The 111,965-nt window shown below is 37.3% G+C and overlaps 2 protein-coding genes and 1 pseudogene across 6 annotated transcripts; all 3 read right to left on the bottom strand.

Moving 5' to 3' along the window:
• Window positions 1-425: 425 nt before the first annotated feature.
• On the bottom strand, window positions 426-72,216 carry LOC127438441 (slit homolog 1 protein-like). 4 transcript variants are annotated; one of them, XM_051694034.1, is made up of 37 exons: window positions 71,794-72,216; window positions 62,360-62,431; window positions 61,348-61,419; window positions 59,505-59,576; window positions 44,235-44,306; window positions 44,079-44,150; window positions 43,850-43,921; window positions 43,359-43,522; window positions 41,394-41,538; window positions 39,266-39,337; window positions 38,956-39,027; window positions 32,641-32,712; window positions 32,280-32,423; window positions 28,044-28,207; window positions 27,674-27,700; window positions 27,360-27,504; window positions 24,598-24,672; window positions 24,337-24,480; window positions 23,093-23,236; window positions 19,733-19,899; window positions 18,787-18,925; window positions 18,604-18,672; window positions 16,773-16,844; window positions 16,592-16,663; window positions 16,298-16,369; window positions 15,963-16,126; window positions 15,742-15,866; window positions 10,287-10,381; window positions 10,051-10,190; window positions 9,856-9,952; window positions 7,020-7,157; window positions 6,710-6,935; window positions 5,715-5,845; window positions 5,467-5,621; window positions 3,303-3,603; window positions 1,910-2,121; window positions 426-1,779 (listed from the first exon to the last, which is right to left on the bottom strand). In XM_051694034.1, the coding sequence occupies exons 1-37, from the start codon at window positions 71,961-71,963 to the stop codon at window positions 1,538-1,540; spliced, it is 4,587 nt and encodes a 1,528-aa protein (XP_051549994.1). In that variant the 5' UTR covers window positions 71,964-72,216; the 3' UTR covers window positions 426-1,537. The 4 variants fall into 4 exon arrangements, with proteins under 4 accessions (XP_051549994.1, XP_051549993.1, XP_051549992.1 ...); XM_051694033.1 differs by having other exon boundaries at window positions 426-1,782; window positions 27,674-27,697; window positions 71,794-72,215; XM_051694032.1 differs by having other exon boundaries at window positions 426-1,782; window positions 71,794-72,215.
• An 8,436-nt stretch (window positions 72,217-80,652) lies between these two features.
• Window positions 80,653-100,335, bottom strand: LOC127438454 (rho GTPase-activating protein 19-like). 2 transcript variants are annotated; one of them, XM_051694062.1, is made up of 11 exons: window positions 100,280-100,335; window positions 97,895-98,145; window positions 93,990-94,070; window positions 91,791-92,000; window positions 91,249-91,475; window positions 89,189-89,275; window positions 88,535-88,600; window positions 88,258-88,434; window positions 88,040-88,138; window positions 82,758-82,910; window positions 80,653-82,349 (listed from the first exon to the last, which is right to left on the bottom strand). In XM_051694062.1, the coding sequence occupies exons 1-10, from the start codon at window positions 100,321-100,323 to the stop codon at window positions 82,797-82,799; spliced, it is 1,356 nt and encodes a 451-aa protein (XP_051550022.1). In that variant the 5' UTR covers window positions 100,324-100,335; the 3' UTR covers window positions 80,653-82,349; window positions 82,758-82,796. The 2 variants fall into 2 exon arrangements, with proteins under 2 accessions (XP_051550022.1, XP_051550021.1); XM_051694061.1 differs by having other exon boundaries at window positions 97,895-98,172; window positions 100,280-100,332.
• A 2,087-nt stretch (window positions 100,336-102,422) lies between these two features.
• On the bottom strand, window positions 102,423-106,925 carry LOC127438097 (Kv channel-interacting protein 2-like; annotated as a pseudogene).
• Window positions 106,926-111,965: the final 5,040 nt, after the last annotated feature.

Raw genomic sequence — 111,965 nt, forward strand, 5'->3', positions numbered from 1 at the left:
AGCAGCAAGTGGGTTTGGCGAAATTGCACGCACAAGGCGCTAATAGGCTGGGTCAAGTGCAATTTAATTCTCTGATACTGCACATTTTTGTGTCCTATATATTCTATTTCCTGTCAAGCACCAGTTCTTTTGTGTATTAACTGTTCAATGTTTTATATGAATGGAAAATGTGGTTCTCGTCAAGATTTGGATTTACACTCCAATTATAGATAATGTAAGTATTATTAATCATTTTCATCTTCTAACACACATCATAGTTAGTATTAATAGTAATTGTATCGACCTGCAATTCACTTCTATGGGGCGATTTTGATTTTGAAAAATGTAATTAATTTATTGAAACATGAAAAAAATAAACCAAAACATTTCTACATTGAAATTACACTTCAAACAAAATGAAAATATAATCAAAATGATGAAGTGCTCAAAAAATCATAACAAATCCAAACATTTTACTCTCTGCAACCTCTTCCACTGGCCCCTTTTGCAGTGACTTAAAAATCACTCTACGACAACAGGTGGAAAAATACCAATATAAATTTGATTATAAGCACAACTGTATATATAAACATTAAAAATTATAATTAAAATAAACCATGATCTAAAGATAGTTCAACAGAAATCTCATAAATATGTGTTTCATTAAATAGCTACAACAGTGATCGGCATGGACATCGTTTGATGTTCCACTATATTCTAAGAGCTTGGACATGAACTATATTACTACCTGCTGGTGGAATCTCCAAACTGCTAATGCAGGAACTGAATTTAGATGTTGCACTGCAAACAGGCGTGCTTTTGAAAGGTCTTGGCACAGTGACCTATTTCTCAGAAAAATAGCAAATTGCGCTTTGCACCATTTCATTAACAAACAATACACCCACAGTTTTCGCACATACACCCACAGATAGCGCAAACGGTCCCGTTCACGCCCACTTGCGCTGTAAAAATCACACACTAGATAAAATAAAATAACTTTTTTAGGAGACAAAAGAAATCTTTAATGAAATAAATAGAAACAAAATCACTTGCAAACACAAGAACGCTTGTATGAGACTGCATTAAATAAAATAAAAAAATTGTGGATAGAAAACAGACTAAAAGGTAAAAAACTGTACCAATGTCACCAGTGTCGGTGTTTAACATACAAAAATACTATATTTTAAAATGGATGACAGTATATATTACAATCAAACTTAAAAATGTTAATTATTTTACAATATTACAAATTATATTACTAATACTATAAATCCTGTATAGCATGCTGTCTGTTAAACTGTATAATTAAAATTAAGAAACTTATTACTATATTTAATAATTTGTTTGACTGACAGCACAACTCTGTAGCTCACAATATTTAGACGTCAACCATTTAGACCATTCTCATGCAGGAGTTATCATTTCTTAAATAGTTCAAACCTCTCTACATCACAGATGTTATCGTTCATGATACATAGATACAATAACACACTATTTCTAAATCATTGACACAATTTTTAACATGTCCTCCGCAGCTTGTTATCTTCCATCTGTGTGATTAGACGCACTTTTCACAGCCACATTCTACCGTCTTTTCTACGACCTGTGTGAATGAAGTGCCATCGTCGCACTCAAAACTGTATCGTCTGCGCCGTATCCTGATGCTGGTACAGCAGAAGCCCGTGTCCACCCTGCAGCCGCCGCGACACTCCACCCAGGACAGGGGCTGCGTGCTCTGACACTGGACTTCACCACGGCGCATGCGATGGAAATCCCTCACGGATTCGCCCTGACAAGGAGCTACTGAAATCAAAAGGGCGTAGACACATATTTAGTGACTATTACTGTAATGCAAGTCTAAAAACTGAATTCAACTTAAAGGAATAGTCCAAACAAGAATGAAAAAACAAAAATGTGACTTTGTAGTTACCTAAGTCACATAACTGGCCGCTGTAGCCACTGTCACAGATGCACTGTGCCTGCCCCGTCTGTGAGATCTCACAGTAGCCGTGTTGGCATGAAAGCGCTGTGCAAGGGCTGGGCGTTGCATACTGTTGACTGCATAGGGGGCCTTGGAAACCCTCTGTACACTTGCAGTGATAGGATTGTATGTCTACTGGAATACAGGTGCCATGGACACACCTTACAGGAAGTGAAGGAATAAGGAAAAAACGGAGAGAGAGAGAGATGTAGGGGTGGGCAGTATATGAAATTGTAGTACAGTAATATTATAAATATTTTATATTTTTATATAAAAATATAAATTGATGTTATTTTATTCGAAATATTTTTAGATTTTATTAGGATTTTATATTTAATACCCATGTGATAATTTTTTGATTAACCAGTGAATTAAATACTTGAAAGTTACTTCTTATCTCATTTGATTATTTACTACTTTTAATTGGAATTTGATGGACGCACACCAAGATTATTCAAAACAACTGATGACATCAGTGCAAAAACAGCTTCAAATTATGTAATGCTTTAGTTAAACAAGACTCAAAACTATATTGGATAGTTTCAGTTTTTTATTCTGATTGGATGAGCCACATTTAAAGCTACTGAAAAATAGCAAATATACACATACTTGTGGTAAATTTGGTAACTTCCATATTTTTTGTTTTAAGCATAAATCTAATAACATTCAGTGGGGTTTATGCTTAAAACAAGAAAAATTAATTGTCAGATAAACTTAATTCTAGATATATTCCTTTATATTTATTTCCTCAAATTTGTTTAACTGATTTTTTAAAATACATTCTTAAGGATTTTAAGACATTTTTACTGGAAAACAAGATAAAAAATATTTTGAAATTTTTTACTTTAAAACACTGTAAAAAAAATAAATATATATATATATATATATATATATATATATTTTTTTTTTTTTTTTTTAAGTAGAAAGTATTAATCACCATATAGTTTTGGGTGAAAATATATAAGAAAATAAATGTACTTTCACAGTTTATTATTAGTATTAGTATTTAAAAAATGAAAAATACAAGTCACCTTATAATTTATGGTGAAAACAGTGAGAGGATGTTTCTAGAAGTTACAACATGATATCACATTAGATTATATTTTATTGAAATTGTCATGTTCCTTAGTAACTATTTATGAAACTTTATGGTTTATTCTTCAAATAAGAAGAAAAAAACTTATTTCAAAATAAATTTTCTGAAAAAGGCTTAATAATATTTGCTATTTTGTTTTAAGAATTTAAAGATATTTATCCTGGAAAACAAGATTTAATAATAATAATTATTATTATTATGATTTTCTTTTTTCTTCTTCTGCTTCTTTTTGTGCAGTGTACTCACTTGTTTTTTTGGCAAGGGTTGGTAGCAGCTTCAAGTAGGACCTGATCACAGTGTTGCCCACCCCAGCCTGGCTGACAGTGGCACACAGGCCCGACCGCAGTGTTTGGCTGGCACAGTCCATGCACACAGCGTAGTTCTTGACAGGGCAGGCACCCAGGCACCACTCCAGGTTTCATCTGTGTACGAGTAAAGTCCTGCAGCTCGTTATTAATGTAGAGATTCCGTATGCAGCCTTGAAAACTGGAGCCATTGAGAGTAGGCCACTGGTTGAAAGAGAGCGACTGGGCATTTTCAGGCATACCTGATGGGAAAACAGTTATTTTACTGTATTTGTTGTTGTTGTTGTTTAGTTTTTTGTCAAATAATATGTAAATATGTCAAGTAAAATAAAAAAAATAATTGGAAGTAAAGGTTACATATAATTTATGGTGAAATACATATTATATTCAGCAAGTCAATACATATAATTTTACTGTAAAATACTGTAAACATTATGCACTCGCAAGTAGAATGTATGAATTATCCATATAATTTGTTTAAATATACATTATATTTTAGAAAGGCAACACATCTGATTTAAAAACACTGCAATATATATATACACTGGCGGCCAAAAGTTTGGAATAATGTACAGATTTTGCTGTTTTGGAAGGAAATTGGTACTTTACTTCACCAAAGTGCCTTTTACTGATCACAAAGTAGAGTCAGGACATTACTTAAATAGTGATGGTGCTGTTTTTTACATCAGTAATGTCCTGACTCTACTTGTGATCAGTTGAATGCCACTTTGGTGAATTAAAGTACCAGTTTCCTTTCCGAAACAGCAAAATCTGTACATTATTCCAAACTTTTGGCCGCCAGTGTGTGTATACACACACATATATATATATATATATATATATATATATATATATATATATATATATATATATATATAGGAATATCAAACTAGATTTTAAGACAAAATTGTACATAAATGCAGGTAATTCTGAAAAAGTATGTGAACCCTTTGGAGTTACCTGCATTTATGGATAATTTTGTCTTAAAATCTAGTTTGATCTTCATCTAAGTTACAATAATGAACAAAACTAATCTGTTTTAACTAATGACACACAAATTATTGTATTGTTCTTGCACATGTTGAATACATCATTCAAAAGATAGGTTGGAAAAAGTATGTGAACCCCTAGGCTTATGACATCAACAAAAGCTAATTAGAGTCAGGAATTGCCAAAACTGGCATCCAATTAATGAAATGAGATTGGAGGTGTGGGTTAGAGCTACTTTGACCTAAAAAAGCACTCAGACATTTTGAGTTTGTTATTCACAAGAAGCACCTGCTGATGTGGACCATGCCTTGCAAAAAAGAAATCTCAGAAGACCATCAAGAATTGTAGCTTTGCATAAAGCTGGAAAGGGTTACAAAGTTATCTCAAAGAGCTTTAATATTCATCTGTCCACAGTTAGACAAATTTTCTATAAATGGAGATGATTTAGTACTGTAGCTACTCTCCCTAGAAGTGGCTATCCAGCCAAGATGACTCAACGGGCACACTACAGAATTCTATTATGTAAAAAAGAACCCTAGAGTGACAGCTAAAGAATTGAAGGAATTATTGAAACTGGTTAAAACCTCTGTTCATGAGTCTACTATACGGAAAACAAACAGGCATGCTGTCCATAGCAGAACATCATGAAGGAAGCTGCTGCTTTCCACCTTGAAACTCCACTGTGTGTGTGTGTGTGTTTTAGAAGAAAATGTATTAATTACCATATAATTTATGCTAAGACGATACACTTTTACAGTAAATATTGTTAAAATTATGTATTTTATTACGTATTTTAAAATATTGTTTTATTATGTATTTTTAAATATGGTTAAAATTAAGTTTAAAAAATACGTCATAATTAGTCACCTTTTAATTTACGGTGAAAAACAGTAAAAGTACTTTCCTAAAAGTCCCTGCATGATATCAAATTCAAATATACTTTAAGTAGTTATGTTTCCTATTTTTGTTGTCAGTTATGTACATTATGGTGCTAATTAGTTTCTGTCAACCACAAATGCCAGTTTTTTGTTTGTTTTTAACCGTAATTTCAACAGATTTTTTTTTTTTTTTTACAGTCTATGTGACAAGAGGACAAAATATAATGCACATCTTACCCCCTACATATAGTGGGGCATCTTTTGTGAGGGGTTGGACGTGTCCCAGGCTGTCCAGTGTCGTGGGAAGACCTCCATCAATGGAGAGGTTGACCATCCGGTCATAAGTAACCAACTCAACTGTATGAAACTGTCCATCATTCACTATTTCAGAGCTGCGGGAACAGGTAAATGAGCCAGTGAATTATAGAATATATAGATGTTTACATGATAAACAATGAGTCAAGCTTGATTTTTATTGTAAGCACCTGAAAATGGCACTGCCCGGCTGGTTTCCTGAATCATAGGTCACTTTGATGTGTCCTTCATGCAGCTCTACAGCGATGTGGTCATTGACTCCATTGTACAGAAGAATCCCTTTGTCCTCAGCTGTGGAGACCTGCAGTAACATATTATGGGTCAGCACAGTAAAGGATTTTTTTTCATCAAAACTATTCACACTGAGTCCAACACTAGGTTCACATACACCAATCAGCCACAACATAAAAACCACCTGCCTAATATTGTGTAGGTTCCACTCGTGCCACCAAAACAGCGCCAACCCGCATCTCAGAATAGCATTCTGAGATGCTACTCTTCTCACCACAATTGTACAGAGTGGTTATCTGAGTTACCATAGACTCTGTCAGTTTAAACCAGTCTGGCCATTCTCTGTTGTCCTCGCTCATCAACAAGGCATTTCCATCCACAGAACTGCCGCTCACTGAATGTTTTTTGTTTTTGGCACCATTCAGAGTAAATTCTAGAGACTGTTGTGTGTGAAAATCCCAGGAGATCAGCAGTTGCAGAAATACTCAAACCAGCCCAGATGCGGCAGGTGGTTTTTATGTTGTGGCTGATTGGTGTAGATACATTGTTTAGTTTTAAAAACGAATAGGCCAAAAGTGCATGTGCAAGATGAGCGCCCATATGTGGATCTTAATGAGTATAACTGGCTGTACTTCATAATGAGAGTAGTCTAAACTTTCTTTTTGTATTGCATCTTTAAGTGTGCAAGTGTGTTCAAAGAGCAAAGGCACATGAAAGGCCTAACAATAGTGGAAACAAAAATGGCTACAATTACATTGACATATGTTTTTTTAAATTACATTTACAGTTACTCGTTTGGCAGATGTTTTATAGACAAAAGGTCAATGCGCAAACAAACATGAGTCAAAATGTTTCCAGTTTTAGTGGTTTGTAATTCTAGGTCTGATTATGAAGGATTCTATGAATGTGAATTTATGTGTGGTTTCAAAAGTACCTGTAGAGTAATGTTGGTCTGGGGCCAGTGTTTTACTTCACTTAGCAGCAGGTATGAATCTCTGTCAATGAAGTTGACACTGAGGAGCTTTTCACAGCGTGGCCCTCCATACCCAGGGAGACACTGACAAAATGCACCACCTTCACTCTCCGCACAGGGGGCGCCATTGTCACAGTACACCAACTCACAGCCAGATAGAGAAAGAGCCACCTCACATAATCGACCACTACAACACAACAGGATGAAATTAAATGTAAAAAGCATTTTATAATAAAGATTCAGATTTGTTTACTGGCGTGTGTTGACTTACCTGTAACCTTGTGGGCAAATGCAGGAATATCCAGCCACATGATCCACACACTGCGCTCCATTCTGACAATAATGTCCCTCGCATTCATTATAATCAACACTGCAATCATCGCCCACAAAACCAGGTGGACAGATGCATCTAAAAAGAAATACACAATATTATTCCATTCTATAGTCTTATATGCTATCCCCCCCACCCTTCTTTATTGATATATTTATTTTACTTCTTTGTTTCTCATACGAACAGCACTGTTGTGGTATCCAAAACAGCTTTAAACTGAGAGTAGCCTGTATTTTCTTTGTGTGTATTTTTGTATTGCACCATTAAAAACCTAACAATAGCTGAAAAATGGCTACAATTAACTTGATATATGTTTTTTTTTTTTTTTTTTAATTACATTTACTTTTTATGATTTTTACATGGTACTCCAAGGTATTTCAAATGGTGCAACCATGGTATGTCCAAAAACAAACATGGCATTACTATGGTACCATGTCCAAAAAAGAATGGAAAAACCATTGTTTGTTTTTGTTACTGTTGAATGACCTAAAAGCCATTTTTCAACCCATTTCAACTTCCATAATGTGGCATTTTTACAGATGAGTCAGAATATTCAATAAGAATAAAACTGTAGAGTGGGACTTGGATTAATAGCCGCGTTTCCACTATCGGGCCAAATAAGGGCGTGCTAGTGCATGCCAGGGCCAGTTGTGTTCCCACTGTCATTTCCAGGGCTTCATCGTGCCTCCTCGAGGCTTCCTCCGCCGATTACCCTTGGGCCAAACAAGGCCAACTGAGGATTGAGGCGGGGTCACTGTCAAAGGCGGAGTTTTGCTGAGTCAGGTCAGAGGGTCAGCATCAAGATCGCCGAACTTGCCAGGTTGTGTATCCAGCGCACAACGGTACAGGTTCAGGAAAAATTTGAAAATTGCAGGCACAGTACAAATCCGTTAAAATGCACAATGGACAAAGTGGTGCCCAAAAGAAGAACTTTCCATGGTTCGAGGTCACTGTTAGTGGAGAGACCACTCGGGACACCATGGCAGTTACAGTCGGTGAGTTGTCAACACTAACTTATCTTGCTAGCTAATGGTTACACACGATATTCTAGGTAACTAGATAACATGATACCTCAGCTTGAGCTTCCCTCTTGCTTGTGAAATGGGCGGGGTGTGTGACGTTGGCAACAGGGCGGCGTATTAAGAGCAGGTTTTAGGGCAACGCTGCAGGGCTATTGGCCTGATGGTGGGAACGCAGATCGATTTTGGTCTCGAGGCTATTGGCCCCGGATGGCTTGTTGATAGCCCTAGCTCGCACTGGCTCGATAGTGAAAAAATCAATAATCAGTAATTGATTGGATTAATTGTATTGATTGGTGTTTATGACAGGTGGCTGGAAGGGAGGGGTTGGGCTTGTTGGCGTCAACCAAAAGAAAAGTGGTTTCAGAGGTTAAGTTCAAGAATTTATCTCAAAATTTGACATTGCAAATTACTTTTCAATTGTAATAAGATTACTATATTGATTACTTCCTGGAAAGTAATCACATTACTTCTAAGTTACATTCTAAAAAAATTTTCACAAAGTTTTTGTTTCTACACTCAAAAGAAAAATCTACATTTCCTCCTTGTTAAGTCTCGTTGTCCCTTTAGCTGTCACATACAAATAAACAGATGTACACATGAAAATAATACATGTTTTAAATGTATTCTACATAAATAAAATTATTTTTGAAATATGTTTAACTCAAGTAATGCACTTTAAAGTAGTTTACTTATTTGAAAGTCAGTAACTATAATCTGATTACAAGAATTAAAATTGTAATGCATTACATAACTGTTTTTTATTTTAAAACTAATTCAGTATCTAATTACTTTGTAATCAGATTACTCCCCAGACTGTCCAAAGGTACGTTCCTATCAACCGATACTTTACACATTATTCACCCTTACAAAAATCAAGAGTTCATAGCAAATTTGCCAATGATTATTTTCACATGCAAATGAGCTTTACTGCAAATTTGCAGCAAATTGTCCATTGTTACCAAAGGTTTGCTGCAGGTTCAGCACTACAGATGAAGAGCTGCAAATTTCTGGCAAACATTTGCATGTGAAAATAATGAGTGGGAATTTGTGGCAAATTTGCGACTAGTTTGCCAGAACTCAAAATGTTTTGTAAGGGGCGCCATTTTAAATGAGATACCAATCCGAAGGGAGCATTTATGTACAGTTGGAAGGGGAACTCCCAACGGCATAGAGACTAAGTGTATATCGTCATTGCGAACCATCAGAGGACTGATGTACTGTGGATAAAATAAACGCTAAAATAAAATAAACAAAAGGGGTTTGCGACACTGGCATTTTAATTAAGCCTAAGTCACCTCAGCAGTGTATTTATGGGTTGTGCGCGATGCAAAGCGCACAAAATGTGACCATTACATCCATTTTCATAACAATGCAGTAGGTCATATAACAGTTAACAGCAACAGTCACTTACAAGTCTGGAGAAATATATTGATTTTAATATGTATATTAGCACATCTTTTATAAGAATATACGTGAATGTATTATAAAAATGTATATATATGAATGTACGGTTATTTATATTATATTTATATGTATTAACGTATATTATGTCATCTTACTTGAACCCAAAATCTGTGCGACTCAAACATTGTCTGTGTTTGATAACGTTACAGGGTATTCCAAAAGAAATACTTTTTTCAAATTAAGTGAACTTCAACAGATATCCCGTGCTCAGTGAGTATGGAACAGTGAACACTGCGTTGGGACCCTGCGAATTGGAATGCAGCTCAAGAGTATTGCAGCGCTACACTTACTTAGGTCCTGTGACGGTTGGTATACACGTGGAGCCGCGATGACATGGATTTTGACCAGGATAACACAGATCTTCCTCATATTCTTCACACCTTTGGCCTGTAACATACATTTACACTTATTTATCAATCATATCACCAGCACTATTGCACTCTTTAGTAATTAGTGTACCCTTAGTAATTAACTGTAATATTTACCTGAAAAGGGGTGAGGACAGACGCAGGTGTAGTTTCCCACTCTATCCACACAGATGGTGCCATTTTCACACTTGCTATCCACACAATCATCAACATCCACCTCACAGAACTGACCATCATATCCCAGTGGACACATACAGCTGTGCATGGACATGCAAAGTTAAGTTCTTCATATATGCCTCTTCTCTGTTTTTTTCTGTATCTTATTAGTGGAATAACAATGTGTGTGTTCTCACCTGAAGCCTTTTCTAGCCTCTTCACTGTGACAGGTTCCTCCATTTACACATGGATTTCCCTCACAAGCATTAACAAGGACCTCACAGCTTTTCCCCTAAGAAATCCCAAGGTACAGTGGAAAGATTTGAGACAATCAACTATTTAAGTAAAACTATAGAGTAAAACTACAAAATTGGACAGTTCATTAATTTACTTTAACTTTTACTTGTTTTAAAATAACTTTACAGGTTTAAGACAAGTCAAAGTTTACCAACAGTATCTGTGGCCTGATTACCATAGACAATCATTTTGACTAGTCCTAGGTTTGTAAAAACAAAACCAAAAAAAAGAAAATCATGTTTGCAGTAATGCATTTACAATGGTCAATCGGACAAGACATTCTGGATGGTTTAAAGCCAAAATATTTCACCGGCTGATCGCCACCCTCCTCTAGCATTTTGCCGCTTAGATACTCATGTCACGTATTCCCTGTTTGTGCCTAGACTTTTATGTTGAAATTCTTGTTGCTTAGTTCCCCGTTCCTGTTTCCTGTGTTAGTTTTGTTGTCCTTTGTAGTTTCATTTTATGATTGGTTTACCAAGATTTTTCCCAGGCATTCCTCGTTCCCTTGTTTTCCCTTGTGTATTTAAGCCCTTGTTTCCCCTGGTTTCTTTGTCAGTCTTTGCATGTGTTCCATTATGTTCTGTGCCTTGTTCCCAGTGTTTGTTTCTTTATATTCTGAGTTACTTTGTTTACCTTATTGTTTGATTAAAAGCTGCATTTACATCTTTAATCCTCGCCTGCCTCATTACAGAAAGACTGACCCAGAATTTTCTGAACTGTCTTTGGCCGACCTTCCTCTTGTGGATTACTGTGCTCGTTTTTTGGGGTATTGCGAGCCGATCAAACTATGGTGATTCACACTTAAAATCTATTTTTTGGATCGGTTTGAATTACCACCACAATGTAGACTTACCAGAGATGGAAGAACTCAGATGGAGGGAATATATCAACATCACTCTGGAGAGTTCTTTCCCTTCATGTAAGGATGAACCCAGTGCTCCTACCCTGCCAAATCTCTCAGCCATGACAGCCGTTTCTCCGCCACCACCTGCTCCGATGGCCACGGAACTTACCTTGCTGTTTTTAGCACTGTCTTCCAAGGTGGATGATTCCCCCACTGATGTCGGTGCATTCGGCCACGAAGGCCATTCCTCACGGGTTATCAATGCCCACGCCTGCCACAGCCAACGGAGGTCATTCCCCTATCATTGCCAATGCCCATGACCATGGAGGCCGTTTCCCAGTCGCTGCCAGCGCTCCTGACTGTGGTGACTCCACCCTCAGCATCTTCCATGACTCCGTCCGCTCTCCCAGAGACTCCTCCTCCCGCGGTTCCATCTGCTCTCCCAGAGACTCCACCTACAGTGGTTCTCTCCATTCTCCCAGAGACTCCTCCTCCAGCAATTCCGTCCGCTCTCCCAGAGACTCCTCTTATAGCAGCTCTGCCCACTCCTCCTCCAGCAGCTCCGCTGCCTGACCCAGTCCTGGCCCTGTGTTTTCCTCCCAGGCCTCCTGACCCAGTCCCTGCCTCCTGACCCAGTCCTGGCCCTGTGTCTGCCTCCCAGGCCTCCTGACCCAGTCCCTGCTCTGAGACTGCCTCCCAGGCCTCCTGACTCAGTCCTGAACCTGTGTCCACCTCCCAGGCCTCCTGAACCTGTGTCTGCCTCCCAGGACTCCTGACCCAGTCCTGGCCCTGTGTCCATCTCCCAGGCCTCCAGACCCAGTCCTGGCCCTGTGTCCGCCTCCCAGGCCTCCTGACCCAGTCCTGGCCCTGTGTCCATCTCCCAGGCCTCCTGACCCAGTCCTGACCCTGTGTCCACCTCTAAGGCCTCCTGACTCAGTCCTGGCCCTGTGTCTGCCTCCCAGGCCTCCTGACCCAGTCCCTGCCCTGCAGCCGGCTCTCCTCAGCCCTCGGGCTCTACCGGCACAACCACGGTCTCCTCTCCAACCAGATCCACTGTGGTCTTCAGAATTGTTGTTTCAGCACAAGGGTTCTGACCCTCCGTCTCCACCTCGGCCCTCTGAGCTCATGACTCCGCCTAGACCCGTCGACCCATCAGCTCCACCGTGGCTCCTCAGCCCCTCGGCTCCACCATGGCCCGTCATCCCTTCGCCTTCACGGGGTCTGACTCCGCCTTGGTCTGTCGACCCCCTGGTTCCACCACAGACTTCCGGGCCCTTGGCTGCACCTGGGCCCTCCACCCCTTCGGTTCTACCGGGGTCCTCCATCCATCTGGCTCCACCTTGGTCCTCACTCCCACCGGCTCTGCCTCAGTCTTCCGAGCCCCCAGCTCCACCTCAACCCTCTGAGTCTCCAGCTCCGCCTGCTCTGCCTTGGTATCCAGCTCTGCCGGCAACGCTCAAGTCTCCTGCTCTGCAAGCTCCACCCTGGTCTATTCCTTCAGCACCAACCTGGTCTTCTGTTTTGCCTTGTTCCTCTGCTCCCCTTGCCCCTTGAGCCCCCTTTAACTGCCTGTTTCCCCCTCCCTCCCACACCCCATGGACATTTTCTTTTTGTGCAGCGTCTGGAATCCGCTCCTTAAAGGGGGGGCTCTGTCACATATTCCCTGTTTGTGCCTAGACTTTTATGTTGAAATTCTTGTTGCTTAGTCCCCCGTTCCTGTTTCCTGTGTAGTCCTTTGTAGTTTCATTTTATGATTGGTTTACCCTGATTGTTTCCCTAGGTGTTCCTCGTCCTCTTGTTTTCCCTTGTGTATTTAAGCCCTTGTTTCCCCTGGTTTCGTTGTCAGTCTTTGCATGTGTTCCATTATGTTCTGTGCCTTGTTCCCAGTGTTTGTTTCTTTAAAGCTGCATTTAGACCTTTAATCCTCGCCTGCCTCATTACAACTAAACTGTAGGTGTCTTCATTTCGGCAAAAATATTGCATGCAAATACAGGATGCTTGTGCAATTTGCTGTTTCAGTACAGGATGATACGGGGGTGGGGGGGTGGTATTTCCCCACAAACAACAGACCACCTTACCCCTTGAGTGTCTCGTTACTTAAATATACAACAATATGCATTTTATTTGGGCCAGAATATGGGAAGCTTGAGCATTTTGCTGCTTCAGTATGGGACTGTGTGAGGGGGAGGGACCCTTGAGTGTTTTGCCATTTGACCACTTTCCTCCTTGAGCGTTTTGACATCTGACCACCATACCCCTCTAGCATTTCGGTGCTTAACTATGTTACAACAGGCATCTTCATTTTGACCGAAATACGGGACACATATGAAACGGCACACTTGAGCATTTTGCCGCTTCAATATGGGGCGATAAATGGCGGGCGGTTTGACCCCTCAAGCATCCATCCGCGATCCTTGAGCATCTTAAGCATTTCACCATTTAAATACACAAATATAAGCATCATCATTGCAGCCAGAATACGAGATGTGAATATGGGACTCTTTTTTTATATTTATATCCCCTTTACTCCCCAATTTTGGAATGCCCAATTCCCACTACTTACTAGGTTCTCGTGGTGGCGCGGTTACTCACCTTAATCCGGGTGGCGGAGGACAAGTCTCAGTTGCCTCTGCTTCTGAGACCGTCAATCCGCGCATCTTATCATGTGGCTTGCTGTGCATGACACTGCAGAGAATCACAGCATGTGGAGGCTCATGTTACTCTCCACAATCCACGCACAACTTACCACGCGCCCCATTGAGAACGAGAACCACTTTAATCGTGACCATGAGGAGGTTACCCCATGTGACTCTACCCTACCTAGCAACCGGGCCAATTAGGTTGCTTAGGAGGCCTGGCTGGAGTCACTCAGCACACCCTGGATTCAAACTCGCAACTCCAGGGGTGGTAGTCAGTGTCAATAAATGCTGAGCTACCCAGGCCCCCGAATACGGGACTGTTAAGCATTTTGCCATTCAATTGCTGTCCCCCTTGAGCATTTTGCCACTTAAATATTAGGCACCTTCATTGCAGCCAAATTTAGAACGCGAATATGGGATGCTTGAGCATTTTGCTGCTTCAAAATGGGATGATATGTTTATCCTCAAGCGTTCCACCATCCAACTGCTTTCCCCCTTCAGCGTTTCACCATTTAAATACACACCAATAGGTGTGTTTATTCCAGCCAAAATAGGGAATGCGAATACAGGACATTTGAGCATTTTTCTGCTTCAATACATGACAAAATGGGGGTAGGGGTACCCCTCGAGCATTCCACCATACGACCAAGGTGGAGGGGGTGGCTATATCTCCCCTGAGTGTTTCGCCATTTAAATAGGAGTCTTCAGTTCGGCCAAAACAAGAAACTTCCCGGCTATTACAGGGGTGCTTTTCCCAAAAGCATAGTTTGCCAACATATGTTCGCAAGTTCCATCATTATCAACATAGTTCAATGATTTGGTGTTTCCTGAAACCATAGTTCCAACGAACATTCGCAAACAGCATTGTAAAGCATCGTAAAGTTGTAACTACAGGTCTTACCTGTGGTTAGAAGAATAGTTACTTGTTAGTTTGCTGTGTGGACATTATTTGACTTTGCTGAGGCTTCTATATCTTTATTCTATATATAGCTTTCATTTTGTCAAGACTTTGACCATGTTTTCGAGCATTTAAGAAAACAAATATTTCTGGGTTTTGCAGAAAGTGGCATTCAAACATTTGCTGCTGTTAAGAGAAAGCACTTGAACACATGGTTTTTGTTGGAGAATACAGTTTATGTGTCCATGTTAACACATAAGTGGCATTCTTATATGTGCTCAAGTGCACTGGGGAATCCCAATATTGCAGTGCAATGTATCTGTCACATTTACATAGTGCACGCAGCTTTCGTGTCTTCAGCAGCTTTCGTGCATTAAACATCTTTCTGGAGTAAGTGCAAATGAACTATTATAATTTGATATCCACAGAAGTTATTACTCCACCCCCTGTGTTACGCCATTAATGACAGCTCTTTATTGTTGAACCAACATAGTTTGAATAAAAGATTTGCGACATAGTTACTATAGTTTCAGGAAACAGTCATGTCTTGCTAGTTAATTTCTCCAATGGTGTATCATACTATGGTGGGAATAAGCAGTGAGTTACGTAGTTGTAAAGGAAACGCACCCCAGAATTGTTGGCAACCATATGTGTAAATAAAATGTTGCAACAGAGCAAGCTTAAACGTAGTCGTTGTCAATCTTGTTCTCTTTTGCTGTTCACAAGAATTATCAACTTTCAAGCATATGACATGTTGTATGACATGTGACATAACTATCCATTATGTTGATCCATAAACTATCCCTAAAGCTGTAAAACAATATTTTTTCACTGAGCAAACTCCACCCACAGGAATTATGTCAGTAACACATTTTTTCATTATTTTAACATTTTCTTCTGTGGTTAACAACAAACAACTTAGACCCAGAACATTCCTATAATATAAAGCATTGTCAGTGTATAATTAGGACCTTGTAACCCTGTGGACAGGTGCACTTGTACAGATGTACGGGGTCATTGTGGCATCTGCCCTCATTCTGACAGGGGTTTGAAGAACATGGGCTGCATTTCCCAGATACAGATGGATCCACAGGACCTGAGGGAGATCACACTTTGAAAAGTAAATAATCGTCAAACAGTTTGCACACAGGAGATGGCCATTCTTTATACTATCATCTGCTTTTTCACCCACCTGTGCATTGAAAGTTATTGCCAGGTGTTGTAAGCAGTAGTTTGCCCTCCATGCCCTGTGGCCCTGCACAACGGGCGATACCAGGTTCCTTGTATCCACTTTTCACCCAGTCGGAGAGCCAGTGCAGGCGACAGTCACAGTACAGTGGGTTTGCACCAATGGCCCTTGGTATAAAAATATAGTAAATGTATAAATGTATAAGCCACGCTACCTCAGCTATCTCATACGTATTCATACATGTAAGAGTAAGAGTTCAGTGACCAGTGTAAGCATGCGTTTCAATACACATGTGTGAATGTATCTGTGTGTACAGAGAGAAAACAGATTTGACTCACAGGTGCGATAAAGATGTAGCATCTCTGAAGATTTCTTGGTGTAGTTCAGAAATATTGTTGCCATGGAGAGATCTGCGGTAAATGGACAACAGCGAGGAGGAAAGATGTGGGTTGAGGTCAAAAGATTAACTCATAAATACAGCACACAAATGTTTTAATCATAAAAATACGAATTTGTGTAATAAATGATAAGGTAAAGCTGATTTAAGAAATCTAAGGCGAACAATTTTTAATAATGTTGTAATTATAGTTTGGAGATATGGTTTAGAAAGAAATGGAGTATGATTAACTTACAGCAGTCGAAGAGAGGACAGTCCTCCAAACGCAAGAGGAGGGATACAGCGCAGGGCATTGTAACTTAAGATGCTATAACAAAACAGGCAGACATCTCAAAAACTGACATCATCAATAGTCAACAGTAGTTAATGACATGTTTATGTGTGCATGTGTGTGTGTGTGTTTGTGTGATACTTACAGTGTTGTGAGCTGACTCATGTTGGCAAAAGATGAGTTGGACAAGGAGCTGATTTTGTTGTTGCTCAAGTCCCTGAAATGTTTAAAGTGCATCAAAACATTTTAACTTATGCATGGTTGAGCAAAATTCTGAATTTCATAATTGGTTCTCTTTCTTTAAATTGGCCATACCCCACAGGAAGTTGTAATGGAATTTGGACTTGAATGATAGGAAGTGACATTTCCAGACTGGCAATAGAGATAAATTTAACAGTCATTTATTTATATAGATGATTTATTCCTTGATTTGTTTTTTGTTTTTGTTTTTTGAGGGTGGGGGGTTACGTTTTAGACATAATTACTCTACATTTCTGTAACATAAATATTATAATATCTAATATTTCTCTGATATCTAACCAATTAAAATTAACACAGACATCAAACAATTATTTTCCTATACAGTACCAAAAATGGTCAACCACATTGTTTTCAGATAACTTAATAAATAGCTAAATAAATATACAAATAAAACTTGAATCTATTGATTGTGTAATATATTAGTAAATTATAGCTTTTCAGAAGATTAGGTGTTTTCCCCATGTTCCATGAAACAAACATGTATTAATTGTAGTGAAATAAGTGTAATACAAATTTCTATAGGTGGAATAAAAAAATCTATAATAATAAAAAAAGTATTATGTTTATTAAATTATTAAATATAAGTAAATAAACTGAACTTAAAATATAAAGGTGCCATGACTTAAAATCTGGCATTGTAACAATGGTCTATTTAGATTAGGTAACTTATTTTTATTATGTTTATTCAATTATTAATTATAAGTAAATAAACTGAATTTAAAATGTAAAGGTGCCGTGACTTAAAATCTGCCATTGTAACAATTGTTTATTTAGATTAGGGAACTTTAAGAAGATTTCTTAAATTCTGTCAACTTAAAAGAGTATTTCTTTGAATTTAATTCCAGTTTAATTCTAAATCCTTTACATTTCTTAAATTCGAAGTGCAATTCTACATCCTGTTTGCTACCTCAGTTCAAATTCAAATAAAATTCAGGAATTTAATTAGTTTTCTTAATTCAATTCAGAATGGTTCACAACCCTGGCATGTACTCTCATTACATTTAATGTGAAACATTCTACAGTATTGGCCAAAAATATTGGCACCCATGGTAAATATGAGCAAATAAGGCTGTGACAAAAAATCTGCATTGTTTATCCTTTATCTTTCATTCAAAAAATTCACAAAAATCTAACATTTAATTGAAGTAAAACAATTGAAATGAGGGAAATAACTCATTATTAAATAATCATTTTTCTCCAAAACGCATTGGCCATAATTATTGGCACCCTTTTATTCAATACTTTTTGCAGCCTCCCTTTGCCAAGATAACAGCTCTGAGTCTTCTCTTATAATGCCTAATGAGGTTGGAGAACACATGGCAAGGGATCTGAGACCATTCCTCCATACAGAATATCTACAGATCCTTCCAATTCAGAGGTCCATGTTGGTGGACTCTCCACTTCAGTTCACCCCACAAATTTTAAATGGGGTTCAGGTCAGGGGGCTGGGATGGCCATGGAAGAACTTTGATTTTGTGGTTAGTGAACCATTTTTGTGTTGATTTTCATGTTTGTTTTGGATCATTGTCCTGCTGGAAGATCCAACCAGGGTCCAATGTGGGCCACTATATGAAGTAGGACGTTACGCGTAAAGTTCAGTATAGAGGCCCTTGAATGTGAATATTTAAGACAGGTTGCCCTGGTGGCTGAATATGAAACTGCAGGAGGACGGCTGGAGTGATTCAAGGTCACGATTTTAATCATAATACACTCACACGAGCTGCAGGTATTTAAAAGTAGAGAGCTCTGTGGGCACGGCAACAAACTGATTCCCATCCAGGTATCTATGGAGACAGAAAGAGCGTTGAGTTCATTAGACACTGAAATACTGCCAGACGGGAATCCCGAAGCATTTGCATAAACTCCAGCCTGCTGCCCACCCTCTGAATATGACTCACAGTTCAGTGACATTGTGTGGGATGCCTTGTGGTAAGCTGAACAAGTGTTTGTTGCTGCAACGCACCACGGTATCCAGACAAGTGCACTCCTCTGGACACTCTGGCTTCGGCACACAGATTTTGTCCTCTTCCAAGATAACTAAAAGTACAGAGAAACAAAAAGAGAAAGACAGTCTCAATATAAAGTCAACGCTCTGCCGCTTCTGAATCTATAGTGCCACAACAAAAGGATAACGAAAGACTTTGTTGGGGCCTGGGTAGCTCAGCAAGTATCGATGCTGACTACCACCCCTGGAGTCACGAGTTCGAATCTAGGGTGTGCTGAGTGACTCCAGCCAGATCTCCTAAGCAACAAAATTGGCCCAGTTGCAAGGGAGGGTAGAGTCACGTGGGGTAACCTCCTCGTGGCCGCGATTAGTGGTTCTCGCTCTCAGTGGGGTGCATGGTAAGTTGTGCGTGGATCACGGAGAGTAGCATGAGACTCCACATGCGGAGTCTCTGCGGTGTCATGCACAACAAGCCACGTGATAAGATATGCGGATTGGCGGTCTCAGAGGTGGAGGCAACTGAGACTTGTCCTCCACCACCCAGATTGAGGTGAGTAACCGCGCCACCACGAGGACCTTCTAAGTAGTGGGAATTGGGCATTCCAAATTGGGAGAAAAGGGGATAAAAAAAAGAAAAGAAAAAAGAATGACTTCATACCACAAAATAATGCAGAGAAAACCTTATTTCGCTGCTACACTAAAAAAAAAAAAAAAAAAACATTAAGTGCGACCATTTGTGAATGAATGACTGTAATCTGATTCACTTATTAACTGCAAGTTATTCCCATCATGCCTGACTCAAAAAAACATTTTAACTATGAATTAAATCTCCAAAACATTAATATATGTTTCCAAAAATTCAAAAAGCATGCAGCTTCCAGTAATGGCTCATTCTTTACCCTTGTCACAGAGGAAGTCTGGCTTTGCCACGTCCTGCAGTGGGATCTCTCTGAGGAAGGTGGGATTCTGACAGCGAGGATTGCCTGTCACAATCTGCCGAGAACGAAACCACTCTCCCAACCAAGACAGACGACAATCACAGTTAAAAGGATTCGCCAGCAGGTTTCTGAAAAAGATTACAATGGTAAAAAGTGGGACCACAAAGAGAAGAAACTAACAGCTCAAATAAGTCTTCCTTTCTTTAATGAAAATGAAAACAAAAACTAAATGAAAGCATTTAAGTTAACTGAAATGAAAATAAAAACCAACAAAATTTAAAAAACTGAAACAAAACTGAAATACATTGTCATTACTCCAAAACTAGCGAAAATGAAATAAACATGACTACAAATGAACTTTAGGGCCCCACTCTACAGTACATTATGTGTTTACTACTATTAAAAAAATTAAGCATACTTTTTGTGTGTGAGATTCGCATTTGCTGGTTAGGTTAGGCTTGGAGTTAGAGTGAAGGGTTAGGGAAAGGGAAAGGGTCAGGTAAAAACAATGTAACAACTAGAGACAATTGTTGTGTCCATTTACATGCTATGCGACATTAGTGTTGATGTTACTTGCTTTACTTTTAAGTTACTTTCTAAAACACTTTTCAGAGCAAATCCAAAATAATGTCTGTAATGTCTGTTTTCCATGTTCAGTGTTGCACATGCTTCGGCTGTCAAAGAAACAAAAACAGACGTACGTATGAACATAAAAATTCACATTTTAAACGTATTATACATAAATAATATTACTTTAGAATAGAGCTGTCAGAATTAACGCGTTAATGCATGTGATTAATTAAAAAAGTTTAACGCGTTAATTGTTCTTAATCGCGATTAACAAATTTACCTTTCATTAAGCATAAACCAGCATAAACACTTGTCGGGAGGGCAGAACCTTTGTAATGTGTCCACCCAGTGTCATTACACTGACGGACACACCACAAACACACGCACACAACAGTGCTTCAGTGTCAGTGATAAAAATTATGGAGAAAGGAGCTCTTAGTGCTACTTGATGTGCAAAACAAGCCCAGGTCGTACTTGTGATAGAAATTAAGTATTAACAGCCTAAGTAAGGAGCATTTTAATTATCACAGAAGCACGTCAAGTCTTAACTATCACCAAAACGCAGAATGAGACGTTTTTGTCTTCAAGTGTGTTCAAAGCGACGTTTGACACCGGCATTGACGCTGACGCGAATCAGGAATGCAGCTTCACGATTGCTGACAAAGTGGATAGCCACAGTCTACCGGCAGATTAAAATTGTGGAGGATGAGTGTTTAATGTGCATTGCAATGAATATGCAACCTATGTAGGGACTTGTTCTTTCAATTAGTCAAACTCCCACTTAGACTTTGGGAAATGTTTAATGTTACTTGAATAGGTGATATTTTACTGCATTTCTGTCTTTATACTGTGGAAGGCTTTGTTTGGAAAATGTTAATAAAGCCTTATATTATTACATATTGTTTTGTTTTCTTTCATAAGATTGAAATAAATGCATTTTGACAGGAAAAGAAGTATATATGGTGTCAAATTTCAGCATTTTCAAAATCTGCGATTAACCGCAATTAAAAAATTTAATCTACTTTAGAAATTTACTTAATGTACTTAAAATTAGCTTAATTGAAAGTCAGATTACAGTCATTAAAAATGTATTGTTACACTACATTTTGACATTAAAAGTAATTAGATGACTAATTACTTTGTAATCAGATTACACCCAACACTGGTTGTGACTGACAGTGTTCGATGTAAACTGAAAATGAAAACTCATTTGCTAGGTTTAAATGGTTTAAACACCTAAATTTCTGACATTTTTACAAACTGGTTTTAGAAGCGCCATGCACAGCAAGTTCAACCATGTCATTATGTCAATGATCTTGTATTCAGATACATTTAATGATGACATTGATACCAAGAATTACTATTTACCTCCCAGTAACGGCCCAATACAAGTATTACTGAGTAATATCTCTAGAAACAACACAAAAGTACACAATAAGTACATTGTATGCTTAATTTGTATGTAATGTAAGTAAATAGTTGTTAAAGATACATAATATAAGGTGGGTCAAGTTTTTGTTTTTTATATAGTATATTATAAAATGCGAAACCTTTAAAACCTGGTTTCATTCAATATGAAAATGCCACTAGATAGTGTTACGTCCCAGGACATATTTGTTGGTTATTTCTTTGTAAACTTATTTGTTCAGTTACATCTATAGATGTATGGCATTGGCCTTATTGCAATTGGAGGTTTTGGCCACTTTGTGCTGTGGTTTTCCTGTTTTGTTTCTCTCTCTCTCTCTCTTCCTCCATCCTCCTTGCAGGGTGATTAACATCAGGTGTCTGCAATGATGATTACCAATCACTCCCCTGTCTGGATTGGTTGGTGAGGAGGATAAATCCCAAGTAGATCTTCACTGCAATGGAATTTCCCCATCCCAGACAGTTGTGGTCATCATCATCATCATCATTATCCTCATCTATTGTTGTAAATAGGTAGTTTTGTCTCCCCAACAGATATTTAAGTTTTGTTTGTTATTTTGGCCTTTGCCTCCTCCTGAAGCATTTTTGACATCCTTTTCCTGTTTTGATTAAATAAATACTTTGCTTTGGATTTTAAACTCAACTGACCATTGAGTGCTTAGACGGGAGAAGTGGAACCCCAAATCTTTTTGTTACTCCTCCCCAACCCTAGACCGTGGTGCGTTGCAGCAACAAACACTTGTTCAGCTTACCACAAGGCATCCCACACAACAACCCTATTGTTACTGGGACGTAACAATATCTATAAAACTAAATAGCTCTGAAAAATGTAATAGTGTTGAACATATTTAAATGATACCAGTTAATGCATTAAAATTGGCAGCCCTAAAATACTACAAATAAAATCTAAATATATTTAAGAATTAAAACTAAACCGAATGTAGAAAACCATGCAAAAAATAAATAAATAAAACGAAAATAGTCAAGGGAAGACTAATAAAAAAGAAACTAAATTAAAAGGACAATTAAAAAAAGTAATACAAATAATAACAAAATTAAAAACTATATTAACCATGTCTCAGATACATTCACAAAAACACCTAATATAATGATATCAGGTAACACGTTAAATTTGGAAGCCCTAAAATACTAAAATAAAAACTTCATATACTGAACAATTAAAACTAAACCGAAACTAGAAAACACAGGGAAAAAAAATCTTATAAAATAGTCAAGTGAAGACTAATGAAAACTTAATTTGAAAGGGCAGACCATGTCTTAAATGCATTCACAAATATCTAGTAGTATAAAAATCAAAATGCTCACAGTGTGGAGAGGTTTGGCAGCGTGTTAAAAGCGCCAGGCATGATTGTGGTGAGCTGGTTGTCGTAGAGCGAGAGCAGACGCACGTTCTGAAGGCCAGAAAAGCTGCTGTTATGGATGCAGCGGATGCGATTATTCCTGAGCATCCTAACAAAGACACAAATAAAGGGTTTCTGAGTACAGCCTCAGGGTGGTTATATGACAAAATGAAAATACATCCAAAACGGCTAAGCTAAAGTGATTGCTGTCATTGTTCCTTGTCATTGAGTAATGGCAAGATTATTATTTTATTAATATTTTATTTTTATAAATTCTAAACAATAATAAATCAATTATTTAATAATAATAATAATAATATAATAACAATACTAATACTAATAATAAAAATATACAATAATAAATTCTTTATTATACATTATTATCTAATTAAATAATAAATAACTATAACTAAAAAGGTTTTATTTATTATTTAATAATAGTTTTATTATAAATAAATAATTTCTTTTATAATTTAATAAAATAAATAATTTATTTAATTAAAAATTATAAATAATAATAATAGTAATATAAAAATAATTAACAATTAATTTTTTATATTTTATTAAATGTCCATTCTTGCTACTGGTGAGCGACTAGAAACAACAATCTTGAAAGAACAATGAAAACATTAGTTAAGTTTCACCTTTAGTTATGTAAAAGAAATATTTCACTCAAAAATGAAAATTCGGTCATAATTTACCCTCATGCCTTTTCAAACCTGTATGAATTTCTTTCTTATGCAGAACACAAGCAGAAGTTTTAATGAATATTGTGGTCCTTCTATTCCATACATTGGTAGCTGATAGCGAATCACTTTAAAGCTTAAAAAGTGAGTAGTCAACGCGACTCATGCGTCATCTTTCCAAGTATACAATCTGGATATACGATAGATTTTGGTAAGAAACAATCCGAAAGTCCTTTTTTAGTAAAAATGTTGACGTCCATTGTGAATTCATGAGCACTATAAAATAAATTTGTTCACAGTGGCTCGCACATTCACGTGTAAACTTGTGTTGTTTACCACTAAAAACAACTCAAGTATTCATTGTACACGTGAAAGCCTGAAGAAAGAAAGTCATAAAGGTTTGGAACTCATAAGGATGAGTAAACTTTGACAGAATTTTCATTTTTGGTTGAACTACTGTAGTACCACAACTAGTTAGCTATGCTTCTGCAGTTGTGATAATGATCATGAAAATGGCACTTGCAGCATGCGTAATCCGTCCATTCCCTGAAACATTCCTCCACGCACGGACACCAGGTGGTTGACAGTTAGGTGAAGTTCAACCACAGATGACGCCCCATCAAAAGCTCCATCCTCAATCTCAGAGATTTTATTGTTGCTAAGGTTTCTGAGGCAGACACATCAAGAAATCTAGCTTATTATGCAGTATTTTTCAATACTAAGCAATATGGTGTATTTTAATGTGGTTTCATCGTATTGTGCAATACATATATGTAAATCTCACATCTTCTTGAGATGAGTGAGGGACCTAAAGAGTCCTGTTGCTTCCAGGATGGACAGATCGTTGTTATTGAGACGTCTAAAAGAAAATCATTGTAAAAAGACTGATCACAAACATAGGCTCTGTTCCAAAATCAAGTGAGCTGCCTTGTTGCCAATAGAGTGCAACAGTGTCTGCCCACTTTTTTTCTTTCTTTTTTTTCTCCCCTTTTCTCCCCAATTTGAAATGCCCAATTCCCAATGCGCTCAAAGTCCCCAAAGTCCTCATGGTGGCGTAGTGACTCGCACCAATCTGGGTGGTGGAGGACAAATCTCAGTTGCCTTCGCGTCTGAGACCGTCAATCCACGTATCTTATCATGTGGCTTGTTGAGCGTGATACCGCGGAGACGTAGCGCATGTGGAGGCCCACGCTATTCTCTGCGGCATCCACGCACAACTCACCACACGCCCCACCGAGTGTGAGAACCACATATTATAGCGACCACGAAGAGGTTACCCCATGTGACTCTAATCTCCCTAGCAACCGGGCCAATTTGGTTGCTTAGGAGACCTGGCTGCAGTGACTCAGCATGCCCTAAATTTAAACTCGCAACTCCAGGGGTGGTAGTCAGCGTCAATACACGCTAAGCTACCCAGGCCCCTGTCTGCCCACTTTTTAATAAAATCTCAGCCATGAACTGAACCAACCAGCTCTGAGGTGAATCGCAACATTAAAAATTTTGATTTAAATCAAAAAAGTATTTGAAAATCAGATAAAAAGACAAATGTACAAGACTGTGTACTTAATATCTTTGACGAGGGAATGAACTACAATGCCATGAAGCATTGCGAATGACAATCAAATTGAAAATGATGGAAATATATAAAACAATTGATTTAAAGTTGATTATAAGAATACAGTATAAGCGATATATTTTATATTTTAAATTTATTGCAAAATATGCAGATATTTACAAATATACACTAATTAGCCAAAACATTATGACCTCCTGCCTAATATGCTGTCGGTCCTCTGTTTGCCGTCAAAACAGGGCCTACCCACTGAGGTATGGACTCTACAAGACCCCTGAAGGTGTCTTGTGGTATCTGGCACCAAGCCATTAGCAGCAGATCCTTCAATTCCTGTAAGTTGCGAGGTGGAGCCGCCATGGATCGGACTTGTTGGTACAGCACATCCCACAGATGCTCAATCGGATTGAGATCTGGGGAATTTGGAGGCCAGGGCAACACCTTGAACTCTTCATCATGTTCCTCAAACCATTCCCGAACAATGTGTGTAGTGTGGCAGGGTGCATTATCCTGCTGAAAGAGGCCACTGCCATTAGGGAATACCAATGCCATGAAGGGGAGTACCTGGTCTGCAACGATGTTTAGGTAGGTGGCACATATCAAACTGACATCCACATGAATGGCCTGACACAGTGTTTCCCACCAGAACATTGCCCAGAGCATCACACTCACTCCACCAGCTTGTCGTCTTCCCACATTGCATCCTGGTGCAATCACTTCCCCAGGTAAATGGCGCACACTTAAAAGAAAACTGGATTCATTGGTCCAGGCGACCTTCTTCCACTGCTCCAAGGTCCAGTTCCGATGCTCGCGTGCCCATTGTAGGTGCTTTCAATGGTGGACAGGGGTCATCTTGGGCACATACACTGCAGGGTGTGATGCACTGTGTGATGTGACACATTCCTTCCATTACCATCATTACAATTTGCTGTGACTTGAGCCATAGTAGCTCTTCTGTGGGATCGGACCAGATGGGATAGCCTTCGTTGCCCTCACGCATCGATGAGCCTTGGGTGCCCAGCACCCTGTCGCCAGTTTGTGGTTTGTCCCTCCTCGGACCATTGTTGGTAGGTACTAACTACTGCTAACCGGTAGCACCCCAAAAGTCTTGCTGTTTCAGAGATGCTCTGACCCAGTCATCTGGCCATATCAATTTGGCCCTTGTCTAAGTCGCTCAGGTCTTTACTCCTGCACATTTCTCCTACATGCAATACGTTGACTCTGAGAACTTATTGTCGCTTACCATCTAATCTACCCAGACCTTGACATGTGGCTTTGTTAGGAGATGATCAACGTTATTCGCTTCACCTGTGAGTGGTCATAATGTTTTGGCTCATCAGTTTTTAAGTAGTTTGACAGCGTAGGGAGACCAACTGGAGTACGTCATTCACAATGCAATTGCCACAGAGCTCTTTTGGCGCACTTTGATTGATGCGACTCTCTGACTGGTGGATGTTTCCTCTCAAAAGAAATAATGTGGACTGATGGCTTCAACAGAAGCATATACCATCAATTAACAACCTCAGAGCTCATGGTAGGTCTGTCTTTAAAGGTTTATAAGTTATCATTAAAAAAATTTACTTCCAGAACTAGACTGTTGCGCTCTATTGTTTACATAGCATTTTACAAACCTTTTAAGGCAGCATGTTAACTAAAATGTAAAATCATAAGTGACCAATTTGCAAAGTTCTACATAGGCAGCTCCTCGTGTGAAGCACACTGGATAATCACCTCTTTTTGATTCAATTTCGATAGTCTAGTGTTAGCATGTTGCTAAACTATGCTAACTAACTCACTAACAATGCTAACCTTTTCAAACCTTTTTGTATTGAATGAAGTATATTTGAAATAGACATTTTTCTCGCTCTGTCCACCATAATGGATGGATGTTTTCCACTGAGCTCCCTAGGTTTTGAAACCAAGCTAAAGTGTTTGTTGTGTGTGTTCTTGCTCATTGTGAATGTTAGTTCTCTTACAGTTCAGTTGTTGAAAGTGGAAGGTGCTCTGGGAACTTGGTAAGGCGTAAATTTGAGCAGTCCACCACAGTAGCTTCACAGCGACATTTCGGTGGACAAACGGGCTTGCTGTTACAGTCCTTATTCAAACGCGTGTCTTCTGCGCCTGAGACAAAAATACAGAGGATTTCAGAGCACAACACAGAATCACAGGAAAGTTAAAATGGGCCATTATTTGGTTTGGCTTTACCCATACATCTTCCAGTCACATACAAATGAAGGAATATAGAGAGAGGGATATACTTAAAGCATGACACTTGACAGAAACAACTTACCTGGGATGTGGTACTGTTCCTTGGCTGCTATGGCAACAGATGCAAAAAAAGAAACAAGAAAATACATCTGTTATGAAAGCCTGTATGTAGGTGTGAGCAAAGATCATGATTTAAGACCTCAGACAAGCCAAATAGAGTTTGAAAAAAAAGGTCTTTAATATATAAAAATAAATCTATAACATAGTCACAAAAGTAGTGTAGCTCATAATTTACCAGGGAATTGTGCACAGACAACAGCTGAAAGACAGCATATTAGCAATATTATAACAGAAATCTAATCTCTAAGCACTTCCTCTTGAGATCATTTGTATCTGTTAGTTAATCTGAATGATTAATGTGTTTTATATACTTGGTTTTTTATATACTGTACCTGAACAGCGGAACTTCTTGCTCTTAATTTGACTGATACGTTTGTTGGCAAGTCGTCGTGGACTGGAGCAGCGAGTGCCGCTGGTCTCAATCGGGTTAGAACGCAAAAAGTCCGCCAGCCACTTTAGACCGCAGTCACAAACGAACGGGTTCTGAGCCAAATGTCTGGGGAAAAAACAATGATATTACATCTTGATTAGTAATTGGGTATTTTCCTAACTATTGCCACTTTTATTTTCCAGGGGTTGTTTTTTATTAAAACTAACACATTTTAATTCTTGGAAACTTTTTACCATTTCTTAATTCTTAATCTTTTTACCATGCTATTTTTAAATGCCTTTAATGTGTATATTTTTTTGTTTTACCTTTTTCCAGACACAGGCTTTCCATCATAACATATAAAATCCATCATTAAATATGAATTTTAAAGGTAAATATTTACAATATTGTTGCCTTTGTTAAGGGATTATAAAGGGATTCATTAATGACTAATAAATAATTAACAAATTAATTATAAATCATTAATATGCATTTATAATAACATACATAAAAATGGTGACTTGCATGCAATACCTGCCAATTAGTGAGCCATTTTACCTCTGTTATAAATGCTTAATAACACTTATTCAACATTAGTAACCTATGAAAATGTATCAATGTTCTGTGGACTCATACAAAGCATGTATTAATTAACATAAAGTTCAGTATGGTTTAATGGTCATCAGGCTTTGTATGCTGTGAATGAGCATGAAGAGCTAAAAAGTGTATTTGCAGAGGACTTTAGATATCTAGGACTAGGTAAGTTGGGATAGCACTCGGAGTACCAACATTCTTTTTACATCAAAATAAAAGTGACAACACAAGTGAGTCAAGACATTACAGTAATGAATAGCATAAGATTTATAGACAATTGGAAGAGTTTTTGGGGTAGACCTGACCTGCTAAAGAGAGACGGACTCCATCCCTCCAGGGAAGGTGTCACTCTCCTCTCTAGTAATTTGGCTTATAGTCTTAATAGTGATAGTATTTTACTAACTGGAGCCCAGGTCAGGAAGCAGACATCTGGTTAATCCGAACGTCTACTAGCTAACCTGAGACGTCACACAGGTCACATAAACTACAACACATAGAGACTGTATCACCTAGATATCATATAGAGACTGTGTCTGTTCCCCGAACTACCAAACACAAATCTCTCACTAAATCCTTTAGAAAAAATCTGATTAACGTCAAACTTGGAAAAAAAAAAAAAAAACATTAAGATAAACATCATATAAAGGTAAGGCTACTAAACATCAGTTCTCTTTCAACCAAAGCAATAATTGTAAATGAAATGATTAGAGATCATAGATTGGATGTGCTCTGCTTGACTGAAACCTGGCTTAAACCAGATGAATATATTAGTTTAAATGAATCTACTCCCCCAGGTTAGTGTTATAAACATAAGCCTCATCTGAAGGACAGAGGAGGAGGTGTTGCTACAATTTACAGTGAAGTTTTTGGTGTTACTCAGAGGACAGGATATAAGCTTAATATGACATCGTTATATGTAAATAAAAAATCTCTGTCTTCTTTTGCCCTTGCTACAGTATATAGACCACCCAGGCCGTACTCAAATTTCCTTGGTGGATTTGCAAATTTTCTATCAGATCTTGTAGTTACTGTAGATAGAGCTTTAATTGTTGGTGACTTCAACATTCACATAGATAATGAAAATGACACATTGGGATTAGAATGTATTGATATTCTCAACTCTCTTGGAGGCAGACAAAATGTGACAGGATCAACTCTTTGCCATAATCATACGCTAAATTTAATTCTGTCATATGGAGTTGATGTTGATACTATAGAAATTCTACCATCGAGCGATGACATCTCAGATTATTACCTCATCTCTTGTTTGCTGCGATCAGCTAATGTCACTCAATCTACACCACGCTATCGTTCAGGTAGAACTATTCTTTCGACTACTAAAAATAGCTTCGCTAATAATATTCCAGAATTGTCTCACATTCTCAGTAAGCCAAAAAGTCAAAAACAGCATTCTTCCACCTCAGAAATATTGCTAAGTTAAGACACATGCTCTCTATTGCTGATGCCGAAAAATTAATGCGTTCATGACCTCAAGACTAGATTATTGTAATGCATTACTGGGAGGATGTACAGCGAGTTCAATAAATAAACTTCAATTGGTTCAAAATGAAGCTGCCAGAGTGCTGACTAGGTATATGATCATATTAGCCCCATTCTATCATCGTTACATTGGCTAATTGTTAAATTTCGTATTAATTAAAAAATTCTGTTAACTACATACAAAGCTTTGAATGGTCAAGCTCCACAGTACTTAACTGACCTTCTGTCACGCTATATTCCATCACGTTCATTACGATCACAAAATTCTGGTCTGTTAATAGTTCCTAGAATATCAAAATCCACAAAAGGAGGTAGATCCTTTTCCTATTTGGCTCCTAAACTATGGAATAGTCTCCCTAACACTGTTCGGGATGCAGACATACTCACTCAGTTTAAGTCTAGACTAAAGACTCATCTATTCAGCCTGGCATACACCTAATTTATCTTTCAACTCACATTTAGGCTGCTTTAGTTAGGTCTGCCGGAACCAGAAACATTTCTCATAACCTATAACTCTGCAATAAATTAAATGGCATCTACGCTAATATTATTCTATTTGTTTCCCTGTCTCAACCCCAGGATTCATACCCCGAGGTTACCAGAGCCGGCCAGATGCAGCTCTCTTCTTGCTTGGTGTCGGACTCCACTGCTACATGTCGCTGAGTGATGATGACAAACTACAGCTGGTGCTAGCCAGACATCACCTCAGTCTTTTACGATGGACTTCAGGGGATGAACTGATGCCAGTTCCAACTGTAAGACATCAGATATTTCATATGCCACTGCCTAAAACTTGGAATTAGGATGGACCCCACCAAACCTCACCGAAATGACCTGCCGGTTGAACTGCGATGCGCCTCATTGATCTCTGCCTGCATCACCTTTGTCTATTGATGGACTACACTCTTGAAACGGAATACATAGACTATCATTTAATTGCCAACAAAAGCCTTCATCAGCCAACTAACAAAGGACAATGCATCTATGTGAACTTCTGCAGTTAATCCAGTATGGACTTCACAGACATTAATCATCAGTCTTACAGTTCATACAAAATCTTAACACTTACTTAGTTTACGCATTTTAAACCATGGCTTGCACTGCACACTAATAACTCAATATTGTCATTATATTCATGCTGTTTATCCAGAGGGGAACTGGCCCCCACAGTGAGCCTGGTTTCTCCCAAGGTTATTTTTCTCCATTAACCAACATCTTATGGAGTCTTGTGTTCCTTGCCACAGTCCCCTTCAGCTTGTTCACTGGGTTTCTAAATACAATTATTATTTAATTATTTATTTTTATACACAATTTACAATCATGTTTAATCAAACTACACAATGATCATTCTAAGACTTTATCGATATTACAGTCTCATTGTCTGTAAAAGCATGATTTTCTGTAAAGCTGCTTTGAAATGATGTGTGTTGTGAAAAGTGCTTTACAAATAAAAATGAATTGACTTGAATATAAATACAAAATGACATAATCCCTCGTTGTAATCTCACTGTAATAGTCTTGGCTGTATTGTGACATAAATCATGAATTAGGCAATTTTATGTTGATTAGTGGAAGTATGGATAAGTATTTTTATGAAGCATTTATAACATTTTATTCATGTTGTTATAACTGCATATCAATGATTTATAATGCATTCGTAAATGACTTTATATTATATACTTATAAATGTAATTAATAAACACCTTTATAATAATCTTAAACACCTATATAAGATGTATGAAGAAAACAAAGAAAAATCAAGGTTAATATTACTTGCAAACAAAATATTTTCCTGGTCATCTTATTCAATAAATCTGTAATTTTGTCAAACTATGCAGTGTGAAAATATTATTTGTATGTATTTAGGATACCTAAAATGCTAGCTGTGAAATTAGCATTAGCAATACACAGAAGTAGGCCATTTTACATTTTATAAAATGTCAGTTTGAAATGTAATCTCCATCCCGAATGAATCATGACTTGAGATATAGTGAAAATGATTTGTTAATAATAGTTCAGGGGGGAAAGTTGACAAATTAAATAAACTAGTGTGAAAAGTATGTTTTAATGGAGTCAATTTTATGTCAATATAAAAGTCTCTTACAGAGTCTGGATGGATTTCAGTGGTGTAAAGGTGCCTTTGGCTAGAGTCTGGATCTTATTGTCATAGAGAGACAATAAAGACAAGTTCTCAAGGTCCTGGAAGACGTTAACACGAACACAGTGGATTTTATTGGCATTTAATAATCTGAAAGAAAGAGAGAGAGAGAGAGAGAGGGGGGGGGTCAATAAAAAACAGAGTAGACAACCCAAACATTACAGTGACTGTCTGGATGATGATTTTTAAATGTGCTGTCTTATTCACACACCATTAAGCCCACATTTCTCATTTAGTATGTGGGCTGTAAATGTGCAACTGACATGATGTCACCACAGGGATCTACATCAACCATTGCAGTACTTACAGTAACTCTAATGTGCTCAATCCGTCAAAAACACCTCTAGGCAAATCTGTGATCTTATTTCCATAAAGAACCCTGTGAAAAAACACACTAACATGAGATATCATAGTCTGATAAATTGTTTCATTTTGTCAAGTCTGCAGGGCTTGATATACATGAGGTTTTAATAAAATTATGACCATATACCGACATGAGGTTGATACAGAAATTTACATAGAAATGCCACAAACATAGAGCGCACAAAGCCCTAATAAGTATAAATTATTCTAAGTTCAGTCATGAAACTCTACATGGCGCACGCTGATAGGTCCTTTGACATATATTCTGCTAGCCAATCAACTTGCGTACTCTCTCTTTGTCTAACATTTAAAAATGCTCAGTTTGCAAGTAAGCCGGTTTCAATGCAGTACCCAACAAGAGTTTTCGCTCTGAAAACCCTCCTCCACCCCAGCACCAAATGTCTAGATATGCTACAAATGGATTGTATGTGTGTATAATTGTGCAGCAGCAGCATGCATGTGTATGATCAAGCTTTAGCAAGTCACCGTACTGTCTCTATAGGAGCAGCGTAAGCAAGACCAACACTACCAACTTGCTATATCCATTATAACACCTTACATTTAGGTGAGAGTTTTCATGACCAAACTACATTTTTACATTTTCTGAAGAAAATTTTTTGCTTGTCTGTGCAAACTCGCTGCCACATTGCCAGGGTGTTGCTATGCAGTTGCTAAGGTGTACTGAGTGTTTTTTGGTGTGTTGCTATGTGCTTTGCTAGGGCGTCGCTAGGTGGTTGCAAGGGTGTTCTGGGAAGTTGCTAGGTGGTTGCTTACTGGCAAAAGTTAAATTAATTTTCTTAATCATTATTTTTGTATTGTTTCCAAGTAAAAATATCTAAACTTACTTAAAGAAGATATATTTAGGCTACTTAAGAAGTAAAATTGCTTTTGAAGATAATAATACTGGTTTTCTGAGAGTATTTTAAACCACACTTATTTATATTAATCCACTGCCTAATAATTTCTTGTTTCACGCATAAACAAAATTTAACAAGGTTTATGTCTACAAAAAGAAAGCAACATTTTGCTAATGAGGTAAGACAAATAAACACAATTTAAGGTATATTATCTCAAACAAGTCTTACCAAAGTTTTGATATTTTTACAGAAAGAAAAAAATATATAGACTGTACAGTTGTGCTCAAAAGTTTGCATACCCTTGGAGAATTGGTAATATATGTACCATTTTTAAAGAAAACATGAGTGAGCAGGTAAAACACATTTCTTTTATTTCTTATGGGATTCATATTCAACTGTAGGTTATAACAGAATGGCACAATCATAAAACAAAACATGGCAACAAAGAAAAAAATGAAATGACACCTGTTCAAAAGTCTGCATACCCTTAGTTCTTAATACAGTGTATTGCCCCCTTTAGCATCAATGACAGGTGGTATAGCTGCCCATTCGTCTTGGCAAAATACCTCCAGGTCATGCAAAGTCTCTGGTCGTCTTGCATGAACCGCACGTTTGAGATCTCCCCAGAGTGGCTCGATGATATTAAGGGCAGGAGATTGTGATGGCCACTCCAGAACCTTCACCTTTTTCTGCTGTAACCACTGGAGGGTCAACTTGACCTTGTGCTTAGGGTCATTGTCGTGCTGGAAAGTCCAAGAGCATCCAATGCACAGCTATCATGCAGAAGAATGCAAATTGTCTGCCAGTATTTTCTGATAACATGCTGCATTCATCTTGCCATCAATTTTCACAAGATTCCCCGTGCCTTTAGAGCTCACACACCCCCAAAACATCAGTGAGCCACCACCATGCTTCACATTGGGGATGGTATTCTTTTCACTATAGGCCTTGTTGACCCCTCTCCAAACATAGCGCTTATGGTTGTGACCATAAAGCTCTATTTTGGTCTCGTCACTCCAGTGTGCCAGAAGCTGTGAGGCGTGTCAAGGTGTTGTCGGGCATATTGTAACTGGGATTTTTTGTGGCATTGGTGCAGTAAAGGCTTCTTTCTGGCAACTGGACCATGCAGCTCATTTTTGTTCAAGTATCGTTGTATTGTGCTCCTTGAAACAACCACACCGTCTTTTTCCAGAGCAGCCTGTATTTCTCCTGAGGTTACCTGTGGGTTTTTCTTTGTATCCCGAACAATTCTTCTGGCAGTTGTGGCTGAAATCTTTCTTGGTCTATATCCTTTTCCATCTTTATAAAGTTCCATTACCTTGTTACGCAGGTCTTTTGACAGTTCTTTTCTGCTCCCCATGGCTCAGCATCTAGCCTGCTCAGTGCATCCACGTGAGAGCTAACAAACTCATTGACTATTTATACACAGACACTAATTGCAATTTAAAAACCACAGGTGTGGGAAATTAACCTTTAATTGCCTTTTAAAAGTGTGTCACCTTGTGTGTCTGTAACAAGGCCAAACATTCAAGGGTATGTAAACTTTCGATCAGGACCATTTGGGTGATTTCTGTTATCATTATGATATAAAAAGGAGCCAAACAACTATGTGATAATAAATGGCTTCCTATGATCACTCTCCTTAAATAAAAGACAGTTTTTTTGCATGATCAGTCATATTTTCAAAATCAATGCCAAAATTTCACAATTTCTGCCAGGGTATGCAAACTTTTGAGCACAAAAGTGCTCAAAAATAAATAAATAAATTATATATATATATATATATATATATATATATTATTTATTTTTTTTTTTTTTTTTTTTTTGCAGTACATTCCCAAGTCTTATTATATATTTTGGTCTCTAGATATGGTTTGGGTCCCCCCTTAAATGCAAGTATATGGGATTTTTATATACAGTACTTGCATTTTCCCATTTTACCATCCACAAGACAAAAACTGTCTGGTCGCTTAGAAAATAACAAACATTCGTAAAATTGCTTGTAGAAAACACTCTTAACTGCTAAGATCGACCGTTATTGGGAAACGCAGCCCTGATCTGTTCCAGCTGAGCTTCAGTAAATCAAATGAATCTTTGCCCAGTCAAATCATAAAAGACATACATTATATGCTAGAGATGACTTCCCCTGGAGGCAAGACATACATTCATGTATTTACACATATCACGCACTTTCTACATCAGACCCCTGGTGAGATGTTCCCATAAGAGATGTTTGCAAAGAGCTTATCTTGCGCTGCTGGAGTGCATGATGCATAATTCAAAAGAACTAATAACAAGCTCACACTTATGAATATGTTTGATATATATACGGCAATCACATGGAGATAATCTGATTACTCATATAAAGTGCTGTAAAACGAATAAGTACTCCCTATGAAGGTGTGTGTTTTGTACATATTTACAAAAATGCATATTTAACCCTTAAACCAATGATGCTGTAACAAGCTTGATCCAAGCAATTTCATTTAACAAATTATTCTTTTGAGATCCATTGTGATTATTCTTCACCAACATGAAAATGCGATTTTCAGCCACATTCAAAGCCATTTTAAGCACATCTTTGACATCATTTGGTGATTTTATCACACTAAAATCATGTCAAACAGCAACTTTATCACACTAAAATCACATTAACATGTATAATGTTTACATCTTCTGGCTATATTGTGTATATTAACTGTGTACGACCCCATGTCCACATGTGTGGACGTTATATTTTGGCTTTGCTATATGCAATGCATAATTTCATTTCATTTAAACCTACTCTTAAGACTTTGTGCTGTCATTAAAGGGTTAAACTTTTGCTGCACTGAGTCATGTAACAAAACAACATCGGTGATCACAGAGGAGTCTGTGTTTGGTTGAAACGGCAATAAAACTAAATCTGGTAAGAAACTTTATTACATTTTTACATTGAAACCTGTTTGAGTCAAAAGATTAGAGTCTCTAGCTTCATTCGATATGCCATTTTTAAAATGTTATGCGAAATGGCACGCTGTTAAACACAATGACCACATACATGGACTATAGGCTCAGTTTCAGTTAAAATATCCTCTATCATCCAAAAACTGGAAAATGTTGCTTTCAGAGGCTTTATATGGAGTTAGGATGAAAATGAGGTGCATGTCAAACTGTTCTGAGACCAGTGTAGACAGACAGCATACTGGAGGTTAAGTCATTCACTAAATAGGGAGCGAGGGAGCATCCTCTATGCAGCTAAGTGCATTCATTCCAAACTTCCTATTTAAAGTTCACTTTCAGGCTGCAGATGATGTTTTGATCACTCAACATGTTTGGCAGACATGGGACGATGGTAATCAGTTCATATATTCAGAATGTTATAATGTATAATTTTATTTTAACATGGTTGGCAGTGACTGGATGATGCTGGCCATTACTTTGAATCAGAATTTCTGATGTAATGTCTGTAACGTCTCAAAAACATGAATAACCAACACTCAAAAGGGGAATGGAGTCATGCAGGGGTCTCAGGAGGTTAATGTTTATGGTCTGGCCCCATTCACTTCCATTGTAAATGCCTCAATGTAACCACATTTTTTGCCTCTTTTTTTTTTTTTTTTTATTTATTTATTTTTTTTTTATAAACAAGGGACGAGTCAAAATTAGTTTTTGATTGAGCTTAAGTCCTTTTTTTTTACTATAAATCTCCACTTTCACTTTCACATTCTTCTTCTTTTGTTTCTGGCGATTCACATTATTTGTGCATATCGCCACCTACTGGGCAAGGAGGAGAATTTATAGTAAAAAAGACTGATTGACATTGATCTGTTTCTCACCCACATCTATCATATTGCTTCTGAAGATATAGAATTAACCACTGGAGTCGTTTGGATTACTTTTATGCTGCCTTTATATGCTTTTTGGACTTTCAAAGTTCTGGCCATCATTCACTTGCATTGTATTGACCTACAGAGCCAATTGTTTTTTTTAAAACCTTTGTTGGTGTTCAGCAGAAGAAAGAAAGTCATACACATCTGGGATGGCATGAGGGTAAGTGAATGATGAGAGAATTTCATTTTTAGGTGAACTATCCCTTTAAATTTCATTGAAGCCAGAATATTCCTTTAAGCAGCCTCTCATGACTTATTTCTCAGCCCCTACCACCAAAATTTGTTGAAATTTATATTTCCTGCTGTGGAGAAATAAATACACCTACTTTCTTGTAAAGTCGTTGCTCCTGTTGTGGAAACCACTTCCTGAAGACTTTACTTGCAATGTTCCTTGATACAATATTGACCTACATCAAAATTTTTGTGCCCGATTGCTGAACTCATTTTACAGTGTTATGTTTTCTTGCTCATTTCAAGAGCGTCTCTTCAAAACCCTTTGACTTGCTAAGTCCCTCTGCAACATTTTCATGGGCTCTAGGCTTTGACTTGGCCGTTCCATAATAACCCTCTGCTTTCAAGCTTTTCAACTGAAGATTGGTGCACAGATTGGCTTGAGTGTTTTGGGCCATTATCTTGTTGTAAGGTCCAATTACAGTTCAGCTTCAGCTTTCTGACATCCAGCCTCACATCCTTAAGTACTCACTGGTACAGTGTAACTCATGGTTTATTCTATAATGAAAGGCGTTGTCAGGCACCATTCAGTTCATCTACTATTCTTTCAAGAAAGCAAAGACTTCTGCCTTCTTGGCCTTTAGTCAATGTTCATACATTGAAATAAATTTGTCTTCTAAGTCCCTTGATGTTGTCCTGGGGATACTGGTTACATGCTGCATCATCTTTGGGCATTTCTTTTATAATTTGGTGGAAGAACCAGACCTGGATTGATTGCCAGTGGTTTGACATGTTCTACATTTTGGACGATCACCCAGACAGCAGTGTGATTGATAGCAAATTGCTTGAAAATGCCTTTGAAACATTTCAGAGTCACAGGCAATAACAATCTTTTTAAGGCTTAATAGAGCTCTTTTGATCTCAGAATGCAATCATTTCTGACTTTTATATAAGGCAATGCACTGTATGTTACTAACATTGTAAACATTTAGACCTGATTTAAATTATAGGCATTTAGCCACATATGAAAATATATTTTTTGTATTTATTGTAATTCATTTAATGTGCAAAAGAGTGCAAAATATAATTTTATAATATAAAATGTTGTAATTATAATATTACAAATAATTTATATTATATATATATATACATGTATATGATTTTGATATCAACAATGAATATTATTTTATACTATAACAATATAAGTTATTTTATAAATCTATAAATTTATATAAAAATATATAATATAATATAATATAATATAATATATAAAAATATACAACACACACACACACACACACACACACGCACAGAGACACACCAAAAGCAAAAATACAGTGGAGTAAAATAAATACTTACAGTGAGTTGAGTGAGCGCAGTCCTTGAAATGCATCAGTAGCAATTTCAGATATTTGGTTATTACTCATATCTCTATTGAGTAGAAGACAGAATTATGAAATGTATTATTTTCAGTTTTATAGCCATTAATAAACCATAATAGATATGAAATCTATGGCATCCTGAGGTTCCCTAATTGGCAAAAAAAAAACTAAAAAAAAACACTGCTGTCACCATTGCCATATCAAAAAAATGGTACATGTTGTAAGGAAATGCTGCATGATAAATGTTCATAGTTGGTTAAGATCACTGATATCTTTATATCACTCACATTCTCCGCAGTCTCTTATAAGAGGCGAATGCTCCAGGAGGGACAGACTTTATACCGTTCTGCTCTAATCGTCTAAAAGAGAGAAGAAAAAGACATGGTTGTCAGGATATAATCTTTGGCTAAGGAAAAAAACAAGTTTTACTTTAACATACGTACTTAATAATGTTACTGAACATTGGTAACGTGCTCTTATATATGTATCACTCTGAAAAACCATAACACATTTGTATTTGTACTTTCTCAATATTGCTGTTTACGGAAGCCCTGAACTGTCCTGTGAAAAAAAAATTCACTTAGTGAAATTTTTTTTTTTTTTTTTTTTTTTTTTTTGTAGGTGTCTTAGTGCTTTCCTGAGCCATAAGTCCTACAAATACTTTTTTTTTTTTTTCAATCTAAAAATATTTTCTAAAATTTGTTCTAAATTTGTTCTAAAAAAAAGTTGCTTTCTCTCTCATTTTTTTCCTCTCTAAAATTTCAGTAAGCATGAAATCTAAGGTGACAGAGCTGTGGTACTTGATCTGTTGATTTGTAGTTGTATAACACTCTAACAAGAATGTTTTGCAAATCTTAATCAAGGAAAGAAACATATATAATGTTAGAGAGTCTAATAATACATGAAATCCCACAATTAAATGAATATGCCTCAGGTTACTTTCTGTATGTTTCATACGGCATTCTGGAGTTATTTCTGTTTGCTTGATGGCATTCACCACCGGGAATATCAATGCTGGCTGCTATTGATATTTTAATTTGGCCTATGTAAACATGCGCTAGATAGACGTCTTTGACCGTTGCGATGCCTCTCGCTGTGTTTTCAGTGCTGTGTTTAAAAGGATGACTCGTGTTAGCGTTGCCCAAATCAATGAACTCTATGGAGTGACACGTCAGCTTCAGCGGTACCACGGCACCGTGTCGAGTTAAAGGAAGATGCAGAGCAGCTTGAGGAAACAGTATAAGCTTCATATTCCAAAAAATAAAAAAATAAAAAAATTCATCAAACAACTATAAATAACACTTGAATGCCATTTTAAACATATGTAACCTGAGGAGTATCCATTTAATTGTGGGATTTCATGTATTAGTAGACTCTCTAACATTATATGTAAAAAACATTCTTGTTAGAGTGTTATACAACTACAAATTAACAGATCAAGTACCACAGCTGTCATCTGTCTCCTTGTAAGCATTAAATTTCATGCTTACTGATAGTGGCACCTGGTGGCCGAAGTTGGTAATGCATGCTAATTGTTAGCTAGCAAGCAAAAAAAAACAAAAAAACAATTATCATCTGTTGCCTCTTGAGAGATTTTTTTTTTTAGAGAGAATAAAAAAATTAAGAGAAAAGAAAAACATTTTTCAGATACATTTTTCTTACAGAGAAAAAAAATGTAGAACAGAAATTTTTTTCTTGTTTGTTTGGTTTTTTTTAGAAAAAAAAATTAGAGAGAGAAAAAAGCTTTTTAGATAGAAACAAATAATATTTGTAGGACATAGGCTCAGGAAGGCACTAAGACACCTAAAAAAATTTTTTTAAATTATTTATTTTTTTCACAGTACTTTCATGGCTTCCGTACTGTTTAATGCTGCAGGATTGCTGAAGAATTTTTGTTATGGGATTTCATGTGACTCCTCAGAAAGAGGTTCCCATTCTTTAATTCCACAAATTTTCTTGGTTTAAATTCAGCATTCATTCAAGAGGAATTCTTTGAATTAATTGCATGCTACCCCCATCTGACACATATCCAGCTAAATGTAGTTCATGATCTTTTGTACTAGTCAATATCACAGATATGTAGCAAATGGACAGACACACACCATTCAGGTGAAAAGTTAAAACACCAGATATCAAGGTGAAGAGTCAAGAGCAAAAATAAAAGATGCACAGTGGACTGCACAGTGAAAATCTATGCTATACATGTCTAGATGAGTTTGTGTTGTGGTCAGAGTGAATACCCAGTAATAAAAAATCCCATTTTATAAAACAAAAAATCTCTAAACTCTGATTGCATGAGACACATTCGAGGTAGTGTGTAAAGTAGTGATCTGTAGTGTAGCCAATATTTACACTAATGAACAATATTACTTGTATAGAAACATATTAAATATTCTTAGTTACCAAAACACTCACATCTCAGTCATACTCTCAGGCATGTTTGCTGGTATGGCTGTAAGACCTTTTCCTCTACAGTCCACGATATTGTTACTGCAGGTGCACATCGGCGGGCAGGAGCCAGATGCCAGACCACACGGTTGAGGACTTGAATCGAAAATGCCTCAGGAAAGAAGAAAATGTTACATAGATTAGTTTTGAACATTTAAATTGGTTTATTGTTTGCTTGATATGAGTTTATTATTCATTGTATTTCTACAGTGCTGACAGTGAAGGCTAATTCACCATGAGTTTTTACAATAGAAGTTTTCCATTTGAGTTAAAGTTGCACTAGCTAGATGCTAAACTTTTAAAAAGAAAGAAATGAATAGTATTTTTGAAAAGTATAGTTAAAATGATACACACATGAGATAAAGAGGGGTTTATTAATGACCAATAACTCATTTACAAATGCATTATAAATCATTGTTATGCAGGTATAACTACATGAATAAATAGGGAAACTCTCAATACCAGTCCAATTGTAAGCCATTTTACCTCACATGTTATAAATGCTTAATAACAGTTATTCAACATTAGAAACCTATGAAAATGTCCCTTAATGTAAATTGGAAACATATGAAGAATTTATTAAGGAGTTGCCAACATTGGAAACCTATGTACGAAAAGGGTACCAGTACATTATTGTTCCCTTTGTTAAGGGTTTATAAAGGGGTTTATTAATGACCAATAACTAATTTACAACTGCATTATAAATCATTGATATGCAGGTATAACAACATGAATAAATAGGGCAACTTTCATGCAATACCAACCCAATTAAAAGACATTTTACATCACATGTTATAAATGCTTATTAACTGTTATTCAACATTAGAAACATATGAAAATGTACCTTAATGTAAAGTGGACACATATGTATTAAGGAGTTGCCAACATTAGAAACCTATGTACATAAAGGATAACAATAAGTTATTGTTTCCTTTGTTAAGCGTTTATTAATTATTAATAATTCATTTAAAAATGCATTCTAAGTCATTGATATTTGGTAATGACAACAGGCATGAAAAGACTTTCATGCAATACCTGCCAAAATGTTATAAAGGCTTAATAGGACTTATTCAACATTAGTAACCTATGAAAATGTATCTTAATGTACTGTGGACTCATACAAAGCATTTATTAATGTACATTAATGTCATCAGGCTGTGAATGAGAATGAAGACCTCAAAAATGTATTTGCAGAGGACTTTAGATAATTAGGACTAGGTAAGTTGGGACAGCACTCGGAGAAACACCATACTTTTGAAATCAATGTGACAAGGAAAGTATCAATACAAGTGAGTCAAGACCTTACAGTAATGAATATACTGTAAACACAAAGCGGACTGTAGCAAAATGACACAATCCCTCCTATTAATCATATTATATCAGTCTGTTTTTGTTGCATTGTGACATAAATCATGAATTGGGGCATTTTGTTTTTGATTAATAGAAAGTATGAGTAATTATGCATTTATAATTTGTAAGTTAAAATGCTTAATATTATGCATTATTTATTAATGTTTTAAGTGCATATCAACAATTTATAATACATTTGTAAATGACTTATTAGTCATTAATAAACACCTTTATAAACCCTTAGCAAAGGGAACATTCATATAAAGTGTAACTGAACTATAGTATGTTCTACTATATTATTTACATTGTAAGTACTTTTTGATTCTGACTGTGTTTATGTGATCAGCTACAATTGGAAGACAGACACAGCTACCCCTGGTAGCTGCTTTCGGATGGTCACAAAGCCTGGCAAAGCTGGTGTTTAGCTAGTTTAGCTTTTCGGCCAGCTGGTCTCCCAGCCTGGCCAACTGACAAGTGCCTAAAACCCCTCTAAAACCAGCAAACAAGACCAGCCTGACCATCCTAGAGAACCATTTTAGTCTAGTTTAAGATTAGCCCCATGCCCCAAGAGCCCAGATTTACCAGTGCATGCGAACTCTTTCTTCTGCAGTTCAGCCAGGTTGAGGCCATGTAGGTTAGGAGGAGAACTGCACTGTGTGTACAGACCCAAAGCTGGCCTCTGCCTGAGCCATTGAGACAGCCATGACAGGTGACAGTCACATCGCAGACTATTAGAATGCAGCCGACTAGAAGAAAGAAAAGAGGAACATTTTTATATATTGATTATTGTAACTGTTTACAGAAATTGTTTTTTTATATTAGTAAGACTTACTATTAGTGGTGTTTACTAATGCAAGCATCACTACTACTATTGCACATACTTAGCTGGATAGAAACAGATTACATGTAATATGGATTATGTAATCAGATTACAAAAATCTAATTCTTGAAATCAGATGACATTACATTTTAAAATGTACATAATCAGATTAAAGTTACTTTTATGGGTTACATGATTACATTTTTGATTATATCCACCAACAACAATAATTAGTGAATCATTTTGGACTCACAATGTACGTAACTTGGGCATGTGGTTGAAACTGGAAATAGGGATGGTGCTGATATTGTTGTTGTTCAGTGTTCTGTGGACGAGAATAAGAGATAAAGTAGAAGTTACAGAAAATATACAATCCATATATAGTCTTTGCAGCTGTGAAATACAAGCAGAACAGCATCAGTATTTATAAAAGCACTTATGTAGTTTCTACTCTGTAACACTAATAAAGTGCGAGTACATACAGGACCTCCAAAACTCTCAATGCACGAAATGCTCCATCCTCAATGCATGTAATATGGTTCCTGTCCAGCTGTCTGAGATCAAAGACAAACACACATATAAAAATATACACACATTTGATACCACACAAAACATGGTGTGCGTTTTGCATAACTCACAAGTTCTTGATGTCTGTGGCACCTCGAAACGCTCTCCTTGGTATGACCTGGATGACATTTTCACTTAAGTCCCTATCAAAAGAGTTTACAAAAAATCTAATTAATATAAAGGAACATACAGTGTCAAGAAAAAGTATGTGATCCCTTTGGAATTAGCTGGTTTTCTGCATTAATTGGTCGTAGAATGTGATCTCATCTTCATCAAAGTCACAAGTATAGACAAACACAATGTGCTTAAACTAATAACACACAAACAATTATAATCTTTCATGTCTTTATTGAACACATCCCCTTAAACATTCACAGTGCTGTGGAAAAAGTAAGTGAACCCTTGGATTTAATAACTGGTCAATCCTGTAGCAGCAAGAACCTCAAGCAAGTGTTTCTGGTAGCTGCAGATTAGACCTGCACAACGTTCAGAAGGAATTTCAGACCATTCTTCCTTACAGAACTGCTTCAGCTCAGCCATATTCTTAGGATGTCTGGTGTGAACAGCTCTCTTGAGGTCATTCCACAGCATCTCTATTGGGTTAAGGTCTGAACTCTGACTGGGCCACTCCAAAAGGTGGATTTTCTTTTTTTTTTTTTTTAAGCCATTCTGTAGTGGATTTACTTCGATGTTTAGGGTTCATTGTCCTGCTGCATCAACCGAACTTCTACTGAGCTTCAGCTGGCACACAGCCACCCTGACATTATCCTGTAGGATATCTTGATAAACTTGAGAATTCATTTTTCCCTCGATGATGACAAGTGTTCCAGGCCACGATGCAGCAAATCATGATGCTCCCTCCACTGTACTTCACCATTGGGATGATGTTTTCATGTTGGTATGCGGTGCCCTTTTTACACTATATGTAGTGCTGCATGTTCTTCCCAAACAATTTAACCTTAGTTTCATCAGTCCATAAAACATTTTCCCTGTAGCATTGTGGAGTGTCGAGGTAATCTTTGGCAAACCTCAGGTGCGCAGCAAAGTTTTTGTTGGAAAGCAGCGACTTCTTCCGTGGTGCCCTGCCATGGACGCCATAGCTGTTTAATGCTTTCCGTATAGTAGACTCATGAACAGAGATGTTAACCAGTTCCAATTAATTGTTCAAGTCTTTAGCTGTCACTCTAGGCTGTTTTTTTCCTCATTGAGCATTCTGCAGTGTGCCCGTTGAGTCATCTTGGCTGGACGGCCACTTTAAGGAAGAGTAGCCACAGTACTAAATCATCTTCCATTTATAGACAGTTTGTCTAACTGTGGACAGATGCATATCTAAGCTCTTCAAGATAACTTTGTAACCCTTTACAGCTTTATGCAAATAAAAAATTCTGTAGGTCGTAGGTCTTCTGAAATCTCTCTTTTGCGAGGCATGGTCCACGTCAGCAGATGCTTCTTGTGAATAGCAAACTCAAAATGTATGAGTGCTTTCTATAAGTCAAAGTAGCTCTAACACACACGTCCAATCCATTAATTGGATGTCAGGTTTGCCAACTCCTGACTCTAATTAGCTGTTGTTGACGTCTTTAGTCTAGGGGTTCACTTACTTTTTCCACAGCTCTGTGAATGTTTACTGGGATGTGTTCAATAAAGACATGAAAGATTATAATTGTTTTTGTGTTTTAACTTAAGCACATTGTGTTTGTCTATACTTGTGATTTTAATGAAGATGAGATCACATTTTATTACAAATTAATGCAGAAAACCAGCTAATTCTAAAGGTTTCACATACTTTTTCTTGCCACTGTCAAACTATTAGTCAAACTATTCAAATTGAACAAGAATGCAAGTGTATTTCATCTGCAACCAAAAAAAAAAAAAAAGTACAAATAAGTACAAAATTGATATGTGATTTTTCTTTCCACTATGTAAAAGCTAATCATTTAGAGTGACAAATAAAGCGTCTGCATTGATAATGTTGTGAAAAATATCTATATAGCATATCTAGCCACGCTCAGTGCTGTTCTGTAGCAGAGTAAATAAATTTACATTCAATGAAAGAGCATCTGGATTCCTAAATGTCATTACATCTGTTTTATCTCCATCTGAAAACCATTGGTGACCTTTTCCTAATGCATGTGCCTTTTGCTGAAATTGCAAACTGCTGTTAAGTTCCCCTACAATTGGTTCATGTTATAGTTCCTGTTTGATGAAAGTCTTTCATGGTCGTTTATGAAGAACAGAGAGCTCAGCTAATTAGAGCTATTTTTCTTTGTTTAAAGCAGGGGTCGGCAACCTATGGCTGGGAGGTAGTTACTGGAACGTCTTGGCTAGAGAGAAGTAGACTATTTTATTTATATAAATTCCGCACCTGCATTCCAATATACATCTTGATGTAATCCTTCCTCTTGATCACGCAGCGTTTTTTTATGAGCTGAATGGGAGGCTAAACAAAAAGATAAAATGTGATGAGACTGCAGTATACCCAACAGACTCGTGCAGCGCATGCAAGCCATTTGCGCCCATTTTGTTTCGATCAGGCTGCGCGTATGACAGCCTACATTCCGTGTTTCATTTGCTTCTTTTTGCTTTCAGAACAACACGTAATGCAATAAGAAAAACACCACTATTAATCCTTGCGATTTCCAAGCCAGCATACAGGTACACCCTCCTTAAACCATGGTCACATTCAAAATTACATTAAAAGATTAAAAGAGAAAACATAAACCCACATTGTGTGGTTCAAACATCTATACAAAATATAAATGAAACCTGGAAATAAAGTTTTAGGATTTTACATGTGCGATTCACCAAAAAGGGCTAAAAAGTTGATCGGCTTATGATGTGTAGCCATTGACCAGGAAAATAAAAAATGGCACTCCCTGTCAAAAAGGTTGCCGACCCTGGTTTAAAGAGTAAACGGCAGAAAGCAGACACTACATATTGGTTGTAATATTAGTAGTGTTTTCTAAGGCAAGCATCACTATTGCTTTTTGTCATATTTAAAGGTGATGTGTGTATTTTTTAATGTTAAAATACTTTCCACATCCTAGCTTAATATGCAGAGTTTCAGAATTCTGACAAGCCCGAAACAGCAACATTGAGCACTGATAAACCAGCAGCATGTGTGGTCATGTAAACACATTAAACGGTTTTACTTTATCAGAGTCATAAACGGTTTTAAGGTCATAAACGGTTTAAGCATTAAACTATCAGCACACATAGATTTGTGACCATTATCCATTTTGCGTTGCATGTAAACACCTTCACCGCTGTTCTTATCAACTTAAGTGTTTACTGTTTACGTTTTGATGTCAAAATCAAAGAATAATCAGGTGATTTTAAATCTCAAAATTCAAAGGGTTAGGCCAGGTCACGTTAGGTCAGGTTAGGTTAGGTTAGGTTAGGGTTAGGGTTATTATAGTTTCAGCGTATTGGAGTGCATGTTGTATACTCACTCAATGACACAATCGATACTGAGAATTTGGGGTATTTTTGCGAATCAGTCTGGTGATGCTAGTGGCCCAGAAATTATTCGCTTCACCTTTAAAATGAGCGATTTGAACAAAACCATAACCCTAACAATTTAAGGGCAACATCCTGACCTTTTTTTTCAGTCAGGAAAAATCATTGATCTGCGTATCATCGCGGCTGGCACTGTGGGAGAGGTATTAAGCGTAGAGCCGGGAGGCTAAAGACCTCACGATTATTTTTAAACATGACAAAAAAATGTGTGACCCGTCGGCTTGAATGTGTTCAGCGACAAAAAAAGTATACAGATTTACATTAAAAGAAGGACCCGAGCCACATCTAGGGACCAGAATAAATTACAGACCAATCTCGTGAAAATTACGTGACTGTGGCGACATTTTTGCAAATGAAATTATTTGCATGGTTCATTAAACGTATCGAAATCTCCACTGCGTGGTGCTAAAAGTGAGTTAAATGTTCTCCCAAACAGATGAGGTTTTTAAGGTTAATGATCTAATCAACAAAACCTACCTCCCTACCCTTAACCTAAAACCTAAACCGAACTGATAGTGTCATAAAAAGCAAATGTTAGAAGAAAAACACAACTGCTGAAGCAACCACGTCATTTTGTAGTGACTCTATAGACACTTTCGACTCACATGTCGACTCGCATCCCGGTTCTTTGCGTCACAAGTGAAACGCTCTATTAGTTGAGTGCAATTTGAATTCACTTGAACAAGCTAGTAAATGTAGTTGATAATGTAGTTGTAATGCAAATGTTAAAATGTATCACCGTACAAGTCATGTGCTACAGCTCAAGTGTTTCAATGACATAAGATTGCATTGTGTGAAGAACAGGGCAAAAAGTAAATGTCTTTAAGAACTGATAATCTGCCTTTCACTCATGATTTGTGTGAAAGTCGTTGTTGTAGCGCCTCTAGTGTTCATTTTTCCAGGAAACTGCCATGATACGTACAACAAACCACGCAAAAATGTCGCTATAGTAACGTGATTCTATGAGACCAGACTGATATATTAGGAGGTATTTACAATTGGTCACTTCATATGTTTTTACTGATCAGATTGCTATCCGATTAAGTATTAGATTAAGTCTGGTTCTTATTTTGTTATTATTTAATGTTTACGCAAGCCCTGTACAGACTTATATAGTATGCGTCTCAAACCACCTCCTCAAACCGTTTTTTTTTTTTTTAAATGCAGTGTGGTCACCTAGAATGTGCTGCATGTGTATTTTTTAAATGTATGTTGTCCTTTCACGGTTACTGTGACAGCAACACTCAAACACAAGACACGTAATTTCTATATTTTCTGCTCTATTTCACATAGAGGTCAGGTCACTGAACCGATGCAATGAACCACAAGAAGAAATCTGTCATCAAGTGTGAAAAAAGAAATGTAAAAAAAAAGGAGAGAGATTGCAGATAGAATGTCTATATTACATTCATCTGGGATTTGAAACAATATCACAGAATATTTTGAAGACTTCATGAAATCAGGATTTGAGTTTTGTGGGGTTTTATCCACATCTGTTAGCTTTGAGGTCATCTATATGCTAGTGTATTCCTTAAAGCCTATGGATGTTTTAAAACTGTCATAATTTTAAAACATCCATAGAACCACTGCAAATGTGATGAGCAGATTTTTTTTGCAGAACCACTAAAAAAGAAGCACTATTCTGTATATAGCTCGGTAGATGACAAATAACGTGTTCCAATAGCTTTTTTCCCAACATGAAGATGTTAGGTTAAAATGTACCTGCATGCATGAAAGGAATATGTGTATTTTAGGTGCTTTGACAAGTCACCATTTTATTGCCTTATTTTGATCACCTTTTTTTCTAGAAGTACAAATAAACTAGTTTCTCAGTTAAAATGAGTTCATGGAAACTGCAAGTATGATAATTACTGGGTAACATTTTACAATAAGGTTTGCATTAGGTATCATTAACAATGTATAATGGGCAATTCCAGTGTTATGGAAGTGACATTTGCACTGAAAATATTAAATTTAACTTAAGATATAAAGTTCTCATTACCAGTATATCAAACAATTTATATGTATTATCAGACCCTTGCAGCTAGAGTTCAGACATCAGAAAAGTTTTTGTCTTCGGGAAATATGCTTGCGTTACGGATGTGACAAAAATGGACACAAGTTTTTGGGAGACCACACACTTTGAAAAACTTCTGTGAATTGAAATGCACAGTCCAGAAATAATAGTAGCAACAGAATTTTGAAAGGTTGGCATTCCTAAGAACATGTAATATTTATTTTTTATTCATTGCCATTTTCACATAAATGGGGAAAAACCGGCGTTACAGACGTGACATCTCTTCGTTGCGGATGTGACAGTTGTGAAAGCAACACACACATCATGAGGGAAAACCATCCAAAACGCTTTGAAATCTGCAGATTCTGACCTCTGAGACACATTATATTATGTTTTAATACCCATCAAGGCTGCATGATGAATTGATATAAGATAGAAATTGCCATTTTTCCATGGTATGGTTGACATTTTCGTGGAATTGCCCTAATACAATTTTACAGCATTTATTAATCTTGGCTAATGTCAATTTATAAAAATACAATTGTTTATTGTTTGACCATGTTAGTTCATATTGTATTAACTACTGTTAAAAATGGACTAGTATTTGTAGAAATTAACATTAAATAAGATAAAGTATTGTTCATCGTTAGTTCATGTTAACTAGTTAAGTAATGTTAACAAATACAACCATAAGTGTTACCCATTAAAATTATACTAAACAAGAAAATGCTGTTTAAAATAGTTTTAGATTGTTTTAATTGTATAGGACACTGCTGACAATGCTTGAAATTCCATTTCAGCTACCCACATAACTATGTGTAAATGTTTATTTAGAGCAACAAAATCAATTGAAAACAAAAAGTTGCCCAGAATGTGTGCAGAAGTTAATAAAGTTAAAACATCAGGGAAAATAAGGTAACTACAGCAATGTATAATGTATAATTATTTACAAATAAAATTAAATATTTTAAATAGGGCCTATTAACACAACACCTCGAAATATATATTTGTAAACAAATGTAAAGAAAAAGCACATACCTCTTAGAGAGCTGTCATCTTTGCAGATATGATGGTTATTTTCCAGATTAATTGCTTATATTTTCACTCTGTGTGAGTTTTTTTTTTTTTTTTTTTTTTTTTTGCGTCTTTATATCGGCAGTGTCTGAATTCCTTCCTGTCTAATAATACTGTGAAAAGAAGTCGCACTCTAGTTCCCAGTAATGATTTGCATTATTGCAGATTAGTGTGTAGTACTTAGCTTTACTTCTTGCTGATTTTAGATGCACTGCTGTTATTTTATTTGTTGTCACTTTCAGTTATTTGTCTTTTTGTGATTATTCAGAGCTCATTTTATAGGTAATATGATGTTTTTAGTTTTCACAGTCATTGTGATTTGTATGTTAAATGATAAGGTCCATACACATTGCACATTATCCAGCGTATAAGCGCTTTGAAAACCACTGGACTGCGGAGAGTTTCAAATTAAAAGTCAATAATGTTTTAAATTCTATGACTTGTTCATATGCTTTGCACGTGTTCGAGGGGCCCCGTCAGACATGCCTGTATTGCCTGTAGGACGGCCCGGCCCTGCTTAAAGTCGACAAAATCCATTGCACTCGTCAAACCATTGCATGGTGTTTTTAACAACATGAAATAGTGGATTAGTTAAGGCTGAATTCACTAAACAGTTGCACCAGTTTGGCACATTGCATTTCAGTGTAAAAACCTGTGTCTTATTAACGAACCCGCAATCCAATCCAAGTGCTAAATGTACTTCAAAAGCGCTGTGACGTGAATATTTCAATGACGTCGTTGTCATTTAAATGGAATTTGATTAGTGCAATTATGTCTCTTTTCTATGTAAACTAGACATATTTTAGGATGTGTTTTATTCACAAATGTGTTATTTGCCTGCCGCAATTAACGTTGCGCTATTGTAAGGATGAGGTAGGCTGAGAGGATTCCATTTGCGGGTCTTTATTCAAATACTCCAAGTCATAAATATCAATCGTAGTTGGGTCACAGGCTTTAGTCAAAACACATATACATTGGTCCATGGGCAAACAAATCCAAAACAGTAATCCAAAAATATAAATCCAGAAAACATAAGTAAAGATCATAACAGGAGGTCTACACATAGGCATGGAGAAAAACGCTTTGTAAGGCAGTGGAACTGGCAATACTTCGCAACGTGATATTGTGAGCACATGGCTTATATACATGGTAAATGACCAAACAGGAACTGATGTCGCAGGACAGGAAGTGACAGAAATCAATATTCAGGGGAGGGCTCCCTCTGGTGGACGGGCCGGACGATTCGGGTGGGCTTGGTGAAAGTCTCTGGTGAGTGGTGGATCCAATATGTCCCTAGCTACCCAGGATCTCTCCTCCGGGCCATATCCCTCCCAGTCCACGATGTAGTGTAGCTGACCACCCCTCCTGCGAGTATCCAGAATCTCCCGAACCAGGTAGGCAGGAGCTCCATCGATCTCGAGTGGAGGAGGAGGTCCTTTGTCAGTTACTTCGGGATTCAATGCCTCTGTCCATGCCAACTTCTTGGGTTTTCCTTTAAGAAGGGAGGTGATGGGTGCAGCAATGGTACTGTAGTTATGGATGAATCTGCGGTAGAAATTAGCAAAGCCTAGAAATCGTTGTAATTCCTTTACTGTGGTGGGTGTGGGCCAGTCAATGATGGCTTTTACTTTGGTGAGATCCATCTCCACTCCGGAGTGGCTAATGTTACATCCCAAGAACGTGGTGGAAAGGACATGAAATTCACACTTCTTGGATTTGACGAAAAGATTATTCTGGAGTAGACGTGACAAGACATTTCTTACATGGTAGATATGTTCCTCCATCGACCATGAATAGATAAAGATGTCATCTATGTAGACTATCACATATTGAGTCAGGAGATCTTTGAAGACTTCATTAATGAAAGATTGGAAAATGGAAGGTGAGTTGGAGAGCCCGTACGGCATTACCAAGTATTCATAGTGTCCCCTGGTGGTGAGAAAAGCTGTTTTCTATTCATCACCTTCTCGTATTCTGATGAGGTTGTAAGCAGATCTGGGGTCCAGTTTAGTGAAGTATCTGGCCTCTCGTAATTGTTCCAGGGAAGAAGGAATAAGTGGTAGTGGATGGCGGTTCTTGACAGTAATTGCGTTGAGTGCTCGATAGTCAATACAAGGTCTTAAGCCGCCATCTTTCTTGTCAACAAAGAAGAATCCAGATGCAGCTGGAGAAGTAGAGGGTCTAATAAATCCATAAGATATGGCCTCCTCAATGTACTCTTCCATGGCCTCTGGGATAGACAGTTGGTAAACACGGCTCTTGGGTGGAGAAGTGTTAGGAAGAAGTTGTGCAGACTGTAAATTTGGGTGGCAGTTCTAGACAGTGAAGATGACAGTGGGGAGACCAATGGATTAAGTCCTTGTTCTACCATGAAATATAGGGTTCGTGAGCAGATAACCAAGGATATCCGAGAATTACTGGGTTTCGTGGTGATTAAATGACGTACAGAGTGATTTCTTCAATGTGAAGCAGACCGACTTGGAGTTTTATAGGAAGAGTTTGATGAGTGGTATGACCTTTACTGATGGGACCATCATCAACAGCAGTTACAGCAATGGATGGTTCACACTTGGTCGTGGGGATGTTCAATTGCTTCACTAAGTCCTGATGTATCACATTAGCAGCAGCTCCTGAGTCAATTAACGCTGAGAAATTATATTCTTGGTTAGCGATGGACAAAATAATAGGTAGTGACAAGCCTTGACTGATTGTTATAGTATTAAAGATTTGACTCACTCGATAACGTTGTGAAGAGGTGGTAGCAGGTTTGACGGGGCAGTTGGAACAGCGATGACCTGGTTCACCACAGTAGAAGCAGAGGTTATGGAGTAATCGTCTTCTACATTCATCTTGAGACACACAAGTTTGTCCTATTTGCATTGCCTCCGCAGGTTGCTGCTGACTTGGTACTTGAACAGAGGTTGTAGGTACATGACGTGGTAGGGAGATATTGAAACATGATTGTGATCGTAAGAGATTGTCTAGTCTGATAGCAAGGGTAATGTACTGAGAGAAGTCGAGGGAGTCATCTCTGCATACTAATTCAGCTTGAAGTTTAGCTGACAGACTAGAATGAAAAATGTGTTTCAAAGCGATGTCATTAAACCCGCTCTGCGCTGCAAGAGTATGAAACTGTATGGCATGATCAGAAGCAGACTTGTTGCCTTGACGTAGTTGAGTGAGCTGAGTTGCTGCGTCCATGCCTCCCGCAGGATTTTGAAAAACATCATGAATCAACGTAGTAAAATTACTGTAAGATTGTTGAATACGTGCATCATGATCCCAAACAGCCGTAGCCCACTCTAATGCCTTCCCAGTTAGCAAAGTCATTGGGATGCTTGTTTACATTTTCAATTGATCATGGTAGCAGTAATTCATCAAATGATTATCAAATAATGGAGAAAAGTGTTATAACCAGGCATGTATCCAGATGCACAGTAAAATGAAGTGCACTTTTGGCATTTTAAAGAGACAATTTGGGTGCGTGGATCACAGTGGTGAAGTGATGCAGTACAGTCTCCAGATTGCAGAAGTCTGCAGCATCTTCCACAACTAAGTTCTCAGAACCAGCCTAGAACCTTTAGAATTTCTGCTCTAGACAGCAAACCAAACCAAACACATTTTATTGACTGTCATTACCACATGCTATTGTCAGCATTACTACTGGGCCTGTGGGATCTGGGGTAAGGCGTCCCCTGGTTCCACTTCCACTCAGAGAACTATTATTGAATTCTGTTGTTATATGCTTAGGAAGGCACATTACTTGCATAAGATGCTTTTGTCTGTGCTCAGTTTAACGCAAAGGCATGCAACAGTAATCCTTCCCATAAGAAAGAAAAATTCTAAATGAGACCTCTTTAATATCTCAGTTGTTTCTCCAAAACAACGAGATGAAATGGAGAGCAAATTGAGAAATCTCAATGTGAACTCCAATATTTCTCATCAAATTCTACTAAAACCAAATTATCTATCTATGCTATCCACGTTAATTTTATAGTTCTATAATTTTACCATCTGTCAACAATTGACACATCTGAGCCGATTTTTATTTCTCATAAGACATCCCCTCCCCCCCCCCCCTCAAGTGTTTCACCACTTAAAAAACATCTTCATTTCGGCTAAAATACTGCAAGTTTGGAAAATATCCATCCTTAGAAAAACTCAAAGAAAGGCAGCTCAACCTCCTCCTAAACCCTAGGAGGAAAATTCCTCCAACACCCTGAGTGTGGGATCAATGTTCCCCAGGAAACCCCTTTAATCAAAGCTGTTTGCTGAGGAAGTTCAGCTTGCATTCGCTGCGGTCCCAACCTGGCTAACATCCAGGGGTGACGGCAAACAGTACTGAGAGTAAGACTGCTCAAACTCAGCAAATATTACACTCCACATCTTTTATTTGAAAGGAGACAAGTAGAAGAGCACAAAAGAAGCATGAGAGGAAAAGTTCGAGCAACACATTGTAGGATCTGAGAGACTGTCTAGTCACACTAGCTTTCTTTTGTTAGTCGTCTTCTTTCTAACATTTGTCTTTTTGTGCTTGAGGAGCTGTTGGCAGAGGGATATTAAATGTTAGCAAAGGGGAAACTCGTTCATCAGAGCTTAAAGACAGTTCTGAAATGATGCTAAATAGATCGAACCACAAGATTTACCATGAAAATTAAATAAAAAATGTCTAAAAAAATCGAAATTCATCAAATTATTTTTATTTTCCTATGAAAATAACAGACAACCTAACAATATATTAATATCAATGTCTGAATAAAAGTAGGGTCACAGTGGGGTCACCCTTTGCAACAGCATAAATCCGCCTTAAAAGAGTCAATCAAATCACAGTAGCAAACAAGGCAGTTTACAACAATTCGACAGTGCCCACTTTCTTAAACTGTAAACATGCAAAAATGTCAATTTGTCGGAAATGTATAAGGGCCGAAATCTGGCTCACAAAACATGCCGACAAACTCAAGGTTCATCATTAGGGATCCAATTGCTTTGCCTATTTATTCCAAATGTTACTCAGCTGCTTACGCAAATATTTAGTTTTGTCTTCAATGTGCTAATATTTATTAACCCCTTAAACTCTAGTGCATTTTTGGGCTGCCACCCACAATTTTTCACACTCAAATTTAAAAGCTCACCATTTACACATACTGTGGACTAATTGCAAAAAATTGGTCACATTTTTCAGAGAAATGCCTAAATAAAAACAAATAAAAGAATCCAATTATTCATAAATAATATTGTATGTTTATAGTCTTATGATAACAGATATTTATTTATTTATTTATTTATTTTTTGTCCTAACTTTGTAAGCATGTAATTCTGGTTCTGTTTACTCTACCACACTTTGAAAAGTCTATTTTTTTTATTTATTTTTTTATCCCCTTTTCTCCCAATTTGGAATGCCCAATTCCCACTTCTTAGTAGATCTTCGTGGTGGTGCGGTTACTCACCTCAATCCGGGTGGCGGAGGACAAGTCTCAGTTGCCTCCACTTCTGAGACCGCCAATCTGCGCATCTTATCACGTGGCTCGTTGTGCATGACACTGCGGAAACCCACAGCACTGGAGGCTAATGCTACTCTCCGCAATCCACGCACAACTTACCAGATGCCCTATTGAGAGCGAGAACCCTAATCGCGACCACGACAAAGTTACCCCATGTGACTCTACCCTCCCTAGCAACCGGGCCAATTCGGTTGCTTAGGAGACCTGGCTGGAGTCACTCAGCACGACCTGGATTCTAACTCGCGACTCCAGGGGTGGTAGTCAGCGTCAATACTCGCTGAGATACCCAGCTATGAATGTTTCTAGGCCTTATTTTGTTATTTTAAGTAACACAAATGCAGAAGTGATGGTTATTGAAAATTTGCCTGACTTATGTATACGGAGACCTTAACATTTTAAGAGTAAACTTTTTCCGTAATATAGCGTTCTCATAGAGTTTAAGGGGTAAATGCATTCATTTTAACTTTGTAACAGTTTACGGTACAACTAAGAACGGCTGGTTCAACCAACATATGGCAACTTCATGACAACTTGTAATAATTTGTACTAGATGGCGAAAGCTATCGTACGTCTTGACTCGTATGAAAATGTACAGCTTTTATTCCCATAAAAAACCAACAAACAGAATTTCAAATCAACATCATACAGGCTTCAAAATTTAGCTAGCCTCCTATCCAACACTTTATTTAAAAAAAGAAACATCAGTGAACAAATTTGGTTACTCCTTCCATATTTATTTATGCAATACAAATGACTGATGTATATCAATGACCTGTAATACGCTTCCCTCGTCTCGTCCCAAACCCCAATGTTTCCTTTCTTTTGTGGTACACAACAGTGTTTTTCCTATTCAAATCATGGTTTAAGTTTATGGTTTGGGTAAGAGTTTAGACTTTATGTTTGGGTTTGGATTAGGTGTTAAGCTTGTGTTAAACCAACTTGTACAATTTCACCATCCCATTCTATTATTACGTCGTGTCATGAGACCATAAGTAGCAGTTTCTTGCAACAATTTTGAACTTTTCTTCAAGAAAAAAAATTGTCAAGTTCTTTCAATCCTTACAAAAATGTACCATGGTGACCATAGTTTCCGCCAAAATGCAATTACGGGGTGTATTACATGTTTGGCTGCAGTTTGCCAGAGAGGGGTCTGTCTGCATCTTGCAAGAACACTACAAGACACACCCACTACACGTTACGCCTCACCACATCCTTTCTTTGTATCCTTGCACAGACGTGCTCAGAATCAACAAGATAACGGTACACGTCTTGAAAAGTTACTTCAAGTAAACGTTTGATGTTCTTTGAGAAAATGTTTTTGTCTTATTTAAAGGATCCGGTAATGGCACCTCATTGTTTATTTTCAGAGTTTGCATATATCATATTTGTTCTGTTTTAGCTAGACTCTAAAAGTACATGCTAGTCATTAGCTTTGATCGTTCTGGATTATAAAGATGACGCTTCTGGAAATGCTTCGGGACCAGACTTGCACAGTCGCATTCGAATTCCTTTGTTGTCATTTATGTCCTTGCAATAATGGGCTATAAAATTCTGTTCTATTTTAAGTGAACACTCTGAAGAGTAATTAGCATTTACTATTTAATTGTATTGTTTTCTTAGAAACATACACTAATTCATAGCCAGTTCACGATTGGTTAGCACAGGTGACAGGGTTGAGGTAAAATCTACATACTAATAAAAAACTATCACAATTAGCAAGCACCACTGGTTTTTTCACTCCTAATTAAGTCTGTTAATTAATTGGGCATGGAGAATGACACCTTTGTGCCAATTAGCTCTTTAAAGCTAGTCTAATGAATGTTTGCATAATAAGAGACTATTACTGTTCTCATGAACTAGATCTTTGCTTTATTTAAAGGAATAGTTCACACAAAATGAAAACACTTTTGACCGAATTCATGACAGAATTTTCATTTTTGGGTAAACCATACCTTTTAATGGGTACCTACAAAATTTCCAAAGATGGAACTAGAAAATAAAAAACTGGGATTAGGTTTGTTACAATCATCCATCGTGACCTATATTATCATAAACCAATAATTCCTGAGTTTTACCAAAGACAAATCAGTTCCAGTCTGTCTCCAAAGGGGAAAGACATTATTAATTTCATTTATAATAGTAGACATCTTTCCCTAAAGGCATGTGTGGGTGGGTGGGTGGATGTGTTCGTAGACAGATTGGCTACACACGCCATGTCTATATGGCAACTCGCTAATTAGGTAACGTGTGAAATGGCAATAACAAACACAACCAAATAACAAGCAAACACAGCTGTCCTGAACTATTTGTTCACACCCCTGTCTTTCTTTCAGTACTCCTACACATTCCACCATTCTGACCCACTGCCCTTACAATAAAAACAGACAGATAATCAACTACAGTATCTGTATTCATCTACATCCTGCCCAACTTAGCTTTGCCTAACTACAGCTGTTATTGAGATTTGATGTCCAGGAAGCCACAATAAATGCTTCCCTGTTCATTAACTACAGTGATTCTTTAAGACTTCGTTTTGACCAAGCTACAGCAGTCTAGAACAGTGTGTTTTGAACTGTAGATTCAAAAGAACTGACTCATAAGAGCAATTCATTTGGAAATCAAACTATGTTGGTTGTGCTATGTGTTTCGAGCTATAGATTCAAAAGAACTCTTAAGAGTCATTTGTTCGACAATTGGACAACACTGGTCACGCCATATGTTTGCGCTGTAGATTTAAATGAACTGGCTCATAAGAGTTGTTCATGTGGGAAACAAACTACACAGGTCGCGCTGTGTGTTTGTGCTGTAGAGTCAAAAGAATTGGCTCATAAGAGTTTTTCATTCTTGAATCAGTATTTTATTTTACCTTGCATAGTCTTGTTCATGGTTTTCAGAGATGAAAGCAAATCACACAACCTGTTCATGTTGAAATCTGCTTAATTGGTTAGCTTCTCCCAAGTGAAAGTACGAAATACTGTAGCTACTGTAAATTGGACACATGACCTTTGCCATCAACGACAAAAGATACAGGAGGGGTTTTCTCCTCCCTTTTTGCATGTTCTGCATGTAAACACCTTTACCGGTATTCTGGTGGTTTATCCACACTCAGAGCTAAGCAAAGCTCAGTGCATGCTAACATTTTATTTTCTTCAACAACTTGTGTCTGAGAATGGGTGGTCCCATCTAAAGACATTTCCTGATGAGTTCTTGATAAGGAAATGAGCACTCACAATCTGGAGAGAGCAGGATTTTTTAGAAACAGCAGCTCAGGGAGTTGCTGAAGACGATTTCTGTTGAGACGCCTAAAGGGGAACACACATAAAAAATATAATTAGTGATTGAAGTGAGTGGACTCAATGAAACCGGTTAGCTAGTCAAAGGCTTTCAAGATATTGGTGTTCCAGTTTTAAACCTTTATGTTCTGTCTGGAGTCTGGAAAGTGCCTCAGGCATTTTAATAGTTCAAAAAATATACGTAATATTTAAGTACCAGGTTGATGGGTCATGATTTTTCCTAACCATATGAGAACTGATTTTAAACAAAATTTTAAATTGATAATTTGTTTCAAATGTCCATTGTTAGTTCATGTTAGTTCATATTGCATTAACTTATGTTAACAAATAGAACTTTGATTTAAAAATGTATTAACATATGTTGAAATTAACATTAACTAGGATTAATAAATGCTTAATAAATTGTGTTCATTGTTAGTTTATGTCAACTGATGTTAACAAATGAAACCTTATTGTAAATAGTTACCACAATGGGTAACACTATACATTATTGTTCCATTTACTAAGGGTTTATAAATGTGTTTATTAATGACATAACTAATTAACAAACTCATTATAAATCATTAATATGCTGCTATATCCATGGATAAAAAGGGTGGTGTTCATGCAATAACTGCCAAATAGTGAGCTATTTTTTCCTCACATGTTATAAATGCTTAATAACACTTATTCAACATATGAAACTGTACCTTTATGTAAAGTGGACAGATGTGAAGCATTTATTAAAGAGTTGCCAATATTAGAAACCTATGTACATAAAGTTCAGTATGGTTTAATGGCATCAGGCTTTCTATGCTGTGAATAAGCATGAAGATAAGCATGTTTTTGCAGATGACTGGGGGACAGCACTCAGCAAAGCACCATTCTTTTGAAATCAACATGAACGTGACAACACAAGTGAGTCAAGACATTACAGCAATGAATATAAACACAAAGCAGACTGTAGCGAAATGACATAATGTATCCTTTTAATCTCACTATTATAGTCTATTTTTTCGGCAATATGACATAAATCAAGAATCATGGCATTTTATGTTTTTGATTATTAATTTTTTTTAATAATGCATTATAAAGTGTATTTTTTAAGCATTTATAACATGCACAGTATTTTAAAATGCTCACTATTTGGCAAGTATTAGAAGAAAGTTGTCCTTTACTGCATATTACTTTAACTGCATATAAAGCATTTATAATGCATTTGTAAATGACTTATAAGTCATTAATAAACCCCTTTATAAACCCTTAATAAAGGGAACATTCATGTAAAGTGTTACCATGCAATTCAATACATTTTTTCATAAGTTTCTCATTTATGGCACAGAATATACACCATAAGAGTACACTTCTGTCTGTTGCTTATTTGGATTTGTTTTATTGTAGTTTCTACAATGTTTTTACCTGGGTCAAACTGATGCCAAACATACAATGTAAACATTATAATGTTAATATATTAGATCCAGTCAACTTTGTGATACAGCTGGGGGTTAATGCTTCAGTTGTACTCTATCTGCCTACTGGGTTTTGATGAAGTCATATTCAATCTTTTAATATGAGGAAAATATTAAAAGAACCTGAAAATGAAAGCAAAAAAATAAATACAAAAAAATACAGCCTTGGTATGGCTGGCACCAAAAAAAATCTTAAAATACAAATGCAGTCAATCTCAACACGAGGGTTAAAAGCTAAAAAGACTATAATAGATTTGTGCAAAGAAGCACAGTATGAGCAGCTGAAATCTGTATGGCAGAGAAAGTGCATTTGTGTGTGTGTTTAAACTCACAGTCTGTCCAACTCCTTCAGATCATTGAAGGCTCCTCTATCAAAAGAAACAATCTGATTATCCATGAGGTGCCTGCATAAAACAGAAGAGTAAAAGTTAATGAGTGGAAAAAGTTATAAAGAGAAAGAAAACAATATTCAATACTAAATGGCTGAAACTAATTTCTAGAGAGCATGGTGGCCCTTGAGCAATATAATTTAAGTATATATACAAAATTCAATTTAGTCACAGCTAATGAAATGTACACAAATGAAATTAACACTTATTTTGCTAAATATATTCTCAATTTTAAAAACAGAAATGGTTTATTATCCATCGACAAGGATATTTTATAAGGGTTAAATCTAGTTATGCATTTTTAATACATATGTTTTTTAAATTATTTATATCATATTATTATGTTTTTATGTTTGAATCAATAATAAAAGATATTAATGATGAAACCCAAGACAATTTTCCACATTGTGGACAATAAAGTTTCTAATGTTATCTAATAAGAATAACATGTAGTAAAATACAATTAAATTAAATTAGTTTGATTGATTGATTGATTGATTGTTGTTTATGTTCAAATGTGCTCTCTATTGCTGCATTGCTGTGGTGTAGCTCCTTCATCTGGATTTTCTTTGTCTTACTTTCAAACAAACACTCACTGTTTATTAATCTACAACTTCTATATCTTTCTCAATCAGATGTTCATTTCTTTCCAGTTCTCTCTCTCTCTCTCTCTCTCTCTCTCTCTCCTCTTTTCCTTCTCTCTCTGTCTTCTATTTAGGGGACTTTTGACAGCTCGTTATTGTGAATGCGACTGAAACACTTGTGTGCATGCAGTATGTTGCATTAAAGAACTCAGAGCTGTTGAAATCAATCAACCCGATGTGACCGCAATCATCAATATGAATAAAATCCTTATTTGTCAGCTTATTAAAGTCTGAACCTTTATTAAACCACTGCTTGCACATACACAAGATCTAACTTCTCTGAACAGAAACAAGAATGGCTATTAACTCACAAAATTCTGAGGTGCCTCAGGCCAGCGAATTCGTCCTTGCCAATATGTGTGAGGTTGTTTGCGTTCAGGTCCCTGTAAAAGAAAAAAAAGAAAAAACAAAACAAGGGAATGTTAATCGCAAATATAATACTAATTGTACCTTACTGGATTAATTCATAATCAAAGATATTTTTTGGTGTAAATGAGTATGGCTGACCCCCATCCCACCTGAATTTAGATTAGAAGTCACTTTCTGAGTTAACATGTTTATAGGTCTTAGATCTTTTTGTTTGTACAGTTTAGAAAACATCCATTCATGTTCCGCAGAGACCTAATGTATACTTTGTCGAATTTGACACCCAGATTTTTAATGGTTTAAGAGGGTTTGAAAAGAATAATATTAATATCAATGCACATATTATAGAAGGTCATAAACATAGCCATGGTAGCTGAGCCCATGACAGCAGATAATGTGACCAAAAGGGAGCATGTAAATATTAAAAAGAAGAGGGCCAAGTACAGAGCCCTGTGGGACTCCCTGAGAAAGAGGGGCTATGGGAGGATGGAACTTATGAATAAAGTATTATCTGTCATGGAGAAAGGAATAAAATAAAGGTAAATTGAGGCACGGTGGGATTTGCATTTTTGGAGAGTATCAGATATATTTTCATCACTAATCAGTGGGACCTTAGACAGAGGGTTTGGACGACAGGGACCATGACATAGACGTCTTTTGGTTTTTCACCTACACTGACCTAAAATACTTTTACTCATGAAACAGTTTACTGAAAGTATTAAAACACAGCTTACAGACACAAGCACAAGCATTCACCTATGCTTCATGCAGAATGGGAAATAGTCAATGCAGGTTGGACAGAGATGAAATACTATACGTTAAGAGGAAAAAATATAAAATGGGAGTAAAATTAGAGGGATGGCTGGATTAGACTTAAAAATGTGTAAACGTATGATCATTCGGAGTAGGTATTGCAAAGCACCATGCAACAGCACTATTAGAGGACCCCATAGAAGAGAAAAATCACAAATCACATTGTTAATGTCTCAATTGTGTCTCCCTGACAATATTAAATGCACAGAAAAATGGATACTTTTAAAGTACAGTATCTAAGTCTCCTGCGCTATGAAAGAGCAATCTGAGAAATTAAGCTATGTGATTTTTACCTATATAACCTCTAGACAAAGAAAGTCAATTAGCACATGCTTTGTTGTATTGCATCATGTACATGTTAAATTTGGGAGGACGTGTGCCAGATATACTGTAGCCTATTGCTATAAACTGGTATATACACTTTTTGAACACCGAATCAATAGAGGCTATTGAAATTATAAAACAAAATCCTGATAACACAAAGATTATGATATGTTCGTGTAAATGAGGGTTGCATTCATTGTTTAAAGGTTGAACACTTAAGAACTGCCCCTTTTGTACTGGAAATATGAATTTGCACACACATGTACTCTGTTGTCACCTGGGATGCTGGCCATAATGGTACTATTGTGGAAAGGAGTCCAGGTGTGACAAATCAGGGCAGTGAATAAGGTGACTCCTTTAATCCTTTAATTAGTCCAGCATCTGCGGCCAACACTGGGACCATTAATGTGGAAAATTGGACACAAAAGCAGCTTGAACTCTTCATCTGCTGTAGATCCCTACAGCTTCCCTACAGCTAATATGTGTCCACAAACAAATATATGGCGCATAACCAAAATAGATAAATAATTAATGCATCAACAGTGGTGCGATATGAAGCCCTCCATTCAGATTAAATGAAGAGTGATTTTGAGAAAATACATTTGGAAAATAATCACTAATTTGCCGTTGTCTATACTGTGACTATGTGACAGCTGTTACTTAAAAGTCCCTAATGACAGTTTTCAAAAAGGTTTCCCAAACTCTCCCCTTATCTTCCACTGAACGGACAAAAAAAAACAGTCCCTTCCCAAACTCACACCATTGACTAAGCTAATATTACTATGTCGGGGTGGTCGGAATTCTCAAAAAACATAAGAATGTATTGATAGAGCCTTAGAGTTTACAGTTTTTGGAGGTAATTAACCTACAAATGGCTTACTTATAGTTGTCTCTGCAAATTGAGATGGGATAGGAGCAAGACTTTTAACATTTAAAAATTACACAACCATTGTTTAGAATTGACCACCAGTGCTAACAAACACTATGGCATCTTCACCATCAAATTCATTGGTGCGTTACTGAAAAACAGTTTGGGATATGAAAAACTCATTAATAACTCTACACAAGTATGGACTCAAGATTATCTGATCAAAATTTGGGGAAGCTGAAGGAGGAGTTTGAAAAAGTATATTTTCGAAAATCTAGTTGTGCAGAAACCGAAACTGATTGATTGAAAATAATTGACCATTAAGTTGAAAAGTGTAATAAAGTGGAAAAACTGGAGAAAGAGAACCCAAGTTTGGAATGATAGATGTTGAGACTCTTTTATATAGGTGTGCCAAATTTCACACCTTTTAACCATACAGTTTTAGGGGCTTGCATAGACTCCCAGCCAAAGGAATAGGATAAGACATGCAATAGGTTCCTATGTGCACTTTGAGTGCTTGGCCCCTAACAACCAGTCATCCCATATTTGAGGGTCTGAGTTGATCTGAACTGCGAGAACAGCGAGGCTTAAACTGGATACCGAACCTGGAGATAAGTTCATTTTGCCGTTATATAAAACACATGAGCAGTTTAAACACAAATGTTGGGAAGTGATATCATGTTGAGTGGTTTGAGCACTGTAACCCGCAGCAGCTTTTTGCCCTCCACCATGACCCCCCACCTTCCCCCAGCCAACTCAAATAACGGCGCATCTGCAGCTCCATTCTTTACCACTGCAGGGGCAAAGCTCAAGGGACGAGGGGGGATATTATTTGGCCAGTGCAGTCTCCTTGATAAATGACTCTCTTTGCTACACATTGCCAAGGGAATGTCCTCTTCACTACAGAACTGCCAGCCATTATCAATATTACTTTCAATTCTAATTGTTCAACAAAGGGTTCAACACATTGAACCTCATCTAAATGCTCCTTTAAATTGTCCACTGAAGCATGAGTGTTAAGGGATCAGCATCTTTTCCTCAAAGAACATTCTTATTGATGAACAGCTCTAGTTCAAATAATTGGTTCAAAGGTTATGAGCAGATTTAACCATTATTTAAAAATTTTGACCACCAGGAAACAACATAATCACACCGGAAATTGTTGTGCTAGTTTCGAATTTTTTTTCACCCATATTCTGCTCTAGCAATCGGTGAATTTTCATGCCCTGAAAATCGATTGCACTGTGCTTTTGACATCACATCCCAGATACTACATTTGCAAATAAGTAGGTAAAAGAAAGCTGTTTTGGTCTAAGTACTGGTATGGTTGGAGTTGGGTTTACAGATTGGGTTAGGAGTATATTAACGTAATTATTACACAAATTCTGCCGACAATTGGACATGCTGTGCCTTTCTTGTCACAGTAATTCAAAGAATTAAGTTCATGCACTTGCGCAGTGCATTGTAACTGTAGTTACAGCTTCGGCCACTGGGAGGGCTAGCTTGGACATTCTGAGACATTCAAGCTCATAGTCATGTTTGTTAGCATGTTACAGATCTAAATTTGGGAAAGATCTGAAGAACACTGTAAAAGGAGTTCCTAAATGTATGTTTTCAACAAACGATGGTAGAAAGTGTAGTTGCGCAGAAACTGAAATGTATTTTATTTTTAGGCCATTTGGTAAAAAAAAAAATTATATGCTAAAACATTTATGAAAATTTGAGTTAGAGACTCCAAATTTGGCATGATAGATGTTGAGACTCTCATATGAGTGTGTCAAACATCACAACTTTTTACCATAGTTTCATGATGAATCGTTCATAAATAACTCTCCTTGCTACACATCACATAAGGAATGTCCTCCTCACTACAGGATCTGATGGGAATGTTATTCAAGACCCTAATCCCAAGCTTAAAACTAACCATAAACCTAGCCCTAAAATCTGATTGGTTGATAGGAATATCATTTAAGCTTCTTACTCCAAGCAGTGGCGGTTCTAGACCTTTTTAACTGGGGGGGGCAGGCTCAGGTCGGGTGTGCTTGTAGGGGGGTAACTGCATTATACCTTAAATGTCCTCTGTACAAGTATAAAACAACATTTGCTAAAACAATGAATGCTTGCCAATATAAGATCGATCTTAACCCTTTAAACTCTAGCGCATTTTTGGGCTACTGCCCGCAATTCACACTCAAATTTAAAAGCTCATCATTCACACATACTGTGGACTAATTGCAATAAAATGGTCTAATTTTTTCAGAAATACCCCCAAATAAAAAAACAAGACTCCAATTATTCATAAATAATATTGTATGTGTTGATAATATTATGATAAACAGAACTTTTTTTTTTTTTGGCCTTTGAGTGGACTAGATTCTTAATTTAAGTGTCATTAGAAAGCTGAGATCCTCCCCTTTGCAATGATATATAACATTTTATCATCAATAGTCGAAAACAGGTTTTTCTGATGATTTGTTTAGCATGCTTTTCCTGCTGAATGGCATATTTCGTTCTGGACATCTTAGATATAACATTGGATTATTCAGCCAAGTAAGCTCACAGACAATTAAAAAATGGCTCATTTTTTAGAAACCTATGGTAAAAGCAGCTATTTGGGGCATACAGCAGCAGTTATCAGAGCATAAAAGAGATGTTAGTATTTGATGACTTACATAAATCATATTTCACTTTGTGATTCTTTTGAAAATCTTTCAAACTGTGGTATTAGGGCAACAAAATAATTCCTGAGAATGAGAGCTTTAATTTGATATATGACTTGTCCAATTAGGTGCTATGTGAAGGACTTTTATTTTCATATAAATATTTCTACCCCATTACCTCAAGGTGCCGCTAATTTTCAACGCTAATTTTTAAGTAACATAAATGCAGAAGCTTTCAAATGATACCTCATATTCCTGACTTATGTATACGGAAACTTTATCATTTTAATCGTAAACCTTTTTCGCGATATAGCACCCCCTTTTGAACCTGCCAAACTGTCTACAAATTCCACCCACAGTGCAAAAACATCTGCGGTGTCCAAGCATTCATTCAACTGAGGTGAAATTTAAAAATAAAAAACGACTACCTTTAAAATGTGGAAATGTTTTCGTTACAGGGTTTGTTAAGATAGAACATGCAAGCCAACTGAATGAACGCTTGGAAGACAGTGACATTTTAGTGCAGTGTGTGGACCTTTCAGACGGTCCTTAAGGAACAGTTGCCGAATATTCAACAAATTTCAAACTTAAAACTAATTTTACTCAGCTAAAAATGATTATGCATTCATTATCCATTGATGTTTTATTTAAATGTTATTTGTTTGGACTATTTACCGTGATGTGGGATCACTGAACTCAAAGTGGGAAGGACAATAGCAGACCACTCTAACCATTCTACCACCCCAAAAAACTTGCTCCCTCGTGTCCCCTTTCAGAACCGCCCCTGACCCCAAGCTTAAGCCTTACCCTAACCCTTAACCTAGCCCTAAAATCTGACTGGTTGATAGCAATGTTGTTCCAGGACCAACAAGGATGTCAATACAGGAACTCGTCCTACTTGGCAAAATCTCATTGACTTTTCTGGAATACTGTATAACTTTGGTTTTTTGTTTTTTTTTATTCCTGTTTAAGCACAAGATTTATAATATATGTGCCACTGATACAAAACGCAATGACCTTAGGAAGTACACATATTATATATTATATCAAAGTGCATTTGAACAAGGCAATAACCGACATTATGTCCTGTAGTATCAGATGCATTTGACATGTCATGAGCCACTCAAAGGTTTTGACAGTGGACGAGCTCTGAAAAGCTTTGACATATGAGATACCCTAAACCACTGAGACACACAGACACACACATGCATGCATACACAGAGATGCAGAGCAAGTGCATAATTTAAAGGGTGACACTGTAAACAAATCCCAAACACAACATTTGAGCTGTATTTTCTCAGAATACAAAATTCCAGACTGTGCAAACACACTGCAAAATCACTTTCACATGGAAATGCATGCACTGTACATTTACATAGCCTAGACTGTATTGTTTACCAGTAAAGTTAGAAGAGTGCTTTATATCTTCTTTACCTTCTTTGTACTGCTATGAACCATGCATTTTGTCTTGTCTTGTGGCTATTCTTTTGAAACACTGAGTATTTAAATGTCTACAGATTGGCCCCATTCACTTCCATTGTAAGTGCCTCACTATAACCCAGATATTTGCTTTTTTTAAAGAAAAGAAGTCGAAATTATTTTTTGTGGTAATCAACATTATGCCACAAATGCTGTCAATTGAGCTTAACTTGTACTGAACTTGTAATATTCCTTTAAATACAAGTTAAACTCCTACAAAGCTGTCAGTTCTCATTGACAATCATTTTGACATGTTTACCATAATGCACTTTCAATGGATGTCTATTGTGCAAGGTGTTCTTGAGGGTTTCAGGGACAAAATCTGATATTTGTATTGTTGTTAAAAATCTTGTATTAATAATTGCATACTATAATGTGTAATTTAAATGTTAGAGTTGGCTTAATTTTTCTGTTAGCAGTGGGACTACTTTATTAGGTTGATGAAGTGTTAGTTATGTGTAACCAAAGTTACTTCTGGCAAAATTTGTGCTTAACTACCGATCAACTGTAAAGTTATTTCATCACAAACCTCCATGCAGAAGATGTATTAAATTAAAAATAAACACACAATAGTAGAAGAAAAGCTACAGTCTATATTAAATTATTTAAATGAAACATATCGGCAACATTACCAAACCTATTAAATTAAATAAATTAATGACAAAAAAATAAAAACATAACCCATTAACCATTGTCCTATATTTAATTTTGATATTAACCTTGCCCTACAATTCTGTGAACAAAAAAAGGTTGGTTGAAATTTTTTGATAATTTTTTTATCAAGACTAGACAAGACTATCAAAGCTATATATTCAAAGCTGAGTTCACTTTCAGAAATACTATATTTTAAATATTAACTTTTAAATATTTTAAAGCTCCGCTCACATACTCTACATCAGAGCAATTCAAGCTTGAAGTACCACCTTGATGTTTTGCCAGATCCGGGGCAGTAGGGGGCAGTCAGCGCACCTCAGTTTGGGCTGCACTAGCAATGCGCTTTTTCTGGTACGCAGTACAGTCTTTCACAGAAGACGCTTTTTCGCTCAAATACAGCTGGACCGAGCACAACAGAATGCAGGGATCTCGAAGCCTGTTTTTTAAATTTTCAAACTACTTTTAACTTAACACTGCATCCTTTATGGCACAAGATGCTTAAACACAACGCAACGCTTCAAGAGCATCCATCTGACCGTCTGACACATGCAGTGGCAGTGTTAACCACCACGCAAACCACACAATTGGGGGGGGCGGGGTATTTTGGATTTTGGATGCCAAAATACTTAAAGGTGCACTCAGTAACTTTTGTCTTTGTGTCATCTTGGACTTACAATGACACCTAGTGGCTTGGATGCAGCATAATTTAAAATCAATAGTTTTCCGTTTCAGATGCCATTGTAGAAATGTTGTATTCACAGTCAGCCATGATTACTTTAATCAATGAGTGAAAGTGTCAAATACCAGGACGGTTACTGAGATTAAGCGAGCAGTATTCAGCTGGTCATGTGATTCTAAAATGGCAGCCCCCATGTGTGGACCCCCTCCATGTAGAATAAAACAGCTTTTATAAGGTTACTGATATGACTGGAGTCTTCATATTAATATGAGTGCTTATCATTTCCTACATATATTGCAAAATTACAATTCATGTCTTTAGGGGTTAAACTTTTTTTTATAGAAATATATTGTACTATTGTATAAAACAATCTCTTAAAAATAATACTAATTCAGCATCATATTAAAATAATAAACTTGACTGGACAATAATAAATAATATACATTTAGGATCCAAAATATAAGTGAGTGTAGTTTTTGCATGACCTGTTCATTCACAAAACAATTTTGCAGTAATATATGTAATAAACATTGCCTTTTTATTAGTGTTTTGTTGTATTGATGCATACAAATTATATTTATTATATTATAAATTAAATACCATTGTTCCTAGTGCTCATTTAGTGAAAAACTAGATATTTATTTCATTAAATATTTTGAATCTACCTGGCTACAACGGCTTTTAGGATTAATAAAAAATAAAATTTTTTTATACATGTCATACTAAATGATCTTTATTTTGGAGCCTTTTCCAGTAAGTATTGATATTTGCGATTCATTGCAATTCAGTTGATTAATTAATCAGCAAACCATGTAATTAATTTGAGAAAAGTTTTTAATTGACAGCCATACTGTATGTACTGTAATGTTAAAATATTCTGGCTGTACTTTACATTAATTTCACAATACCTTGCCCCACAGACTTCCATTGTAAGTGCTTTACGTAAACACAATTTTTGTTTGTTTTTACAAACTGATGGACAAGTGGACATCATTTTCTTAGGTAATAGAGCTTAACTTTTATTGATCCCAGTTCAATAAGTTTCCAATTGCAGGGTTCGAACCAGCAACTTTCCAATTAGCAGCCTGAATCTATGACCACCAACTCAAAGTGTTATCTAAGAAATTGCTCAAACTATATCTGAATGGAAATGTGATGTACACAAAGTTTTGCGACTTTTAGAGCATAATAACTTTTGTGTGCTTCATTATTAACAGTCAATTCTTTTTTTTTTTTTTCTTCTTCTTCTTTTCATTTTCTCCCCTTTTCTCCCCAATTTGGAATGCCCAATTCCCAATGCGCTCTAAGTCCTCGTGGTGGCGTAGTGACTTGCCTCAATCTGGGTGGCGGAGGATGAATCTCAATTGCCTCCACGTCTGAGACTGTCAATCTGCGCATCTTATCACGTGGCTTGTTGAGCGTGTTACCGCGGAGACCTAGGGCATTCAGAGGCTTCATGATATTCTCCGCAACGTCCATGCACAAATCACCATGTGCCCCACCGAGAGCGAGAACCACATTATAGCAACCACAAGGCGGTTACTCCATGTGACTCTACCCTCCCTAGCAACCGGGACAATTTGGTTGCTTAGGAGACCTGACTGGAGTCACTCAGCATGCCCTGGATTTGAACTCGCAACTCCAGGGGTGGTAGTCAGCATCAATACTCGCTGAGCTACCCAGGCCCCCATTTACAGTCAATTCTTAAAAATCAAGCACATATGATCCTATCCTACCATGTATGAGCAATAGCTAATTAACATTTTAACAGTCAAATAAAGATTAACACCTACCAACGCCATTCAAAAATTCATAAACATACACATGCATACACAAAGTAACTTATAAGGACTGTATAAACTGCATAAACATTCATGCCACACACTTTCAGCAGATACTCACAGTCTTTCGGTGTTCTTTGGTATATTTCGTGGCACATTCTTGAAGGCAAGTCCATGGCAGTCCACAGTAGTGCCCGTGCAGGAACAGTGAGGTGGGCACGCTCCAGAGTGACCCACGAGAATTAGGGCACTCAGCACACCCCAAATGCACAAACCTGCACTGGGCAGCATCAGTTCAATGCTCAGAAAACCTCAGAAAAGCCCCAAAAAACAACCTCTACTCTTTAGCAGCTTAAAATGCCCAAACATAAACTACTGAACGCAAATTAACAGTACATAAAACACTCAAAATCAAAGGAATAAAGACCAAAAGTAAGATAACAATCTGCAGAACACTTAAATATTTGGTTATTTTTGTCTCTCCAAGCTGGTTTTCCTCTTGTCTTTGTGCTGTGGTTCTCCTACAGTTCCTTTCTACAGTGATTTCCCCTCTCTTCGTCTTTCCTCAAGGGAAGAGCTTTGGAAAAAAAAGAAAGACTCATACAATCTCCCACACGCGTCCTCCCTCATTCACATATAGGAATCATCCATCAAAGGATCTACAAATCACAGCGTCTGACTCCTCCCAGCCAATATTACACCCTCCAACGGTTTCTAACGGACACACACACACACAAATGGGAGTCCTGCAGATCACAGTGTGTTGATGCCCACGGTCCTGCTTTCTCATCTGGGGTAATTACAGTCTGGTCCTGGCAGGGGTTTGGATGAGAGATGGAGGATATATGTTGTACAATTATGTGCAACACAAAATGAAAAATATTAAAAAATTTCAGTGCATATTTAAAAAGATTTTTTTTTATTTTATTTATAGCGCATGTATTAATTATGTCTTTATTAATCTACAAATAAAATGTATTATTAGACTTTTTATAGAGAACAGAATTGCTTTATGTATGAGTCTGAAGACATGCGCCATGTTTGGAACGGAATCTAGCTTGCTACTTAGTGAATACCGTGCAGTATACACTGCATACTGCATACTATGTTTACCAGGTAAACCAGAAGTACTAATTCTGCCAGCGGCATCCAGTTCTCATCTTATAAATAGGGCTGTTGATTTAATGGAAACCAAAATGAGACCCTCCAAAAGCGTCCATCTGATGCATGACGCGTCATTAGAAAAGCCCTTATACGTGGATTTATGTGGAATGTTGGCCAATGATAGGCTTATGTTCAACAAAATATGGAAATAAACAATACATTGCTGTATAAAGCCACTTTTTGTATTGCCTAATAAATACTTGTCTGACACAATAGAAAGTATTTTAGATATCTCAATTATTATATTTGTTATATATACGTATAAATACAGTATACACTCACTGAGCACTTTATTAGGAACACTATGGTCCTAATAAAGTGCCCGACGTGGTCTTCTGCTGTTGTCGCCCATCCATTCTCACCGAGTCGCTGGTTTAGTGGTCATTTAGCGTGGTTTTGTCACACTTCATTTTTTGAGCATTAACGTGGGAGTACAGTAGAAGTTGATGGCATGACATTTCTGTGGTTTGGCATGAAGGGGAACTTAATCATCCAACACAAACCACTAACATAGCCACATATAAAGTAATAAGGTGACCAAACGTCCTCTTTTTGGGATTTCTAAATGTACAAGATTTGGCTTTGTTTTTACATTGACATGCTCTTTAAAGTCGTCATGAATTCTATGTGTTAGTATTTGCCATTAAAAGCCATCCGTTTCATTTTACCCATTTACGGTGAAGAATATAGCTGCAGGCCGAGTTCCAAAAAGTGGCGAGAGCTCCAAGCTGCCAGCAAAGAAATACAGAGCCCTAACGTAACCATTTCCTGTACCCTAACCCTGTGTGGAAGTGTCGCCCTTTTTGGCGTTGGCTCAACCCCCTATTATTTGTCTTGTCAATAAAGCACCTTAAAACTGAAACTAAAGGCTGGGTTTATTTAATTTTTCTGTGTTCCACATCGGATCGCGACCGGTCGACCGCGTTGCCTTTCAAAGTATACTCTTTTGATAGCGAGCGAATATGAACGTGTTCGACGCATGCAAACTATGACTGTTTTGTGATACTCTTTTAGTTCAGTCAATGGCAGGTGCATGCGCCGACGATGCGCACAGACGAGGACTGTCCACTTGCTGAGAAAATCTGGGCCCATGCGAACAGTCCGTGTGGACTCTGCTGATGATGAAATTTGTGTCACTCATACTGTGCGTGTAGCAATCAGCAATGCGGACAACCGAAGTATACTCAGGCCTTAAGATAGCTCCTTCTAGAGGGCCTGGGTAGCTCAGTGGTAAAATATGCTGGCTACCACCCCTGGAGTTCACTAGCTCGCTAGTTTGAATCCCAGGGTGTGCTGAGTGACTCCAGCCAGGTCTCCTAAGCAACCAAATTGGCCTGGTTGCTAGGGAGGGTAGAGTCACATGGGGTAAAACTCCTTGTAGTCGTTATAATGTGGTTCGTTCTCGGTGGGGTGTGTGGGAGTTGAGCATGGTTGCTGTGGTGTGTGGCGTGAAACCTCCACATGCACTCAACAAGCCACATGATAAGATGTGCAAGTTGATGGTCTCAGATGTGGAGGCAACTGGAATTTGTCCTCCGCCACCCGGACTGAGGCGAATCACTACGCGACCAAGAGGACTTAAAAGCACATTGGGAATTGGGCATTCCAAATTGGGAGAAAAAGGGGAAAAATATTTTGTTTTTTAAAAAACAGATAGTACATGTACATCTCTTGTACATTGAGCGTTCCATCTGGAAAGCATTGCATTTCAATTGTCATCTGCTAAACGTCTTAAAAAGATCCATTTCACAGACATTCTAAATCAGATCAGAGCAAATCTCAAAGACATCTGCTGAATGTCTTATTGACATCAGAGAGTAAACATCTTAAACGTATTGCAGATGAGCAAACGACCTAAAAAATACGTCTTGTAAATGTAAACACACACATTAAATAGACGTCTGTGTAATGTACGTGTGCTATCAGGGAAGTGACCGTGAGGGGAAAAAAGCAACAAAAAACCCCCCGCTGATTTCCATACAAAGTAATGATATAACACATTTTCCCATTATCAATAACAGAATAATGTAACATTACTTTTAGAAGTAACATTCCCCAACTATGCAAAAAGACACTTGCGCTTGCTACGTATTGTCATTTTTAATAACTAAAAATATGGCTATATCATGACAATATCAAATAGTATTTATTGGGGAAATTAAAACTAAAAGATCAAATCTGTCAAGTCTGTCCGAGTGAGGATAATTTGTAGTGCAACGTCTGGTGTTATTTGATAAGTCAGAAAATATAATTATTCAGATCACAGATGAGGCTGATTGAAAAAAAAAAAAACAAGCCTTCTAATTTTACATACTATTTTACATTAACATTAAGTTAAATTACAATACACTTCATAACTGTTTAAATGATTATTATAGTACTTGATTATTGTTTTTGTACCAGTAACTGTGCATCTGTGTATTAGGTTGTGTAAATGAGCAGGTACTGACACATAACAGCAGAGGAAAGAGGTACCATTCATAATATTCACAATTAAGTTGAACAATAGGCACGTGAGCTATAATGCCCAAAAATGCTGCTGACTTGGAAGGCGCCAAAATGAAGATGGTTTTAAAATGCACCAAAATGCCGCTTATTTGGAAGGTGTCTATTATGCCCAACAGAGCTGTCTACATACACCTTTCACTAGATTTTGAGATTGTGGTGCCCAAAAGTGCAGTCTAGGTAGACAGCTCACTGGGTTTTCCGACTGTGGTGCCCCAATATGCTGTCTAGGTAAGCAACTCACAAGGTTTTGAGACTATGGTGCCCAAATATGCCGTCTAGATAGCCATTTTTAGTGCCCAAGTAGACAGCAGCGCCATCTTTGATTTTTGCCGGGAATCACAATGAGGCAGTGAGGGATAGACCTGCAGTCTCTTCAATGGGTTAGACGGTTGTTTAAAGTGTTTTTGGATCGTTCCGCTGATGGAAACATTGAAAAATATATTTCCAAGAAATTTCAATGGACAAAAAACTCCAGATAACATGAGTTGTGGAATATTAGATGTGCTCTGTGAGGTTTTTGTTAGCTTTATACAGTGCTTGTCATTGAAAAGATGGTTAGCCTGTTTCACCAAGGTTCACCTATTGGGAGATTTCGGTCATGTCTAGAAGGGATCCCCTCTTGTTAACGTTTTTGCTCGCATCTCGGTGTATTAATGATGGAAAGTATTAGAAACTTCAGTAATATCAATAATATGGCATTATTATTATTATTATCATTATCATAGAGTGACTATTTGCAGTAGGTGTAAATACATGCCACACAGTGTGTCTATTTGCACTGAAATGGTCTGGTGGAGACAAACAAATTAAAGACAAACTGCTACTTGAATGTCTCTGTAATGGCTCAGTGTGATATAACATTGTGAATGTGTTTTCCTATGTGGATGACCTGGGTTCTAATCCTCCTTTTGACCCAGTTTTCCCCCATTTTCTGTCACCACTCTTAATATTTTTCTTTAATACTACTTATAATATTAAATCAGATGAATGTAAAGGCTGATTTCCTCGCAGTGATAGGTTGGGGTAGGGTGTCTGTGGGACTCGAAATAAACACTGCAGTGATGCCCTGTTAGTATTTAATTATGGGTGCAAATAGTATCTGTCTCACACTATTTACACTTATTGCACATGGCCTCTGCCTTTATAATTATTATTATTATTATTATGATTAAGAAATCCTGTTTTCTTCTTGAAATCCCGTATAGCATCCCATGTTTCTAGGATACAGTCATTGGTTCATGTTTCATTGTCTTATTATTAGTTCAGTCTTGTCATTGGTTATCTTCGTCATGTGCCCTCCCATGTCCAAGTATTTAACCCTCATGTTCGCCATTGTCCATTGTCAGGTATTGTTTGTGAATGTAACTTTGTTGGATTGTTCAAGTTTATGTCAAGTCAAGTTTAGGTTTTGTTCACATTTAGAGTTAGGGTTTCTGGATGTCACGATTTATAATAAACTGCACTTGGTTTCATCACACATCATCATCTTTGTCATTGCCAGCGCCAGCCCATCGTTACATATACGTCCAATGAAGTGCGGATGCAATCTTTGTTTATTAAAATGTAAAGTTGCATCTGAGTGGATTAGAACCCACAACTTCTTAAAGGACAAATATGTTACCACTTGACCACCCAGTCAACATATTAACAATTGAGCTGATTGATGTACTTCTCCAGTGACCAACAATATCTCATGACCAAAAGTAGCGGACATAGAGCTAAAGTTATCACATATATTATGTGAAATATTTATTTTAGAGCTTGAATTGAGCATCAAAACTGACCATTTCAAATAATCTCTTACAAGCACACCTCGTTGCTGTGTGACTTCAGATTAACGCCGTGTAAGAATATTGCGAGATTGATGAGAGAGGGATCCCTTCTAGACACGACTGGAGATTTCTGGCCTCGCCACTGCATAATTCATTCGTAAATTTGCATACGGTAAATTATACGTGATATGTAGGGTGGTCAGACGTCCAGTTTTTCCCGGGACAGTCCCTTATTTAAGCACTTTTCTAATGTCCCGACTTATTCTGAAAAAAAACGTGTTTTGTCCTGTATTTCCCCTCTCCTAAAATGTCTCTATCGCCTATGCGGCTTTCTCAGTCACGTGAGTATTCTGATCAAAGGTAGCCAAGGATACGGCTTGTAAAACCAATAAAATCACACAATGTTATTTGAAGTACATGATTAGATTAAACTATCCAATAACAATCTCCTATCAATAGACGTCCAGATAGTGAACTGATTGAAGAGTCAGTTTGAAAGTGCACGCAGATGAATTTGCGGCTGGATAAATGTCAAGGAAGCGTGCATGTACATTTAATGAGGATCTACAAAAATAGTTTAAATTTCTAAAAAAGGAGTCTCAGACAGAGCCTAGTAAAGTGAGGTGTGAGATTGTGGAGTTCGCTTTCCATCGCCCATGGAGGCCACACCAACATCGCACAGCATGTTTATGCTAAAAAGCATGTGGATGCTGCTAAAAGTAAGTGTGGCACACCAAGTGTAAGCGATTTTTTTGTGAAGCAATGTTCCGAATCTGACAAGGTGCACGCAAGTGAAGGACTTTTTCTTATTCTGTTGTGCACGGCCATAGTTTCCGGTCGGATAACTGCACTGCGAAATTGATCAAGAAATTGTATGATCCGAAATTATCTTCTACCCGCACCAAATCTGAAGCTGTCATATGCAACAGCCTTATTCCAAAATGGATTAAATTCATTATTTTCCTCAAAATTCTACAAACAATACCCCATAATGACAACGTGAAAGAAGTTTGTTTGAAATCTTTGCAAATTTATAAAAAATAAAAAACGAAAAAAATCACATGTACATAAGTATTCACAGCCTTTGCCATGACACTCAAAATTGAGCTCAGGTGCATCCTGTTTCCACTGATCATCCTTGAGATGTTTCTACAACTTGAATGGAGTCCACCTGTGGTAAATTCAGTTGATTGGACATGATTTGGAAAGGCACACACCTGTCTATATAAGGTCCCACAGTTAACAGAGCACAAACCAAGCCATGAAGTCCAAGGAATTGTCTGTAGACCACCGAGACAGGATTGTATCGTGGTACAGAAAAATTTCTGCAGCATTGAAGGTCCCAATGAGCACAGTGGCCTCCAACATCCGTAAATGGAAGAAGTTTGAAACCACCAGGACTTTTCCTAGAGCTGGCCGCCTGGCCAAACTGAGCGATCGGGGGAGAAGAGCCTTAGTCAGGGAGGTGACCAAGAACCCGATGGTCACTCTGACAGAGCTCCAGCGTTTCTCTGTGGAGAGAGGAGAACCTTCCAGAAGAACAACATCTCTGTAGCACTCCACCAATCAGGCCTGTATGGTAGAGTGGCCAGACGGAAGCCACTCCTCAGTAAAAGGCACATGACAGCCCACCTGGAGTTTGAAAAAAGGCACCTGAAGGACTCTCAGACCATGAGAAACAAAGATTGAACTCTTTGGCCTGAATGGCAAGCGTCATGTCTGGAGGAAACCAGGCACCGCTCATCACCTGCCCAATACCATCCCTACAGTGAATCATGGTGGTGGCAGCATCATGCTGTGGGGATGTTTTTCAGCGGCAGGAACTGGGAGACTAGTCAAGATCGAGGGGAAGATGAATGCAGCAATGTACAGAGACATCATTGATGAAAACCTGCTCAAGAGCGCTCTGGACCTCAGACTGGGGCGAAGGTTCATCTTCCAACAGGACAATGACCCTAAGCACACAGCCAAGATAACAAAGGAGTGGCTCCGGGACAACTCTGTGAATGTCCTTGAGTGGCCCAGCCAGAGCCCAGAATTGAACCCGATTGAACATCTCTGGAGAGATCTGAAAATGGCTGTGCACCGATGCTCCCCATCCAACCTGATGGAGCTTGTGAGGTCCTGCAAAGAAGAATGGGAGAAACTGCCCAAAAATAGGTGTGCCAAGCTTGTAGCATCATACTCAAAAAGACTTGAGGCTGTAATTGGTGCCAAAGGTGCTTCAACAAAGTACTGAGCAAAGGCTGTGAATACTTATGTACATGTGATTTTCTTTCATTTTTTATTATTAATAAATTTGCAAAGATTTCAAACAAACTTCTTTCACATTGTCATTATGGGGTATTGTTTGTAGAATTTTGAGGAAAATAATGAATTTAATCCATTTTGGAATAAGGCTGTAACATAACAAAATGTGGAAAAATTGAAGCACTGTGAATACTTTCCGGATGCACTGTACTTTCTTTCTCAAGAAAAATGCCCGAAGTTTCTAAGAGACATTTTCAGCGATCCTTGCACTAAACTTTGGATTGTACTTGCTTGTTTTGATTATTGGGGGTTTACCTCCCTCCCATCCCCCATGGAATCTACACCCGTGGTTAGAGCTGTCACGAACAACAGTTTTATTAATCCGATTATTTTTCTCCCAAAGTATAGACAGAAAATCAATAAAATATATATATATTTGCAGTTCGTGTTTACGAATACAATCTGCGCAACTTTGTTGTACAACGAATTTCCAATCAGAAATAATTACAAGTGCAAAGTACGACTGAAGCCAATCTGGACGAGAGCAGATGTCTATTAGTTGACGTGCAGCGGCCACTTGTGGATATCTGCAGAACTACATACAAACTTAAGGGAATGTTCCGGGTTCAATAAAAGTTAAACTCAATCGACAGCATGTCTGGCGTAATGTTGATTACACCAAAAATGTAATTCAACTCGTCCCTCCTTTTCTTTAAGAATGAATAAATTAATTTAATTAATTAAGGTTACAGTGAATGGGGACAATGAAAGTGAACGTGGACAATTTTTGGAGGGTTTAAAAACAGAAATGTGAAGCTTATAATTTTATAAAAGCACTTGCATTAATTCTTCCGTTAAAACTTGTGTGTTATTTGAGCTGTAAATGTGTGTAAATTGACATTTTTACAGTAGTTGTAGGGTTTGTTGACATTACATCGTCATGGTAACAAAGTTGCAAATTTGGCTGTAACTTTACACAGAAAAGGTTTATAAGTGATTTAATCACACTAAAATCATGTTTACACACATATCCTTTATGTCTTGTGGTTATACTTTTGAAACAGTGAGTATTTTATTGGACTCCATTCACTTCCACTGTAAGTGCCTCACTGGAATCTTGATTTTGCTTTTTTTTTTTTTTAAAGAAAGGGAGGGACGAGTCGAAATACATTTTTGTGGTAATCAATATTATGCCACAAATGCTTTAAACTGTATCGAACCCGTAACGTTCCTTTAAAGATTATTTTTATAAAAATCACAGGAAACACAAACCAGATGGTTTAAGTTTTAATATAAAATGAAACACACCGAAGCATCCCTTGTACAAAAGCAGCTGACATACAAAAGTTTCACAGATCAAATACAAAAAGATATAGGTTTTTAAAATGCTCCACTTCTAACCACTGTAACATTTAATGAAGAACTTGTAGGCCTTTTAATTTTTAAAAGCCTACAAGAGCAATTTTCCAATTTGTGTTGCATCATAGCTTAACCAGTGGATGCCAACCTCCCCATGGTACCATCTGTACAAAATATCAGAGCATCAAATGTCCTCACCCAAATATTACACACATCCACAATTAGAAGCAATTCACAATAACCCAACATCCAAACAATACATTCACGTCATCAGTTTCCTATTGATCATGAATAGCTCTGTAATCAGTTTTCAGATATACTTTGAAAATTAGAAAGTTGCTGATTATTGGGAAACGTTTGTGAATAGTCCAGTTCGTCACACACATCGGAAATCCATATAAAATATAGATGGTTCCTTTTTATGCCACATTACAATGGACCAATTTACTTAAACCTTTACGTCCAGATTTTTAGATCTAAACTTGAGCACTTAAAAATGGTAATCTCTATTAATAATGGCAAAGCAATTTGGCAGAACTTTTGTAGTCAATATGGACTGTGCCAAAAACCAGCATTAACAATAATTCCTTTCACAACATCCTTTAATTCCTACCGATCCATCTGTAGGTTTACACATGCAACATTCCCGCTTACACCGATATTCTGAACACTTCGCAAAATCAGTCAGTCCAACCACTGCATTCATACCATAATATTCTCTTAATCCTCAGTATGTTTAATATACAGTGAAATAAAATAGACTTGACAGGTATCAAAACACCATCCCTTGAACAAATCCAAAACCAATCAATCCCATGCCATCGTTGTTACATACACAAACCTTCTGAACACATCAAGTCCCCTGAGAGATACCCAGAACCCTTCAAATAAAACTTACAAATGGTATTTAATAAAGAAACATGGCTGCTTCTCTCAATAAATGGAAAAAATGGTTATGAAAACCATTGTGATGTATTTTTATAAATATACTTGATTCACAGGTGAAATTACAGGGAAATGTTTGGTCAGTTGTAAAGCATCAAAAAGCAATAGACTTAAGATGAATCATATTTTTCCTGTTCCATTCACAAAATGGGCCTTGCAATGCTTTTAAACAACTGTTTCAATATCACATTTTGAGAGGGACAGATTTAGTAACTACAATTCACATGCTCTTAACAGAGTTCAGACAAATATCTATATGTAAACAAACACAAGGACAATTTCTTGTATTCTTAGCAATACATTTTTGCAACTAAATGTGCAGCTGTTACACTTTATGGTGTTAGCTGCCTCTCCCATTGCCTTAGTGTCTGATTATAGCATCAATTTAGTGATTAATGCAAGTTAATATACAGCCCAGATATTACACCTTTATATATTTACACATATACACACTGCAAAGTTCATTAGCAAGTGCTATCATGGGTCAGTTTAAAATGCCCAGTGTAACTGACTAGTGGTTTGCCCATACACACCTGATGTAACAGTTTTAACCAATTTCGACTAGGTTAAAATACAGAATAAAAAGAAATAAATAAATTAAAACTCTAATGACTCCAGTTGTCTAGATTGAAGTCTTCTATGTAGGCAGATTTCACACTGTAGATGATGACGAAGCGCCCTGGAAAGTAAGAAAAGACTTTAATCATTTGTTTCCAAATTTTCCCGAGAAAATGACTTGCAAAACTTGGCCACTATGCTACATTGTTGTGGGTGGCTGCCATGTCATTGCTTTGCAGTTGAAGGTTACTAGGGAATTCTGAGTGCTTGATAGGTGCTGGGTTTATCGTCCATTAGCTGACAATAATAAGTCTGATTATTTTTGATCGAGACCATGTACGTGGCACAAACGGCATTAATTCTTAGGTTTAGGAGCTTGTTCGAATCCCTTACGGTATGAGCAATAGCAAGCACAATAATAAAAGGATAAACCTCAATGTTATTTTACTTTTAATCAGATAAGTAACTGTAGGAATACACTAAATGGAAAAATAATTAATTCATACTTAAAACACATCAAATTTCCCACCTGAACACAGTACTGATCACATCAACTGGGGGCAGGGCTTCAGCTCAATGGCTCACAGTTGATGATCTCCTTCCCTGGCCCTGCATTAACAGTCTGTGGAGACACGTGTCGACCTCTCCTGTCTGCAGTGGGCTGGTTTCCCAAAACCTTCCTCTGTGATTGAAAACAGTCACATTGAGTATATACCCGATTCATGCACTTATAATGCAGCAGTTCTAAACCGAAGATGATTTTGATGGTTTAACCTTGCTCAAGTCACCAGATTTTATTTTCATTTTATTTTTTACCCTGAAGTGCACTCATAATGCTAAGCAAGATTTAGTAATTTAGATAATTTCCATTCAATCTCTGTCCCCATTTTTTTCTCTTATGTAAACGCTGTCTTCACACCTCAAATAAGAAACAGCACTTGCACACGAATGTCAAATAAAGTGCAACAGTCTGGTTGCGGAAGTCAAAGTCTCATACATTTTTTCCTTAGGGGAACTGTTTTCCATGATAACTTGTAATACTTTAAAGACAGTCCTACTGTGAGCTCTGATGTTGTTAATCGATGGTATATGCTTCTGTTGAAGCTGTTAGTCTGTGTTGTTTAAAGAAAAAAAAAAGCATTTATATTGGAATTCCTGATACTGAAGAGGAACAATCCACCAATCAGAAAATCGTGGCCAACTAAGCGCACCAAAAGAGCTCCGACGCACTGTGAACGATGCAATCGATATGGCAATCAATATGGTCTCCTAGGGCTGTTTTCACACTTGGTCCATTTCAGGGGGCTTGGCGCAGTTTGCAGGATTTTTGGCCCATGTGTGAACAAGTCCAGTCTTATTTTCTTTAATGGAGTGCTCGGAAATCAAACAGAAACATAGAGGAAGCTACAGGCAGCCACAGTCACACAGTGTCCTAAACTGATGGCAAATGACATGCTATAAAAGGTATATTTTCTATGTTAATCAGAGTTTTTTTTGTCCTAACCAGCAGTGACGAGTGACGGTACATTCTATCGATCACTTGTTTTCTATTTCCGGCATCACGCAGGTAACTCCGCCTACTGTGAACTGGCACTGGCCCAAAAAATAAGGCTGGGCATTGAAATACATCAGTTCTTCGACTACAAACTCTTCAGACATGTTTACTAAGTTCTGTTCTCTGTTTTGTGTGCAGCTGTGTTAGGTTCTGTTGTCACCATCGCTGTGGCGGACCTGTTTTTAGATAAACAAGTTTTCGCATGAATGCCCCAATGTCGCGAAAGGGCTGTTTGAACTGTTGCTCTCGTGCCCTATCATGAACACGCACAGATCATCAACGGCCAGTGAACATTTTCACTAAATAATACATTCGATTTCGGTTTGTTTCTCACCAAAGCTTATCGTATGCTTTCAAAACAATCCAGACTCTAATGGAATAATTCATTAGACTTCTGACTTATACTTTTGCATTCTTTTGAAGCTTGAAGAGGTAGTCACCGCAAACTGCCATTGCATGACATCACTGAGCACAACATTTTTTTCACAATTTCTTCCTTTGTGTTACGAAAGAACGAAAGTACCTGTACCTGATTATTCATTTTAAGGGTATTAAACATGTTTAATAATCTCATAAATTAAAGTTGCGCTACGTAACTTTGTGCTCTCTAGTGACATCTGTGGTTGAAATGTAAAATTGCAAGCAATTTGCGGAAGAATACATTATGTATGTTGTGTTTCGACTCTACTGCTCTGGCAGATGAAACTCATGATTTGAGGTTACCTGGACATCGCTTGTGTGTGATCATGACTGGAAGATATTCAGAGCCGGAGTTATAACGTGCTATTTTCATGTTGATATACGATTAAACGTTTAAAAATGAAATATTACTTGCATTGATGAAGATAAACAACACTCTTATTTACATATTTTGGATGAATAAATTGTACACTTTTCTGACACTACACTCAAAGTGCTTTTACATAGAGAACAGGGGACTCTCCTGAATCACCATCAGTTACAAGTATATCTTATTATGATTATTCAAGTGTTTTATCGACTATAAATTTTTGTATTGTATTGTATTATCAATTTAAGGAGGTGAAATTTGTGATACTGCTGATTCGAGTTCAATGTAAGATTTCATTATTTTTACATTATTAATCTCGTCAACGAAATTAATGAAAACTTTTGTTGACGAAAGGTTTTTTGATTTTGTCAACGATAAAGACGAGATGAAAAAGGTACATCGTGAAGATTATTAAATGATTTAAAGTATAATGTTGATGAAAATATGACGATAAATATTACACTGCAAGATATTACCAGTGCAAGATATAAACAGAAGAAACATCTTGATAATCTGTAAACAGAAGATATTAGATATGGAGTCATTTAATCCATTAATCCAGTGTGTTCGGCACTAAAACTGTGACTTAAGTGAAAAAAAAAAAAAAAAAAACACGGCAGTTGATAAAGCAAGTGAAACTGTAGGCCTAATAACACTGTAAACTAATGCTGCCTTCATGTGCTATCAGAATTATCCTACTTCCCACTTCTGAAGTGGTAATAACGAGTATGTCACGTTCAAGTGCTTTGTTGTCGGAAAAAATGTTAATTCTGAGGAACTTTTATTTTGACACCATAAAAATTATGACGATAATGAAATTTTTGTCAAATACAAGCTATTTTTACGGTGTAAAAATATAAAACATGCATCAAATAGTTGCTGATATACATAAATGTATATGACCAAAATGGTAAGCGCTAACAATTAGCTGTATTTAAAAAAATGAATAAAACCTGTCATTCACTACAGAAACCGTACTCTACTCCGCCATGTTGAAAGTTTAGGACTCCACCCATCTCAGAAGCTCAGGTATCACAATTATCTCAAGAGTTTCCCAGTCGTAATTACGACTTGGTGTCGTTAATGTGCAACTTCCGAGTGGGGAAACTCGTATTTACGATAATTCTGATAAAACGTGAAGGCAGCATTAAAACATAAAACGAGCAATAATGGGAATCAAATATACTTTATTAAACATGAAAATAATATGTACAAGAAGCCAATTTCAGAAGTCATATGTATTAGTAAACGTGCACAGTAACTTCCCCTGACGATGGATCGCGATCGGTAAACACACGAGTAATGTTCGATTCATAAAAGCATTACCCCTACCAGACAACATGCTGTATCCAATTTCAAGCATCATAGCAGGTAAACAACTTCGCCAAACGGATAACAGATAAACATCCATCCAGACTGCAGCGATGCTGTTCTGAACAGTGTGATTGTGACTGACTGTCCTCAGCCGGAACATGTGACAGCCGGCACTTTCCTGTGTTTACGGACATGACGTCATGACGCAAAGAGGAACGACATAAGCCAGTGATTTCATGCCAAATCTGACCTGACAGCTCAAAATACAAATTATTTTTATAGGTTTACCGAAATGAATCGTGGTAAGGACATTGTTATGAACACTGATTGTTTATGTACTTAATCAATAATGGCAATTTGTTCATTTTTAACCAAAAAATCTTACATAGTGCAGCTTTAATATAGAGAGCTAATTGTATTCTTAACATTAAATATAGCCATAATATTAATAATTATCATTAACGTTGTCTTTTAAAAGCGGTCTGGATTCGGGGCCTGGGTAGCTCAGTGGTAAAATACACTAGCTAACACCCCTGGAGCTCGCTAGTTCGAATCCCAGGGCGTGCTGAGTGACTCCAGCCAGGTCTCCTAAGCAACCAAACTGGCCTGGTTGCTAGGGAGGGTAGAGTCACATGGGGTAAAACTCCTCGTGGTCGCTATAATGTGGTTCGTTCTCGGTGGGGCGCGTGGTGAGTTGAGCGTGGTTGCCGCGGTGGATGGCGTGAAGCCTCCACACGCGCTATGTCTCCATGGCAACGCGCTCAACAAGCCACGTGATAAGATGCGCGGGTTGACGGTCTCAGAAGCGGAGGCAACTGGGATTCGTCCTCCGCCACCCGGATTGAGTCGAATCACTACACGATCACGAGGACTTAGAGCGCATTGGGAATTGAGCATTCCAAATTGAAAAAAAATAAAAAATAAAAAATAAAAAGGTGTTCTGGGTTCCACAAAAACAAGTGTGAATACAAAAAATGGACTGAGACCTCGTAACGAGTCAAGTGGACCAAAAAGAGATCTGAGCTCACTTTCAATCTAATGAATAGTGTGAATGCAAAGAGAACTGGGTCCTTTTCACTCGGTTCACTTTTTGGTCCACTTAAAATGGGTCCAAGTTTGGTCCTTTCAAAGTGTAAAAACAACCCTACACTTTCAAACTACTTATATAATTGCATATATTTGAATATTTTGCAATATGCTTGAAAATATATTGATTCTATAATTCTAATCAACAACTTTAAATTAAAAGTTTTATACTTTTCCATTGTTTTTAATTTGATTATGTCTTTCACAATGCTTCATGGGATTGTAGTTCATTCCCTCATTAAAGATGGTAAGTACACAGTCTTGTACCTTTGTCTCTTTTTTTCCCATTTTATTGCTTCAAATCAAAGTTTGTAATGTTGTGATACACCTTGGGAGCTGGTTGGTTTGGTTCATGTCTTGTACCTCAATGACATATTTTAAAAGCCCAATGAAAAAAAGAAAAGAAATTTGAAAAATACTTCCAAAACCAATATGGCTGAAAAAGTGGGTAGGCACTGTTGCGCTGTTTATAGTTTTCAACTGCCCTATCCTTCAAGATCAGCTCCTTTGCAACATCTGCATTACATTGTAACAGGATTACAAAACAATCCCGTATAAACTGCTTAGGGACCATGTTAAAAAGAAACTTCCATTAGGAGGATACGGAGCGGCATGTGCTACACACAGCAAGGAACAGCACAAGATTTGATGTACTTTCACTCATTTTACTCTTATACTGTTAATTCTAGTGGTGTTTAAGAGTAATAGTAAATTGCACAAGGTTAGAATGAGGTGTTTGGTTTCAATAAATGCTCTTTTTGGACTGGGAAGGAGTTATGCAAGTTACAGTGTGTTTTTATAGCACAATGAACTCTCAAAGTATCAAGGATATATGATTTCTCACGATATGACACCTTTTGAACTACCTTGCTGCATCCTTTGCTAATTACCTTATTTCAAAAGAATTTTTCACAATGAACTAAAGGACACACAATAGTAATTTGCTGGTGTTTGAAAAGATGCCAACATCTCATTTAATCACTAATGTCTACTCTACAGAATAAGATACAAGGTGAAGAGTCTCCCAGATTTTAGTTTAATGAAATCAGAGATAGAGTGAGCTGACCTTGATAAGACCACCAAAGGAGCGAGAGCGAGCGTGTTTTTTACTAGTAGGAGTTGTATTCTCATTGACAGGGGTCCCTGGGGTAGACTGCTTGCCAAGCTGAAATGATTAACAGTGACAAACAAGTTATAGCAATAAAGTACTATAACAGAATAAAAAAAAAAAAAAAAACTTTTTTTTTTTTAAATAAATAAATCCAAGGTTCAATATGCCAATACCTGTCTGATGAGTTTTTTCTTCTTGGCTGAGTTTGGCATGCCATCACTGACATGTTGATAGAGCTCTTTGAGGGCCTCTTCTGTGTGATTATCAGAGTCTAAACCCACTCGTGCTACAGTCCTCTTACACGCTGGCATAAAAGGAGAACCGCTGACAGCTAAGAGCTCAAGATCATCCTTTAAAGAGTGAAAAAAGCATAGAAAAGAGAGAATGTTATGTTATGCTATCAGGGTTACAGCACATTATATGGCGAAAATAATCATGAACTGAACAGACCTTGGAGTGAATGATTTTGGTGTTTGCGAACTGAAGTCTTGCATGCTCCCTCAGATAGGCCGGTGCCTTCACAAATTTAAGGACAGACAGAGATTTCATCAGACAACCAATGAGAAAACACCTTCTGTAAATCTTTCAGATGCTCGTGTCTGTTTTATGACACTGTTTGCTATTCAACAAACAGATCTTGGGTTTACTCTTTAGCCTTTTAACAAAATAAAAATGTATATTGGCTTTTGGGTGAATAGCAACTTAAATACAGGTCTGTTCCTCACTCAAAGCAATCATATGGCTTCAGAAGATTTGGAATAAAGCGCACGAGTCGTATGGACTTCTTTTATAATCCTTTTTTTATAAGGTGCATTTATTAAGTTTGACAGTCCCTGGTCTATGGAAAACAGTGGCTTGGATGTTCATCTAAATTTCTGCTTTTGTGTTTCACAGAAAGATATATAGGTTTGTAACAACATGGAGTAACTGATGACAGTTTTTATTTTTGGTTTAACTCTCTCTTTAAAATTCACTATGGGCTTGTATCAATGAAATAACTTGCATTTGGAACAAATCCAAGATAACAAGCCAGGAAGGTGTTAATGTATGAAATAGAGGGACTTAATTGTTTTACAAAACAAACAAAAACAGTCAAAAGAGTACCCGAAAGATCTTCTGTGAATGTTTGATGAGAAATGCCATTCCACTGTTCAGCTTCTTCAGGTTCTCTTGAAGGTCACTGGCATTCATCTGAACAAAGCAGGAAATACATGGGAAAATTTGACAAACTAAGCATGACCTTTCTATATTATCATTTTAATTCTCTTCGGTCCTTCATGTAAATGTGCACTCAGTCTTTTTTTTTTTCTTCCTCATTAAAGAGTTTTAGCCATAAAGAACAGAATACTTGAAAAGTATGTTTAAAGTCATGTACACACATGAAGTGAAGACCCTTAATCAGTAACCTAATAAATAATGATGCACCAATACCACTTTTTCTCTCCCGTTACCAATAAGGGGGCCAACATGCTGAGAACACATGACCAGCCAGATATTATTCACTTTATCTTGGTAATGCTCCTTCAGTGTTCCCACTAGGCATGCCAAAAAATATCGATATATTGATTACTGATCGGCACATTATTTTACCAATATATTAACAGTAGCCGACATTTAAATTAGAAGCCTTATTTGCATGCTTTCCAATTCACTCATTGGGCTTCAGCTGAATGTCTGGCGTAATAGCATTGGGAGACCACAAGGGGGTGATTTAACATTTATTGAAGCAGGTCGCAAGGCACAGGTATCACAACATAGGACGGGTATTTTAGAGCTCCTTGCACAGGATGCATACACACAAAAGTTACGAAGGTTTTTGTACTTCAAGAATGAAAGTGACATTTATGAGTTTGCAGGTTAACGTATGAAACTGCGCAAACTGAACGATAAGAAATTATGCAATTTCTCTGTTTTTAGCTTTAAAGAGGTTTCATTCAAGCTGTCAAACCACAAAAAGACATACTTGTAACTGAAAATACATTGTGTAGGCTATGTGAAAGATGCATAAACACTGATGGCTAGAGTAAATAATCTTTGTCCTTTGATAAAGATTTGGGTCGATTTTTAAAGGAAAACTATGAGAGTTGCGCTGCAGATTTTTGAGCAGCCTCGACAGATGACGAGCCTGTCGAGTATGTACCTAAATTGAGAAAAAATATTTCGAATTTTAGAACGCGGCATGTCAGGATATACTGTATTTCGATAATCACTGGGAAAATCTTCCAATTATCGATGCGTGAAAAAGGCATCGATCCCAAGCCTAGTTCCCACCCTTTTTGACCAATGCATTTCCATGACTTTTCCAGGAGTTTGTGATTACTCGATGCAGATTTTTATAAATCATTTTGATTCAGATCAATTCATTAATGAATCACTCAGACTGATTTGTGAGCCATTTTGATCCATCAATGACCCAAAAGAACAATTCTCTCAAAAAAAGGACATTACTATGGCTTGCAAACAAGTTTTAGGGGCTGTTCACAAGAAATGCGTTTCAGTACAAAGACGTCTTTGATCGCTGTTTTTAGCGTCTCATGCAGGAGCATCGCGTTTGGTCTGAACGGCTCCAATAACAGCTGCATAGTAATACACAAAAGCAATATCAAGCTGATGAGATATTTTTAAAACTAGAAAAAATTTACATTCATTACAGAAATGTCTTTTTAAATTACCTTTCCAGGCATGGAAATCACAACTTTAAAATTCCCTGATATGTCCAGATTTTCCATGACTGTGGGAACCCAGCCAATTTATTCTATTCAGTAATATTTTTGTTTATGCTGCGCTGGCACATAGCAGTGTACAAGCAGCATTACACAAAAAAGGGTTAGGGGTTAGTTCTGTTACCAATGTCATTGAAAAATGCGCTATTTGCAGTACACCATGATTAATTCATTCCACAAGTGAAAGTGTCCAATTACAAAGGATCATTGAGAATGCGAGTAATATTCGGCTGGTCATGTGATCTCAACATTGCGGTGCTCATCAATGTGCGCCCAGCACCATACGTAGAATAAAGAAGCTTTTTCTCTAATACTGATATGACCAGAGTTATACGAGTGTACATCATTTTAATATTTTTTTTTAAAAACACTACTAATTTCTTTCTGGATAATTACAAAAATATAACTTAGTGCGCCTTTAAAGACAATTAAAGTGCATACGTTCTTGGGCCAGATGACGTGTGGTGCGAACATGAGTGCGAGGTTGTGTGCAGACATCTTGTTCTTGTCCTGTTGTTTGGCGGTGTGGTAGAGCAGATCCAGCAGAAGTTTGAGCAGTGTGCGGTTCGCAGTGGGCAGCAGCATCAGCATCAACTGTAACGCCTCGATTTGATGCTCTTTATCAGGCAAACTCGTCTTATTACCTTGGTCGTCAAACATGGTCAGTTCTGCCCAAAAAAAAAAAAAAAAAAAGAGGAAACGTTGCAGTGAGGTCAAGGAACTTAGGTGACAGAAGTGAATGTTCTCTCTATTTAGCAAAGAATCGCTTAGAAAAAACCAACACATCACTTTAGTAGTGTAGACTCATCTGTAGCATCATGGCAAAATAAATGATAGTTTACCAGAGAAGATATCAGTGGTGATGTTTAGATATTGTCAGATAAAACCAAAGCCCACTGTTGTTATAAACTAAATAGAATTGGGTTCAAAGATGAACCATACTAATTCAGGATGGTTCATATACTGCAAGTACACGGGAATACCTGTAATTTTCAGGTGCGCGTGTAAGTGGCGGTGCGTCAGAAGGGGCTCAGGCAGCTCTCCCAGGAAGCTTTTAAGGAGGGTGGCAACATCATTGGGATGGAAGTCACCGGAGCCAAAGTCAATATCAGCTCCAGTGTTGAGCTGCTCTTTCAGTGTCTGCTGTCTCAGACTGTTCCCAGGAACCCGAAAAAGACCCTCCACATGCAGATCTACAGGTGAACAATCAGTCACACCATTGCAAAAATCAAAGTAATTTCCCAACAAAAACATAATAAAAATGAAAAATATATGATTAACAGACATTAAAGGTGTAGTGTGCAATTTCTCTATCACTTACAAATGACTTAAAGTGTGTCAGGATCCCGACTCTCTAGTTGAGGTTTTGCTGTGTCGGGATCCTGTCACCTGTCTTTCTGTGTTTGTGCCTGTCTTATGTATCTAGTGTCTGGATCCTGCCACTTCAGCTGGTCTTGTTTATAGTTTTTGGGCTGAATCCTGACACAAGTGTTGTGCAAGTGCACTTGGCTTTGCGTTTTCTCATTGCCATGTGCACTCGTGTCTGTGCTGTCTTAAGTGAAACTCCGCCCCCTTGTTTGCCTTGTTATTAGTTTCACCTGCCCATTCTCATTACCCTCCTTATTTTCTCTCTTATTTATTCTCCCTTTGTTCTCTGTCTTTTGCCAGTTCGTTGTGGGATGTTTCTTGTGTTTATGTACCCTCTTAGTTCTCTGTTGGTCAGGTTCCCTGTTTCATTTGGATTCTTGTCCGTTCCCTGCTCCAGCCCAGCCCATCATCTGGTTTATCGCCCTGGACTGTTTTTTCCATTTTGGATTTATTTTATTAAATCCAATGCAGGAGCTTTTCCTACATTAGTTCCTGGAACTAGTTCAGGGTTCACATGTTTTTTTTCCACCACATGAACTAGTTCTGCATGGTACTAAAACCTGAACCAAACCAGGAACCTTTTTAGTACCTGTTCCAGAGGAAGTATTTTCCTTGTAAGGTTGAACTTTTTGGGTGGAGTCAGAACAGCGAACGTTTCTACGTTTCTCGTTGTTCAACAAAAAATGTGTCATCAACCACCAGACAGCTGATACTGGCCATTTTTAAAATGCTAGGTTAGTAAGCGCTGCTAACATTTAAGTTGAGAGGTTGCTATTTTAGGTTTATCAAATTGAAATGGACAGCTGGACAGACAGCGAAAAAAAATTCAGCATGCGCGAGTTTGAAACGTAGACCAGAAACAAGATGGTGTGCAAATAATATCTGATCGTCTCGTCAAGTTAGGCTTTGATGACCATGATACTGAAATGTGTAGATTGAAAATAAATAAAAGACTAAGACAATGAAGGATTAAGAAAAAAATCTATTTGAGTTCCATTCTTATCGTGTTTATTAAGGATGTGCCACAGTGCTCGACTAATCGACTAGTTGTCCAACTGAACGCGTCAATCTGCGTTCAGGATGCGCATAAGTGGTTTTGTGCCGCTATGTGTTGGAGCCTTTCTTATTTCTCTTACTTTGATAGTTATGTGCAAGATGACGTTATAGTTATTTAGCCTATATTTTTGCTGAATATCCATTAGTTACCATGTTGAAGTGCTGTGCTTAGCATTCGTATGTCCCTCTGACATAACGGAGCCTAATTATACATTATTATACTTAACACTGACTAGTCGTTGAAACACCCAAACGACTAGTCAATTATGAAAATTGGTCGTTATGCACATCCCTAGTGTATATAGTTTGTTCACTGAATTTGTGTATTTAGTTCACTCATTCTACAGTTCAGTACTTTAAAGGTTCTACTTACCTTTTTGCTCTGCCGTTTCACAATTTGCACATTATAAAGGTTTCTCTGTTTGCATTGTGCACTAATAAAGATAACTTTTAACATTAAAGACTTTTACATTTGTTGTGTGTACATACTATCTTTCCTACGTATCGCAGCGTTGATTTACCAGTGATTGCTGGTCAAAATCAGTGTTAGAAAACTTTGAACACAATAGTTTTAAGTAACAATTTTTATTGGAAGCACAAGTATAATCCTGCAAAGGTATGAAAAAGTAGCAAACAAAATGTAATTAAAAAGAGAAAGCCAATTTAAGATAAAAAAAATACACACGGTGTCCATTAGAAAAATGACAAAATAAACAGACTCGCTAAAAATCAAATGGATAAAAAAATCATAGACTCACTTTTGCTGAGGTAAACGATGAGTTGATATATCTGGGCTATTCCTTCCTCTGTTAGGGGCGTACCAAACACAATACCTTTATCTGGTAAATAAAGAAAAGATCATCAGAATCAAAGTCGATTATTGGCCAATGGAAATTAATGAGCATCAACATGACCTTGCTTTGCTAAAAACACTCAACAGCGGTACGTATTGTGAAAGTATGAGGTCATACAAAACAGTAAAACGGCTAACTAGATAAGTAAAGACAAACATTGATGTTGGTTTGACAAAGCCTTGTCTTAAAGTTTGAACTAGTTTTATAAGTTTGACGGTTATGCAGACATCCGAGTAAGACAAATAGCTAGCAAGATAATCAGATAAACTGTCGTACGGATGGATGGACGGATGGTCTTAAAGCAGATCAAAGGCTTTTGTGGGTTTGTTTACATTAAAAAAATCTGACAATTGGAGTTTGATTTAACAAGGTTTCCATTTGAACATTCCATCAATGTAAATCCATGGGATTTTTCAGATTCTTGATCTTTCACTGTGTGAAAAGTCTGATTAATTAGAAAAGACATAGCACACTAAATCAGAACAGTCACAGTGAAAATGATGTGAACCCTTTGAATTTAGCTGGTTTTCTGCATTAATTGGTCATAAAATGTGATCTCATCTTCATCAAAGTAACAAGTATAGACAAACACAATGTGCTTAAACTAACAACACAAACAATTCTAATCTTTCATTTCTTTATTGAACACATCCCATTAAACAATCAGTGCTGTGGAAAAGTAAGTGAACCCTTGGATTTAATAACTGGTCGATCCTCCTTTGGCAGCAATAACCTCAAGCAAGCGTTTCCAGTAGCTGCGGATTAGACCTGCACAACAGAAGCAATTCCGGACCATTCTTCCTTACAGAACTGCTTCAGCTCAACCATATTCTCAGGTACTTTGGTGTGAATGGCTCTCTTGAGGTCATTCCACAGCATCTCTTTTGGGTTAAGGTCTGGGCTTTTTTTGAAGCCATTCTGAAGTGGATTTACAGGTGCATCTCAATAAATTAGAATGTCGTGGAAAAGTTCATTTATTTCAGTAATTCAACTCAAATTGTGAAACTCGTGTATTAAATAAATTCAATGCACACAGACTGAAGTAGTTTAAGTCTTTGGTTCTTTTAATTGTGATGATTTTGGCTCACAGTTAACAAAAACCCACCAATTCACTATCTCAAAAAATTAGAATACATCATAAGACCAATAAAAAAAACATTTTTAGTGAACTGTTGGCCTTCTGGAAAGTATGTTCATTTACTGTATATGTACTCAATACTTGGTAGGGGCTCCTTTTGCTTTAATTACTGCCTCAATTCGGCGTGGCATGGAGGTGATCAGTTTGTGGCACTGCTGAGGTGGTATGGAAGCCCAGATTTCTTTGACAGTGGCCTTCAGCTCATCTGCATTTTTTGGTCTCTTGTTTCTCATTTTCCTCTTGACAGTACCCCATAGATTCTCTATGGGGTTCAGGTCTGGTGAGTTTGCTGGCCAGTCAAGCACACCAACACCATGGTCATTTAACCAACTTTTGGTGCTTTTGGCAGTGTGGGCAGGTGCCAAATCCTGCTGGAAAATGAAATCAGCATCTTTAAAAAGCTGGTCAGCAGAAGGAAGCATGAAATGCTCCAAAATTTCTTGGTAAACGGGTGCAGTGACTTTGGTTTTCAAAAAACACAATGGACCAACACCAGCAGATGACATTGCACCCCAAATCATCACAGACTGTGGAAACTTAACACTGGACTTCAAGCAACTTGGGCTATGAGCTTCTCCACCCTTCCTCCAGACTCTAGGACCTTGGTTTCCAAATGAAATACAAAACTTGCTCTCATCTGAAAAGAGGACTTTGGACCACTGGGCAACAGTCCAGTTCTTCTTCTCCTTAGCCCAGGTAAGACGCCTCTGACGTTGTCTGTGGTTCAGGAGTGGCTTAACAAGAGGAATACGACAACTGTAGCCAAATTCCTTGACACGTCTGTTTGTGGTGGCTCTTAATGCCTTGACCCCAGCCTCAGTCCATTCCTTGTGAAGTTCACCCAAATTCTTGAATCGATTTTGCTTGACAATCCTCATAAGGCTGCGGTTCTCTCGGTTGGTTGTCCATCTTTTTCTTCCACACTTTTTCCTTCCACTCAACTTTCTGTTAACATGCTTGGATACAGCACTCTGTGAACAGCCAGCTTCTTTGGCAATGAATGTTTGTGGCTTACCCTCCTTGTGAAGGGTGTCAATGATTGTCTTCTGGACAACTGTCAGATCAGCAGTCTTCCCCATGATTGTGTAGCCTAGTGAACCAAACTGAGAGACCATTTTGAAGGCTCAGGAAACCTTTGCAGGTGTTTTGAGTTGATTAGCTGATTGGCATGTCACCATATTCTAATTATTTGAGATAGTGAATTGGTGGGTTTTTGTTAAATGTGAGCCAAAATCATCACAATTAAAAGAACCAAAGACTTAAACTACTTCAGTCTGTGTGCATTGAATTTATTTAATACACGAGTTTCACAATTTGAGTTGAATTACTGAAATAAATGAACTTTTCCACGACATTCTAATTTATTGAGATGCACCTGTACTTCCATGTTTAGAGTCACTGTCCTGCTGCATCACCCAACTTCTACTGAGCTTCAGGTGGCGCACAGCCACACTGACATTATCCTGTAGGATATCTTGATAAACTTGGGAATTAATTTTTCACTCGATGATGGCAAGCAGTCCAGGCCCCAAAGCAGAAAAGCAGCCCCAAATCATGATTCTCCAAAACATACTTCACCATTGGGATGATGTTTTCAAGTTGGTATGCGATGCCCTTTTTACACCATACGTAGTCCTGCGTGTTCTTCCCAAACAAAACATTTTCCCAGTAGCATTGTACAGTGTCAAGGTGGTCTTTGAAGGTAATTCCAAAGGGTTTTCTTGCCACTGTATGTGCAGTATTAACAATGCCTCAGTGCTAGCCAGTTAACAGCAGAAAGAAATTACCCAAATTATCCTGTTTGGAAGTTTACATAACCTTCATTCTAAATATCATGTTGAATAAATGAATGAACGTTACATTGATATAGCACTTTTCTGACACTCAAAGCGCTATACACAGTGAAAAGGGGACTCTCCTCAACCACCACCATTACACAGCATCCACCTGGATGATGCGATGGCAGCCATATTGCACCAGTACGCTCACCACACATCAGTTATTGGTGTAGAGGAGAGAGTAGAGTTATAGAGCCAATTAATGGAGGGGGATTTTTAGGAGGCCATGATTGAGAAGGGGCAATGGGGGGAATTTGGCCAGGACACCTGGGTTACACCCCTACCCTTTACAAGAAGTGTCCTGGGATTTTTAATGACCACAGAGAGTCAGAAACTCGGTTTAACATCTCATCCGAAGGACGGTGCCTTCTTACAGTATAGTGGCCCCGTCACTATACTGGGGCATTAGGACCCACACAGACCACAGGGTGAGCACTCCCTGCTGGCCTCCCTAATACCTCTTCCAGCAGCAACCTTAGTTTTACCCAGGAGGTCTCCCATCCAGTTACTGACCTGGCTCAACCCTGCTTAGCTTCAGAGCTACAGGACTGCTGGCTGTTGCCTCTCTGAGCATCAATGACTGTTTGCAGCATTTTGTAATAGTTGTGTATGAATCTTTCTGTTATTATTTGGTCGTGTGGAATATATGCAAGTTTCATCTGAGCAGTACTAAATAAAAAAGCAACTTTTATGATTCTTCTTGTTTTTAAATATGATAAACATCTTGCAGATTCTGCAAGTTTCTGTAAATTTATCTGCATAAATCTGCAATAAGCCAAGGAAAAGGAATGCAGTCAATAAAAAAATGGCAACAACCCCAAAAACCTTCTAACCTTTGCGTTTAAGGAAGTTGAAGGAGCGAAAAAATCCTCCTGCAGCAGTGCCGTTGGGAGTCTTGGGTTCCTCGTCCCCCAGTAAAAGTGAGAATTCAGCACCAGGGAGGTCGATGAGCCGTGTGATGTTACTGAGCACCAGCTCAGTGAAGGCTTCGGGATGCTCATGACGCAGTTTCTCCACAAAGAAGTCTGGATTGAAGATAATGGGTAGCCGGCCATCACCACTGCTGCCCGTCTCGGTGTCCTGACTGATTACAACATTGCACACGGTGCCCCTGAGAATATGCAGATATACAATACAGACATATACAAGATAAACACTGAAGGCCAAACATTTTGAATAATGTACAGATTTAGCTGTTTCGGAAGGAAATTGGCACTTTAATTCACCAAAGTGGCATTCAACTGATCACAGAGTATAGTCAGGACATTACTGATGTAAAAAAACAGCACCATCACTATTTCAAAAGTAATTTTTGATCAAATCTAGACAGGCCCCATTTCCAACAGCCATCACTCCAACACCTTATCCTTGAGTAATCATGCTAAATTGATAATTTGGTACTAGAAAATCACTTGCCATTACATCAAACACAGCTGAAAGCTATTTGGTTCGTTTAATGAAGCTTAACATTGTGTTTGTGTTTGTTTTTGAGTTGCCACATTATGCAATAGACTGGCATGTCTTAAGGTCAATATTAGGTCAAAAATGGCAAAAAAGAAACAGCTTTCTCTAGAAACTCATCAGTCAATCATTGTTTTGAGGAATGAAGGCTATACAATGCTTGAAACTGCCAAAAAACTGAAGATTTCATACAAAGTTGTACACTACAGTCTTCAAAGACAAAGGACAACTGGCTCTAACAAGGACAGAAAGAGATGTGGAAGGCCAGATGTACAACTAAACAAGAGGATAAGTACATCAGAGACTCTAGTTTGAGAAATAGACACCTCACATGTCCTCAGCTGACAGCTTCATTGAATTCTACCCGCTCAACACCAGTTTCATGTACAACAGTAAAGAGAAGACTCAGGGGTGCAGGCCTTATGGGAAGAATTGCAAAAAGAAAGCCACTTTTGAAACAGAAAAACAAAAAGAAAAGGTTAGAGTGGGCAAAGAAACACAGACATTGGACAACAGATAATTGGAAAAGAGTGTTATGGATCTTAACCCCATTGAGCTTTTGTGGGATCAGCTAGACTGTAAGGTGCGTGAGAAGTGCCCGACAAGACAGACACATCTATGACAAGTGCTACAGGAAGCGTGGGGTGAAATGTCACCTGAGTATCTGGACAAACTGACAGCTAGAATGCCAAGGATCTGCAAAGCTGTCATTGCTGCACGTGGAGGATTTTTTGATGAGAACTCTTTGAAGTAGTTTAAGAACTACTTTTTTTACAAATTGTAATAGTAATTTTTCACGTTATTAATGTCCTGACTATATATTGTGATCAGTTGAATGCCACTTTGGTGAATAAAAGTACCAATTTCTTTCCATAAGAGCAAAATCTGTACATTATTCCAAACTTTTGGCCGCCAGTGTGTGTGTGTGTGTGTATACACGCGCGCACGCGCGCACACACGCGCACACACACACACACACACACACACACACACACACACACACAGTAAAAAGAGGGGGCCAATACAAATACAAAGGAATTCTGAAATTAATATTATTATTATTTTTTTCTCAAATTGTTTGCTAAATATGATTTGTAACAAAAAGAAATGGTATTTGGCTGGATAAGAATGCAAAATAAAAGTAATTTCATTAGCTGTCTAGAATATTTCTACATATGTGATAGAGACTTAATATCTATAATCAGTTGAAATGTCCCTCTATAATTTATTTTGTTCTGTAGCAGTTTGTGTCTATCTACATAAACTTAACCATGTCCATTTTTTTTTTTCCTCATGACAGTGGTAAATAAATAATAATAATGCGACAGCACCATGGCACAGTTGAGGCAATACGTGGTACTTTAATATGTATATATACTACGGCTTTAAAAAATTACCACATTCATGTACCATTGTATTCGCATGACATTCTGAGGTACATCAAAGAATACTATGGTACTACCATGATACGTGTCCAACTACTTTTTGTTAGTTTAATAACTGCAGTAACAATGTTTTTGCGGTAACTACGGTTTCCTTGATATATGTATGAAGGCTAATCAGTTTATTTGTTATTTGCACTACATACATGAATAAGTAGAAACAGTCAACACATAACAGCAGCTCTCTCGGCAAGAATTTCACTCTGTGTAACTACCCATCAATTTCCTTCCACTTTTTCAAAAGTGCCAGGGCTAACACACTTTTTTCAGGCTATATATGTCGCGTAAATATCGTTGTAAATAAGTTTTTGTTACCTTCTGTCTCGTTTATTTACATCGGAATCTTTCTCCGCGGCCATCTTCCGTTTGAATCCGCCGCTGATGAGGCGTTAACCACTGCTTAATCATGATTGGCCAACGATTGAGACGTGGGCGGAGCTACAGGGCAAGACTGGTTTCCTGAGCGCTGATTGGTCTATTTAAATGTTTCAGAGAGCAGCCTGCAGCACTTGTGGAAACCCATTCCATTCAAAATGTTTCGCATTTTTAAGCGCATTTCTAAAAATTCGACTTAAGAAAATATGAATTGTTGCGCGTTTCTATCAACAGTAATGCGCATTATCATGAGGGAGCAGCTGAATGACCTCTCCCTGCTTTGGGGACAGTTTTAATTGCAAGATTGGTGCAAGTATCTCCTTAGAATAAGCGTAATATCTGATATAATGTGTGTTGAAATAGCTGTGATTTCCACACGCCGCCAGTCTCTGAATACCTGGGAGCGCACGCTCTCAAAACTGTTCTGGCGGATTGTGATGACCCACTTCATGGAGCAGCTGTGGGGTTCCCACACTTCCAAATGACAGCTATGTTTAAAGAATTGTGTGCCAAGGTCGGACCTTTCGGTGGGCTAGTCACATCAAGCTATCCCACACTCATAACACATGCACGAATAATCAAAACACGTCATCGTTTTACGAATAAACCATTTCCATCGCCATAATGCGCATTTTAACTAATGCAAAACTCTAGAAAATCCACCTCCTCCTAGCGCATTAAATTTTAAGCGATTTTAGAAAGTTTATTCGGCATATCAAGCATTTCCATTCAGGATTTTTTTATGTGCAATTTCAAAATGCGTATAAAAATAGTTGGATGGAAACCCACCATGTTTATATCCATTTTAAATCTTCAGTAGGTGGGTAACTATTTTTATGCACATTTTGAAATTGTGCCCATATTTTATCAGATATTACACTTATTCTGTGGTGTCTTGTGGATGCATTTAATCAACTGAGATACTTGCTCCAATCATACAAATAAAACTGTCCCCAACTGTCGAATTTTTAGAAATGCACGTAAAAAATGCAAAATATTTTGGATGGAAACTCAGCAACTTTCTCCACACTTGAAAACAAAAAAAATAAGCTATATGTTTTACTTTAAACAACCTTTTTTTTAATTATTTCCACAAGTTTAACAAAAATTTGACTAGGTTTAAAATATGTTATTTGCAATAACTGTTGGAGTTTCCAGCATTGAAAATTCAACAATCATATTATGCATGATTAGCATGATATAGAAAGGATGACTGAGCAATTTCTGTGTATTAACTGATCCACAAACAACATCGGAAGACAATCTAAACAAACAAACCTAAACATTTTAAAAAATGAAATCAATCCTGTTATGCATGGGGGCCTGGGTAGCTCAGCGAGTATTGACGTTGACTACCACCCCTGGAGTCATGAGTTTGAATCCAGGGCGTGCTGAGTGACTCCAGCCAGGTCTCCTAAGCAACCAAATTGGCCCGGAGTCACATGGAGTAACCTCCTCGTGGTCACTATAATGTGGTTCGCTCTCGGTGGGGCGCGTGGTGAGTTGTGCATGGATGCCGCGGAGAATAGCGTGAAGCCTCCACACGCGCTATGTCTCCGTGATAACGCGCTCAACAAGCAACATGCTCTTCAGGACTCATATTGCGGTCCTTTACATAGCATGTGTAATGCTCTATCGGTTGCCACAGTATATCGGAGCTACTGTGCAATTTGATTACATTCAAACAAGCTTGTAAATGTAGTTGGTTATGTAATGCAAACGTTAAAATGTATCACCTTACAAGTCATGCACGACAGTTAAAGTGTTTTGATGTCATAAGATAGCATAGTGTGAGGAACAGGGTGAAAGGTAGTGTTGATGAACTGATAATCTTCCGTTTTACACCTGATTTGTTTGAAAGTGAATAAAAGTCATTGTCGATGTAGCGCCTCTAGTGTTCATTTCATCAGGAAACTGCTACGATACATACAACGAGCCACGTAAAAATCATTTTGCTAAAATGTTGCTATAGTAACGTGATTCAACAAAACCAGGTTGCAACTTTCACATTAAATGATACCAGAAAGGTGACGTATCCGCAAAGTACTTTTAAACAATCCAATTCTATGTCCACTGTACCTCTTTAGTGATAGCAATCGTTATTGAGATCATACAGACTAAAGGCCCAGGACAGTCTGTCAGTGACCATACCACGCAAAATGATTGACCGGTCAATCATAAAGTCCTGAAGCCACTGACAGATAACAGACCAGAAAATGTAAAATATAAAGTTGAATCTGTCCCACTTTATTTTAAGGGTATTTAAAGGTGCATTCAGTAACTTTTGTCTTTGTGTCATCTTGGACTTACACTAACACCTAGCAGCTTGGATGCAGCTTAATTTAAAATCAGTAGTTTTCAGTTTCAGATGCCATTGTTGAAATTTATTATTCACAATCAGCCATGATTAATTTAATCAATGAGTGAGTAAATGTGGTGCTGGATCTTTAATGTTGTGGGGTTGTTTTTATGCCAGAGGTCCTGGACATCTTGTTCGGATACATGGCATCATGGACTCTATCAAATACCAACAGATAAAAAATCAAAACCTGACTGCCTCTGCCAGAAAGCTTAAAATGGGCCCTGGTTGGATCTTCCAGCAGGACAATTATCCTAAACACACATCAAAATATCCACACAAATGGTTCACTGAAAAATCAATGTTCTGCCATGGCCATCCCAGTCCCCTGACCTGAACCCCATAGAAAACCTGTGGGGTGAACTGAAAAGGAGAGTCCACAAGTGTGAACCTCAGAATTTTAAGGATCTGGAGAGATTCTGTATGGAGGAATGGTCTCAGATCCCTTGCCATGTGTTCTCCATTAGCCATTACAGGAGAAGACTCAGCTAAGAGCTGTTATCTTGGCAAAGGGAGGTTGCACAAAGTATTGAATAAAAGGGTACCAATAATTGTGCCACACATACAGTAAATTTGACTAAAATATTTGTTTTCTGATAAAACTTGTGTTGTGTTTGCAATTGTTTGATATCCTTTAGAGGATAGATTTTTGTGAATATTTTGAATGAAACATCAAAAGGATAAACAATAAAGACATATTTTTCACAGCCTTCTTTGCTCATATTTACCTAGGGTGCTAATATTTTTGGCCACAACTCTATAGTAGTTAAAGACTAATATAATGTGTGTCCCAAAAATCAATTAATATATTTCATATCCATGCTGTTCTCAAGTTATACATATAATTTTTGTGATTTAAATCAATAAATCATTACTAATATAGCATAAAATATATGTAATTGTAAAATATAATTTACTCACATATTAAACCCCAAGTACGGTATTTTATAGTCATTGTATATAACAAAATGCTTTATTTCCACCAAATTTTCAAATAATATAGGATAAATAAAGTATTGTATTATTTAATGGTTAAGTATATGAATAAACTGTAAACTGACCTCAAAACTTACGGCTCCATTCTTGCGTCTGTCAAAAGCTTCAAACAGGAAATGAGCATACGTGCTAGAATCTTCAAAAAGAGAAACTGAAAGAAAACCTTTATCCTAAACTTGCATTCTGTTCAGCAGACCACACAAATAAATGAGCAGAATCAGTGTGTTGACTACACTGAGATTTCCCATTCATCCATATGTAATAAGCAGGACTGCTGATTTAATGTGTTAATTTAGTGCGATTATTTGTGTGAAAAATAATACGTAAAAACAATTTACGCAATTAATCATGCCCCCGACCTGTACTTAATTCTGTAATAACTAATTAGGAATGTTCCTACCAGTGGAGCAATTCAAGCTTGATGTACCACATTGGTGTTTTTTAAGAATATGTGGCAGTAGGGGGCAGTCAGCACAGCTCCAGTTGTACAGGCAACATGCCTTGTCAAACTACCGAGAGCAGCACATCTTTAATAGATGATGCGCTCTTGCGCTTAAAGACAGCTGAACCGAGCACAACAGTGTGCAGGGGTCTTGAGACGCGTTTTTCAAAGTTTAAAATTATATTTAGGGTATATATAGGGTTAATTATATTTAACTTGACACATAATCCTAAAAACACAGCGTTTATGACTAAAGATGCTGAAAACAAGTGAGACGCGATGAAAGTGTCCATCTGATGCATGAATACATAAACCAACAATTAAAAAAATTGCAGAAGGAAGTAAGTCAATAACAGGGTTACGTTCAATGATATGGAAATAAAACCAACAATATTTTTGTATTGTCTGACGCAAAATCTGTATATGATGTAATGTTAATGTAAACATTTTAATTATCTGAATTATAATATTTATTATATATACTATATTATATTTATAATTATTTTCATTATTATATACAAAATTATCTTTATTTGGGGGTCCTTCTCATAAAATATTGATATATGCAATGAATTGTGATTAATTTGATTAATTAATTAGCACATAATTAATTCGATTAAAATGTTTACATTGACAGCCCCAGTATTAAGTACATCCTATTTCAGAGACAACTTTTAAAACAAAGAAGAATACAGTTGGGCTTGATCTAAAGTGTTTGTAGCCTACTGATTAAATCAAAGGTTAAGCACTTGCATCAAATATTAGTGAAACACTTACCTCCCTGAGGAAAAAAGTGAGAGAAGATTAACTTAAAGGTCTCTTTATTTGCTACTCCTGTGTGACATTCCTACAATACAACAAAATATGCATGCACAGACACATTCATGGATACACAAACACACACAAAGACTCAAACAACTTAAATTAAATTAAAAAATAATGTTAAAAAAATTAAAGCAATTAATCATGCCCCCTAAATTCTGTAATAAGCCTTGATATTTTTTGCAGCTTTCAGTCAACAGAGGGCAGCCTCAGCTTGGGCTGTCCCTAGAACTCCTTGGGCTGTACAGGCAACGCGCCACGTCAAACCAGTAGGCAGCACAAAATGAAAACGAAGCCTTTTACAGATAACATGCTTTTGCGTTCAAAGACAGTTGGGAAGAGCACAATAAAATAAAGGGATCTTGACACATTTTTCAAAGTTACTTTGTTACTACTTTTACTACTTTTAACTAGAGCTGTCAAAATTAATGCTTTAACACATACAATTAATAAAAAAAAGTTTGGCGCATTCATTTTTCTTAAATGCGATTAATGCATTTACCGTTAATACAGCATAAACCAGCAAGCCAAGACTTAACTATCACCAAAACACAGAGTGAGACGTTTTTGTCTGCAAGTGCTTTTCATGAGGAGCTCAAAGCGGAGCTTGACGCTGGCGTTGACACTGTGAAGCGAATCCTGAATGTAGCTTCACAATTGCTGTAACAAAGCGGATAGCCAGCTGATTAATATTGTGGAGGGTGAAAGTTTAAGAGATTTAATGCCTATTGCAATAAATATGCAACCTATGTGGGGACTAGTTCTTTCAATTAGTCAAACTCCCACTTAGACTTTGCGAAACATTTAATGTTACTTGAATTGGTGCTATTTTAGTACATTTCTATCTTTATACTGTGGCAGGCTTTGTTTTGGAAAATGGAAATTAAGCATTATATTGTTACAAAATGTTTTGCTTTCTTTCCTAAGAAGGAAATAAATGCATTTTGACAGGAAAAGAAGTATATTTAGTGTCCAATTTAAACACTTTCAAAATCTGCGATTACTCACGATTAACTAAAAAAAATTATTGCAATTTAAAACTTTTATCGACTGATAGCACTACTTTTAACTCAACACAGTGCCTTTAAATGCATGTTTATGGAGCGAGATGATGAAACGCAATGCAACCAAAGTGAGATGAGCAGACAAACATTTCAAATTGCGGAAACAGAGCACATCCTGTGAGAGACTGACAAATTCAAATGAAAATGGATTACTGTCTAAAGTAGGCCAAAAGTAGGCTTATAGAAATAGGCCTAAATATATATAAGATGTTGAAGATATGGAAATAAAATGGATTATAAACTATTTACAATTATTTAAATTCATGTATATTAAATATTATTTATTTGGGGGCCTTTCTCAGGAAATATATGTGATTAATTTGATTAATTAATCGCCATATCATGTAGTTAATTCGATTAACAAATTTTTATCAATTGAAACCCTAATATAAATATATAAACTTATTGTCAATTTAACAGCCCAGTAGTACTGGTATGGAACCTCACAAAATTTGTGCCAAAATGATAAGCACATTTCTTACATTTTTGAAACTTCTGTATAGGATCTTTAGCTCTATTCTGCTGAATTTAGTCTGTTCCATTCGTTTTTCCAACCCTCCGGCCTGTAGTAGACATTGGCGAGTTCAAAATCATCCTCTATGCTGTCTATATGAACCTACAGAGATAAAGACATTCAAACACAACAGGCAGGCAGGTCGGAAAGAACTAGCAACTGAAGCCATGAAAAAATGTGGGCTGTACCTGTACTTATTTACACTAAATCACATACATTTACACTAATAGGAGGAAATCAAACAACAGACAGTTGATCACTTGCTTTGCTTGACAGTTGAGTTGAGTCCAAATGATAGCAGGGCATAAGTTTGAGGAAGCATCATTTGATGTTCTTTTTCCTCAGGCCTGAGGGAGGGTTACCTGCAAATCACAGAGAACATTAGACATAAAGCAAATTGTTTAAGTATGCAAAAGTGCTTTGTATATAATTTAAATTGGATTACAAGTACATAAATCTATTCACAAAAGTGCAATACGTCACAGTCAGCTGGCACAGTTTGCTGGTCTGGTTTGCGTTCAAGAAATGATTCGGATCACTGAATTTCCAGAATTGAATTTACCCCAATCAATAATGAAAGAATAAGATGACATAATTGTTTTTTTTCTGTGACCCTTTTGAGTTTGCTAGACATGGCAAGTCATATCAAACTAGATTTGCATTTGCTGAAGGAAACAGTAGTGCTTTCAAGGCAGCAAAAGTGTTTTTTTTTTAATTACTTTTTACTTAGAGGCGGCGATTCTAATTATATTTAAAACGAGCCCACACACAACGTAATCGGATGCATAGATCATTAGATAATCAACAAAAAGCACAATGTGCAATCAACACAATGTGCTATCTGGCTAAAATCATGTTAGCTTTACAGGACCAGATGACTTCAATGGAAATTATGTAGTACATGTCCAGCGTCATGGAATGCTAAATCGAATTAGGATTCAGATCACTGCAACCAGAGGTGGAAGTCATCCAAATATGGGCAGAGAGGATCGTTCACTCTCATTACACATGGCTACCAGGAGATGGTGCCAAGTACCTGACACAGACTCAATGATGGCTCAGAAGACACAGAATGGAACTGAATGAGATCTCATTACTCATGCCTGCATGCTTTGGAGTGAGAGCATACCTTTAGTCACTGTTGTATTTGCATGTTTAATTAGTTCTTATGTACAATTATTATGTTTTATTTGTTTGGAGAGGCCTTTGGACATGTTTTAAGACACTAGGATAAATAATTTTTGTAACGCTAGAACTTTTGATTGCTTTGTCATATCAACACAAATTTTACTCAGTTACAGGTGACATGATTGGAAACAAAACAAAAGCAGTTTTTTAAAGCTACCTTATTTACACCCCAAGGTATGTAATGTCAAATCAGATTTTTTTGTGATTTTTCAGCAGTTTCTTAGACTGAGAGTCTCATAATCTATATCATTAAAAACAATGAAAGGTTTTCCTTAAAATGATACCAAACAATTGACCCTCTTTGGTTTATAACTCTTTGAGTTCACATTTTACGACCAATTAATGCAGAAACCAGCTAATTCCAAAGGGTTCACATACTTTTTCTTGCCACTGTATGTACCAAAAACAAGGTTTATACCTTTAAAGGTACCTTTTTTGTCTGAGAGTGTAGCTCTATTTTCAAATATATTAGGGCCCACACAACATATTTCTGTGTTTTATTGCTTTTATATTTAATTTTCCAGCTTGTATAAATCAAGAAAATAACATTAAAAAGACAGGAAAATTTGCATCAAGGTCAGCTGCCTTTTTAAGAAGAAAAAAAATGCTGCAATGTTACTTTTTGATGAAGATTGTGAGTTTATGCCAGACTTTATATTTAAAGTCACCTGTCCTCAGTAGGGACCCCCTTTTCAATATTTTTCCAAAAAATGTTACCAACTCATTGCTCCCCAGCCATTTAAATGTTTGAATCCTACAGGATACAAAAACCTTTTTAGGGTTAACCAAATAAGTGGTAATGTAAAGTGGCTGGTAAATGGAAAGATTTATTGCTAAATTTGTAAATTCTGAATGCTTTTTTTTTTAGGGTGAATGTGCTGTCATTAACAAAAAAATTACCATGGTATGTTATTTTTCCGGTCCTACTATGCTTTGATGCACATTGGAGTACCTTGTAAATACCATGTTATATGTATATGGTACATTACTCATTCAGTACCAAATATCAAACTACCTTGGTATTACTATTACTATCTGATATTGTACCATGACACTTCCACAGCATTTTTTTTAAAGGGATGAATTAACAATTTTTCACACACTGAGAGTCAGAAGAGAAGAAAAATTATATTATTTCAAATGTACGGTAGATACTTTACCTAGGGCAACAGTCCAGCTGGTGACGCAGACAAAGAGAAAGTTTCTCTACAATGATGTAAGTAATATTATAAAGGTCTTTGTTATGAATAGGTGTGAGATACGACTATGCACAGTATGTAGGTAAATGTATAATTTATTGGTAAATATTGCTGGTAATAGGATGCGATCTTTGGGGGGGTGGGGGGGCATTTTGGCCTTTAGGGTGGGGAATAGGTTCTCTCTCCATCTGGTCCCCCTTGGTCATTTCCCTATCCAAAATGGGGGGGCACAAATCTATTTGCGCTGTTTTCCAATTTTTTTCTATGTAAACGTGCATGTCTTGGACGTTATGGTGCATCACACTGTTTTTTTTTTTCTTTATCAGCATTTCGAGCAGGAGTGTTGCGTTTTTTGGACATTATGTCAAGTTAATGGCTGTTCATACTGTACACGTAGGCTACCTTTTAAAAACCTAGTCGCAGCATAACTAAAAGAACAGAACAAAACACGTGTTTCGAGATGTGTTTTAACCTGACAGGTTGTCTAAAAAAACGCTGCGTTTCTGCGCGAGATGCAGCGCAACGGTCAAAGACAAGCTGACCACAAATTAATTTTTCAATAAAATCAAAATATTTCATTATGGTAACATTGGCATGTTAAAGTGCAGGCAATGCAAAAAAGCAATATAAGCCTATACAATTTTGAGAAGTCACAATAGAGCCTATCATTAAATTGCTATGTCACTCTCTAAAAATCTGTGTTATTCAGTTAGAACCAAGGGTGTAGCCAGGAAATACATTTTGGGTAGGCCTCAATAAAAATGGATGGACCAAGTTTTCACCCAGTTTTTTTTTTTTTAAATATATACCAAATTTTCCTTAGCAACAGAGAAGCGGCGCATTCAAAAAGTTCTTTCACACTTTCAGAAATCAGAATTTATGCATTTTTAAATACTTTATAAATATATATTTGAAGTTAAAGAATAATCTCAAATATTCTGGGTGGGCCTGAGTCTAATTTGGGTGGGCCCAGGCTCACCCCGGCCCACCATTGTCTACGCCACTGGTTAGAACTCTTAGGGGCCGTTCACATCGAATGCATTTTTGTGTCTTTAAAAAACCTAGTCGCAGCGTAATGAATAGAATAGAACAAAACACGTGTTTTGAGATGTGTTTTAACGGTTAACCTGACACGGCGTCTAAAAAAACGCTGTTTCTGCAAGAGACGTGGCGCAACGGTCAAAGACGTCCATTTAGCATGTGTTCATAACTGAAAAAAATTGAAAAACGCGGACAGATTGGTCCCTTAAAAAGAAGTTCAACATTTAAAAGCATCTCAAAACACCTGAGTTCTTTTCTGTTCTATTTTACACGCTGCGTCTAGCTTTTTTTAAAGCAAGAACGCGTTTGGTCTGAACGGTCCCTTAACATCATGATTTGGGAAGTTGCCACTTGTAAATATGCACACATTATTATCGTTTTATGAGGGAAAAAAAGACCCAAGTAATATTAAAAAGCCCAACCCAAACTTGTTTGATATGGAAATAATGCCAACAAGCCAGAGTTTTAGCATGTGCAGGTAAAAGCAAGCCAGGTCTGCAGTTTATCCAAGAACTTACAGATATCCCTTTAATATATACATGTCAATATGTCTATAAATTGTGCAAAGTCACACCATGATGCCTCATATGCATGCACCCTTCTTCTGTCATAAATACTAAGGCTACCTGTCAGCAGGTAATTTGATCCATCCAATTCTACAGAAGTATTAAAACTCTCATCACTAGATTTCATCTTCATTTTTGAACCCAATACGCAGTCGGCTAAAAAATCTTTGATCCCTTTAAAGTGAAAAATGAAAATTAACTGTCTATAAAGTCAATATATGTCAAACATAAGCTTTACAGTTCAAATAAATGTGATGTTATTTATTTCCTGGGAATTCTCATAAGTCTTCAGCTGCTGTACACAGGTTTCAATTTGGAAAAGTATTCAGTTCATTCATGCAGAACATGACTTCGCCAACATCAGTTTTCGTTGGTTATTTAAAAAAAGTCTCTACTTTCCAAATCAAAAGTTTTTTTTCTTTTGCCCATTGCAAATGACACTTTATTTGACTTTTGAATCAAAAGCATTTTTGGCATGTTCCAAATCAAGCATTTAGGGGTCGGTCAGAATCAGAATAAGCTTTATTGCCAAGTGTGCTCATGTACACATGGAATTTATTTAAATTTTTTTTGGTGATAGAAGAAATATTCAAGTGCACACAGAACATTACAGTGAGACAGAATATAAAACAAGGTAAGAGTATAAATAGACATGCAAAAAAATAGGACATATAATATATGTGCAAGGTAGGGGTATGTACAGTTGTTGTATTAAATATGAGTGAATTTACATATGTACATGACATATTTATATACATTATTGCACTATGGGAGTCCAGGGCAGTTTAAAGCAGTTTAATTGTTCTTGTGGTAAATGGCCTTAGGGTAAAAAACTGTTCTTGTGCCAATCCCACAATCCATGGCAGCCAAAAATCTTGGGGTTATGTTTGACGATCAACTGAACTTCATAGACCACATTGCAAGAACAGCCCAATCATGCAGATTTGCGCTGTATACACCGATAAGCCAAAACATTACACAGGTGAAGAAATAACACTGATCATCTCCTAACAAGGCCACATGTTAAGGTCTATGTAGATTAGATGGTAAGCGAGCAATCAGTTCTCATAGTCATCATGTTGGATGCAGGAGAAATGGGTAGGAGTAAAGACCTTAGCGACTTTGACCGGTTAGAGTGCCCATGATGACCCCTGTCCACCGTCATAAGCACCTACAATGGGTAAGTGAGCGTCGGAACTGGACCTTTGAGCAGTGGAAAAAGGTTGTTTGGTTCCGATGATTCCCGTTTTCTTTTACATTAAGTGGATGGCCGTGTACGTGTGCGCCGTTTACCTGGGGAAGTGATCACACCAAGATGCACTGTGGGAAGATGACAAGCCGTTGGAGGGAGTATGATGATCTGGGTAGTGTTCTGCTGGGATACCCTGGGTCCGGCCATTCACGTGGACGTCAATTTGACATGTACCATCAAACT

Source organism: Myxocyprinus asiaticus, chromosome 49 (assembly GCF_019703515.2).
Source record: "Myxocyprinus asiaticus isolate MX2 ecotype Aquarium Trade chromosome 49, UBuf_Myxa_2, whole genome shotgun sequence".
In the NCBI taxonomy this organism is placed as follows: Eukaryota; Metazoa; Chordata; class Actinopteri; order Cypriniformes; family Catostomidae; genus Myxocyprinus; species Myxocyprinus asiaticus.

Excerpts from the sequence above, each read along its gene's own strand:
- LOC127438441 (XM_051694032.1), bottom strand. The coding sequence starts at position 71,963 with ATGCTGCCCAGTGCAGGTTTGTGCATTTGGGGTGTGCTGAGTGCCCTA. Across the intron at positions 32,713-38,955 it reads CTGCGCTCACTCAACTCACT|GGTTCTTTATGGAAATAAGA; the intron begins GTAAGTATTTAT and ends GTTTTTTCACAG. Across the intron at positions 28,208-32,279 it reads CTGAAATCCATCCAGACTCT|ACATTTGGCTCAGAACCCGT; the intron begins GTAAGAGACTTT and ends TTTTTTCCCCAG.
- LOC127438454 (XM_051694061.1), bottom strand. The coding sequence starts at position 100,323 with ATGGCCGCGGAGAAAGATTCCGATGTAAATAAACGAGACAGAAG. Across the intron at positions 89,276-91,248 it reads ACGTCATCTGGCCCAAGAAC|ATGAATGCCAGTGACCTTCA; the intron begins GTATGCACTTTA and ends TGCTTTGTTCAG. Across the intron at positions 88,601-89,188 it reads ATTCACAGAAGATCTTTCGG|GCACCGGCCTATCTGAGGGA; the intron begins GTACTCTTTTGA and ends AAATTTGTGAAG.